Below are 144,179 nucleotides of genomic sequence, written 5' to 3' on the forward strand. Positions count from 1 at the left end.
TTTTGGAGGATGGCCTGGTGTCAAGAAGGGCAGCAAAGAAGCCACTTCTCTCCAGGAACAACATCAGGGACAGACTGATATCGTGCAGAAGGTACAGGGATTGGACTGCTGAGGACTGGGGTCAAGTCATTTTCTCTGATGAATCTCCTTTCCAATTTTTTGGAGCATCCGGAAAAAAGCTTGTCCAGAGAAGAAAAGGTGAGCGCTACCAACAGTCCTGTGTCATGCTAACAGTAAAGCACCCTGAGACCATTCCTGTGTGGGGCTGCTTCTCAGCCAAGGGAGTGGGCTCACTCATAATTTTGCCAAAAAACTCAGCCATGAAGAAAGAATGGTACCAAAACACCCTCCGAGAGCAAATTCTTGTCAACACTGCAAATATTGCAATATCTTTGCATAAACTTAATGTAATTGTCAATAAAAGCCTTTGACACTTATGAAATGCTTGTAAAGTAACATCGGACAAAAATATCTAAAAACACTGAATCAGCAAACTTATGAAAACCAATATTTGTGTCATTCTCAAAACGTTTTGCCACGGATGTAAGTGTAACACAACTGGCTGTTAAATGAGGACAGTTCGATTTGATAGAACAGGCAGAAAGAAAGGCTTGTTTGATAATATGTGAAATTTTATTGGTTGGACTTTTTAGTCGCACCCATTAGTACAGCATGAGGTAACCTGAAGATGCACTGTTTTCCATGAAGCAACAGTTTTCCTAAAGTTTAAGTGCCCATTTTATGGGATCTTTAAAAGGCAGACAACAACGACTGGCTGATTTCCTGTTTTTATTGAAAGGCCAGCAGCAGCTCAATGCATCAGCGAGTATGGTTTTAGCTGTGAAGTTTCCCCACTTCTCTGTTTTCAGTTGACTTTGGATCACCTTAATTCTGTCTGTCTGCATTTTCAATCGCTCTTTCAAGTCCATTCCTCGTATGAACAATGTGCCGTGGCCAGAAAGGACACATTGTGGTAAGAAATCAAATGTAGTTTTTTGCAAATACTTAACTTTGACATAATTATTGTTTCATTTGAAAAATGTTCCCATTCATGCTCTGTAAATTTGCAAGGCCACGTATTTGTTGGCCTTAACTCTTCTTTTATATTGCAGAATTCATCTAAGGTCCTCTTATTGTATGCCTCCCTCTTTGTATTCACTGTGTGTGAGTGTGTGTCAACTCTGCCTCCTACAAAATAACATTTCCAAACAACTAAACTACGTTTTAAAATAAAACACAAACAAATCTAAGTGGTTCTGTTGAATAAAACGTCATGGTTAGGTTTAAAATGCATGTTTGGATGCCATTTATGTTTCAATTTAAATAAGTCAATTTGGACTTTCACACAGAAGGAACAGCGGTCTGGTGGGTGAAAGTCCTGTGTCTGTTTGACCCATCTATCAACCCCGAACTTCTCCCTATGGACTACAGCTGACTATGATTAGAAACAAAACTAAATACGGGGCAAGATCCATTTCCCTCGAAACATAATTGACAATGCAGTTTTGTTGAATGGGATCATTTTTAGGAGACCAGGCTGTGTGTGTGTGCTTTTATACTCTGAAGGGCAACGTTAAATAAAAAAAGCCTTATCCGTGTCATCCGTCTCTTTTGCCCAAGTATCTTTTGTCTTTTGCTTAGTACCTTGATGCAGAAGGTTCATAAACGTTGTAAAATGGTCGGTTAGAGTAAAGCAACAAAAATAATGATGGTTTGTGTTAAAATAAGTACACTTGTTACATAGTTTAAGCTATTGACGTAACATTGTGTGACTCAATGACGTAGTGTCCCGTTGGTTTCACACAGGACACGAACGCTGGAACCCTGAGTGAAAGTCTGTGTTTGACTCCACCGACTTTCCTCATTAAACATCTGTTGCCCTGAGCATCAAATAATGACACAGACGGATTTACTCCACTGTGTCCGTCTGCTGTTTGGTGATGGTGTCCACAGTGGGTTTATCAGAGCTTTTTTTGCTGAATACAGCTGTCTGGTGCTGCTGGAAAAAAAAGTTTGAGAAACATTTGACCCACTGTTAATATCATAATAGTATATTATCAGCTATCAAATAAATATAGAATTTGTTGTTGAATATTTTTTTTGAGAGACAATTGAATCTGGTGTTGCAATTTACTGGTTTGCTACGTTTTCTAAGAACTTGCTCCGGCAAAGAAAGCAAAAATCCATGAAGGCAGGATCTCAAGAACCTGTCTCCCAACCTCCTATCCTGCTCCCCCCCTGCACCAATTAAACTCCCATCCCTTGTTTACCTGGCTGCAGCAAATAAAAAGGGTACAGGTCATCACCGAGGTAAGCCTCCCCTGGACAATTTCACATCTCTTATGTGTATTTATCATCTGTGTATTACGCAGGTTAAGATGGAAGTTGTTTGGAATTCTTCGCAGAGCAGCGAAGGTTCACAGGAATCGGACCGTCCCGCGATCATCAGCCTTCCTGGGAAGAGGGCAACTCACCAGTGACCAATTAGATAGGAGGTTTCCAAGGCGCCGAATAAAGGGGCCTGATTGGCTGGTGAGACCCTGTGTGGCCGGGGTTTTGTTGACGCAAGGACCTGTGTGAGGACACAGCGATTTCATTAAGACGAAGCCGTGTTATGATGCTGGACCTCCTGAAGCACAGTGTCAGGGACGAACAACCCACTGAAGACCCAATTCTAAAGGCCCTGTGTACTGTGGCTAAGTGGAGAGCAGGGCCGCTCTTGAATCAGAGGATCGACGGATCGATCCCCGGCTCCACTAGTCGCATGTCGATATGTCCTTGAGCAAGACACTTAACCCCAACAGTTGCTCCCGTAGCTGTGCCAACGATGTAGAAATGTGATTCAAATCTGAATTGTAAGTCGCTTTGGATAAAAGCGTCTGCTAAATGGCTGTAATGTATGTAATGTACTGTCTTGCAGGAACATTTTTAAAAATTACACTTTGGTCAAGGAAGTAATATTCTTTTCTGGTACAACCAAACAAGTACACTCGTACTTCAAAAAAACCATATAAATATAAAGAACAATAATCCCGTTTATGTGGGTCCTTCTTATACTGATGATGATCCAAACACTAAAAGCTACAATCTCACTGATTCCACCGATTAAATCCATTTTAGTCACATTATGATTAATAGAATGTATGTAATATTACAGAATGATTTTATGCCCAGTGAATCTTAGCTCCATTTGAATTTGTACATTACTGTCCCTCCACCTTATCAAAGCACTTTGATATCTGCTTATGAAAAGCTACAATGTCACCTGTCAGTGTCCATCTAAGCCACAGATGAAGACGTGACAGCCTTTAAGGGACCAAAATACTATTAACACTGCGATTCATCCCAAATGGGCTTTTATTAAAATGAACGCCTAATTAAATTCAAAGATAAGGGGGCAGCGAACAATGCCAGACAGTGGCTACTTTGATTCCCCCATCCTTGTTTTAAAGTAATTATGCAGGCCTGACATGAGTGAGCACACTGCCGGAGACCCCTCTAATGAGTTAAGCAAGAAAAATCGCCACAGTCGCCTTCCCTGGCAGCAGCTAATTGCCTGGCCACATCGGGCCACCGCTAACGCTGTCATTTAAAATGTGTTTTTTCTTCCATTTCTGCTGTTTTTTTTCCTTCTTCTTAATTTGGTAATTAACATATCTGTAAAGGCAGACTGTAAATAGTAACAAAGTCTGAGCACTGCACTCCCCAGATCGTGCTTCTGTTTGTAAAAGTGGCGAGTGGTTTGGTTGAAGGTCATCAAACTTTATCTTTAAAAGCATGAACTTTGCTCTGGAGAGTTTTTTTTACCTGCGGCATTATGCTGATGATAATGAACGGTTTAAAGGTACAAAAGCAGCTGTTTCAACAAAAAAAGGAATCGTGAGAGGCCAAGAAAAGTGCCTCCTGATGCATCATCAGCGAGCCGCTGAATCCATGAATTACCAGTAACCCAGAAAGATGAGAGATAAGAACAATGTTATGTGAAAATCTGTCATTTTTAGTGTGACATAAACCAATATAAATGTTCCCGAACAAAGAAGAAAAAAAACAATAGAAAAAAGAGAATTGTAATAATGCAAAAATACCAGTTATGAATCAGTTATAACATTTTTGTTTGGCTCTGGGCAGCAGTGTCTAAATTGATATTAATCAAATGAAAACAAATACAATAAAAATAAAATATATATATATATATATATATATATATATATATATATTATAATCACACCAAAAATGCCACAGCAACCCTTTCTTTCATCCCATCTCTCATACATGCATACACACACATAAAAAGATAGCGTATGACTTCGCCGTTTCATCTACGAATGCATCTACAATGCCAACGCTAACATTTGCGAATGTTTCCGGACCTCCAAACAAGGGAATCAGTGAGACGGCACACAATTATTCATATGTTTCACTTAACCTTTAACATGCAGTCCCATACAGTGCCCCAGCCAGCGTCTGCATATTGGTACCAGATTATTACGGGGAGCGGCTAGGCATTTGTCCTTGTTTACGTGCCCCTGTTGAAGCATCCTTGGCCGTGGCTGCCTACACTCCAGATGAATAGCATTCCCCTGGCCCCCGGAGGCTCCCAACTTCTCCTGAGACCTTTAAGTGTTTGTTGACAGACTAACAGACTTTGGCTTGTTTAGCTTTCTCCACTCTCTAAAATCCAAAAGGTCACCCGCAATTCCTCCGCCAGCCATACCCCCCCCCCCCCCCCCCCCGAAAGAAGAAGAAGAGAAGAAGAAGAAAAAAAACAAGACTTCAGGAAAATGCCCTTACTAGCGGACCTCGAGAGCTCTTAGATTCTATTCTAAACAAATAGAATCCCTGCTGCCACGGTTACCAAGTTTACCAACATGTCTCTATGGCTACAAATTACAAAAAAGCTAGAAATGCCCCCCCGCCCCATCCTCCTCAGCCAGAGAGACAAACAAAGAGGAAGAGGAACTGAACTTGGTATCTCTTGAGTAGATTACCCAGCACTGACGTGAAGAAACATTTCACTGGATATTTCTTTGGCCGAAAAAATAAAATAGCCTAAAGGCTGAGATAACACGCTCCATATGGCATATTTGGGAGGTCACCGTCAGCATCCCGTTAAGGGGTAAAGCTGTACAATGGAATTATACCGCGAAACATGCATAATTCCCCTCGTTACAGCAAACGAGCTGCGCACACCCCGTTATTTGGGGTCCCTATTGTTGCGGTGGCGGCTGCTCATTATTGTGGGAGTGTCTGGTTCAGGCCATCAGAGAGGTTCTCGCCACCGAGAGGTCTCTGTGGAAATCGGCGAGCCCATCTCACTGCTTAGCAACCGAGCCCTGGGGCCTGTTTTGCACAGCTTAATTCAGATGAGAGTGCCACACACAGGATTGGCTAAGCTCGACCCCCCCCCTCCCGCTTTACTGACACACACACACAAGAACACACAGTCGCTATGTGGCCCTCCTTCGCTGCAGCCTCACATAGTTTATGTCCTCTGCTCTCTTTCTCTACATTGTTCTTCTGCTCGCTTCAGTCTCTACGCTCTTAATAAAAGGTGATTCTACCGGAGCAAAATGGCTCTGTAAGTTCTGTATCTGGCTTTGGTGTCATAAGGAGGCTCTTTGGAGCGAGGTTCTATAGCACCAAGGCTGTAAGAATTATTGTATTTGTATTATCGGTATGATAAAAAAAAACTACTCGTGCAATCACACGTCATTTTTCAGATTTTTATTTTTCCATATAGTGACATTGTGTGGAGCTGATTTGGAACCTTCATAGCTCCACCCCCCTACGTTGCAAACAGCAGAGCTGAAGGTAAATAATGTCTGACTATAGCTGTGGCAGTGTTTCCCCCACAGTATCATTGTATACCTAAAATATTTGTACACTTCTCTCCCAGAAGATTCAACTCGGTGGGTTGACTGGCTGTCTTGCCCTGGCTCTCAGTGGCGTACGGTAGCCACGACGAACCCCAGTGCGTCATATAATGACGGGCTACGCTAGTTACTAGTTATGAAGCACACACATACACACACACACACCATCGCATCAACATGATCAAATAGAGACTTGATATTGGACATCATCGACATACACATTACCTAGCAAGATGATTGCATCCCTATACAACAAAAAAACAAAGAAAATTTGAAAAGTTTTTCTTTATAATTCATTTGTAATTTTTTTTTAAATAGTTTAAGATAAGCATATCATTTTTTTTTAAATAAATTATTGGTATTGTACCCAAATAAATGACACATTGAGCTGTGATCTTGGTTTAGTTTGTTTCCTGTTTTATTTTGAAGTTGCTTGCTTCTTGTACCCTGTGTTTGTTTGATTTCCTGCCTTTGTGTGTTTTCCCACCCTTGTGATTGTCTGCCCCGCCCCTGATGGATCCCACCTGTGTCTAATCACCTACACCTCCCAGTATATTTAAACCCTGTGTTCCTCTGTCTCTGTGCCAGCTCTTCTTCGTTCTTTGTTTTAAGCGGTCCAGACATTTTCTTGTGTTCATGTTCCTGTTTTTGTAATCTCTGCGTTTACAGGACTTAGCAATGATGTATCAAGGTGTACTAGTGACACAGTACATCCATTTGACATTCTAGGTGAAGAACCATATGACAATGCTGGAATGTGCAGAATCAGCTGAATTCAAATGTTTGGAACTTGATTCTCGATGGTCAGTTTCCTTTGATGTGTCCAGCATTCATAATCGTGGTTAGCGATAGCGCTTTACTTTTACGACGCATGCTGACACAGTACTTCATCTAGTTATTATTGAGAAACTGAGACTTACCAGAAATCAAAACCCGACTACAGGTTAAATTACTATCACGTTGTGTCAGTAGAGACCAGCAAAACCATATATGGTCATATGAAGATGTTTAAAGACAAAATGTATTTTATATAAAACAATCAAACCGCTTTTGACAAAAAAGTATCTATTTTTTGCCTCCCGACCGCTCTCTCACCAGCCCTCTTTTTATTTATTTTTTGTCCTGCCCTTTTCCCGCCACCTGTTTCCTCTCTATCTCTCTCCACCTCACTCCGTTAAGTGGGTGAGAGTGGGGACGAGTGAGGAATCGACAATGCAACCAACTGCTGCAGTGTTGTGACGGTAATGAGGATGGGGTCAGTGTACATATAGGCAGACTGAGCGACAAAGGCCCACATAGGAGGAGAGAGAGTTGTCGACGAGGTAAAGCAGGGTTCGTACCGGGGAATGAACGGGAGTGTGACAAGAGAGTGTGAGAAAAAGGGGGAGAGGAGTGGAGAGATAGAAGTCGACAGCAGCCGGCTGATGTGAGGATTCTACAGCAGTGATCGGGAAAAGTACTGAGCTCAGCAACTTCTTCTCTTGCACAAGAGGCTCAAGTGAGAGGATGTGGAGAGAGGCGCAAGTTGGAGGTTCATGTGAGGACAGCTGAAAAAAAAGATGTGGGATTGTGTAAAATTTGTGTTAATGCATTTAACAGCTTGCCACATATTAACCGCAATCCGCCTACTGTTTGACCCCTTTCAACCCTTTGTTGTTTTTGCTTGTTTTTTTGCATTCCCTTCATCTGCGTGGCATAGTCACTGCATGTTTTGTATTGATATTTACAGTAATTATGGACAATTTTTAAAAGGAATATTTAAAGGTAATTTAAGTTCATTTTATTTGTATAGCCCAATATCACAGCACAAGGCACCCTTTACCATTAATGACATATGACACCTATGACCCTTTATTTAGAACAAACAAACACACTATGGAACAGGGAATAGCTAGACCGACTACCCAAGCACACAAGTGGCAAAACTCCAGCTCAGGAATCAAGTTGGTTCCCTCCAACAATGCTTATTTAAATATGTATAAGACAGAAAAGTACTCAAAATAGTGGGAATCAAAGACATAAAATAGTTCAGACAAAAATATAGGGATAGCATATACAAAATATATAGTTGTGGTAGATATTAATTGCAAAATGAATGTATGTAAATTGGGATGTAGAACATGTCTATGAGTAGTGAGAAGTTACATACACGCGTACAGAGATGGAAACAGTATTTCGAAGGTGGAGAGTGAACCCAAATTCTACATTTACAACAATGCACTTCAAATATTTCTTCGTTCACAGGTTATTTCTGGTTTCATAGCTTAAAAAATGCGTTTCAGCTTTTTACCCTGTTACCTTTTGGGAGAGTGCTCAGTTTATACAAACTGTTTGAAATGTTCCTCATTTTTAAGTAAAAGTAGTTCATCACATCTTCCAGTGGTCAAAATGCTACCTGAGTCTCCAGTAAGAGTGTCAGTTTTTGACACTTAGCGGTTTATTTTCCCATTACACCCTTAATAAAGATGTTTGAAGCTTATAAGAGACTTTGAAAGGCAGGACAATTTACTTTTTACAAAAATGCAGTGCAAATTCAATACGCGAGGACAAGTTTCACATTTACATCACAATTTACCCAAATTAAAATCAATTGAAACAATGGCGTATCCGCTGGCTTGGTGTTGCTCTATTCTTGGTAAATTCAGGATTTGACACATTCCAAATGCATCAAGTCTAACTTTATAAAAGTGTGAAGGTTTTACTATGCTAACGTCGTTAGTAATTTTTGACATTGTACATGAATGTAAAATACTCAATTGTGAACTTATTTGACTGTCTGTCATTGAGAAAGAAAAACAAATAGCTTTTCATCATGCGTTGTTACAGTGTATTAATTAGTGACTCATTAGGAAAAAATCAGCTCGGACTCTTTGTTGCAGTTTAGTGTCTCTGACTGGTTTATTTAAGAGAAGAAAGCAAGTGTTGCGCTGAGAAAAGGAGGGAAATGGAATGAGACAGTGGTGACACGGACTCCCACTATAGACACAGCGTTTAACATCTTCACGCGTGGCAGCTCAATTACCTGAGTGTAACTGCAATAACTCCAATACCTCTGCAGTCATGCTTGACAGTTCCCAGACCAGGGCCTGTAATTGCAGGTTGAAATATGCAACTGGAAATCAAAAGGAGGCTAGCGCGTTAGCGAGAGAACAGCCAGGCTACGACTTCCACGGCAGAGCGGTGAATCGCTAATGCAATAAAAAGGCCAGAGTTATTAGCCGAGTTGTGAATGGCAAATTGGTGTGAGTGGCAAATTGTCAGGGTTGGTATTGAATAAGATGGAGAGTTAAAAAGGGAAGGGGGGAGGACAATGGATGGTGTTCAGCTGAGGCAGAGCAGACTGGCTCTCATTGTAATAGGGCTTAAATACTGTCAGCAATTACAGTACAGATGAACTTTACTCTTTAAAAACTCTGCAGTCAAACAGCAAAGTGCTGGGTTAGTTTAGGGCTCATAGTCGTTTCATGAGAGACTGATTTAATTCAAGCAGAGAGGCGGCGACCTCTGGTTCTGCTGAGTGAAGTCCATGTGGAAGTGTCTTAAAACTTGCATTCTCTCTACTGACCAGCAGGAGGCAACTTACAGTTGCAAAAATGACTCTACTTCTCACTTGATTTATTACCTCAGTAAACATTGTAAACATGAGTTTATGGTCTCAATCTCTAGTTTCAAGTCTTCTTCAATACAGCATGATGTTCATTTAGTAAATGATGGTCCATTGAGAGTCAAACAGACCATAAAGCAGGGGATGCTCTAGGGCGGGCTTGATGTGATTGACAGGTCTCAGTCTATCATATATGGTGTCTCTTTGTCACTCCTCCGCATTCCAAATATGGAAACGTCTGTTCATTGGCTGCAAGTAAAAAAACATGGCGACGGCCAAATCACCGAACTCAAGGCTTCCAAATATCAGTCCACAAACTAATGGGTGACGTGACGATGACTAAGTCCACTTCTTATATACAGTCTATAAGATAAATTGATGAATGGAATCACATGTCGTAGTTGTGGCGACACCCGTTCCCAAGAGTTCACCTGATCAGGAAGAAGCCTGGGAACTAGTTCCAGACCACATAATACAAATGAAGCATCACGTTAGCTCATGTAGGACACAGAAGTCATACGCCCCAACTGTAAACCAGCTGACAGCCAGCCAGTTGAACCATCGCTTCTAATCGGCCACACACCAACCACAGCCCACTTTCACCTGAAGGAGGTTAATTTAAATATGACTCCCTCCTCACTGATCCTTTCAATTCAATTAATTTGTTGTATAGCCCAAAATTACAAATTTGTCTCAAAGGGCTTTACAATATGTACACATGACATCCTCTTGTCCCGGAACCCTCACATCAGAACAGGAAAGACTCCCCCAAAAACCCTTTAATGGGGAGAAAAGAGGAAGAGCAACAGAGGAGGGATTCCTCTCCCAGGATGGACAGAAGTGCAATAGATGTCGAGTGTTGAACAGCATAACAGAATTACAACACATTCAATGTAATTTCAACACATTCAATGTGTGACAGAGCCACGGCAGGAGGAAAGACCAGGTCCAGGTATAACACGGATCCAGAGGTACCTGCGAGGCGAGAAAGCACAGAGACTCTGGTGAAGAAGCAGGTCAGTAATGTGCATTAATGGTACCGGTAACATGAAATAGTAATGTAAGTAATAATAAGTGTTATTTATTAGTGGGAGTCAGCAGGGCCATAGCGGTAGGAAGGACCAGGGTCCAGATAAAACCACGATCCATGGAAACCTGTGAGGCGAGAAAGCACAAAGACTCCAGGGAAGAAGTAAAGTTAGTAGTGAGCATTAATGGGACATCAATTCATACAGACAGAGATGAAGAAGAGGAGAGAGGAGCTCAGTGTATCCTAGGAAGTCCCCCTGTAGTCTAAGCCTATAGCAGCTTGTCTAAGGGCTGGTCCAAGGCAAACCTGAGCCAGCCCTAACTATAAGCACTGTCAAAAAGGAAAGTCTTAAGCCTTCTCTTAAATGTGGTGAGTGTGTCTGCCCACCGGACTGAAACGGGAAGTTTGTTCCACAAAAGAGGAGCTTGGTAACTGAAGGCTCTGGCTCCCATCCTACTTTTTAAGACTCTAGGAACCACAAGTAACCCTGAATTAGTGGAGCGCAGCTCTCTAGTAGGGTACTATAGTACTATAAGCTCTTTAAGATGTGATGGTGCCTGACCAGTTCGGGCTTTGTAGGTAAGTGAAAGGATTTTAAATTCTATTCTAGATTTTACAGGGAGCCAGTACAGAGAAGCTAATACAGCAGTAATATGATCTCTGACTACTACTAAATGGTAGTTTGGGATTGATACTAAATGCTTCAATAACCTCAATGTTTTATTGTGCTCACATGGTGCATACTTGTAAACTACTACGAGTAACTTTCATTTTGCGTATTGTTTCAGGAAACCAGAGTCCTTTCAGAAAACCTTTCATTTTGCTGAACCTACATGATTTTGTTGGAATCGGACCCGGCGGCATCGATGATGAGCATTGAGATTATGTCAGGATCCCTGTCCGACCCATTGTGTGTTAACCTCTGTTTCCCCCCAATCTCCTCTCCTCATGTGTCTGTCATTTCCCTGTTTGTTATTGTATGCCATGTGCTCGGTGTTTGTTTTCTAGGACCTGACTCCAGACGATTCCCATGGCCACACCCCTGATTGGCGCACAGCTGCAGAGAATCTGGCTCTTTACCAACTGATCCTGATCCCACTGATCACCGCCTGGCAGTTTATCAACCCTGGTCCTGCAGGCCTGGGTTGTCAGTCCGTATCGTCTTCTGCCTCGGTAGTCTTACCGCCGTTCCGTAAGTTCCCACTTGACTTTCCCTGGACTAACGTCTTTCCTCTCCGCTACGTGTATAGAGTCTGCTGAGCGGCCAGCCTGCGGTGTCGAGCCATGGGACATCACATCGTTGATCTGCCTGCCCACCTGTCGGACCACGGGCTCCACACATGGTCTTGTTTACATATATGAGTCATATAGAGGCATCAGTAATACATTGAGACTGTTTCATATATTAAGAGACTGCTGCACAGGGGTGTCGTGGCTAGCACTGTTGCATCACATCAAGAGGCTGGGTTCAATCACAGGCTCGATGGCCCTTGTGTATGGAGTTTGCACGTTCTGCCCATGTCGGCGTAGGTTCTCCGGATTTCTACCAAAGACTCGCGGCTTGGGTTTATTGAGGACTCTAAATTGCCCGTAGGTGCGAATGTGAGCGTGAATGGTTGTCTGTCTTTATGTTTCTACCTTGCCTTCGCCCAATGTCAGCTGGGATTGGCTCTAGTCAACCATCGACCCTGAGAAGATAAGATAATTAGTCCCGCATTGGGGAAATTTACAGGATTACAGCAGCATAGTGGACAGTGCAAACAAGAGACAGGGGCCAAATCCCAATGTCCCCCCTAAACCCTCAAACCCTGAACCCTCAAGGACTTACTGATGTCACCTCGTGAGTGGGTGAGTGTGAGAGACTGTGAGGGCTTGAGATGGTGTAAATAGGAATGGGACAGCACTTTGCTGCAACATATCACGTTACCATGAAAACGACAACAAATATGATTTATAATTGTGTGTATTTATTTTATACGTTGTACTCCCTGATTATATCGTCTTCCAGGATCTTTACTCACAGGATGAGAAGTAATTTCATATAATTTATTTACTTGTTTTTGTCAAAACAGCTTCAATGACAAAATCTAATATTTGATGAATAAATAAATAAATATTCTCTGATTTCATGTTTATTTTTTTGTTCCTTCTTTAACCCTTAATGTTTCTGTGTAAATGTAATACTCCAGAGTGAACACACTGAGCCGTCCTCGTTGTTTACCTTTTTTTTTTTACGTCTCCATGCGTCCACTGGTTACCCCGTGTTTAACGTCACATTGCAATGATTTGTGGGTAATTCCCTTAGGCTAAGTCAGCATACCATGCTGACTTGCGGAAAGGGTTCATTAAGGGCTCAAAATGTCTGTGAGAGAGCCCTCAAACACTTGATGATTTGACAACGGGATAGCCCTAAACCCTCACGGACTTCGCGGGAGCGCGCCTCAAAGTCCGTGAGTCCGTAAGGGGGGGACATTGGGATTTGGCCATAGTAAAAAAAAAAAATGTCTCAAAACAAGTAGTATTATAAATAAGTAAACAGTAAAGAATATTAACTAAGTAAAAAAAGTAAGAAAATCCACAATAACTAAAAAAACAACAAATTTATAGACAATATATTTTTATTGCACAGATTTTTAGTGTTAGTGTTGTGTGGTCTACTGGGAGCACAGCTGGTTGTGCAGCCTGACAGCAGCAGGAAGGAAGGACCTGCGGTACCTCTCCTTCACACACCGGGGGTGAATCAGCCGGCGGCTGAAGGAGCTGCACAGAGCTGCCAGGGTGTCCCGCATGGGGTGGGAAGTGTTGTCCATCAGGGATGATAGCTTAGTCATCATCCTGCTGTCTCCCACCACTTCCACCGTATCCAGTGGACACCCCAGCACACTGCTGGCCTTATTAATGAGTTTGTTTAGTCTCTTCCTGTTGGCTGTCGAGATGCTGCTGCCCCAGCAGACCACTCCATAAAAAATGGCTGATGCCACCACAGAGTCAAAGAAGGTCCTCAAGAGTGCTCCCTGCACTCCAAAAGACCTCAGTCTCCTCAGAAGATAGTCTGCTCTGACCCTTTTTGTAAAGTGCATGTGTGTGGTCAGTCCAGTCCAATTTATTGTTCAAGTGAACACCCAGGTACTTCTAAGATCTCACAATCTCAATATCCATTCCCTGGATATTCACTGGTACTGGAGGAGAGCGTTTACCCAGGCGGAGGTCCAAGTAAATTAAAGCTGCGAGCAGCATTGATCGAGCCCTCACAACTTCACGCATGTCGAGGGTACTAAAAGGACTCTGGTTGACGCAGCCATGCATTTCTGTGACCATCATACACTGCATGCACGAGTAAGATGATATTTCCTGCGTCGAACAGCAGCGTTGCAAGATCATGTTGACAGAACTTAAGCCTCAAATGTTTAGAGTGTACCCCCGATACAATCATAAATGTAAGCCTGTTAAGATCATGAAGAAAATCAATGTTTGTAACATCACAGACTGTCACTTTACTGGGATGGTGTTCAACTCCCTGCAGTGTCCTGCTGATTGCATTTGGACTTACATGAAAGTTAACAGAACAGTAGTCATTTGCTTTTACTTGAACACTTTAATTTAACACTGTTTTCATTTTAAGCTCCTCTGTAACTTTAGATTGTAGTGGGAAGCATTCATTGTAACATTTGACCTGATTCTCATGTAGAAGCTCTGGACAGATCATTTGTACTAATGCCCACTAACATGGTTTGAGAACCACTGTTATCTAACTTTTGCTCTTCAAGCATCTTAGATTCCACATATTTAAATCAGAGAAGTCTTTTTCTCATGGTGTGCCCACAAACCCTTTTTAATAAGTTCAGTGATTGGGCCCCTGTAATTATAGAATCCTGCTTACGTCCGTGGTTGCCAGTAGGTGGCACTATGAATACCAGTTAATATAGGCAGAAGTCCTAAAATCATGACAAGCATGTCAAGTTTGGGACAGTTTTGACAAAGTACAGTTGAGTTACAACAGCTTGATGGATGATAGCGAGCCATGTAAAATAGCCGCCACACCAAGTCCATGTTGTTCAATGAAACCTCAAGCTTTTATTAACTTTTAATTGCTAAGGTCTTTATATTGTTCTGACCAAATTCTAAGCTGATCGGATTAATTCCCTATGAGTTCGTAGTACAGAATTTGTAAATGGAAAAAAAACACGTGAAATTCATACAAAATTCAAAATGGCTGACTTCCGGTTGGGTTTAGAGCATGGACCCCTAAGACTTTTTTTTAAGTCTACATGTGATACATCTGCTTAAAAAATGTTATACATCTAGGTGAAATGTACTGTGAGGGCTGAATTACACTATCGATAGAAATATGTTTCATGAAACAGAGACCAAATGAAATTCCCCCACACAGTCCAGCTGAGGTAGTTCGCTGTCCGAAGGTCCCAAGTGATCTGATTTTTGTCCTGAAAATACAGTGTCTTATTGTTTGAAAATGTCTATCAGCTTCAGTGATTGGCATGAATTCCATTAGTCCCCTTATGGTTTCGGACATGACAGTACGTCCTTCCTGCTGACCACTTCCTGTTGACTCGGTGCTGCTGATTCTCTGCTTGCTCAGAAAACCCTGTCTGGCCCTTATGACTATTCTTTACAGTGTTTGATATATACAGTGACTATATTTTTGGTTTAATACATTCAATGATTATGCTTTTATGGTTTAACACTTCTATAAGTACATTTACTGTAAACATATACATTCCATAAGTAAATATATTGTGACCTTTAATACATTGTGAACTTTATATTCACCACTAGGGGTCCTATTAATCCTACTAATAATGCTTTTAATACTGGAATTCTTCACACCACTCTGAAGCATTAAAATCACATCAGCTAACTATATTCAGGATTTTAAATGTGTGACAAGTTTGATTATGTTTTCAGTATTTTTAGCCCCTCAAAAACACCTTAGTTTTTCTTGGCGAAGAATGCATCACCACGGCAACTGCCTTTCATGAAACAACAAGCTCTGAGTAACTTTTAATCACAAAGGTCTTTAGATTGTTCTGACCAAATTTGAAGCTGACTCGATTATTTCCCTAGGAGGAGTTTGTGAGAGTACAGCGCCTGGGAATGACAAAAACGACACTAGAAATTCATACAAAATTTGAAATGGCTGACTTCCGGTTGGGTTTAGAGCATGACTCCAAGATACTTTTTAGATACACATGTGATACATGTGCCTACCACATTTTTTAAATCTATGTGAAACTTACTGCGAGGGCTGCTTCGTCGAAATTTTGTAGGGGGCGCTATTGAGCCGATTTGCTACTCTGAATGAATAAAATCCTATTATATAACAACATTTTGGGCTTTTAATCTGTGTGCCAAATTTGCTTATGTTTCGAGCATTTGTAGCCTCTCAAAATTACCTTCGTTTTTCACGGCAAAGACTGCGTCGCCACGGCAACGGCATTCGACGAAACATCAAAAGCTTCATGAACTGGTATTATGAACATCTTACATTTGTGTGGAACTAATTTGATGTTGCTCTGATTTACCTACTAAGAGAAACAAGCCAAAGTATAAAGACTTTAACTTACTGTTACCAGTAGGTGGCGCTATGACTATTATACATAAATTGGCCTGCAGATGTCTTCAGGCCTGGAGTCTAATCAAACATGTGAAATCTGGTAAAGATCTGATGATGTGGAGTTTATGGCGAAGGATTGAAATTCGCCAAGCCGCCACATCGCCGCCCTTCAACAACTTCTTACAATCTTCATAATGAAGCATTATCAAGGTCTTAAGGCTTTTCTGACATTTTAGAGGGATCTGATTAATCTGTGAGGAGCAGGATGTCAAGTACTAAACGTACAACTTCCAGTTGCCACTAGGTGGCGCTATTGCTATGATTCTAAATTGTCATATAGATGTGTTCTGAGTCAAGATGTTGTGACATATGAGAGATTTGGAGCAGATTTTTCATGGCGAATGGAGCCAATATTTCATATCGCAGCTTGACACCCCAATCAGATTGCAATTTTCACAAATTCTGGCTTGCATGCCAAATTTCAAAAGTTTTCCAGTACCTCCTTTTTGGGATGAAACTGGTACGATAATAATAATAAACATTCGAAGAACAATAGGTCCTCCACTCTGACTACGTCGGTGCTCAGGCCCTAATAATGAAACTGTCATGTACAGCCTGCTTTGTGCACTGTACTTATTGTTACTTGGCGGCCAAAGGGCACAGAAAGCAGTAAGTAGGGGGTGGTGGGCAGTCAAAATGTGACCACCAGCATCATTCTCCCTGTGGGCCCTCTTAACAGGTTACCCAAAAATGTCAGCACCCCTCCCAAAAATCTGGCAGTGTTCTCTTGTGTCTTACAGATATTACAGCGCCCTCTCAGAAAAGTTTACCAAGAAGAATTTAGCATGCACACCATAGCTTTATATTTTACCATGTCATAAGCATTCCCCCGTGAAAGCTGTATTGGACTTATCTGAGATATATCTTAGTCTTATAGTGTTTTCTTGGTTTTAGCCACAATTGGATTGTGTAGACTGCACGATCCCATAATATCAACACACAACCATTAGGTCTCGGTTGCTACCCAGTCTGTAGTTATTGTCTTAGATCATTTGCAGTAACAGCTGTCTTTATCATTTAGTTTTTCATTGCTTTGGCACTTTTGGGCCATTCGTGGTCAAGTTTGCTTTGGGACCAAACAAAAAAAAAAAAAAATGCAGAGCAGACACTGCTTTTGATTGATTGACGGCTGCGGAGTCATGTGCGACCAGTGTGTATAAAAATCAGTAAAAGTTCCATCAAAAAAGACCACACTTAGCGCTACCGCTCCACTTTATTGTGGTTGCGAGGAAACCAGAGACGACGTGTGGTTGAGCCGGGGCGAGCTGAAGGGCTTTGTGTGATTCCGGCATTCCTCCATATGTCTCGGGACGGTCCAAAACCACAGGCCGCTGACACAGGCAGCGGTTTCAGAGTCGGCTGCCAAGATCCACTGTGAGGAATATTCCTGCTCTTTGTCCAAGAGCGCTCCATTAGGATTTATAGCAGGAGAACATAAAGTACTCTATGAGAACCCCTGTCCAGAAAAGGCCCAAACAGACAGACTTATGACAGCAGTGGTCCACCTAGGAAAACACAGAGTCTGGACAAAACGTTGGTTACCAATGGCATGTTTATCAAAACAGTTAGACCCAAAAAACTTAGTTATCAAACATTCTAGAGTTCAGTCAGTGGATCAAGTTATGCCGACTCCTTTGGAAACCCATCTTGTGTATACACTCTTGCCATTTTACACACACTTGGATAAGATGGTTGAAAGCCTACCACACCACAAACAGCAAGCACAACAGAAGCTCTGTCCAGAAAATGACTGAACGACAACAAGCTCGCAGAAACCATCACAGCCGTGACCTAATTGTAAAAACTATAATAGCAGCAAAAGCACAAGTACTATGAAGGATCACGGACACTATAATCACACAAGAGCAACGCCGAATACAATTGCAGCTCGGCCTCATAGTGGCAGTATCTTAAATTCATACTTACTGAGCCCCCCCTCCAGCAATTATACTTCCTTAAACAGACTGTTAGGAGAGGGTTGGAGGAGGGGAGGATCAAAAAGTGTGGCGGCATGCTAGGAATAACTGTTGGCCGAGGAGCTAATAGGCATGGAATGATGACAGATATCATGGAGTGGACGCCTCACAATGACTGGGAAGGAATTAATAAGCATGAATGGGTTAATAGTGCATTAAGAGCCAGCAGGAGAACGGCGGGAGAGAGGAGGGAGAAGCTTCTGAAGTCAACTGTGAGTAATCAGCCCATGGCACATTCAACGATTACCATAACAGAGCAATTGGACGTGAAAAATGGATAATAGTCTGGACATAGAAGTGCGGGACTGTGTGGGTGACTGTGTGTGTCCTGATGGCTGTGGGGGGGGGAGTAAAATGCACGTGTCGTACTTGCTCTTCAATTGTGAGAAGCAGAAGGTGGTGATTATTTTCAAACAAAAACACGAATGTAGCCATAGTCTTTGCTAATTTTGGTCAATTTAACGAAGTCATTACTCTACACAGATTGGGCTGACGCCATTGTGTTCATCGGCATGTTTTGTTTTAATTCTGGATGACATGACCTCAAATCTATAACCCAATAAATTGTCACAATTGTCCACGAGTGCCCCCAGGCACATCCCCTCAACATTTTCAAAAAATGAAGACCAGAAACCAAACAGAAGTTGTTTCCTCCTTTTTATTTTATTTTTATTTTATTTTTTTATATCTGATTTCTTCATTGAATCGTTCAGTTATACTCTCCGTACATTTTCAGTAGGGACATGACCTTATCTTAATTGCCAGATATTTGCCGAGCACATTCTTGCACAAGTAAATAAACCTTTTCACTTTTGACCCATTGACCTTCCTCCAGCACAAGTGTCCCATTAAGGTGAAATGAAGTTAATGGACCTAAACATAGGAAGCTAGCACATCCTCTTAGTTATGTTGCACTCACAACTTTTATTTAATTCTCATCTGTATGAACTACTTCACGACAAAGGCATGGTTTGCAGACTTTTGTGAATTGGTGTCAATAAACTTTTTAACTGACAGCTAGCAAGCCAGGTAGGCTATTGTGACTAACTAAGGTTGCATGTAAAGTGTTGGCAGTTGGCCAGCCCTGTGAGTAGTCACTACATCACCAAGCTTCTGGCCCTATATAGCTATTTCATGAGATTCATTTGACTCTGACACTTTCTGATGTGAGCAGAAACTCTCAATTCTGTAAGAACAGCAAATTTGTCAGTATGTTTGTTGCGACCAAAACCTTTGAGATTAATGAAATTTGACAAGGCCACTTGTGTTTTCTTCTCTCTCTCTATCCGGCATGACTCCAGTGTCCAGAGCATATGGAACTGGAAGGCATTTCACAGCTATGGAGCAAGGAAAATACAGAGAAGTAGGGATATGCTATAGCTGAAAATTGATATGCCCTTGGCTTTGCACCATTTGCTTCCAATGTGTGTCGGAGAAGCATGAGACTTTTCATTTTGTATGATGATTCCTTTGGTTGGACTATTATACCCCCCGATCAGTCCGCTGATCTCCTCTAATCAAATGGACGTTCATCCCTGGGAAGAGAGAATATCCAGTCACTTGGATGTTCCGTCATGATATGATAGCTCAATCACAATGGTAATTTTATTGGGGTATTATTGTGCAGGCAGATGACTGAAACTGAATACGACTACGAAGTGATTTGACTTTTCTTTTGTCTGTATGTGAAATTGTGTGCAGACAATGCAATGCATATGTATAATATGGTACACCTCTGCCCTTGCAAAATGTAAATCCAATATGAAAAATTTAAATAAAAAGGACTTGTCTGCAGTGCTATTTCTGTAAATTCTCACCTGATTTAACAATGATAAGACCATCACAGAATTCAGATGCTGTGCATTCAAACAGAAACAAAAATGACGCTTTTTGGATTCTTTTGTCTCACCCATGGATGCACCTAAACAAAACATCTATTGACTTGACACTTGGCTCTGCAGTGAGGAACTGATCTGCGATGTTAAAAGCAATGTGCGAAATAAGGGTGGTCTCGGGGGTCCGAGACCCCTTGATCGACACTTGAAACCCCCTCAAAGCCTCAATTGCTAAATTTTGGGGGTCTCTAAAATCATGAGACAATTACTTGTAAATTCGCACTGTCACTAAAACATAAATCGATGTTGGAAGTTTATTTTGAAAAGACTATGTGCACGTAACCAGCAAAAACAAGTATGTTTCCTGTGAACACAAAAGTTTATTTGATTTATTACCATTTAATGAGCAGAAACAGACCCTGACACGTCTGACACTGGAGTGAGATTGTGTTGCTTTATTTCATGGGTCTGTAATGTCCTAATCATTTCCTAAAAAGAACATTGCAGATAAAATAGAAACAAATATCATGATTTTGATACTCTTTACTGAGATGTTCTAAACCAAGTTAAACCCCATAAACATTGGAAAGAAATAAACAAAAAATGTTAATAATGAATATGAATCCATCAAATAGCCCTATAACACAGTGAACAGAGTTCAACAATGCATCCCCTATGACATGAAGACATTATTAAAATCATTATTCTTTTAATCTCAACTCAACATTTGGTGGACAGTTTCTTTTAAAGTTAAACCTAAGACTACAGAAATAGAATATGAATTATTATCAAATGGTATTCCCATTTCGTAGTTAGATGCCCTCCATCCAGGGAAGCACACTTTAAGATTCATCAGACCATCTCAGCTGCAAATAGTCTGGTAAAGAACAACTGCATCTAGGGAAAACAATATGTTGCTAAGAATTTGAGAGGGAAAAGGAGTTGGCCAAAAATCATAATAGTTATGCAGCTGTCCACCCTGTTGTCTAGAGCCAAACCAACTCGTACAGTACACAAAATGCTGCATTGGCTGCCTACCCCCTACCCCCCAAAAAAGCAAACTCCCAAGCACTTTCAAGCAACAAAAGAAAAGGAAAAACACGGTAGCAGAAAGCCATGAAGTAAGTGGAACAAAAGAATGTTCGATACCAATGAAAGAAATCACATGTTCATTAGCCACACTGACCTTAAATAAATGCCTCTTATTTTGACTTATTTATCACTTTTTGAAGCCGGATGAGTCACTGGATGTTCAGCTCTCGGTCCGTCCGGTGTGTCGCCCACACTGTCGCATTAAAACCCCCCGACTCCGAACACCGAGCAGGTGGCTGAAAACATTAGGTAGCTGTGGATCGCGTGGCGGCACAAGCGGCGCATCACATTTTCATGAATTGCAAGAACACGGACAGTGAAATGAGCAGAATGCAGGGGCGGCGGAGTTCGAGGGTGAGAGTGCCTCAGTGTGTGTGTGTGTGTGTGTGTGTGTGTGTGGACCTACCCCTGTGTGCATGTGTCCAGGTGTGTATGTACCTATGCTTGTGACAGTCGATTTAGAAACCTTTTGCCTGTGTGCATTTGTGTGTCTCTATGCCATATGTGAGTCAAATTTCCCTCTGCCTGTGTATGAATGTTTCTCTCAATCACTTTTAATATACAGTATATGTTATATAATTGATAATATTAAGTCACTATTTGATATGAAAAACTTCCATAGCAAACAGAAGTCCCTGTGAAAGCCGGCTTGCTTATGGACGATTGTTTTGCTATATTACACAATGAAAACAACATTTACTTGCAGTTATTTAAAACAATGGTTTATCTCAGGATAAGTACAGTTTTTTTCGAGAAGAATCCATCGAGGGATTTGGCTAGCGTTGCAACAGGACACAATGACATTCTCCAAGTCATTTTCAATGGAAGCCGTTGACATGAATCTACAAACTGATGCCCAACACTTTTCCCCGTGTGACGGGCGTCCAATGAATGAATCCGATGACGCGATAAAGTGTCAGCGAATCATATGTCTATGTTTCACCCTGTTCCATCTAAAAATATAATAAGCCTTTAGCCAGTCCCCCAGTGCTATTTAATGACGCAAACAGTGACTACTCGATAATGTAGCCAGCTGTTTTGTTTTGTCGTGTGGCGTTGTGACGCCATGAAGTTTAGCGTTTGTGTGGCACAGTCGATCAAGTTTAAGTGTTGACGTTACAACTAAATGATGCCTGTGTGACCAATGCCCGTCGATGGAAATTGTAGGTGTCTTGTCAAAGGTTGGTCAGGTCGCAGAGTTTTCGTCAGGGGGCTAGTGAGGCGGTAACCCCTTTATGAGCACTGTGAAGTGCGGCGGAGATTAGCAAGCCAGAGGGACATTTTCCATTCACATGATGGGAATCGAATGACGTACTCAGTTGGTATTGGCATCGCTTTAAAGGTACTGGTATTGGTACTGGGATTCTAGTTGTTTCCACCCATATATATATCTATATGGGTGACTGCTGTGGTCCTCCTGTATGTGTGTGTCTCTGTCCCTGTGAGTGTGTGGGCCTGTAAATAGCTGTGGCAGCTGTAGCGCTACTGTAATGCTTCATGTGGTCCTAGAGGGGCCAGATAACCAGATGGCCAGCACATCACTGCCAACGCATACAGTGATATACACATTCATACACACACACACACACACACACACACACACACCAGCGGGACTAAGCCTCTGAAGGCCTTATTTCAGGCCTGGGCCACGAGTAGAGCATCGGCAGTGCCCCTCTTCTAGGTAAAAGCCGAGGCCCAGACAGCCTGGCAAGCGAGTATCCACTGGGCCTTTACGCATGCCAGCTGAAGAGTGCCGGGAGGCGGACTGTGCGAGCGAGAACTCCCCTTCTCTCTGGGCAACACATGCTGTGATCGGCGCTTGTGAGAGTTTGGGAGATTTTGAAGTTGCAAAGTTGTCTACTTGAAGCGTATTGTGGACAGGCTCAAACAAAAGCTTGTTGTTAGCCAAGAAAAAAAAAAGTTCAAAGACTGTGTGTGTGTGTGTGTGTGCGTGCGTGTGTGTGTGTGTTTGAGTCGACAGATGTCGAGTACACGCCGGTCCCTTGTGTAAGAGGATGGGAGTTTCTGTCTTACCTGAGGCTGCTGTGCAGCTGTCCTGAGCTGATCGCTGTCCCTACCACACACACAGAGTGTGTGACTTGGTGTGTGTGTGAGTGTACCTGTGTTTCAGTGTGGGCCAAGCAGGGAGTATTCTGCTGCCTTTCAGCTGTAATAGGCAGCCAGGGCCTTATGGTGGAGTCTGTACTTTTTGCTTCCTCAAATCATGTGTTTTTACTCATAGAAAATGTTCTTCCTGTCTGCACACTGACTGTTAACCCCAAAGTTATTCAAATGAAAATGAGATGCAGTTGAAAGCTTCATAAAAACTACTAAGTTAGGATTATTTTGTCAAACTACAGTATATGAATACAAATATGACCCACATCTCCTCATATCTATCATCGCAGGTCGAGCACTGCATGTTGACTGCTTGAACTGCAGGTGGTTGAAATACCTTTATAGTTTGCTTTGCTTGCTTCATGTATGTGAAACAGTGTTAAGTTGATAAACCATAATAATGACAAAAGTATTGTGTCATGAATTACTTGACAAAAAAAACAATCCAAAATGTAGAAACATTAACTAACGATTTCTCAACACTTCAGTTAACTCCAGTTATTTGAACTATTAATACTTTTTTTGTATTGTTTTTGAGATATGCTCATTTTTATGAACAGATCAACTGCAAGGGAGTTTTGATAGTTTCATTTGCAGTAGAAATATTTCCCAAGTGACTAAATTGGTATTCTTGTTTATTGTGATGATTTGTAGTATCTTATAATGCTTTGTATCCTTACAAGCTGTACAACCTAAGATAAAAGGTGACACAAGTCAATACATCATGTTGTTACACTCCACACGTAACGTGACATAGTGATGTCATCAAAATGGTCTGGCTGTTCTGGAGGTTATTTTGGATTGATTTAGTCGCAGTTCCGTTTTTAAAGTGTGAAAGAAAATCAAATGGAATCTAATCACAGATATACATGTTTGTTGTACGTGTAGTCAAGACAACGGATGGCTATCAACATGGAGCTAATCAAATAAAACAGAAGCCATCTTGTTCCGTTAATAGTACAACACAAAAGAAGAAGAAAGAAGAAGACAATGGCAACAGCGGAATCAAAGACGGAGACATGTACAAGCAGGTACATGGAAAAGAGTGAAAGAAATAAACTGAGCAAGAAATAGAGAGGGGAAAAAATGAAATGGTGTAAGGACAGGAGGGGGTCTACACACACACACACACACACACACAAACAGCATGATAATGACATATTTCTAAAGAAAAAAAGGCGACATGCCTTTGGATTTACAGCGCGGCTATCAGTAGCCACAAGCTCCGGCGCGAGACGGCGTGACAGGTGTACGTTTCAGCAACTTAAACAGGGCGGATTAAGCCACTAGTGGCTCCTCTTCATATGCATTCCTTATGGGAGTTAAGGCCATTTGAAATGCAGGGCCAAAGGCAAGATTACCGGCTCATGGGGCCCATGGAGAGAGGTGTGCTGCAACTAAAAGCCTGGATTTGAATAATTGTGGCAGGGCTTAGTGCCCGGAATCAGCACAGAACAGAACCAATGGATTATTAAACACACACACACACGCACACCAACTTTGGATGGCTTTGACTTGTCTGACTCAATAACTCACAGTATCACCGTGTGTGTGTGTGTAAATGTGTTGTTGGTAAGGGCTTGGTTTGTGTCATATCTGTTTCTGTGCCATAATGCAAACACATGTGACTGATATTCTGCTGCTCTGCTGTTTATTATCCACATGCAGTATGTGTGTGTGTGTGTGTACTTGTGCGAGCCTGAACATGTGTTTATATGTTTGTATTCACGTGTGAGTGTACTTGCTTCTGCATGTGTGTGTGTGTGTGTGTGAGAGTACGCATGCCACCACCTAAAACACAGCCGCGCCCACTGTTCCAGCGCTGCACGCTTTAACACTGGTTGAAGGCTTAGCAGCGCTCCGAGGTGCCAGACAGACTGACGGACGGAGAGAAAGGAAGGGGAGGAGAAGATGATGAGGAACCGCAAGAAAGAGAGAGAAAAAAAATGAAAGACGAGTGGAAAGAATGGATAGTGAAGGGCAAGGATGAGAGGTAGTCCCGTGTGAGTTTTTGGGAGCGGAGATAGTGAGGGGGAGAGGTTCTAAAAGGGAGGGAGTGAGGGAGCCAGGTATGGAAAGCGTGGGCTACGGATTACTGCAACCAGGCGGCAAACTTCAGGTCTGAAATGGAAATGTGCCTAAAGCTGCATTCTCTCTAGTGTCCATCAGGGGGCGACTCCTCTGGTTGTATAGAAGTCTATGAGAAAATGACTCTACTTCTCTCTTGATTTATTACCTCAGTAAACATTGTAAACATGAGTTTATGGTCTCAATCTCTAGTTTCAAGTCTTCTTCAATACAGCATGATGTTCATTTAGTAAATGATGGTCTATTTAGAGTCTAACAGACCATAAAGCAGGGGATGCTTTAGGGCTACTGTGATTGACAGGTCTCAAAAACGTCAGAGGAGGCAAATAATTTTGTCAACCCAGGCTCTGTTTTTTTTTATAGACCAAATAATCTGATTAGCCAATAATCACCAGATGACTCAATGATTAAAAAAAAAATAACAGTTATTTTTGGGCAATTCTTTCGAAAGATTTATGTGGCGAAAAAGCGATGTAATATTTCATGGAATATGGTTTTTTCTTCGCTTTCGCACTATTGGTCCACCTAGATAAAGGCAGCACAGACCAGATCCACTCCTTCCAGTCTTACCTGTCACAATAAAAGCCCATGACATAAAATATTCGCAGGCGAATATTTTGCATTTCCATGTTGTATGTTTGTCACTCCTCCTGTGTGTAAAGGCCTTAAGTGTTGCTGATGGTGAAGAACTGACCAAAAGTCCTTTCTAAAGCTTTTACCCAACTGTTAAACAACTGTAACAGTTAGTACACAACATTTTGTAAGAAACCATCAAGTCTGTGATGCTTGTGATATTGTGTGTCAAATGTGGCTCTTTTATATAAAGGAACAAAAATATCAGATAGGACTCAATATCTTGGGATTAGGATCAAAATGACTGGGACAGCCCTAGTTTTGACCGAGCCCTTTGACTTTCCTATGACACTTCAAACACTGGCTCAGGGGTCCCCTGACACCTTGGGCCCCTAGCCTGTAACCAGTGGGCCAGTTCAGTAATCCATTCATGACTTAAGAGACCAATAAAATACCATTAAAGCACATTTTGTGTTTTCTAACATTATGGCAAAATAAAAATTCCCAATAAAGCCGTTTTGAAATAAACTTTCGCACATATTTGCGTCCTGATTTCATAAAAAAATAATGCAAGTAGCAGCTATGGACAAATCTCACATTTCACTTTGGTGCTGTATTTAAAGAGGGTCTTCTTATGACAGCTAGTCAGTGTTGAAATGGTTGCAGTGTGGCCGAATAACACAGACAGACAGAGATGGCCAAGGGCAAAGAAGTGACATATGACGACAAAACATAAGATATATGTCGCAAATTATCAATTTAAAAGATGCAAATATGCAAATATCGCACAAGTAAACACAGGGAAAAAAGAGCAAAGGCAACTGTTAGGAAGTCAATTTAATGTGTCAACGATCGAATCCCACCCAGACGGACCGGAGCGCGCTGAAACCCCAGAACCCCAACATATGCAAAACAGCCGAGTGTGTCCTCACTTTTTAAATGGTGTGAGCAACACTTTGAATGGAGGCAGCATCAACACCTGCTGCCGCAACTCGACCGGGGAGAGTTGGGGAGACAAGAGGACAAACACCAATTGTAACACTCCGAAGCTGTTCTGACACACCCTAAGCACACAAATACCATGACAAAAGATGGGTTTTTCAGTTTATTCCAAATGGAATAAAATCAATATGTCTTGAGAACAGATATATCAGACCTTAATCTGTTACAGTCATGCTGGCCAATAACTCATTTCTGAAATGTGATAGGCCCAATACTTTAGAGTGGTACCGAGTAAGTTACTAGGTACTCTTTCAGACTTGCAGCATGTGTTGTTGCCCAGGTTATTGTACTTGCTCAAATAGTTTTGTTTATTTCACCTATAAAATCTATTTAATTTTGTTTACATCACGAAGTTCAATGGTTAACCCTCTGAACTCCAGCAGCTTTAGGGTGATATTTAGCTTCTGTCACATTGTGCTCACTGTGATCTTGCATCTCTGTGAAAACAGCACAATACTGGTAAGAAGTAGAGATAACTCAAACATGCTCTTGGTGCACTATCGCACAGTTACAATGCCATGAATCATTGAAAAAAAGAAAACACAAGTTGTATTTATTTGATGATTTATTTTTACAAAACTTGGAAGAAAATGGAATCTACAGGATATTTTTCCCACAAGTGTTACCAATATTGAAAAGAAATTGAGGCACCACATGCTACATATTGCTATGTATTGACCTATTTCCACTTTTACAGTCTCTCCTCTCTGCTCTGTGTTCAGCAGTTCAGTCGACGTTTCATAGAGTTTTTGTCATGACGAGTCAATCGTGGCTTCCCAGTTGTGCTGAGGAGCCCAAAACGTAATGTTTTGTTTTGAAATATATCTGGTCAGTCAACAGTTTATTTTGGGCAGAATTTTAAATGACACAAGTAGAATAAAGTGATTTTAATTAAATACCTTTTTCAAATCTCCTTGGTTGATATCATAATGATGTCATGAGAATTACCTCAGTTTAGACCTTAGACTGGAAGAATACTAAATGTTTATAAAAAAATTGGTGATACAAAATGGGAGTTTGAAAGATGTATGTATTTACTAGGCCGGGAGGGTCTGACATGGAAATGTAGATCCAGCGCGATTTAAGCTTGACCCCATACTAGAACTGTAATTAAGGATATCTCAGACCTCTCTTTCATCTGTATCTCTGTATCATAATTTAACCAAAGTGCAGCACTAAATATCTGGAGTGCCCCTCAAGCTTAGCAACTCACAAGACACTTGTGTTGTCACAAAAAGTTGACACCCCTTGATTTTAGATTTTTATTGTTAAATTGCTGTGAAAGACAAAGCAGAATGATCAGCTGGTAGCTGTATATTGATACTTCAGAGTATTCAAATGGGGGAAAGTAGAAAGGCGGGTTGCTATTTGGGAGCTTAACGGCAACCCACTACTCCGAATTCTTTGGTTTGGTTGAATACAGAGGTCATATTTAATTTATTTACCTGTATAAGATGATAAAAATAAAGTTTCAAACTGTGTCAAATATTTAGTATTGATACTTAGATATTTTTGACAACACTACCGAGGACTGATGTTCACCAAGTCGTATCTGGGCCAAAGATCTGACATTGCACAGTCTCTTGTCTTCGTTCTCCCTCTCTGTGTGGAGGAGCTGGGGTGGTCAGTAAAATCTACAGGATTATTCATGTAATATGTCAGGGATGTGATAGAAATAATGTGCTCTGCAATTTTTTTCTTTTCTGTCTTTAGAATTTCTATCTCCTATTGTTGATTTGACTATTTGTGGAAAGTTTGCTTCGTTTTGATACCACTGCTAGATCCCAGCAGCATGCATATCTGAAAGTTAGCTTGATGGCTAAAAAATCAAGTCTGCCGTACATGATTGTAGTTGGTTCTAAACTCATAAACTGCAAATTACTTCTGGTCCCACAATTATATATATAAAAAAACCCATGCCAGCAAACAACAGCTCTGAGCTCCCTTGTTATCTGCAACAGAACTATAACAGCACCTCCAATAGTCTCACCAATTGGCTATGTGCCTTTTGTCTGTATTACTGTCTTTAAAGAAAAGCCAGTATAATGCTGAATAGCAATATGTGAGAGAAAGTGACATGATTTGAGATTGAAATGAGACGAAGAAAATTGGCAAAAATTACTCGTTTCCTTCACTGGCAGATGAGCTCGAGGGGATCTTTGATGAGAGGGGCTTTTTCAATTCTACAATGGGAGAAATGGAGGCTTGTGCCTATTGTGTGAAGCATGAGGAGCGCCATCAACCCCACATCCCCCCCAAAAAAGAGACGTTTTCTTTTTTGTCTTGAGGTGTGACCGTGGCGTCCCTCTTCTTATTTTGGAAAGGATGATAGTTGCGGCCTTCCCTCTCGTCTCTCCACTGGACCCTGTCTCTTTCACAGGTCCCCAGACGGACTCATGTAAATCTATCAAGTCATCTGAGAGAAGCACAGGCTTTGGGTGTGATAATGACTTACAGAAGACTACCAATGGGGAGAGGACGTGCCGGACACACACACTCACACAGAAATGCGCGCACATCGACACACACACACAGCGAGTTACCATCCACACCTCTCTTACTCTCAAGCTCGCTGAGCAATCTCCACAGTCATCTCGTCCCCACATACTGTGCCAGCTGCAGATTGAGGTGGCAGCACCCGTCATAATGGGAAGGAGGAGGGGGGTGGGCTGTAGGAGGGCATTGCCAGTCTTGCCAGAAACTCGGGTACCCAGCCTGAGCTCCAGGTCTCAGTGGGTAGCCACGGGGAATGGGCCAGCCGCGGTGGTAATAGAGTAAATAACTCAAATGAGGCAGAGTGTGAATTACTTCTCTGATGGGCTGGAGGGGTCCCCGCTGTGAATCCGACTGGGGGGTCCAGCTAGGAAGAACCTTTGAAAATATGGGAGAATGGGTCCAGGATGTGGTGAGGTAGAGGGGGGGGGGGGGCGGTATGTCAGCAGGGATGGGGTGTGTGAGAGTGTTTAATACAGGTGATGATGGAAGGAGAAAGAATTGCTTGAGGCAACTGTGCCGCAGCAGGTCTGGACGAACCGCAGCAGCCCGAGGGATGGACGGTAGGACGGATAAAAAAAGAGAGGGACTCGCACAGTAACTCCTGTCCTAAATATCCACTTGTTGGAGTTTGTGGGGCTTGTTTCTGACTGGTCTCCTGTATGTCCGGGTATTTCAATTCCTTCAAAACTCAGTCTTCTGTGACATACATTGCAATTTCAAAAGGAAAATCTCCTGGGCCATGCATCGTATGTAGATATCGGATCGGAGGATGAACAGGACCTGTAGCCCTGTGAAGCCCAGATTCCGAGCACAAAAGACAGTTCAATGCCAAGGGATGATTGAAAACCACATCAAAAAATGAACCTGCAACCTTGGGCTTCAAAGGGAAGCATATTGCGCAAACTAATACAACCAGGAAAAAATATATGAATACATTTTCCTTCATTAGGTGACCTCGAAGTAGGTTACATGGTCATTTCTATTCTGCGCCGACCCTCCAGTTCACAGGCGCCTCTGAGCCACCGATGGGCAAACAAAGACTTCAATGATGGTCCCTCCAGTGTAGGAAGACTCTGCTTATCATTTCAAAGGGACAGCTCCCTTCACCCTACCAACTCTATACCAACGGACAAGGGTGCACTTGCAGAACAAAAAAAAGACAGTTGAAAACTCCCGTCTTGCAATTCAAGACAATCCGCCGCTGTATGCAGTGGTGGGGGTGGTGACACAAGTTTTTTTTGGGCAGTGGTTTTCTTGCTTGTGATCTCGTCCTGACCTTCCAGATCATCCATTATGTATCGCAGCAGGTTTGTAAAAAAAAGGTATGAAAGGGAAATCAGAAGGAAGCTGTTGGCTCGTCTGGCGCCGGCGGTGCACCCTTGACAAGGCAAATCTTTAATCTGTGTTTCGGAGGAGGCGGCCGGGTGTCAGTTTAGGGACGACAACGAGACAGCGTTTCGGGAAAATAAAACACTGATCTTTGCGTAAAGCCTGCAACTTGCCAGACATTGCGGGAGTTGGTGAGCAGTCAGCTGACCTTATCCCCCCCCCCCTTCTTCCAGAGCCCTCACCCTTCATCCTCCAGTCCCACTCCCCCCTCCCCCATTGGAGAAACTCCTCTCTGACTCTCCGGTGAAGTTTTCTGCAGATAACTTTTCTACCCAGCACAGCAGACTCCTCTTCCGCACCAAAGAGCTGTCTTCTGGTGGCAAAGCACAGCCGGACAAGACAGCAAAGAACCCAAAGGATGAAAATAAATTTAAAAAAAGAAATAAAACTTAAAAACAGAATCCACACACAGCCGCCCAGGTAAACCACCGCATAAAGTCCTAACAGCGATGGCTTCCCCTGCCTATAGTTGTTAGATCCGTTTTCTCAGGGTCACAAACTGAACGCGGGCTCTCACATTGGAAGTTTGCTTAAATGGAGCTGAGCTGGTTGCTTGCAAAGCCTCTGATAAGAGAGAGTTCTACTGAGGGAATATATTTCTTTGTTTGGTTGGATTTCAGGTGGATAGGCAGTAAGCCATGAAGTACGCAGGTATATCCGGAAGATATGAGATTCAAAAACTCCCAGTTGCTGTGGGTTGCGGTGTTTAGGTATCATATTTATAGGTGTGTGTACTGTGTGTGTGTGTGTGTGTGTGTGTGTGCAAAAATGCAGGTTAAATTTGGATGGAATGAGCAGGGAGAGTCATGCTAATTCTCTCTCGTGCACAAACAAGAAGGTGGACATGTTCATGCAAGGTGTGATTTGTGGACGTCGAGGGCTTTGGTAGGGATGAGGAGGGAGGTGGAACGGAAATTGTTCTGTTGGAAAAACTGCATTTATTTCATCTTCTTGAAACATTTTTTCGCAGCACTGCACATTCCTACTGAGACAAACCAGAAACTGTTGGGGTGGACCTAAAGGATAACAATGAGTCATTGATCTTTGTCATGGGGGGCTGCACGAGAATAGAAAGGCATTATTTTGATTTTGGTAATGCCATCATACATTTAGAAATGCTGGCATCTTATTTGTTAATATCCACAGAGGTCTTGTCTTGTCTAACAATCAGTCCAGATCCAATGTGAAACAACACAAATGTTGAAGAAGCAGGAAACAGCAAATATGTGATCCAATGTTTTAGGTTGGGACCATTCACAATAGTGACATTGACGCGATCCAGGTAGCACATATTTATAGAAGCATTTGTGTAGAGACTTACTTTAAAAAATCGCTGTTGAAGCGATTCACCGTTCACTTGTTTAATCTGTTCAAAGGTTTAGTGATCCAACATCACGATTGTTACGGCTAGTGGAATACAACTGTGAACGTGACAAAGTTGGTAGCCATTGTTTTCTGGACCCGTCTCGATCACAAACACAATGCAGATGATGAAAATAAGCATGCGTGGATCTTGTCAAAAATTGATTTAATTTTAATTGATTTCAGACTGATATCCTGCGACTACTAATTTGAATAATGTTAACACTTTGATAGATTAATATCAATACTCATTCAGGTTCATACTTGCATTTTGGGATTCTACATGAGACCTTTTACATACTTTAATGTTCAAAAAAACATTTAACTTTTCTCATACTGTGTCTGAATATTTAAATATAAATCCTCCGTTTTAGCGCCCGTCTCTCAGAAACCCCAAAACACACACACACTTAAAAAAAAAAGAAGACAATTCTGCTCTGATTTGTCAGCACTGTCGCTTGTCTTCACAGCGTTTGTCTGATCCTTTAACAGTAATTATATAGCACCTAAACCTAAAAGACATGGGAATCTACTTTTTTACTGTGACATTTTTAGATAATTATTGTGTTTAGTAAAAATCAAAGACTTAACCCTTTAGATCCGGGGTGTCAAACACCCGGCCCACCATGTCATTTTATGTGGCCCGCGAATCCGCCAGCAAAAAAAATTTAAGTCAGACTTGATACAATTTCTAATTATCCTCTGCCCTCTGTATCGCGCAAGGCGGAGTTCCTCCCCGATCCGCGCACGCACAGCACACCTCCACCAGCGGATGTGGTGGAGATGCAACAGCCGCCCTCCCGCAAGCAGCAGCACCCCCCCCCCGCCGACGACAAAGCCGCTCCCCTTGCGAGCAGCAACCCCCCCCGACAACCGGCCCTTTGGGTGCAGCCATGAAGCTGATGTGCCATGAACCCAGAGTGAAAATGAGTTTGACACCCCTGCTTTACATCATCTTTGATCTTTGGAGGTTTTATACTTAATGTGACCTCAAAGTAGCCTACATTCATACAAACCAGTTTGTGCAAAAAAAACAAATATTAAAGACTTCCTTGTGCCTTACAGAATTAAATCTATACACATTACAGTTTTATACAGATGCTATCATACCGTAGGCACAGCTACGGGAGCAACTTCTGGGGTTAAGTGTCTTGCTCAAGGACATGCAACCAGTGGCGCCAGAGCCGGGGTTTGAACCGCCAACTCTCTGATTGAAGGATGGCCCTGCTCTCCACTCAGCCACAGTCGCCCTCAAATACACATGTGATGAAGATGACCAATTGACCCGTTAACTAAAATAAAATAAAACTGACTGTGAAATTCCATTGTAACTCCTGTACCAAGTGTGTATAGTCGATATATCATTTTTTCTTGCAGTGGAGTGCTCTGCCTTTAGTTTATGTCAAATAAAAAGTGTCGAGAAAGGTGACAGGACTGATGTGAAGTAAAGGACAGTCGACAAGGACACCTTCAAACAATCAGTCCCGGGTTTCTAGATTGATCTAAGGGTCAGTTGTGGACTGTATTTACCTTCTCGCGTTCACAGGAAATAGCTGCCGCTCACTCTCTAATGTAATTACAGTTGTTCGCCAGCCGTTGCATCTGTGAATGTCTTGTTTGTCACCGGTACTTCTTTTCCATGCAAACTAACGCCAAATATACCCTGCTTAATGGTGATTGAAATATGGGTGCTGCCTGTCTCAGAAACCACTTAATGTCAACATGTCAGAGGTATCAGGGGGGAACTAAGTCCAAAACTACTGGACTGTCAAATCATAAACGCCATGGGGGAACAGATTTCTCAGGGATCTGCAGGCGATGAAAAGAATCAGCAGAGGTTTTGACAGGGATTTCATTTGGCATCGCTCATGTCTCCAAATTAATCCCGCCACAAAATTATGGTTTCCTTTCATCCCCAAAGTCCCATTTCCATGGCTATAGTGTAGGGGAATCTCGGGGAGGGGTGTTAGGAAATAAAAAAAGGGGAGACGCGTTGTTCTTCTTTGATTTGATTTAACGTTTCAACTTAGACAAGAAAAAAAAAAGGAGGAATCTAATCTTAGCGAAGAGCAAATTACATTTTTTTTTAACGGAGGTTTCATTGTTTTATGCAAACGGGGGAAGCAGGAGAAAGGAGTTGCACTGACAAAGAGATTCAGTGGCTGCCTCGTAATTAAGCTACAAGTTAAGACATTTTAATTACTCCCGTTTCTTTCTGTCTCTGTTGAAGACGCTGCAGCAGTGAGCGGGGAGACGGACCATTAACTATCTGCAGAAGCAAACAGAGGCTGAGTGAAGCACACTTTGACTCACTCCTTGGCAGTGGACTCCTGCATAAATCCTTCGTACGATATTGTCGGGTAACTATCGAAAGCTTAACCGTTACGTTTCACCTTGATTTTTATGAATCCTGTTTAATAGAAACTTGCTTTGCATGTTTGAATCAAAGACTGTGTATAAGAAGTGGACCGAGTCATGCTGACGTCACCCATTGGTTTGTAAATTGCCGTTTTGAAGCCTCTGTTCCCCCCAAAGGTGTGTTCTTTCCCCTCTGCTCTTCTGTACACGAACAGCTGCACCTCCAGTCACCAAGCTCCTGAAGTTTGAGGTTGGCACCACCCTCATTGGACTCATCTCTGGTGATGAGTCCGCCTACAGGTGGGAGACCGACCATCTGATGACCTGGTGCAGTCTGAACAACTTAGAGCTCAATGCTCTACGTCAGGAGTCTTCAACGTTTTTCAGGCCAAGGACCCCCAAACTGATAGAGAGATGGAGAAGTATATATATTGTATAAAATTGTGTTTTATATTAAACTGGGCCTAGTGCCATGTATAAACATACCTTGTTATTGTGCATTCAATACGAAGCTGTTCAAATAATACACAGGTTGATATATTCATGTTGTTATTTTAAACATGTGAAGGTACAGTGAGTAGGGGGGCCGCGCCACTGCCATTTAGAAACATACCGTGTCAACTGATACCAATGCCAACATCAACATTGTCTGTCACATGACAATCATGCACACAAGCTATTCAAATAGACGTTTTAATTTTAAACATAGATGTGGAAACAAAAAATGAGTGATCGTCTATTATTGCCACTGCCATGCATAGACATACCCGTTATCTTGCATACAATAATGAACTATTAAAATAATGATTCATGTTTGAAAAAATAAAATAAGAAATTGTCTAATCAACCAAATATTTCATCTACCCCCTTCAGTACCTCCATGGACTCCCTAGGGGTCGCAGACCCCCTGTTGAAGACCTCTGCTCTAAAGACAGTGGAGATGGTTGTGGATTTCCGAAAAAACGCAGCCCCACCAGCCCCAATCACCCTGTGTGACTCCCCCGTTGACACTGTGGAGTCCTTCCGCTCCATCATATCTCAGGACCTCAAGTGGGAGCTGAACATCAGCTCCATCACCAAGAAGGCTGAGCAGAGGATGTACTTCCTGAGGCAGCTGAAGAAATTCAACCTGCCAAAGACCATGATGGTGCACTTCTACACAGTCATCATTGAGTCCATCCTCTGCTCCATCAGAGTCTGGTACGCTGCAGCGCATCATTCACTCTGCTGAGAGGGTGATTGGCTGCAATCTGCTGTCCCTCTATGACTTGTGCCATGCATTTTATCACACACAGCCAGTGTATAGACAATAAGAGGTCAAATGGTCCCTTAAAAAAAAGTACTCCACCCATCTGTGGTCAGGCAGAAACTTCAGATCCTTTTTTCAGTTTTTCTCTATAAATCAATGCTGTTGTTGTCTGTCTGCTGGTTTTACAAATATTTTATTCGATGACACGTATTAAAAAAGGCTTGTGACTAAATCTCATAACTCCATCGGATCCTCAAACTGTAGACAAAACCTCATAGCTCCACATTACATTACATTACAGTCATTTAGCAGACGCTTTTATCCAAAGTGACTTACAATAAGTGTACACAACATCGGTATTCAAGAGAACTACTAGTCACCAGAAGTCATAAGTGCATCTCCTTTTTTAAACAAGCACCTAAGAGCATAAACCAGAGCAAGAGTACAGTGCAGAAACAAACGAAAACAAGTGCAACAAACTAGTATGAATACAATAAGTGCTGAGTGGAAGGCTCAGGATAGCACTTCTTGAAGAGGTGAGTCTTCAGCCTGATGAAAGATGGGCAGCGACTCTGCTGTCCTGACGTCAGTGGGGAGTTCATTCCACCATTGTGGGGCCAGGACAGAAAACAGCCGTGACCGGGTCGATCGGCCGCAGAGACCTCTGAGCGACGGGGCAACCAATCGCCCCGAGGCAGCAGAGCCAAGTGGTCGGGCGGGGGTGTAGGGCTTGACCATGGCCTGGAGATAGGAAGGAGCTGTTCCTTTCACTGCCCTGTAGGCTAGCACCAGAGTCTTAAACTGGATGCGAGCTCTTACAGGTAGCAACATTATTTTACACTGGCCATGTATTTCCAATTTTGCTCAAAACAAGAAAGTTTAAATATGACTTTGGCAGTCTTGTGTGTTGCCGCTGATTTTTTAAATATGAAACTTTCTCACATAACATCGTTATCTTTCATACATGCACTTTTTGTTTGCGTGTGTGTTGTGCAAAGCTGTAACCAATTTAATTTATACATTCTGTTTTCTCTCTGTCCAATAATACTTTTAAAGTTTCTTGCAATTGCCAAGTCACAAAAACTTGGTGGCACAATTATTGAAAGCACTAACTCATGTATCCTCTACTCCTTTGACCAGGTAGCTAAACCACCGTTGTCTGCTTTACACTAAATTTGAAATTCTAAAAACAAGATTATCATTCAAAACTAGCAGCCATTGTGCGTTGTTTTCTAAACACTGCCATTGAAATACCTACACTCTGTTATCAATCACCTGCCCCCAGAATGCAGCTGTGAATACACCTGTAATCAATTCGATCAATTAGAAGTCTGGGCTTGAGCACTATGAATGGGATTCAGGTTTGTGCTTCGGTGCGCACAACAATGGAGGCCAATTTTGGAGAGAGAGTTATTAGACTTTCTTTACAGCAAACTGTACGTCAGATTGACAGACTTTTTAGCCACTAAAACTCCAAAATAGTTGCACAACAGACCGAGCATCAAAATGATTCGCTGAAAAGTAAAAGGAGGACTACCTATGCATAAATTAACTCTGTGGATTTACAGAGTTTTTCACCCAGCAGACCAGCTCAAGGTATGATGCGTTTAAAATAGTTTGCTCTGTGGTTTGGTTGTGCTTGTGTGTGTTCCACGGTGTAACGTTTGAACGGTTTGAAGGAGAGAAATATGGAAGATATCTGCGGATTCAGGGTGGAATTCTCATGCTTGCTAAGCTATTGTTCGGCCATGACTGTCTCTTTTTTTGTGATATCTGCATTCAGAATGCGTAGCTCGCTGTAGCTCGCCGAAAAATACGTGGTATTGTGCTAGAACTTGGTAGTTTAAATATTACTTTGTGTATAATTGTGTTTTGAGTGAGTAAAATGACTTTTTTTTGTATTTTTTCTCAGAATCTCGTTGTTAAGTAGGTATATAGCATGTGGGTAAAATTATATTTTTCGGAAAAGTGATTTATATGACGCTCTTCTTTGCAAAACACTCTTGTGACGCCCAATTGGGCGTCGCTCGGGATTATAAGGTTAAAATGAAACTATACAAAAAAATAACTGATATGTTACGTCCCTTTTCTGTTGCTCCAGGGGAGGATTAGGGACGAACACAAAAACCACCCAAATGATAACAAGTGAACCATGAACCATAAACGATATTTATTTTGCTTACGTACAGTTCAATAAGAGTGAGTCTTAACACAGAGGGAGAGGATGGGACAGGTGTGGATGGGACAGGTGTGGTCGTGCCAAACAATTGAAACCAATATAACAAAACTTGGCCTAACTAACCTCTGAAATCAAACAAACAAAATAGCTTCTCTAGTTTATCTAAATGTACTCGACCAAATACAGATGGGGCACCGACCAATAAGCCTAGTGTAGCGAGACACAGAAAATCAACTACGTGTTTGCCAACGTACAGGGTACCCCAGACTCACCTACTGTCCACAACCTCTCACCACAAACTAACAAGTCCAACTCTCAGTATCGACAGAAAACAATATGAAGTGGAGAACCCTGAACTCTCGAGGCTTCCTGCTTTTAACCGTGGCTCTCCCTCTGCAAGTTGGCCAGCCTGAAATTGGTGCAATCCACAGAGCAAGTTTTCTGAAATGTTATGTTTAAATATGCAAATAATGTGTTATCTAATGCTAGCTGTTGGTGAATTGAGGATAAATCTACAGTTACAAATAGACAAAGTGGTATAAATAAACTTAGATCAGGTTTTCTTTCCACATGTCTAAAAGAAGATGTGTAATGGAAGGAATATAGCCGGAAATCTCAAAACTGATCAGTGCATGAAAAAACTGTTTTTGCTTGTAGTGTCTCGCCTTAGTAATTGTGCCTGATACAGTTATGAGAATAAACAATGTGTTTGTGTTCACAGCATGCTGCAAATGCTAATGCCAAAGACTCTAAATAAGTGTTTTATACTTGCTTACTTTTACACATCAGTGTGCAGTTGGCACGGGGCAAGAGCTACTTATTTGGTGTTTGGTGTACAGTTGTAATGCAGAAATGGCACTTTCAGAAGGAGTTTACAGTGTTAAATGACACGTCTGCTTTTGCGAGTTTTGTTATTTGTGCGTAGGGTTCCGACAAAGAGGGTTCTAGCTTCAGAAATAGTTTTGAGCCATTGCAAAAGAAACTGTAAGCTTGACTAACGAAGATGTAGGCAAAGGTTTTGCTGATGAACTTGCTGCTCTCTTTTTCATATTTACTGTCTCAGCCTAACTCTCTCTCTCCAGGTTCGTAACAACAGGTCAGATCTCTATCTCACCATGTCACTGACATCACATACATAACAGGCCCTTTGTATATATGCATTTGCTCCAAATCCTGCTGTACTGCTCTGCCCATAACACACACACACACACACTGCACACAGAGTCTCTTTCTCTGCATAAAGTCTACAACTCTGAGGGAGGAAGGAGGGACGGGAGAGAGACAAGGAGAGATAGAATGACAAATGGAAAGGGACAGAAAAAGAGAGGGACAAGTGTGTGTGTGTGAGAGACAGAGAGGCCTTGATGCATACTAATGATATCATTACAACCCCCCCAACAATGTTTACTGCCCAGCTAGTTTCCTCTCGCCACCGATGCCCCACCCCGACCTCTGCAATCCATCCATTTCCTTTGATCCCTTTCTTTCCACCGCCTCTCCTTCTTATCCTTTTTCTTCCTCTCCTCTGCTGAAATGCAAACAACACAATGAGGCTAATTTTGGTGTATTTACCCAAAGTCCCAAGCTCTGCTGGCGGTAATTCTACTTGCGCTGTGCTCGCTGCACGGGAGTGTGGGAGTGTGGGTGAGTGGGTGGCGCTCCCCCTTAGTGGAGCCAGGTTTTTTTTCCTGGCATTGAACTTGACCCTGCACGACCCCTCTATAATGAATAAATTGAAAACATCTCCCTTTGGAATGCTGTGTGTGCGGAGAGAGGAGGCCACAGCCCACTATCGTTGCCTCTGTGAGAGTGTGTGTGTGTGTGTGTGTGTTCTTCCTGAACAAATAAAGACCCAGTTTCCCCCTCTACTGTACAACCTACCTGTAAATATACTTAGCACACATGTTCACATGGACACACATGTACTGAAAAAGTGTACACACAATGTTATGTTCATAAACAAAGCCATGGGTTTAGTGTCGGAGGTGAGAAGACATGCTTTTTCATTAAGGTTGTGTTGCAGCTGACTTAGACCTTCTATATGAAGGGCTGTAATAGAAATACACACATTTTTAAAGGACTAGTGTGTAGGATTTAGTGGCATCTAGTGTTGTAGGTTGCAGCCAACCAACCAACCGAATACCCCTCCACTCACAAGTGTGTTGCAGAAGTACGGTGGCCTTTGCGTGAAGTCAAAATTCAAAAGGCTCTCTCTAGAGCCGGAGGTTTGGTTTGTCTGTTCTGGGTTACTGTAAAAACACGGCGGTGCGACATGACTGACGTTGTGAAGAGGATTCGCTCCCTGTGTAGATATTGTTGGGGCCAGGTGCTTCTCACCATGTGCTTTAATACACAAAGGAATCTAAGTGGGGCCTGCAGGCAAGGCTCAGTCTGGTTCCTAACCCCCACCAGAAAGGATTTCACAATCACCTGTGAAATCTTCATTCAAACGCAACGCTGGCCTCCCATTGGTCAAGGCCCACAAACCCCTGTGGCTCAGCCACCAAACTACAAAACTCCTGAGCTCCCCTCAGCTCTTTGCTTATCCTGCTGACCTCGTGCAGCCACGTGCATTTCCCCATTCGAAGGACCGATCGATTCATTCAGAAATCATCTCATAGTAAGGCGTACTCAAGGTGTCTGGGCTAGTTAGGTCATTGTGTCTATCTTGTTTATGTTGCTTAAGTTACAGTGTCATTTTTATAACATGGTGTGTGTGTGTGTAATGGAAAATTTCTACTTAATATATTTCTACTTAGTATATTGTATAAATGCCTAAGCACTTGTACTTCTGCTCTGAACTCAGATCTTCATCCTTTGTGTTAACATACATGCTCAAATGTATCTTGCTGTTGGGTAATGGAAATATTATATTCTTATAAGTAAACTGTTATATATATGTATATTCACATGTTCTATGCCTTAAGGACAAAACGTATGCATCTGTGTGTCTGTTGTTACACAGATAAAACACTACTTATACTTCTTTAACAGCACAGCCTGCACGACCTGAAATGGGATGTTCCAGTACACAGGCCCCCACCCTTGATCACTCTCTTTATAACTGTACGAATTTTAATCTGGAGCGCACACTTCTACGAAGTCTAAGTGACTCTGTGTAACTGTGCCTCTTAACTACAATAATTTTCCACCACATGTGTATGCTCAATAATCGCCGAGATTAACGACCGAGATCGTTAGTGTTGTGTAGAAACTACTGTGTATTTCATACTGCTGCAATCGCGTTGAGATCATACACCGCTAGCGGAGGCAGAAGTTGTTTCTTATTAGTTCAAACACCAGAACCGCGGCGGGGCGAATCAAAGATCATCAGCCGTGTTTCATGAGAGAACAATCTTCCGTACTCCAACGCGGCAGGGAGGATCTTATTCTGTTTTGGAGGATTTATTTTATTTTGTTTGCTCTCTCTCTTCTTTTACTAACACACACACACACACATACAGCGTGATGCTAATGTAGCTCCGGGTGAGCTAATTGCTTCAGACACGCGTAGATAACGAGACCTTTTATATTCACCATTTTAGAGTCTCGCGACATCACACGTCTGAGCGTGCCCTCGCCTCTTCCCCACACTACATGCATGCACACACACACACACACACTCCCTCTTACCACCGTTTGTTGATTTTAGATAGCGTGCTCATGAATGTATAGTTTTGTTGTTAGTTTTAGATATTAGTTGACTAGATCATTATTATTGGAACTTAATAAACTATGTTATACTTTAAAGAGCAGCTGTGTGTGATGACTTTGTGCATGTATTGTGATAACAGCTGATATGTGGTCTGTTGCTCGAACTCAAACCTTCACTTTCACTCTGAATGTGGAATAGTACTTTGATTACTAACTATGAGACAGTTTATAGTTATTGGTCCCTGTTCTCAGGGTGGTGCCCCGTTATTATTAATAATCTTACTGACATTAATAATTCTATTGATGTCAATAATTTAGTTTTCATATATGCTGATAACTCAAACACGCTCCTTTTCGTTCCCAGCAGTATGAAGGGCTCGTTGTAAGATTAGGAAAACACAACAATTCTCAGTTTCAGGTGAAAACCATAGACTGTATATCAGAAGTGGACGTAGTCATCGTGACGTCACTCATTGGTTTGTGGACTGATGTTTTGAAGCCTTGAGTTCAGAGATTTTGCCGTCGCCATCTTGGATTACGACCGTCACCATGTTGTTTTTTTTTCACAACCAATGAACAGAAGTGACCATATTTGGAATGAGGAGTGGTGACGTAGAGACACCGTATACGGCTCTGGTAGCAACAGAGACCTGTCAATCACAAGGTAGCCCTGCCCTACCCTGCTTTATGGTCTATTTGACTTTAAATGGACCTACTTTTAATTTAGCTGCACTTTGCCGTAGAATCAAATTGTTGCCAAGCTTGGAGCGGCCCGCCGCAGCTTCCCATGGAGATCGGCAGCTCGCTTCAGGCAGCACTTTGCCACTCTTTTGGTTCATTATCTGCAGAAGCCCCAAACCCACTCCACCAATCACAGGGTTAGGGCCTTTAAAGTCTACCACATCCTCGCTTTAAGTAAAGCCTATCACTCTGAGCAGACCATAATAACTATAGGTATGAGTGAGTGCGTCACTATTTTTTTATTGAATCAGAGCTTGTTATGTCTGGATTATGGCTGCTGTTAAAAGATATTTCAAGATATGGTCAAATGAATTGCATTCTCCTTGAATTGAAGATGTCTGACCTATTCAAGAATGTATCCTGTTTCTGTCTTCAGCCAGCAGCAACTGTTATTGCATTTAATTTTTTTTCTACATACATGTTTCTTGATGTTTGCAAAATTTGCTTTTAACTTTATTTTTGTATTTCTCTTACTATGTTTACGTAATGCTCTAATTCACCAAGGACAATTGCTTGTATGTGAATAACTATAGTTGACATTACATCTCACTCTGATTACTAACTTGTAACTGTTCATACTCACTCTGATTTGGATAATAAATACATATTTATCTGATTGTGTCCTTCTTTTTCCAGGAAGGATTAAAATTATAGTGTTTTCACCATATGAATTATCGATTTATTTTCATATATAATTAAACAGGATTAATAGTGCATACATATTTTTATATTTCTCAGGCAATGATAGGAAGTAAAGTTTTACCGGTTTTAATTTCCCGTATGATATGAATTTTTCACACACCGTCATACATACATAGCATAGCCGAAACAACAACACAGGGCAAAACACCACAACAGTTTGTGACACATAAACAATTTGTAACACTAATAATTGTACATTTATAAAATTACACTGCTGAACTGCATGCTGGATACAGCTCGCTAGTTAGCACAACAGTCTGTTAACAGCTGAGAGGCTCCGTCGTTACAGTAACACTACATTAAAGAACAGAGCGATGCAGGAGGAACAAAGACAGACCGGAGATGCACCGATAGAGTCTGTGCCCAAGAGAGGAGCTGGGTCTGCTGTTTGGAAGTGTTTTGGCTTTAAAAAATCCGGCGTCCAAAAGACTTTATATTGCAAAGTTTGTCGAGCCGCTGTTGTTGCTGCTGGTGGTAACACGAGCAACTTACTCCATCACCTCAGCAGAAAACATGAGTACAACATGAATACCAAGAGTGTGATGACGGTCGTCAACCGGTAACGTTAGGGCGAGTGAAACGGTGAAGCCAAAGGGTCACACATCGCTTGAAGAGGCATTTGCTCAAAGCACTGCATATGACAAGAACAGCAAGCAGCGGAGCGACATTACGAACGCAATAACGATCCAGCTCTGCAAGGACATGGTCCCACTACAGACAGTCGAGAAAGACTCAGAGCAACGATTAAACACTGGATTCAAGGTACGTCTGATCGGGGCGACAATACTTCAGCCAAACTGCTATCCCAACATTATACGAACAAACAAGCAAACCCTATAATAAGCAAAGCCGTTACACACGATGACATTAACATGTTGTTATATTCTATGTACTCCTGACAGTAGAGTAAGCCACTATAAACCTATAAAAACAGTCAAGGGAAAAAAAAATACCGTGAAACCGGCAGAATCTTAAAAAATACCGTGATACAGATTTTTGGTCATACCGCCCAGCACGAGGACGTATTATATAGAACTTTGAAATTGACTATTGCATAATAAGCACTTTTACTTTTAAGACTTTAATACTTTACTTTGGCAACATTTTAAATGCCGGGCCTTTACAGTACATGTAATTTCGAATTTTTTGGTTTCATTACTTTCACAAAACATATTGTTCAGTATATATTTATTTAGGAGGTGGGTTTTATTACAAAAACAAAACTTGCACTCATGTGTTAAACAGTGAGGATGTGTGTGTGTGTGTGTGTGTCAGTCCGCGTGTGGCCGAACACGTCCAGTGAACCTGACAGAGTGTGACGTTGAGCTGTGTTTGATCTTAATCCTGATCTACCATCCGTTGATGCTGTCACCATCCATCACGCGCACACACACACATCTCAGGGGGAGTGGCTAGTTACAGCACTCTCATGAATAATAAACAGGACTAGATGGGGTCCAGGTAAGGGTATAGCTCTCTCCCCCACACACACACACATCCTCACACACATCCCCCATATAACCTCGCCCCCGTGCTGCCCTAGCTCCCCCCCCTGTTTATGCATGGCACCCTGTTTCATATGTATCGGCCGCATCATTTCTCCTGTTGTCACGGGAACTGATGACACAGGCTGCATTAAGAATGATGACCTGCCTACAGATTACTGTGCTGTTGGTACACACACGCATATTCCCGCATACAGAAACAGAAATACACAGCCACACACACACATACTCACTGACTGATGTTGAAAACATTTCCCAGTGGGACCTGATAACACCAGCATGGCTGAAAAGAAAATGACAGAAAAAACCCCACAGAAAACAGCGGCCAGTCAAAACAACCCCCCAACACACATAACTCCACACTGACCTCAGTAAACCTCAGCCAGAGATGCTGCATGGCGCATTTATGCAGAGTCTGCTTACTGTCAGTTTTTGAATCACGACAAAGGACCAGGTAGGACTTGTTTTCAGCCTCGTCGATTGCTGGAAATGCCTTGTGCTATGCTAAAGCAGTTGTTGATCTCTTGAGTGAAGGGCAACAAAGTGTAGAGTCAGGAGGACAATGAATGAAAAAAAATACAGACAAAAAGACTTGACTTTATTCATTCGTTAAGTCTCTTGTACAATCACAAATCACCACTTCAGCTCGGAGGGCTTTACAATCACCATGACACGTGACACCCTCAATCCTAAAACCACATGGAGAAACACACAGTCAAATAATTAAAAGAGCAATACGACATTTTTTTAAATTTTATTATAAATATTTTATTTCTATTATTCAATTATCAGAATCAGCTTTATTGGCCATGTATGCGTACGCATACATGGCTCCGTTTTCTCTCCGCTCTCAATGTACAAACAAATAAATGTATAAAGAATAAAAAAAGGGCAACAAAAAAAAGTAGAACAGATGTAGGTATAAACATTTAACGGCTATATACAATATAAGTATAAATATATATCCCCCCCCCAAAAAAGTATTATGTATGTATATAAATATTTATGTATATATACACACACATGTGAACATAAACCTATAAACAACGATGGCAATGGAATTGAGGTGATAGTGCAAGTGGTGGTAGTAGTGCAAACAGAGGTAGTAGTGCAGTATGTCTGATTATGTTGTTCATGAGAGTGATGGAGAGTGGCAAGAAGCTGTTCCTGTGTCTGGTGGTTTTGGCGTACAGAGCTCTGTAGCGCCTACCAGAGGGGAGGAGTTGAACAGCTTGTGTCCAGGGTGTGATGGGTCTGCATCAGTGGTGGGCCAGCAAGGCCTTCTCTGCTGGCCTAAACAGAATCAAAGTTTTAGCTATTTTATAATTTAATAATTGTTCTTAAATACACTACATGTATTATAATTTATAAAAATATTTTCCACATTATCTTATTTTCTCATTGCACAGCTTGTTTTAAGTAGAGCTTTTATCCAATCAGATTTCACCTCTGTGTCTCTAGGTAAGAAGAGAGGCCCCAGGCCTGCAGACTTACCAGTGAATCCATGTGCAGTTTAAGTGAATGGGGACGATATTGTTGATTGGCATAGTCTTCAACCAATCAGATCTTTAGTTTAACATTCTTTGACGCGCCAGAGCGGCCTGCAGGCCTACAACTACGTCAGCATTAGCAGCAGCACTGCAGTGAGATTCTGTGCTGTGATTGGTCAGTGGGCGAGCACGTGACTATTTTGAAACGAAATTTACAGCAGAGGATTAGTCGGAGTAGTAAGACGAGTTCAAATTGAATGATCCATGAAGTTATGATGTTTTTTGCATTTTGCTTGGTGTAGTTTTTTTTTTTTTACCTAGCTTTGTTTTTTAACACTCAATGGCTGAAACTGGAAGATGTATACCGATTTAACCGTGGGATTAAACTCTTTGACAACAAAGAAAAGAGGATGTGATCAGCATTTGGTAAGTCAACTGGTTCGTTTTTTTACATCTAAGATCTAAATGGCCCTTGAGTGTGTAGCAGAGTGCGTGTTACTGCTGTTGTTTTTCCGTTAAGCTAGTTAGCCTAGCCTCCCGGAACACTTGCGGGGCACAGCTGTTTTTGTTCAGAGGTCACACAGACCGCTGTCTCCTAGTGAGCGCAGAAAACATTATATTTCCTACAATTTAAGCTTCTGCATTTTCCAAATGCACTAGTATTATTCAAACGTATTGTTCGGTTTGTAAGCCTCGTACTGAAAGGTTTAATACAAATACGTAATGTTATATAGTTACAGCCCAAGAAATGAATAATAACCCTAGCTGTGGCGCCATCATGTGGTTATAAGGTGGTATTTCAGCAGTGAAGGCCCAGGTATAAAATACACGGCCCGCGACTACAAGACCATCAGTGAGAAGATTGGTTATTTCTATATAGATATTCATAACACCTCTCATCAGGTCCGATTACGCAAAATCAGATGAAACGATTTACAGGAGCAGAGCTTCTTCTCGCTGCTCCGCCGGTCCCTGCTGTGAGCCCACCCTGACACCACGCTGCTGGAGACCCAGGACGTATTGCTGGGCCCGCTGGAGGGAAGGGAGGCACGGGAGAGGTTTTCTTAAGGGAATCTGGTGCTCAGAAACACGACCGTTTTTTATCCACGAGGACAGCAGAAATCAACACAAATATCAACTTTAGTTACTATTAAATATTGAGCAAAATAATGAAGGTTTGCATATTAAAATATTGAGAGAACGGTGAAGGCATTAACTTCCTTTTTCTTTGCTTCCAGCACTGCCAACAGAATGATGGCGGTGGGCTACGCTGTCTGTGGCGGTGATTACAGAGCGAGTACGACGCTGAATAAAATTGACAGTTGATGGTTGGTAGCATTGTTTACGAGATTTGGGGTCATTGTTTGTGTGTGTGTGTATATGTGTGTGTGTGTGTGTGTGTATTATGGATGGTGCGGTCCACAGAGATGCCTTCTTTGTTTTTCAGCGACACAGACATGAAACAGAGGTGGGCAGAGAAAAAAACGTCCCTCATTCTGTGTGTCTCTCTGTCGTCGTGCTTCACACTTTCTGTCACTCGCCCATATAATGAAGTTTTTCCTCCTTCACTCTTTTGTAGTCAAAGTGAGAGACACCATTGATCCATTTTTTTTATTCCTTTTACCTCTTTCTTCTTCCCATTTCAAAGATGCGTCTATCGGAAGAAGAGAATACATAATGTATATCACAGGCGAGCAGGAAAAAAACAAGACAATATGAATAATTAATAAGCCGCAATGCATATGTATAAACATTTCCATATCAAATAAATATATCTAGTTTGATGACTGTTTTTTCTTTTATGCTTTGAATACTCAATTACTCATATGACCGTCTGATTATTTGCAGTGGGACAGTCTCTTATGCATGTCCTGATCAAATGACAGTAGGTTTAGAGCAGGGGGGAAGTTACAGGGAAAGAGAAACTACTCGTGATGAAAAAAATAATAATAATTTGAGGACAGTCTCACAAAGTTAAAAGCAGATCTGATGTTTCCTGGTTCAAGATGAGGTTATGGTATAGGACTCCCAGCTAAAAATATGAGAATTACCAAAAGTCAAGAGGCATCATCTTCAAACTAGATCAACTTGGATTGCTGGAAATCATCACTTGATTCCAGACAGTTTGTGAAACTACATTGACGAAACATTTTACAAGGTAGGAGTCCATGCAAAAAAGTAAATGTTGTAATCTCTCTCTATCTAAATATCTCATATATGGTCGGTATGGTTGTCCATAATAGAAATACTTTAAAACATAGAAAATCCAATATTCTGCATATATTTTGATTTAACATTTTGGGGTTGTGGATATAACTTGTGGATATAACTTTGTAACTGTAAAAAATCCAGACAATGACATTGAAATTAGCACAATGTTGGATTGGCAAATGCACCTTTTGTTCCATTTCACAATCTAGATGTAGATTGTACTGTATGCATTATGACAGATGAAGAGTGACCAAAAGCGTACAGGTGGAGGGCAGCTAAGGTTCCACAATGACCCAAAATTAATTCCTGCCGAATTGTAATTTTTTAATCTTATCAAAACCATTTAGGGCAAAAGCAGCTCACTGGGCAAGGCTCAACAGATTTCATATACTGACAGTATTATAAAAAGACAAACGATGTGGATGATACAAGAACAATCCGAGGCTACTTTGGTACGAAAAGGAAAGGATTTGATGTTATACAAAATGTCTCAGGATTGAGAGATAACTTATTTGCTACCCTTGTACAATTACATTTTAAGCCTCAGTTATATCTCCCAAAGACATGCATAAACGGACAACTGCATACACTACACACCAGGTGGCAACCTCCGGTTCTGACTCTTGAAGCCAATGGGGAAGTGTCTTAAAACTTGTATAGTCTCTACTGACCAGCAGGGGGCTACTCCTCTGGATGCAAAAATAAGTCAGATTGTATAGAAGTCTTTGAAAAAATGACTCTACTTCTCACTTAATTTATTAACTCCGTAAACATTATAGACCATAAAGCAGAGTATGGGGGCGGGCTTACTGTGATTGACAGGTCTTTGCCGGTACCAGAGCCGTATACTGCGTCTCTACGTTAACTGGTAACTGCGAAAAAAAACATGGCGACGGCCGTAATTCAAGAAGGCGACGACAAAATCACAGAACTCGAGGCTTCAAAACAGCAGTCCACTAACCAATGAGTGACATCACGACGACTACATCCACTTTGGATATACAGTCTATGCTACAGAGGCGGAGTAGTTCTATTTATACTGTCCGCACATATGCAGTAGATCCCTACTTGTGACCGTGTGGTCAGGACAGTCTATACGTGTACACCCTCTTCCGATAACAAATATTCTGTGTGAACCCTCAGGGAACTTTGGTTTAAGTCACGCACTGCAATAATCCGGGTTATCATCAGTGCCACATTGGTTAGCATAAGTACTAGTACTAGCTGCAATTTCTCTTTTCCAGCCTAAAAATGTCAAATTAGCGCCATCAAATTAATTCCAATGGGATCGCCGTGATCAGAAGTTCTGCTCAAGGAGATAAAATGAATCCCTGCAAATCTTCCCCGTGGATCCCACATTTTCTGAACTTTATCATGGGAATTTGTGTTCAGTTGACCAATAGCAAGCATCTTAACAGAGCTGCCCCTTTGCGGGAAGAGAAAGAGTCCAGATTAGAGGACGCTATCCCAGCCCCACTGTCGGAGCAAAACCTGTTCCACTAAAGGGTCATGGTATGCTGCACATTATGAGAATATGGTTTCAATTGAGTTCAATTCATTTTGTACAGGACAAAATCACTAATCAAAAGTTTGCTTTTGAGGGCTTTACAATCTGTATAGCATTAGACATCTTCTTTCCCAGGACCCTCGGAACAATGAGCAAAACATAAACCACGATTCTATGATCAATTAACGATAGGAAAGACTTGACCAATCAGATTCCACAACGTATATTCTTAGTCAGTAATAGATCGCGTGGATTTATTGTTCCGCTGGTCACCGAGCTTGTTGCTTCAACTGTTGATAAGCTAAAATACAATAACTAACTTCCTGTTGTTTTTTCAGAACCCAGCATGCACCTGTCATTTTCACCCCATGCAGTATCTTTGCCTCATGTCACACACACACCAGGACCCACGTCCACATCCGTAGGCGATATTGCAAATTGTGGAGCTTTATGGCTCCGCACAGAACTCCAAGTGCCGCTGCAAAAACCATGCAGGGCGGACCTTACTGGAATTCCATCAGTCCAGTTAGCTGCTGTATATTCATTAGGTGTCAGGGAGTGGAACAACAATTAGTGTCCCAAAAAATAGTGACAAAGTACTCATGCAGTGTATTTTCTGCTCTGCAACTGCACACCCATCCTGAATTATGTGGAAACTCATCTACACAAGAAGTCCTGTGTTAGCTGACCCGGGTCTGTGGGAGTGAGCAGGAAGTTGAAAATGTAATCGCCTATGAGCGGGAGTTATTTGGAGTCCTCGTCGCTCGGACTCTCCTGACTGCTGGGAGCCAGAGATGCAACTTCCAGGCCTTTTTTTACAACATTTGGCTCCCATTGCAGCTCGACAGGTGGGCGCCTCGGGAATGCTTTCCCTGTACTTGTACACCCCCCCCCCCCCACCCTCCCTGTCTCTCTCATTTACACTTACACGCAATCTCTCGCGCACACTCTTCCTCTCACTTTACTGACTTCCGACACACCGTTCACTTTTTTGGTCTCCCTCTCTGTCTCACACACTCTCTTTGTCATTCCACACTCTCTTCGTCCGGCTCACACACACACGGATCCCCATCCTCTCCACTTATTTCTTGCACTTACTTATCTTCCTCTTTCCTCTTTAACAGACGCCTTACATTTCCTTCTCTCCTTCCTCATCACTCCTGCACTCTTGTCTCGCACGCGCTCCCACTGACTTTGGTCTCTTGCTCTCTCTCTCTCGCTGCCTTTGCTTTAGCTTAGCCTCGATTGACCTTTTTTTTTTATTTTTTTGAGCAGAAATGTAAAATCGGACCCTCTCAACAACCTTATGTACTCTTCCTCTTTTTTAAAGTTTTTCTTCCTCTTTGTTTACCTCTGTGACCTCTATACCTATCCCTCTTTGGCTTTCCATCAAGGCGCGCATAGAAACACACATTGGCCCAATGCCCGTACACACATTTGGACCCGGTTGCATGCTTCTCAATGTCTGGGGCTGTATTATGTGTGTGTGTGTGCGCACGCCTGTGTTTCTGAGGCCAGTTAGCAAGCAGGATTTGGCAGGGTTGAAACTTCATGCTCCACTCTGCTCAACCCCCTAGACCTGCAGGAAGACAAGGTTATCATGTTCCCCCATCACTGCCAGATACACACACACAGACACACTTTCATGTTGCCCCCCTTTCCTTCCTCTTACACTCATACACACAGGGGCTTTGTGGGTTGGAGGGCTGTGTGTGTGTGTGGGCGCGCAGAAGGTGTGAGTGAGGGTGCTAGATACAAAGGATACAACCCTGCCTTCTGCTGGCCTGTGAGAAGAACTTGAGGTCAAACACACACACACACACATCAGATAGTGGGGAACATTTTAGGATAGAGATCAGTTCAATTTAAACATTGTTGTTATCATCTCATCATGGTTTCATATGGAGTGAATTCAATGCACAAGTCTTTTCTCTACTGACCATCAGGGGGCGCCTCCTCTGGTTGTATAGAAGTCTATGAGAAAATGACTCTACTTCTCACTTGATTTATTACCTCAGTAAACATTGTAAACATGAGTTTATGGTCTCAATCTCTAGTTTCAAGTCTTCTTCAATACAACATGATGTTCATTTAGTAAATGATGGTCCATTTAGAGTCAAACAGACCATAAAGCAGGGTGTGCTTTAGGGCGGGGCTACTGTGATTGACAGGTCGCTTTTCTTACCAGAGCCCTACATAACTCCTCCTCATTCCAAATATGGTAACTTCTGTTCATTGGCTGCAAAAAAACAACATGACAACGCAAGTAATCCAAGGCTTCAAAATGTCAGTCCACAAACCAACAGGTGACATCACGATGACTACTTCCACATCTTATATACAGTCTATGTATACAACAAAAACAAGAAGACCATCTGTCTATTAACGTTACCTCGTACATCAGTACATGATACGCAGTAACTATAATTTCATGATTTGCTTATCGGTCAACAGCGTTTAAAGTAGTTGCTTGTAATGGATTCATAGGTTATTAAAAAATCGGAAAAAGTCTTACTTATAAAAAATAAAACCTGTGACAGACTTGTGAAAATCTGGTAAACAAAGTACAACACTAAATTAAAGGATCCATCCATTAAAGTCTAAACCACTTATCTTGTGCAGCATTGCAGAGAACTATCTCAACTCAACTCTCATGTATCGGGCAAAGGGGTCACCAACACTGGCAAACACATTTATACCAATGCTGAAATTCAAAATAAAGTAAGAAACTGTTAAGCCACATAAAATTATTTTATGTAATTCAGTGTTATCACCGTAACTCCTTGTTAAGCATTGAGTAAAGGCGCATTTCCATCAGATCTGGCATCTACACTAACCTCTTTGGGAGTTGCCATTGCTTTTTTAAATGTTTAGACACAGTTGCTTATCTGTGTCAGTCCATGTTTATTATACTGGGGCACTTATGGCATATTACAGAATAAACTCAACATTGGAAAAAGGGCAGCGTCCCTTGATATGATCAGCGCCCACGGCCGACCACCTATCCAGACCTGCCAGACCAAAACGCCCCCAACTGCCCCAGGGAGGAGAGCTGATATGGAAGTTAAACTAACCCAGCTAGGACCTCAGGCTATTCCACTACCCAGCATGCTCCTGGCCGTGTGATGTTTGGTCGCAGTAAAATAAGATGGATGAAATAAGACTTCAGGCGAACTCAAGAACAGAAGGTCAGTGACTGTTGTGTCCACATCTTTACAGAGACCTGGCTCCATTGTTGTATGCCAGATCAAGCTGAACTTGACGGAGTGCAGGACTCCGGTGGGACCAGAGGAGGTGGTCTCTGCGTTTACATCATGATGCTTGTTGGTCAAACACAGTCAAAGTGAAGAATTTTTTATGTTAAGATGTCGGCCATATTATCTGCCCAGAAAAATGTAATTAAATGGACTACAGGAATGCACTACTGATTTTGTTTGGGTTTGTTTGTCAAGTTTTTCTTTTGTTTAAATTGTGATACAACTGCATTTCGTTGTGCACTCTTCCAATTCGACTGGCCTGAAGAACTTCTATAGGGAGGTATCCAGGAGGAATCTCAATCCTGATACCTGATCCACCACAGTTGGCCCCTTTCGAGTAGCGGCTCTACTTCGAGCTCCTTCCATCCTGGTTTTTAAATATTATTTTTTAAGATTATGTTATTTACAGACTGCATGGGCTAATATAATAGGGCCTAATTCTCATTTACAGTAATTCACTACATGTTTGCAATCAATTTCAGGTTGAGCGACTGCGACTTAGTGGTAGAGCAGGGTTGTCTTTCAATCAGAGGTCATTTGGCGGATCGAACCCCGGCTCTGCTAGTCCATGTCAATGTGTCCTTGGGCAAGACACTTAACCCCAAGTTGCTCCCTTAGGCTTTGCCATATGAATGGTTATGAATGCTTAGTTGGTCCTGATGGCACCTTGCATTGTAGCATGTAGAGAGCTGACTGGAACCCAGTTCCTTAAGTGCATGTCAATACACTGATTGTGTTCTGATCTTCAGGCTCATCTAACCACTTGAAAATCTACCTGAGTATCTATTTGTTCTTTCCGTTTTCCAGAACATCAACCCTAGATGTACAAAATGCCCAATTCAGAGGTAGGACAGTTTGCCATCATTACTACACAGCTGTTCTGGAGAATTTGTACATTTGTTTGTGACGAAGGTATACGCCATCCCTGATGCAATCGTTTTCCCCTCCAATTTCAGAGGTTATGCACATGCGTTTGCATTGTGTGGTGTTGTGTCTGTTTCTCTGTTCCCCTTTTTCACAAATGTAAACGTTCCCCAGACCGGACGAGACTACGACTCGGAGCTAAACCTAAAGCCCTGGTCAGCTCCACTCCATCCCATCGTGAGCACTGGTCCCTGGTCCGTGCTCGCAGCAGCCGGAGTGGGAGACATCCTTCTCTTACCCCTCACAACTTCAATGTCCACTTGGAGAATAAATATGACATCCTTGCCGTCTACGACTTACCTCCTCTGGCTAGGGACTCCCAGCCTCGAAGGAGTGGTCACATGCTCAGATGCGCCCACCATAGGCTTATCAAGGGCTCCATACACACAGACAGAGACGAGGAAATTGCATGGAGGAGAGATATGATGACCCCCAGAGAGGTCAAAATGGCTCAAAATGATGCCAAACAGCTCTGTTATGATAGATTGTGCAATATGAGTGATAAACAAAGTGAAATATAGTGAAATATATAGTTATATAGTATATAAAAGTACAATGGAACAGCTGCAAATCCTGGTTCGAAATTGAGAATTTGGCGTGTTTTTTCGTACATAAACTTCTATAACTGGGGTTTGCTTCACTTTATTTACACCAAATCTTTTTGTGAGGCACCTGCAACGTTTTTGCTAAGAATTGGGAATGTTTTTAGGCTAGCCAGAGCCTCATAAAAAAATGTTTCAGGCGAACCTGACAATTTTCAATTTCAGTGTGCCATCTTCATTTACTATTACCAGTAACATATACACAATATTTACCCATCAGAACAGATCTCACAAGTGTTTCTGTTATCAAAAAAAGCAAAGGCCTAAAAATAGGCCAAGGGTTCATTAAGTACCTTTTAAAGCGCTATACAAATAAAATGTATTAATATTATTTTTATTATTATCAATAAAAGATAGTAAAAAAAAAGAACTGAGTACTTTTTCAGTCCTGCAATATGTTTGTTGGTTGTGGATATTTAGGGTTGAGTACCCAACGTTGTACTTCCCAGAGTACTGACCAAAGTATTACAAATGCCGATTCAAGTTAGATCAGTTGGTGCCAACTGTTGTTTTGGGACTTGTACATGTATAGAACTTTTCTAGTCTTCTGACGACTCAAAGTGCTTTAACACTACATGTCATTATTCACCCATTAATACACTGATGGCAGAACTATCAGAACCATCAGAACTAACTAACACACATATACCGAAGGCCCAGCTTTCAGGTGCAATTTGGGGCAAAGCCACACATCGAAATGGACTTGAGAAGCTGGGGAATCAAACCACCAATCTCTGATTGAGGGATGTGTAAAATATTCAACATGAATAACAAAGTGTTCTAAATGAAAAATACAAAAATCAGAAGTTTGGACATATTTTTTACAACTGAAATAACATTTTTCTTCTCACAGAAAGAGTAAAGTACCGGTTGATACCTTCATTGGTTAAACGTGAACGGTACCCAAAAATAATATTTCGTATTAAAAAGCAGCCATGAAAAAAAAGACAAAAAAAGCTATAAAAGGCTACTGTGAACAACAAGAAGTTCTACTCTTCAGTGTAAGTCCAGGTAGGGGTTAAAAATACATAAATCTGGCTTGCTGGAACCTGGTCTGTTTTTACTGGGTGACTACTTTGCTGTTTACAGACCTTGGATGGTGTGAGACATGCCCGCTACAAATTGTTTTCAATGCCATCAAACTAATGCTCAGATTAATTCAGCGACTGATCAGTGAGTCTCTTTATCTGAAGACTGCGGCAAGCTGCCACTTGCTGAATTCTTCTGTTTGCATCAATCCTTGTGGAACTACGCATGACAGGGATGATGATCTTCACACCATTGTAAAATCATAGCAAAATGTTTATTAACCTGGAGCACTCACACATCAACAGTAAAACGTATACCCTTTGACTGTCAAATTAGTATTATAACATTTTCCAATTAACAAAGCTTTCTACAACATTATTAAACCATCAATCTAATTTATCTTTCCCTCCCCGAGGAGCAAAAGATGAGAAAAACTAGATTTATATAAACGCTATTGTAAGAGGAAACATCTGCATCTGTTGATCTATTATCTCTTTCTCATCATATTTTTCGAGAGAATAAGTGAAAAAGAAATGAAGGGATAGTGCGCGAAAGAGAGGAGGAGGTAAATAAAGACAGTAATTAAGTGATGATATGATGGAGGATGGAGAGGAGAGATAAATATAGCGTATGAGGAGAGGAGAGCACCGACTAGACCTGGCTCAGGAGATGTCATTTTTAATTACCATCCTCTCACCCACCTGCTCCACACACACACACACACTCACAGATGATAGACAGTAGCACAGAGTGCACATGAATACTTACACCGTTACAGTTGTAAGACTGTACTCACGTGGATAAACACACATATGGGAACAATAGAAACATTCAGAAAGGCTGATAAAGACACTTATATTTCACATGGGAGGTAAAATAGTCATGTTTGTTAACATTTTTTATAGCTAATGAATAGAAGGGCATCAAAATCATGTGGTACCCAGTCTACATCGAACGCAGGAACAGTATGCTTTGACTAGGATCAATTAAACTAGCTTCACCAGGCGTCATAGCAACACAAAAGTGGTGAGTACGCACCGCAGAGATCTGCTTTACAAACCTAAAAATAGGCCACTCTTCTATTTATATATTTTAATTTGAGTTGTCTGCTGCCTCGTTACACAGAAAAGGCTCAAAGTGTTTATCTTTTTCTCTTAATTAAACGACCAATATACATAGGATATTACTTAACGACTGTCAATGAGAGTATTGGCAGTTTGGTTTTGAAAGTTCCTGTCATTTATTTTTCCATGACCGGCTGCCTGTTGCTTAGTAACCTTATTTCTTACATAGCCATCCATATAAAGATACACAAAAAACGTTAAAGGTTTCACAGCGCTCTAATGGATCCAAAAAGTAAAGAAGAAATCCCAAATGATCCCAAAAACGAAAGCTCACCATCTTGTTTTGTCTGTGACTGAGATTGCGCAGCACATCCACTCCGCTGGATGTGGATGTGCTGGCTTCAGAAGGAAAGTTTTGATGAGGTGTGGAAGTTATGTAAAAAATAAGATGAAGTAGACGAATCGATTAAGTAGGTTCTAATTAATTAGTGTACATTATTGGTAGATTACATTGTAATCTTAAATGCTGTGTTTCTACTGTTTGATTCAAGAACATTGTGACGAAAAATGAAATTACTTCCAAGATAACTTTTCAGACTTGTAAGATACTTTCTGGAGTATTACAAGCTGTTGTGCAGTGTTTTGGCATCTGAGCGTTAACATGGATTCATCAGTTACTCAAATGGACTTCCTGAATTCCACCAGTGCCTTAAAACAACAATACTTTTTTCCAATTGCCTTCAGTGGCAATTGGAAAAGGTCCTAGAACAGGGGTGTCAAACTCAAGGCCAGCAAAAAAATAAAAAACAATTTAAAGTTAGATTTGATAATAGAAATATCCCCATAGTCAAAATTATGAGATAGAAAGTCATAATTCTGAGATACTTAAACACAACAGTCATAGAAGCAGCTCTTTGGCTGGTTACTCTACATTTAACATATAAATGTATTGTGAGTACATTGAAGACGACTTTAAACGTGGCTTTACAACACATGAAATACTTCACGTGGGATTGTGCAAACGCACCCTCGAAAGGATTTTAAGCTTTGAAAAAAGTTATTGTAATAACTTGTTTGATATTTGTCTTTGCTATTTTCTTTAAAAGTTTGATAGAGTAATGTGGGTTTCTTAACCCTAAATTAAAAGGATTTAAGTTATAATAACAGAAATGTGCCTCTTGGACCCAAACGAGCTATGGGGGACGTTAGGTTCCGAGGTTCGGTTCCGAATGTCGTAGAATGGACTTTTCATAAAATAATATTATTAATGCTTCACACATGCTATATACCAAATTAACGAAGAAATTCTGAGCAACTTAATCATGTAAACCATTTTACACACTGCAAACACAATTATACACCATTATACTCACTAACTAAGAAGATTGTAGAGAATATCACGTATTTTTGGCCATGAGTCGGCGTGCTTCGCACTCCAGAGAAGGCTACACACAAAGCGCTAACAACTGGCATGGCCGACCATTATGTCTGTCTGCAAGAGAATTCGACCATGAATCCAGAGATATCTTCATCATTTCTCTCCGTGAAACCTTTCCAGAGATACAAGCCAACAAGCACAACAACACCAGCCACTCAACATCAGAACAAACGTGAAAGTTCCTTACTTTGAGATGAATCTTGACGAAAACGGTCCGGTAATCCATTTGAAGTTAAACTGCTATGTAGCTATGCATGTCCTCCGTCTCTCTCATGTGTTTCCTGGTGAAAGGGGGGGTCAACCTAACATGTGGGACACTGGGGAAGGGAGGCAAGCTTTGGGCGAATGGAATTTTACGCACGGGGTTGGAAGGCATTTCTTCGATTTTGACGGGCTAAAGACTCTGTCAATCAAAATGATGCTTCTATCCCCACACTACTGAGACTCTGACGCGTCTAAAATGGTTTCATTTTTGAAAATGGACCAATCATAGGCTGTCTGAGCTCCCAACACACACATGAAGACTGGAGCTCAGATGAGAATCATCCATGGTTTACAGCCTTAGAGGATTCTGGCTCTCAAATTGATGCCAAACTGCTGGATTTGGATGTTTGAACAATATTATTGATAAAACAAGTGAAATATATAGTTATATAGTATATAAAAGTACAATGGAACAGCTGGAACACCTGGTTCCAAAATGATGACCTCGCCTAAATTCTCTGTACTGAAACCTCTCTAACTATTTTATTCTTTACTCTATCAAAGCCAATTTTTTTTTAGACTCCTGACCTGTTTTGCTATGATTTTGGGAGTTTTTAGCCAGGGCCTCATACAAAAAAATATTAACAATAAAATCGAACCTGACAATTTTCAATTTGAGCTGTGTGCCATCTTCATTTACTATTAACCAGTAACATATACACAATATTTACCCATATGAACAAATCTCACAAGTGTTTCTGTTACCAAAAAAAAAAAAAAAATATTCAAATAGACCTTGTAGTTAGAGATCTACACTCTCGAGTATGGGTATGCAATTTTCGAGCAGAGGCCTACAAATAGGCTTAGGTTTCAAGAAGTTAAATATATTTTTACATTTATATAACTGCATTTTTTACACTTGAATAAACAATAATCAAATGCAGAGACAGTTATTTACCAATATGTTAGGAGTAGTTACTTTTACAACCGGCCCTTTGAGGGCGACCATGATGCTGATGTGGCCCAGAGTGAAGATGAGTTTGAGACCCCTGTCATAGAACAACTATAATTTTATCACGAGGAAGATTTAAAAGCACAAGACACATAAATAAATCCCCCTATTTCCTTTCCCTTCCCTTCACCACCACATTTACAACACCACACAATTCAGAGTCTGTTAGCCACATTAGCTAAGCCCCTGCTCGGGCATTTAACAGCCTAAAGAAACCCAGCTGAGTCTCAGGCCTTTCTCAAGCTGTGAATGGAATAGCTTTGTAATTTGTCCTGGCAGAAAAGAGCATTTTGATCTTAACGAACGACAAATGGCTACCATTAGAAGTGAGAGGGATTATTGGGAGGCGGTGGTTTGTGTCTGTAGTTGTGTGTGTTTGTTTGGCATCTTAGCAAGGGTCTGCTCTGATCTTTCATTAAAAGGCTCACTGCAGGACCTCTTCATGGGACCCTCAAAGAGATAGGCCATGTTTAGAAGTATGTTTAATGAACCTACAACACACACACGTGCATTACTTATTGATATGACATCAGCTGAACTGAATGGCAAACACAAGTCCCCCTCACATGGTAGCCCCCCCATTCTTGGTCATGTGTGTGTGTGTAGAGGTCTGTGTTTACTAATGACCAGCCTGTGCTTCTGTCTCTGTAGGCAGAATGCATTCTCTGTTCTCTGACGTTCTTTTCGACCAATCACATCGCAGTATTAACATCTTCCATAATTGCATTTAAGGAGGCTTGGTGATTGGACAAAACTGAGGAGGCGAACAAAACACTTATTCACTGACAGCTGGGCCGCCTGCTAATGGACCTTGTGTATGTGTGTTTGTGCATATGTGGGATATTACTACTACTACTACTACTTTGTGGACCATTGGACTGAGGGCTTTTATGCTCACCTCCACCCAAAAACAAACGTTCGGTGTTCTCTACACTGCTACTGTCACATTTAGGAGCAATAAACAACCACTCTGATGCCTAACATACTGTGACCCAGAAGTTGTTTTGGTTGTGCAAATGTGCACAGAGACGCATCCATGTACAAAACCAAATGAGATAAATAGCCTAACATTGAATCTTTCATTAAAGCAAACAGTACGTAATCAACACTCAGCACATAGTCTGTGTGTATTCATCTTCTGGAGGAACAACTGAACTTCTGACTCACCTGGAACATAATAAGTATTTTATTCTTGCTTTTACTAGTTGTCTTTATAGCTGTACTTAGGCTTTCCTCGGTTGTGAGTGCTTTGTGAGTTTCTGCTTGTCTGAGGAAGGTGTGATTTAGTCTCAGCTGGTGAATAGCTTTGCTAATTGCCAGGGAGGAGCCTGCACATCTCAAGGATATGAGTAGTCCAGTTTCAGTTTTTACTTCAGTGTGTATTCATCTTCTAGAGGAACTGAACTTCTGACTCACCTGAAATATAATAAGTATTTTATTCTTGCTTTTAATAGTAGTATTTATAGCTGTACTTAGGCCTGCCTCTGGTTTATGCTCTCAGATGCTAATTTAAAAAAGGAGATGCACTTATGACTTCTGGTGACTAGTAGTTCTCTTGAATACCTATGTTGAATACACTTATTGTAAGTCGCTTTGGATAAAAGCGTCTGCTAAATGACTAATGTAATGTAATAGACCTCTGCTAAGATTAGCTATTGTTCTAAAATGTTTATGACTTTTCAATTGCTAATTCTATCCATGTAAAAATCAGGCAAAGCAGAGTTTTCTAAAATAGAACCTGTTTGTCAAGTTTTGTTGCTACTATTACTTCAGGTTTCTGAAAAAAAACGCCTAAGATGATATCAAAAATGGTTGTAATTTATTTCGGAAAGTTTAGATGTAGACTAAAAAATAATTTGGAAGTCTTAAACATCAAGGTTTAATAAGTTAAAAAAACGTCCTATTTCTAGCTCATTTTCTTTCTCTCTCTCTGTCCATAGATGCTATATGGGACACTATGACACAGTTATCTTAGTAACCAAGTAACATTTTGTTATTATTTTTAATTAATTGTTTTTCCCTTAAAGATTGTATTTCACAAGCCCAATGGAATAATAGTTTATATAATAAAAAAAAAAGAATATGAGTAGTCCACACTCGTTAGAGGCGATGCATTCAAGATGATTACTAGGATAAAAAATATGAATTAACACAATCCTGCTATACAAGAGTATCTTAATTATTGAGACTGCCATAATTGCACCATATAGACTCTACATAAATACTGAGGCTTGATGTCTCTGTTTGGGTCAGAGTATAACACCTACTGGGTGAAGAAAAAGGCACTTTGTATGAATCTGTTCTCTAAATACATCTCACATTAAGTGTTTTGCACAAATGCAGTGATTGACTGTCTGTGTAGTCGCTTAGCAGTCAATAGCGGCTTACTGTTACTGCAGCCAATTTTATTTTCTGTTTAATTTCACCATTCTAACTGTTTCCTATATTTGCCATAAATGCCCTATTCTGACTTCAGACGAGCGAAAGATGTTTTTAACATATGATCCTGTTTGTGTGGCAAAAATGTTCTTAAATGGCATATACACTTAAAAACAAGAGATAAAAATAAAACAAATTTGAAAATGCACCCCAGGACATCTTCTGCTCAAAAGGCTTGCTACGAGCAAAGATTTAGGCATATGTCTCATCACTTTCTTCTTTCTTTTTTTGTCAGGATGAAATAAGCATTGATGAAAGGCGGCCATTTTGTTATCTACATTGGAGTGTGTTCTCCTTTTCAGAAACTCAGCCATGGCTGGAAGCAGCATTCAAATCCATCCTCCCACCATTTGTCTTTCCTCCCTCTCCTCGTCATCTTCCCACAAAAGGGACCGTGTTATTTCTGTTTAATGTGCGGAGAATGAATAAAGCAATCTGTAACATCTACATGAGTCTACTAATGTGCATGCGCCAATGGAAAATAAAATATGGCCATCTATATGAATTACACTCCTAACACAAAAACCGACTCATCCATAAATTGATATTATTCGGGCTTTTGCGGTCTTCAAACTTCCTCATTTAGGATTTTGTGGATAACGTTCCCTGTGAATTATTTCTTAGGTGGGTAGGTATTGCTACAAACGCTGGGTGAGACCAGCCTGCACTGTCCCACAGCACGCATCCAATATGTTCAACTGTAACACATGAAATGTGTTTGTGGTCTTCCTAGAGAGAGAATAGTTGTTTCCCATATCTGAAGTCATGGGCCAGAAATCAGATACTCTAGGACCCAGGATTCCCTAAGGGCCATGTTTCCAGTATAGTCCAGCTCCGTAACTAGCATATCTTCAGAAAACAGCATCCTGATATAACTAAATGGACAAAATGTATGTTCCATGTTAACAGACAAAGTAACCGGTGCTCCGACAAGAGTTTTGTCTTTTGTTGTGGAAAGGTGCACTAGTTAGTTCTAACTCTTCAAACACCGCAACTCAGTGCCCTTCTGTGTCACAGTCTGCTCTACTGCTCCACCGGCCTGACGGCCACACCCACCTCGTCAGCTCACCTCACTCACAGCTGCATCCTGTCGTGGAAAATAATCTGGTGAGAAATAATCGAGATGAGAAAACTCTTAAAATATAAAAACATATTTATTTAACAGACACTAATGATAATTCAGCTAAATGGATAGAGCTCTTTCCCCACAGATAGTTCGGAGGTCTAACAACAAGGAATAGACAAAAACAGAGTATATGCACATTATCTCGTCTCCTCGCTTCGCAGATGTCGTCGTCCTCTATCTGCCGCTGCACACACCAAGGCCGGTTCCCAGCCTTTTCGTGGGGACAGGGTTAGGTGGTGAAATACCTATGAGTTCATTTATCGTTAGGTTTTAAATGAGTCTGGTTGGCCTCATCTACATAAATGCAGGTTTAAGCGATATGATACATTTCCACAACACATCCCATCTCTAATCAAGCCAGTACTTAAGTCTCTCCTGCTTACCCGATGGTTCTCCGCCATATGCAAGACTGTCGAGCGCTTTTTTCCCCGGACTTAGTTCCTGTTGCCTACCCTACCAGCCTCCTGTGTTCCACCTTGAGATCTGCCTATGCGCCCTTAGTTCCTTCATTGACTGACTGTGGCTGCTTGGTGTTTCCATCCTATGACAATGCTACAGTGTACAGAGTGTTTCTTTCTACTTGCCTGTGGTCCAGAGACCATTGTGTGTGTGTCCTGTACGTACCAACCTACTGGTTCCCGACTGTATGCCTGGCCTCAACTTAACTTTTTACCTGTTCCCTACTGGTTTGTCTGCTTGGACTGTTGGCTTCCTTGGTTCTGGGTCTTCTGTCTCCATGACTACGTCTCCTGCCTGCTCCTCTATGGTACCGTTGCCTTGACCTGGACTGTACTGTGTGCGGCTTTACCAGCTTTCTACTGAGTTTGGCATTACAACTCATTACCAACTGTTCCTGGTCTCAGTATGCTACAATTGGGTCCTACCACTACACGTTAGTCTGATACTGATGCAACGAGGTACCCTTTAGCTTCTGTATGTGCCGCACCGGGGCCTTCAACTGACTCCAATGTAAACCCATTCACACATTATTGCAGTCAGAGCAACTGGCATAGTATAAAGAGCAAGAAAGTCCGTTTGGGATACCTAGAGTGTCATAGATTGCATAGATGCACTGAGAATGTGTTGAACAAATCACTCAACAATTTTGCTTCTAATTCACCGTAACACAAACTCACACTCCGAAGCCGGGGATATAACCACCAACCCTGAAATGAAGGGACGACCCCGCTTTTTCATCCGGAGCCCCCAAAGTTGCAAACACTAAGAAGTGGTTCATCGTCCGTAACATGTACTGTATTCTACTTTTACACTCTATATAAAATATCTTGTGGTTGGAAGTTTTGTTAATTTAAAATGCCAAGGTATTTAGAGTCGCACACCAAAGAAGCAATTACTTTGCCTCTATTCTTATGTGCACTCAAAGAGGGAAGCTGACTGGATTGAAAAATCTCTGAACTGAACACCACAACAAAGCTCCACCCGTGTCTTTGAACTTGAAACCTAAAAATGCAATTTCAATTCGGCGCCATCTGCTGTTTGAAAGACATGTCCTGGACAGAACCAATAGAAATATCAACTTTAGCTGCTTTTCTGATTTTTACATCTGACGTACATGCCACGCACATTTGAGTTCCCCCTCACAATGATCCCAGACACGTGACCAGAAAGACAGAGCATACGAATTAGCTCTGTCGCCACAAATATAAAATTATAGCAATTGCTCTCATTTCAAGGTTCAGAGTGGTGGTTGGGTGTGTTCTCACTTTACGCTCTCTGGTGGCAGAACAGTGTCTATTTCATGGGTTGCCATTATATAGAATCTGCTCCTGGATGGCCATCACTGCCCAAACTCCCCTTTTCCAATCCCCTCTTCACACGGACAGAGGACAGAGGCTGTGGTGGGGGCTATGGCTAGGAGATCCAAGGGGAAATTAGCCAGCACTTAGCTGCACACATGCACACCATGCCCAGCTGGGAGACGAAGCCTCAGATCCAAGCATGGAGGACATGAAAGAGACACAAGCGTTGCTGCCAAAGGGAGGAGAGTCTCCCTCTCTCTCTCTCTCTCATTCTTTGTAGCTTTCTTTCTTTCTCTCTCTCCCTCCTAATCTTGTATTTGCTCTCCGTCCTCATCTTTCATTCTCTCTTCCTCCCCTCGCCTTCCCCCTGCTATCTTCCTCTCACTTCTCTCTGAGGAGGTTTTCAAGAATGCATGTGTGTCCGCAAAAGGACTGGTCCTATTTCTCTTTTTTTCAAAAACGTGTGTGTGCTGTTTTATTTTTATTTATTTATTTGTTTTTTTTAACAAAATGTCCAAGACACATCAAACAGGGGTGGAATGGGAGATGTTTGGAGGGAGGGCGAAGAAGAAAAATACCCTACATGGTGAACGCGCTCCTCAAAGGGCCCACATCGCAGCCCTTTGAACAACATCCTGGGGACATAGCTTCACACACACACACACTCCCTCATAGGTCCCCTATGAGTCAGGGGTCACAGCATTTACAAGGCACTTGGTGTACAGTGGCATCAAAACAGTCCCCCAGCAAAGAAAAAACAAAGTGCAGGCAGTGCTGAGAGAGGCATGTGATAAGAATGAATGCATATCAATACAAGAGCATTTTAATTTAAGCTGCTAATATTTTGTACTACCTTGTAATACTGTGTGGTATTTGACTATTTTAAAACAGTAAAAATATGTTTTCCCCATAAAATATCTGCAGCACTAACAAAGCATGTCCATGAATTGATTTGTGGAATAGAGTGGAAAAAGCTTTATCAGAATGACTATGCAGTTAAAGGAGACCTATCATGCACAGTTTTGATTTTCTGCTAGAACATGCTTAAATGCTTTAATGTTCAAAGATGATGATATTGTCTGAAACGCTTCGTTTGAGCGCCAGTCGCTTTAAGCCCGGCTCCTGAAAACAGCCCAGTCTGCTCTTGATTAGCTTGACAGAAAAATATGGCCCACCTTTGCTAAAGGTAGTTCTCAAGCCGTGGGTGGAGATACTCATATATCCTGATGAGCCTGCATTTGACGTAGGAAGGGGAGCCAAATCTGATTGACTTTGCTGAATCATGTGTTTTCTGATCAAGCCAAACCACAAAAACTGACGCGGCCATCTTACTTGAAACTTTGGGAATATACATTTGGGAATCTGGAGTCCCCACCAACCAACAATTGTCATGATATTTCCCCTTTAATGGCATCCTATGAAGAAATATTACTGATACCATAACTGAACTAAATATGTAATCAAGCAAACCGCACCACTGGCCATTTTCTATTAAAAGCCAATATATTGCCAATTTTGGCTAATTACTTTATTGGAGTGGCAAGGCTTTAAAAGTAATGTACACTGCATGACATGTTTTGGTTATGTAATAACTGCTAAATTGTTTTGAAAATTGCACCGTTGGAAAGGTTAAGAAAAATCTGAAATTTCTGATTTCTGTGGCTCAGTGGAAACCAGTCGTCCTTCAATCAGAAGATCGTCAGTTCGATCACCGGTTCCGCTATTCCATGACAATATGTGTGTCTCAATTCAGGGGCTGCATCCTTCGGAGGCTGCATTTGTAGACCGGTTACGTCACAGCGGTTGCAACTAGACTGTTTGTTGAAGACTCTTACGAATGCAGCCTTCTGGTCCCAGATTCGGAGGACACAACTGATGTATCCTTTGTGGTCCAGCATATCTCGAGATGCGTGGCGATGAAGATTTTATTTTATCCAACATTGTGGCGAGTGAAGCGGCAGGATTCCCTTTAAAATGTAAGCATTGGGTTTCAACTCACTCAAATGTCACCGATACTAATGTTAAAGCAAAATAAGAGATCTTTTAACATCACTTGTGTATTAAAATCATCGGTTAAGTTTTGTGACGTTCGTAGCTGACAAGCTAACTAACGGGAGCCCCTCCGCTATTTGCGGCAGCTCGTCTGCCTGCATCCAACTGTAGTTAAGACTTAAAGTAACTTTTAAGAACTTTAATAACTTCACTTTCAAACCTCAGAGGTTGACTAATATCTTACTGAGATTGTGACGATTTTACAGATAATTTATACTTCATATTATGTCCACTAACGGACCAACAGGAGCTCAGGTAGAGAGGTTGTGAACCTGAAATATCACTTGAAATCTGGTAACGTTAAAAAGATTAATTAAAGATTAATTACACAGATAAACTAAACTTGAGTATATTGCTAATTCTCTTTTGTGGTGTGAATTAAAACTAACTGTACATTTTGTTTTGTTAGAGGGAGCCAGGAGCAAACGGCTCAGTTCATCAAGCTGAGGGGGGAGAATGACGGCCTCTTCACCGGAGCCAAACATTCTGCAAGTGTTGCTTTGAAGTAAGCTACTAGTCCATTTGTTATATCTCCATTTGACCATCCTGTACACTTAAATTAGCTATATAAAGTGTTAACTAAAAAGACAACCAGTAGAGAGGACAAAATACTTCTGATTTGTTGTTGCTGTCAGAGATGTAAGTTGTCACCTTTTTCTTTTATTTATTTAAATAGAAAATAAGACATCCATATAAATGATTTCTATGTGAATTTGTGTATATTCTGCTATGTAAAATGTGTCAATTTTCTAAGTTTGCATACTTGTGATAACGTTATTGATAACTTTTCATCATGCAACTGCAACTGCTGCAACTTGGGCATGGTTTGTCCTCATGGATGAGGTGTTGGGACGGAGGCCTTCTATAAACCCCCCTGTCCTAATTGCCTCCATCCCTAAGGACATACCAGTGACAAGTAACGCAGTGGGTGACCAGGAGGAAGAGGAGGAGGAGGAGGAAAGCAAGCCAGGGCCAAGAAAGAGAAAGGGAAAGGGAGAGAAAAAGGATGAGCTGATGGAGCCGATTAGAGAGGATATGAGGTTGCAGAGGAAAGGAGAGCAGGGAGAGGATGGACAGGCTATTTTCTCTACTGGAGAGAATGGCTGACACATGAATGTACATGTCAATTAAATTAAATAAAGTTTTTTGTTAAATACATTGTTTATTTTATTTATTATATACATATTAACAGATAGATAATTTAGAAGAAACAATAAATTAAAGCTGCAAGCAGTGATGTACGGGCCCTCGCACCTTCCTGCATCTCGGGGGTACTGGCGGGACGCCGGCACACATGACCATAAATATCTGCGACCATCAGACAGTGCGCCCACAAGTTAGACGTATTTTTAATGCGTGGACTGTGACGCTGTCACAGTGCAAATATTCCACCAGTTCCTGTATCCACTATGTGGCGCTAGAGAACACGCGAAAACATGCATTATGTTGCTCTATATCAAGTGCAGACCACATCATGTAAACGTCATGTAAATCGGATTCAGTTTGTCACATAACGCTGTCTTCCTGTTGCCAGTGTGGCGAGAGGGAGATGAGGATATGGTTTAAAGTTTACGTGGACATTAACCAATAGTCCGAGCACAACGCCACCATAGGAATTTCACCTAAAGATTAAGTTTTGCCCAACCCATATCAAGGATTCAGAAGACACTCAGGTTCATTATATAGATCAGCAGGAGACGTGGTTCCAATACAAAAACAATCTTTATTATTACAGATAAAGTTAAATACTAAAAAGAACCGTATATATGTATTTATAAGATGTGTAGGACTACGGCTTGCCAGTGGCGAGGTGGACCAGTACAGGTGAGGATCCCAAAAGAGGAGGCACCCTGATCACACGTGTACACAACACTCACACACACAACCACATGTGAGGGTTCCGAACCAGGGTACCAAACCACACAACACACGAAGGGAGACACCAACACCCGGAGTCACCAACCCCACCACCTTGGCTTACCAGCTCCCACAGGGACAAGGAACACAATTACAAAAGGCTCTGGTTCTCAGAAAGGAAAATCAAAAAAAGGAAATAAATTAGAAGAGACAAAACAACCAAAAATAACTCAGGTTAACTGATCAGCCAGGGGGATGATCAGCTCACCAATGTAAACAAATACCAGAATGGGCCTTAACATCCCCTGTCAGAAAACACTATAAAATGGCTCAAGCTAAAAAGAGGTTTTCCTATATTAAAACAAGGGTGATACTGACGGCAAACAGCACAGAACCGGGGCGCAGTGCTGATAATAGCAGCGTCAGACCCTGCAGCGCAGCAGGATAGACGAAACCCAGTAGGTATGACAGCCGGTAGGCAAAACAGCAGTGTTCTTCCAATATGAGCACGTTAGCTGTAGCCACTTTGTGGCAACTTTCCGCTCGAACCCAGCCAAAAGTCCCCGATCAGGTATCATACTGCTACACAAGTTTGGCTGTTAGGGAGAACACACATTCTGAATCATGTACCTATCAAACAAACTATGCTCATTTGCATGAACTGCAACATTTGAACTGTAAAGATGAGTCTCTTATTGAAATACATTTTATCCACCCATATCTATTTTTACCCATACTTGTACAGTTTTAACTTGGTTTTAGAAAACTATTTACATGCTGATGTCTAAATGAATTTTTAACCAGGGTTACACCAATATTCTACTAGTTCCCGTATCCACTATGTGGCGCTAGAGAACACACAAACATGCATTATGCTGCTCTACATCAAGTGCTCTTTTAGGGTCTATATCAAGTGTAGACAACATCATGTAAATGTCATGTGAATCGGATATTGTTTGTCAAATAATGCTGATTTCTGTGGAGAATTTAAGAATTAAAAGCATTATTTAGTAGAATTTATAGCACCCCTAGTGGTGAATGAAATTGTCACAATGATGAGAATGTAAATTATGTTAAGAGTCACAATATATTTACTTATGGAATGTAATATAGGTTTACAGGATGTTTACTTATAGAAGATATTATATGTTTGCAATAAGTTTACTTGTAGGAGTCTTTTAACATAATCATTGGAAGTATTGAACCAAAGTACAGTCACATCGTTATGGGGGTTCTGAGCCATGAGGAAGAGACATCAAAGGGGACACAGAGGTGCTGGACAAATGGCCAAGGAAGGAGGAGGAGAACCGGAGACGACGGAGGGAAGCAGACGGTCATAAAACAGCAGAGAGCACTCCTGGGTAAGACCATGCGGTCCCAGGTCAGAGGTGATGTCAGAGGTGATGTCACAAGGGGGCTAGCCATTGAGATGAGCAGTGGATCGATGAAGGAGGCGTCAGAGCGATTGGAAGCCAATCACTGACCCCCAGAAGACGGCCTTTGTGTTTTGCGACAGCGTGGGACACTTTACGACCATCAAAGGACATAAAAGGACTGTTTGCGAGGACGTGCGCCGGGCCATGGTAGTTCGCTTTGCAGGATCCGACTTGGTCGGGCCTGTGAGGGGAGTTGCACGTGGTCTCTGCTCTCGAGATGCATACTATCGATAGTGTATTATAGATTATAATTGTCATCATCAGTTTACAGTCGTCATTGTTTAATTAAATACTGTTTTGAATTTGGACCGGATCGAGTTACTTTATGATGCGCCTGCGCAGAAAGAAGTAAACACAGCAGCGGCCTTGCGCTTCCTCCACCAGTTTCAGCCTCAACATTTCCTTTCGCCAGTAGGTGGCTTTTTGACTTACAGTGAAAATTGCCTTGTAGACTTCCTCAAGCCCTGACTGTTATCAAGCATGGAAAGTCTGGGACAGATTTGAGCAAGTCCAGTGAAGATACACCAGCTTCCTGTTTCATGGGGAGTCACATAAAATGGCCGCCACGCCACGGCTACACCACTCAATTAAACGTAAAGCTTTTGATAACTTTTAATCACAAAGGTCTTTAGATTGTACTGACCAGATTTGAAGTGGCTCTGTCAAAGTCCCTAGGAGGAGTTCGTTAAAGTATAGCGCCTGAAAATTGGCAAGGATCAAGGGAAAATTCACACAATGGCCAACTTCCTGTGTTACATATGCCGACCAAATGTCATACATGTAGGTCAGACAAAGAGCTGGGGCTGCGTTGTTGAAAATTTGCAGGGGGCACTATCGAGGCAATTTATAACGGCCAAGCCAAAAATCCACATGAAATCTGTATTTTCATCACATATGACATATGTACAAAGTTCCATGAGTTTTTGAGTATCCCAAGTCACAGAAAAATCAGATTGCATTTTGATGTAAACAAAGCGTTGCCACGGCAACAGAGTTAAACAAAAACTCACAATTTTTATGAACTATCATCAATGTCTTAAGGCTTTCTTTCTAAAATTTGAGGTTGATCTGGTGAAATGGCTAGGAGAAGTACATCAACGTGTAAAAACTTTCATTCCCTTTGCCAGTAGGTGGCGCCATGACTATGTCAAAATTGAGGCATTGGAATGTTTTCAGGCCTGGACTAGCATCCTGCATAAGACATTTTGGGCAGATTTGACAATGTACCTTAGAGTTACAACAACTTCCACTTTTATGAAAATTGCACAAAATGGATGCCACGTCAAGGTTGTTGCATGAAAACTCATGATTTTGATAGCTTTTCATTATAAAAGTCTTAAGATCGTGGTGACCAAATTTGAAGTCGATCGCATAAATACTGTAGGAGTTCGTGAAAATACAAAGCCTGAAAACGGGGAAAATGGCCAAAAAGCGTCACTGTAGCATACCCTAGTGGCTGAAGGAAATGAAAATATGAGGGTACGTTACCGGTTGCTACCTGGACATATGTCTCAAATTTCATAATGATAGGGACAATGGTTTAAAAGTTAGGTGGATTGATGTACAGAGCCATATTTCTTCTAAATGCGATAAGCTATCAACAAGTTTTTAATGGGGTTTTGATGAGATCCTCCAAAGGATGCAGCCCCTGAATTGAGACACAGCTAATGTGTCCTTGGGCAAGACACTTAACCCTAAAAATTGCTGTATGAATGTTTGAGGCACCTTGCATGGTAGCCCCTGCCATCAGTGTGTGAATGATGACATGTAGAGTTAAAGCGCTTTGAGTGCTCGGAAGACTAGAAAAGAGATATACAAGTACAGTCCATTTACCATTTATGTCCGAGGGAGACTATTTCATCTACCTATGACTGATAGCATGACAACCAGTTTTTTAGTTAAAGAAATAGAATCTACCGGCATGAGAGTGATTGAAAACCAAATAGGAAAAGGAAAATAATATACTAACCGGGCTCAAAGGATTTTAATCATTTATTCTAACCCAGTTTAAGTAAGTCGACTGGTTACCAGCATCACCACGTTACCAATACCACCACAATAGAGCCTCTATGTGTATATTTTTGATCCATCTGATTATGTGTGTGTGTTTTCTTTACTCTCCCCCTCCCCTCCCTATCTCTGCGTGCCCACGGCCCAGCAGTAATTCTGTGTTTATCAACTCTTTATTATGGCCCCTCGCATCATCATTTACAATGGTAGCATCTGCTCATTGCCTCGCCCGAGCATGGGGCAAATTGCTTTTATAGGGAAACACACACACACAGCAGCCACTGTGCACAAATCAAGACGCTGAGCCCCAGCCTATTTACAGTGGTTGTTAACTTTCCTGGCTGAATCGCACACAAACACGCAAACACTTCACTTCTTCTAACAGGATCAAATGATTAGCATGGCCACCGTCGGCGATTCAGAACGAGTCCCAAATCCAGCGAGGCAGCCGTGTTTGATTTTCCTTCTTTATTTCCTCATAACATCTACCTGACGCCGCAGTGTGAAAAACAAATATCACATCTGGCCTCGCCGCTCTGAGTTCTCGTGTTTGGCATCGGTCTAATTTAGCCGCTGCGGAAATGTGGGGAAAACGGTGGGGAAGCAGGAAAATGGCAAGACATCCCGTCTTTGTTGTTCGCATTTACCACATTAGCGTTCCCTAAATGACGGGGATGAGGAGATGGCGAGGGGGAACGTGTGGAGGAACCCAGTAGCGGGGAAGAAAAAATGAATGCAGCGCTTGTTAAGGGCCATCCGTCCAATTATGAAAAGCTCCTCATCTCTGTCCTGTAGTGATGTGGAATTAAAGGCCAGCAGTTAGTTTTTTTTTACAGATGTTTTTGTATAATAGGCGCCACAACAGAAAGTGAAACTGGATTGAAAGAAATTAGATGCAAACATATCAGTTAATGAAAAGCTATTCCAATAAAAATGGTCTTCTGCTATTTAAAGGAATCCTATTATAAGCTTCAGCTGAGAGATGCACTTTGGTTATTTTGGTTATATATATATAAAATGCCAAAGCCCTACATCTGAATACTTCTCACACTACTGTCTGTATGTAATGGTGCTAGTCTTTGTAGGATTATTTTACTGTGTTTTTTCATTGCTACAAACTCTCCTTTGAAGCTTTTACCTAAGCAGGGTCCATATAGCAACCTCTATTGTGAATGGACAGCATTAGTAGCACACACACTTCAACATGTGGACAGGAGGACAAGGGGATACAGCCGGCAACTTCACAATTAACTGACTCTTTTGCTTGTATTACAATCATTTGGCAGACACCTCTATAGTTTTTTCACAAATACTTAGGGGACAATTTGTGGCCAGGGAGCTCTTGGAGCACACGGAGAGTGCAGACCTAGTCCTATGCCCTATCCTGCAATGTCAACAAAACAATATTTGTGTACCTGCCCCGTGAGTCGGATTTGCTCCGAAATTCAATGAATTTGCGATTAATCGCATTGTTATGCGCAAAATTCAATAATGAATTCAAAAGTAGTGTATTGCGCACTTTTATTTTAAAAGTACTGCAAAGTACAAAAGTGCAATAACATTTGGTTCGCAAACAGTTTAACCTTATAAAACACTCTCTCGACGCCCAATTGGGTGTTTTGCGAAGAAGAGTGTCATATAAATCACTTTTCCGAAACGAATATAATGAATTTATAATATTTTTAATATATACCTACTTAACGACAAGATTCTGAGAAAAAATACAAAAAGATTCATTTTACTCACTCAAAACACAATTATACACAAAGTAATATATAAATTACCAAGTTCTAGCAAAATACTGCGTATTTTTCGGCGAGCTACGCACTCTGAATGCAGATATCACAAAAAAAGAGACTGTCATGGCCGAAGATAGCTTAGCAAGCATGAGAATTCCACCCTGAATCCGCAGATATCTTCCATATTTCTCTCCTTCAAACCGTTCAAACGTTACACCGTGGAACACACACAAGAACAACCAACCACAGAGCAAACAATTTGAAACGCACCGTACCTTGAGCTGGTTTTCTGGGCGAAAAACTCTGAATCCGCTTAAATCCTTTCGCTACATATGTGCCGGACCCTCTCTTTCCTTTGAGAGTAAAATAGAGATAATCCAGGCATTTATGCATAGATAGTCCTCCTTTTACTTTTCAGCGAATCATTTCGATGCTCGGTCTGTTGCGCAACTCTTTTGGAGTTTTAGTGGCTAAAAAGTCTGTCAATCACCTGACTGACCAGCCCACTGCATTCTACACTCATTTCTGCATTCTAAGACGTATCACATGTGCAAATCGACCAATCATAGGCTTCGAAAACTGCCAATACACACACAGGGAGCGAGATATTAGATAGATTGAACCCTATTAGTGATAAAACAAGTGAAATATATAGTTATATAGTATATAAAATTAGAATAGAACAGCTGGAAACCTGGTTCCAAAATTCAGAAAACTCTGATTTTTGGCATGACCTGGCATGAACTATCTGTACTCCAACCTCTATCAACTTGGCCTGCTTCACTTTATCAAAGTAAAACCTTTTTGTGGAGACTTCTGACATGTTGTGCTATGATTGTGGAGCGTTTTAGGCTTACTGCTGCATTATTTCAAAGACAACAGTGCTTTTTTTCCCAGGCGAACCTGAACATTTTCAATTTGAGCTGTGTGCCATCTTCATTCAGCATTAACCAGTAACATATACACTGATATGTACACATCTCAACAAACTATCACACGTGTTAGTGTTATAATTCCATTGAAATGATTCAAATAGATCTTGTAGTTAGAGAGATAAGCCACTTTAAGTATGGGTATGACATTTTCGAGCAGAGGCCTCAAAATAGGCTTAGAGGTTAAAAGGTTAAACAAATCAGGTTATTTTTAACAGCAGTATTCCCTTTACACAGTATTAGTTATAATACAGTTATAATGATTCTGATAATAGATATTCAGCTGGTGTTCACAACTTTATCCTCATGTGTGTAAGAGATGCAATTTGAAATATACACCTTGAAAACTGCAAACCTATCTACGTCCGGTTTTTTTCATGTTTGTTTTATTCTCAGTAGCAATAACTAAATGATGTGCTTATTATACATATTCCAAACAAAACAACTTAAAAAAAATAATTTCAATTTATTTTTTGCTTTTTGGGTGTTTTGGTCAGACACATATGCAACGCTGAGTACCATAATGTGTGGTATTTGTTATAAATGTGCGATGGTACATAGAGGGTGATAAGAATCTGTACATGGAGGGACTTAGGACCCAGGGGAAAGTAGGTGAAGGAAACAGGAAGAGACGCCACACAAACAGCTGTTCACCGCTCGCTGCCCGGTTCTTGTGTTGAAAATTTCCGCTTAATAATTTAAAAAAAACTGCGTTAATGCGCGATAAAATAATTATCACGAGTTAACTTGCCCAGTCCTAATATATATATATATAAATAAATCTCCAAGAAAACAGAAAACAAGTGATTTAACTATGGTGGAAATATAATCCAGTGGTAAACAGATGGTATACTAATAGATGATTAATCTAATGTAATGAAAACATATTACGAAAATTCAATCAATGTGCAATACACAAGTAATTCAATCATGGACATGTAATCAAATTACAATATGACAACATGATTTAAATAAACTACAATCAATGGTTCTACCATAAGTATTAGTACTTGTACTGTACTAGTTGTGCACAACTCCACTTTCATCAACATTGAAAATGAACTGAACGTAATGTAATGCTTGTTTTATAGCTTCAGCAGCCCTTATATGTGCGTTTGTCTTCGCACCACGTCTTTTGCACTGATGTAAGCTCGACCTGTCAAAACAGATGACGTGCGTGTCGCTGTCACTTAGCTTGACATCTTGACATTCTTCCTTTGCTGGTGTTTATAAGTGTGTGTGTTTGTGCGAGCGTGTGCTGATGGTGGCTGGAGGTGGGGAGGGGGGGTCGGGTGAAAGATCTTTGACATTCATGGTTGCACACGCGCACACACACATACCCGGCGGCTACGCTGCGATGCTGAATGGTGCCGTCATGACCCATCAGTCTTTAGTGTATATACACACACACACACACACACACAGTGGTCACCCCTAACGGTTCAGTATATGGTGATAAGATACAGCACAGTAAAGGCTGTATGGGTTTAAATTCACCTCTCGAAAAACAAAGTGACATTCCAGACACCATTCTCCGATTCCATGTATGACATGTTACCAGTGCCTCAGTTTAATGTCCAAACATAGTGCACAAATAAACCTGCGCTAGATTTACACTGCAACAATAAAGTGCTGTGACCTCTCCATGTGATATACAGCTGGTTTAACTTATGGCCGGTCCGTATCATATTCATAAAAGCTATGATTGAGAGTGTATATTTTCACATGGAGGCTCACCCTTTACAGCAGGAGGCTCTGTGTTGCGGATATTGGGTTATCCCCAATATAAGATGTAAGAACCTGGCTCTACCTCTCTACTGGGACCCAGCTCGTTCTCCGCATGTCATTATAAACTGTGAGAGAAAACGGAAAGAAAAATGATATACAGTGTTGTATTATTGAGACCTCATGTGTTTTATTGTTTTGATCAGACCTGGTGTAGATGGTTTGTTTTCATGGACTCTCTTGATGTTTGTATGTTGCTCATTTTGACAGCAATGACGCACAATTAGAGTTCTTAATTATTGTACAAGGGCACGCAATGAAAACTGTACAGTGTTTACTTGGTCATTTTTATTTTTGCACATCAACAGCTTGCAGACACAAGTTATATTTGCATGTGTGCGGCTACGTCTGTCATGCCAACAAGCTCAAATTACTTCTGTGCAATATGAACAAGAAATTTAAGTTTTCTAGGGGGGGGGGACAATTCATGTTTTTAATCATTTTGGAATGCTTAAACATGAGAAAACACATCTACAGGACTTTGTGAACGAGACAGGTAAACAAGGACAATGAAAAGGCCTATATCGACTGCAATGCTATCGTTATGCATATCTAAAAACTGCAGGTTATCTCATACAGCTATGGAGGTCTAAGTTACAAATGCAGCAATAGATTTTGGCCCGCTGTGTGCCTGTATAACACAGTGTGGAAACTTAATATTATTTATATCATTATTGCAGAAATGTAATATAGTTATCATGAATTCGTTCTAATTACAGATATTTTCCAGCCGTCCTCACACTGTGCAAGCAGCTTATTACAACCATAAACTGTACAAAAGAAGTGGACGTAGTCGTTGTGACGTCACTCATTGGTTTGTGGAATGCCGTTTTGAAGCCTCGATTTTGGCCATCGCCATCTTGGATTACGGCCGTCGCCATGTTGTTTTTTTGCAACCAGTGAACTAAAGTGAATATATTTAAAATGAGGAGGAGTGACGTAGAGACGCCGTATATGTCTCTGGTAGCAGCAGCGACCTGTCAATCACAGTAGCTCCGCCCTAAAGCATACCCTGCTTTATGGTCTATTTGACTCTAAATGGACCATCATTTGCTAAATGAACATCATGCTGTATTGAAGAAGTTGACCAGTGAAGCTATGGAGGATCTTCGGGCGTGCCCGGACTGTACAGGCTGGGATGTTTTCAGGACTGCTACCAACAGTCTGGATGAGTACATTACATTACAGTTTTAGCAGACGCTTTTATCCAAAGCGACTTACAATAAGTGTATTCAACATAGGTATTCAAGAGAACTACTAGTCACCAGAAGTCATAAGTGCATCTCCTTTGTTAAACAAGCATCTAAGAGCATAAACCAGAGGCAAACGTATACAGTGCAGAAACAAAGGAATACAATAAGTGCTAAATGGAAGGCTCAGGGTAGAGTTTTCAGCCTGATGAAAGATGGGCAGCGACTCTGCTCTCCTGACGTCAGTGGGGAGTTCATTCCACCATTGTGGGGCCAGGACAGAGAAAAGCCGTGACCGGGTCGATCGGCTGCAGGGACCTCTGAGCGACGGGGCAACCAATCGCCCCGAGGCAGCAGAGCGAAGTCGTCGTGCGGGGGTGTAGGGCTGACCATGGCCTGGAGATAGGAAGGAGCTGTTCCTTTCACTGCCCTGTAGGCTAGCACCAGAGTCTGAAACTGGATGTGAGCTCTTACAGGGAGCCAGTGTAGAGAACGGAGAAGGGAAGTTGTGTGGGAGAACTTGGGGCAATTGAACACCAGGCGAGCTGCAGCTTTCTGGACAAGCTCCAGAGGTCTGATGGCTGACGCCGGGGCTCCAGCAAGTAGAGAGTTGCAGTAGTAATCTGACAACAGACTTGTCTCCGTGGAAACTAATGATGATAAGTTGTAAATTATATTTACAGAAATAGAGGAAATAATATGAAAATGATATGGATTAGTAATAACTTAAATAATACAGTAACTGGCAAATAATGGCCAGTGATGGCAAGTGAAATCATTAACTCTGTTACACGAGGTCGTTGTGGATGGATGGGTAAAACAGACACGACTTTCACCCAGGAGATTTATTTTGAGTTGTCGATGGGGATGCACCAGTAAGAGCAATATGAAGTTTAACTCCTGTCAAGCCTAATAAGCCACACAGCTGCAATGACAACCTGCTGCACAAACAGATTAAGACGAGAATTTTGACAACATTTCATTTATAATAATTGTGAAACAAGTGGCTTTATCTCACCCTGCACTTTATATTGACACAAATATCTTCTAGATCACTTTTGCTGCAATGCCAGTAGCGAGGAGGTCAAAGGTTACAATGATGACAAATGACACACATATTCCTGTGATCATAGAAATATCTTGAATAATAGGTACAACCCAATGAAAAAGGACAAAAGACTCACTTTGGATGGCTGCACCAATGATATGACTATATATATATATATTTATATATATGTGTGTATTTGTCCTATCAGTAATATGGTGCCAGTCAGTGTCACGTCTGGGGTTGTATCTGCTTCGGCTGAAAATGTCCTCCAGGTCCCATCATGCTACTCTCTGGGACAACACACACACTAAGAAGGTGGGAAAGTTCAATCCACACACCAACACAGACTGAGACACAGATCTTGTTTATAAGAGAATCTTCTAACTTGTGTGTGTGTGTTGTGTGATTGTAAAGCTGACAGCATTTCCCTTGTGGGGTGCAGACAACAAACAAGGTCCCTGGTGTTTTTTGTTAGGAGAGACAGTACAACACACACACACACACACACACACAAAGAATTCTTAGATGTCGTAGCTGCTTCATGCCAGCCATGGCCATCTGGTTTATTTAACCAACTCTGGCGTTGTACGTTTAACCTGTCTGCAAGTTTGTGCGTGTGTGTGTGTGTGTGTGTGTGTGTGAGTGTGAGAGAGAGAGTGCAGTGCTTGAGAGAGGGGTGAAGGATTTTGGTGTACATTTTACCTCAAAGTTCTTTATTACGCTGCCCCCCTCCAGGAAATGTCCTTGTACGTCTTCATCTCAGACAGAGGGCGAGGAGGGAGAACGAGGAGAAGAGTATAAGAGAAAACCAAAACGGCTGTGGACGGGAGTCGACAAAAGAAGTCACGCACGCACACGTTCTTGGAGAAGGAATTAATAACCAGAGAGGATGAGGCTCCGAAGTGACCGGGCTGAGCTCAGGGTGAACCATAAACCATTCCTGTGTTTTATTGAAATACTCCCATTAAATCTCCCAAACACCAGGGAAACCTTTCACCAGTCACAACTGTGGGTGTGTGTGTGACCTGTGCAGGTACATTTTCATAGCGCTGAGAGACATGAGTATTCTGACAGACTTTCAATCACCAATCTATCATGATTGTACAAGTGTTTGTCCAACCTCCAAAAGGTACATTTGAGAGTTGAGAGGGATAGACCTAACACTAAAAATGTGTTGCTAAGATGGCGCCGCGGACGGCTGCCTTGGTGTGTTGGTGCTCATTGTTTTGTGTTGTTTTTGTTGTAAATGCTGTTTTCTGCTGCGATTCCCGGAGCTCTTTCACCAGAGATGAGCTCATAAACATCAGGGGAACAACTCCAGCGGACTTACTTCCAACTTTTCTGTTAACTTCTGTGGAATTACTGGACATTCTCGTCAAAGGTGCGCTCAGCTTAGCTCATGCAGTGAAACGCCGTAGGAGAGGGACACGTGCCGGCGCGCTCGTGTGTTTCCGCACACATGGATTTCGCACACCGCTGCCGGGCATATTTCTCTCAAACTTCCGCTCACTGTGCAACAAACTGGAAGAACTTCAGCTACTGGTGGGGAGAGACAGAGACTTTTCTTCATCCTCCGTTTTGTGCTTCACTGAGACCTGGCTCTGTGGATCGATACCGGACTCCGCGTTCCAGCTGGCTGGCTTCCAGCTGTTCAGAGCGGACCGCGACACGGAGCTCTCCGGGAAATTGAAGGGTGGAGGATCTACCAACAGTGGCTGGTATAGTGATTCTGCAGCACTGTTCTCAGAGCCTGGATTAGCACCTGCGCCATCTCCTCAGTGAGGAAGAGGCGAATCCTCCTGATGTTGTATAGCAGGAATCTGCAGGAGCGTGTAACCAATGAGATGTTTGCTGAGAATGACAGTTGGTCATCCAGGGTCACACCCAGGTTCCTTGCAGTCCGAGTTGGCGTCACCACGGTATCGTCAATGGTGATGGACAGGCAAACCTTTCCCAGGAGGAACAGTAGCTTGGTTTTGTCCAGGTTGAGCTTGAGGAGGTGTGTTGTCAACCACTTCGAGATGTCAGCCAAGCACGCAGCGATGCATATCTCCACTTGAGTGTCACCGGGGGGAAATGACAAGACCAGCTGGGTGTCATCGGCATAACAATGGTAGAAGTCATGCGAGCGAATAACAGAACCCAGAGATGTTTTGTAGAGCGAGAAGAGAAGGGGGCCCAGGACTGAATCTTGTGGAACCCCCGTAGTCAGCAAGCGTGGTTCCGACACGGCCCCCCTCCATGTCACCTGGTAGGATCGACCTGTCAGGAAGGATGCAAACCGGCAGAGTGCAGAGCCTGAGACGCCCATACCCTCGAGGGTGGAGAGGAGGATCTGGTGGTTCAGTGTCAAATGCTGCAGACAAGTCCAGGAGAATCAGGACAGAGGAGAGAGAGTTAGCTCTCGCGGCGTGAAGCGACTCCGTCACCGCAAGGAGGGCTGTCTCAGTCGAGTGACCCACTTTGAACCCAGACTGGTGTGGGTCCAAGAGGCTGTTCTGGTGTAGATAGGAAGACAGTTGGTTAAAGACAGTACGTTCAAGTGTTTTGGATAGAAAGGGTAGAAGAGAAACCGGTCTGAGGTTTTTGACATCAGAGGGGTCAAGTGATGGTTTCTTCAGAAGGGGAGTGACTCTGGCAGTCTTGAAAGCGGTGGGAAAGCATCCTGAGACAAGAGATGTGTTGATGAGGTGGGTGAGGAAAGGAAGGAGTTCAGTCGCAATAGACTGAAGAAGAGGGGAGGGGATCGGATCAAGAGAGCACGTGGTGGGGCGGTTAGATGTAACAAGTTTGAGGACCTCGTTAGGGGAGAGGGGAGCAAGATAAGGTAAGATGGCGCATGGAGATGGGAGGGAGAGCTGTGGGGGAAGAGCTGGAGAGGGTAGAGAGGGAGAGGGTGGACAGGGAGGCTGAGAGAAGGAGGATCTGATATCGTTTACCTTCTTGTCAAAGAAGTTGGCGAAATCGTCAGGGAGAAGGGAGGGAGAAGGGGGTGGGGGTTGGAGGAGTGAAGAGAAAGTTTCAAAGAGTTTTTTAGGATTGGAAGCAGAGGTTAGGATTTTAGAGCAGAAGAAAACAGCTTCAGCAGTAGATAGAGAGGAGGAGAAAGTGGAAAGAAGAGATTGGAAGTTAAGAAGGTCCTCTGGGAGTTTGCCTTTTCTCCATTTACGCTCAGCCTTTCTTAGGCCCCGTCTATCAGTACGCACAGAGTCCGACAGCCATGGGGCAGGTGGAGTTGGGCGTGCAGGCCTGGAGGTGAAGGGACAGAAGTTGTTCAACGAAGAGGAAAGGGTGGTGAGGAGACGATTAGTGGCAGTATCAGGGGATAGGAGAGAGAAGGATTCAGGGTCAGGGAGAGCAGAGGTAACAGAAGAGGAAAGATCAGCGGGGGAGAGGGAGCGGAGATGACTACGGGTAGAAACCATGTGGGTAAGTGACGGACGTAAGGGAGGAGAGGGAGTAGGCCATGAAGTAGTGGTCAGAGAGCTGGAGGGGAGTGACGGAGAGGTTGGCAGTAGAACAGTGTCTAGTGAAGATAAGGCCTTGTGGGTAGGAGGAGAAGAGGAGTGGTAAAGGTCAAAGGAGGAGAGGAAGGAAAGATGAGGTTCTAACTCATCAGTCTGGATGTTGAAGTCGCCGAGCAGGATGAGTGCGGAGCCATCGTCATGGAAGTGCGAGCCTAATGTGTCGAGCTCCTCCAGGAACTCACCAAGAGGGCCTGGTGGGCGATACACAACAGCAATGGTGAGCTTGACTGGATGAGTGACAGTAACAGCATGAAATTTGAAAGAGGACGGGGAGAACTGTGGAACAGAGACAAGAGAGTATTTCCATTTTGGGGAAATTAGCAGGCCAGTACCACCACCCCGCCTCGCAGCTCTGGGAGTGTGAGAGAAATAGTACACGTCTGACAGAGCTGCGGGTGTGGTGGTGTTTTCTGGTGTGATCCACAGAAGCTGTGACTTCATACATCAGCTTCTGAGGACAGCTGTGTTCCATCAAGCACCAGGGTGAGTTACAACAATGACAAAGCCTGGTTTACAGCGGAACTCAGACAGCTAAGGTTGCACCAGGATCAGGCATTTAGGAGTGAGGACAAGGACTTGTTTAAAGAGTCAAAATACAGGTTTAGTAAGGTGGTGAGAGACGCTAAACGACTGTACTCTGAGAAACTGCAACACTAGCTCTCAGCAAATGACTCTGCTTCTGTCTGGAGAGGCCGCAGACAGATCACCAATTACAAACCTAAAACCCCCCCACTCCATGAACGACCTATGCCTGGCAGACGAGCCATGAGTTCTACTGTAGATTTGAAAGACAATGGGACAGTCCCAGTGATGACCCTCTCTATTCTGGAGAAAGACATAAACCTATAGAAAACCTCCAGTGGGAGGCGTCCAGGAGGCATCCTAATTAGATGCCCGAACCACCTCAGCTGACTCCTTTCGACGCGAAGGAGTAGCGGCTCGACTCCCATGTTCCCTCCTGATGTCCGAGCTCCTTACCCTATCTCTAAGGCTGAGCCCGGCCACCCTACGTAGGAAACTCATTTTTATATTCTATTAAAATAGGTTTCTATTTCTTGCACTGTGTTGATTGTTGTTGATTGTCTAATGTGATTGTTTAATGTTATGCACCACCCGCCATGACAAATTTCTTGTATGTGAAACATACACTGGCAATAAACTGTATTAATAAACACAGAATTAAAAAAAAATCTGCATCATTATGTAGTTATTTCGGCATCCATTTTACTCATTTATTGCAATTTAATCACAAAAAAATCTGTGTATTTCCGATACTGCTGCGGTAAACCAGCCGAAGTGTGACTTGCTACTTCCAGTGAAAACATCTTAGTGAAACTCACCGAGCGCCACCGGATGATGAAACGAAGCCCGACAGGATGGCGTTTGTTTTCCTGCCGTAACTGAGACTTCCATAACGTGTACTAACCAGTAGTATTGGTATTTCGACCATGTTTGATGATCATGGTCGAAATACCACCTCTCCAGACCATCTACTGCAGGGTGATGCTAAAAAAAACACAAATTGCCGCAGTCAAACTAGTGAGATATATTTGATCCCTGCGGGACGAAGTGTAATAAATTTGCTGATCCACTCACTCTTCATCGAGTGCCATCATTAGGTCAACAATTTTATTTGTCGAACACTGACCAAATAACTATCAAAGTAATGACATTCACATCAGCCCCAGGTAGACTGTGTTTATTCCAAATTAGGAAATGTTAGCACACACGTTTGTTGTTGCACAGATTCATAATGGTCATAATGTTGAAATATTGTTGCAAAAAAAAAAGAAGAGAAAGAAATCTGGCATCCATGGATGGCGTAGGAGTCATTCTTCAGCAGTGATGAAAGGCTTTGGACATCGTAGATCTGGGCCCTATTCCTCGTACGTGGTTGAACTAAGTCGATCAAATGTCCTATTATCCAGCTTAAATTAACTCGATGATTGACATCAGGCTATCTCGGTTCCTCAAAGGCTGATCCGCGCTCAAACAGTCTCGTTAATTTGAACCAGATGTCAGTCAACAGGATCGTTGCGCGTGTCCGTCCTACTTCAAAAGGGGGAAGCTTCGATCACCGAAACCATGATTTTCTAACAGTACAACGGCAAATAAACGCAAAGAAAGAGCCTCTTTTTTCTCCGCTGACGAGCAGGAGATGATCATGAACGCATATGAGGAATTCAAGACCATAATAATGGCGAAATCTAACGCTGCGAGGGCTAGACGAGAAGCATGGCAAAATATCGCAGACGTCATTAAATGCGCAAGTGTTGGGAAAATGTATAGGTTAATTTTAAGAGCCTCATCACCTCAATCAATCAGATGATATTTCTTTAAATGTGCTGCTGGCAGGAGGCTTCATGGAACGCATCATCCAATGAGATCTATAGCGAAAATAATGATCTCAACTCTTTCAGAATAAGTAGATAAAAACAAGCCCAAAGAGGATCTAACTGATACGAATTAATAGATACTTATGAGGATATATGTAGGTGTATGCACGTATGTATCATGTACTATATATATATGTGTATATACATGCATGTGTAGATTACCATATAGAATAGGAGTTTGAATATGTGTGTGCGAATCTGTGTATGGGTGGATCAGTATGTATGTATTATTCATAATAAGCAGTAAAAATAAATTGTGTGTAATTCTCTCTATTCTTACCATGAGTCCACCTTCATCATGTTCTACAATAATGATATCTATGGTGTACTAATAATACTGTCATATCATTATGAGTGCTTTCAACCATCATGTAGTTCAACCAGCCATCAAGAGGACACGGGAGCAAGTAAAAACTAAGCACAAAAACATTATTTAGAATGGTGAGTCAATACAACATGTGCCATGGTGATGTAATGAACACATTCATAAGTTTCTTAATCACCAAATAAACTTTATGAACAGCACGGCATGCAGCGGCTTTCCCGATGTTCTCCGCATCACCGACACTGTACAAACATGAACCACTCGCAAAAAAGCGCGAGGCTGTGATACAGTCTGTGAGACAGTAGATGGCGTGTGGTGTTCAATGTACGGCTCGAGAAGGTCTTTAAATAAATGATTCCTTGTCGGCAGAATCGATAGCGCTCGTACAGGAAGTCATCATGATGTGATAACAGATCTTGGCGATCTCGAAGAACTCTCTCCCTATAAAACGCTAATCTGACTAATATCGCTTCCTCATCGATGGATCTCTGAGGAAGGGAGCTGACACTTTTTTCCGGGGGAGTGGCAAATCTAGCGGATTTAGCTCAAGCCTGCTCTGGAGCAGGTTCAGGCTTATGGATGTGTTGCTATGGTGATTTTTCCAAACTTGCTTCGAGGAACCGAAAAGCCTCACTTATGTAATCTCATCCTGGAAATTATCCGGCTAACTCAGTTAGCCACGTACGAGGAATAGGGCCCTGATCTTCTACGCATGTAAATACCGCACAAATAACATTGGGTTCTTCTTCTGTCACTATAAAATTCAGCGATAGCACTCTTAAAATATAGAAACCAACAATAGTATCTTCAGTGTAGTGTTGTTTTTAATGAAATGTTTTTATATTCTGAAATAATGGTAGATGTGGCTTCAGCAACAGACAATCAATCTCTCTACATTGTCCCCAGTTGGACCAACCTCCGAACCGTTCTTGGTCTTAACCATTCATATTTCTAAAATGAGGCCCGACCTGTCCTGAAATGTGTCTAAATCTTTTCCCAGATTATATCATCTGGCTAAACAAAGCTTGACATTCTCCCAATCCCTCTGAAGCAGCTTTTGACCTAGATGCTGCGAAACTTTGTCTCAGGAGTTAATCAGAAATTTGGCCTCCTTGCGTGCCACTGGAAAAAATGGATATATCCATCCAGGAATTAGCATTAGAAAGGAAGAAATGGTGGAAATGAGAGAAGGGGGAGAGATTGTTTGAATGCCATCTTAACTGAGTGTGCCTAGCCAAGCCCGGCCAGGAGAAAATATAAACCCCCCCGAGAATAAGGCTTATTTTGACTGGTGGCCAGTTAGGGGATAAGAAGCTGCAAGTGTTTGTGTGTGAATCATTGAGCATGCATGCCATAAAAGTAGCCAGCCGGTTTACGTCTGCCAGTCTCAGGTGTATGTGCAGGTCCAAATCTGCATCTAAAGCCTTCTCCTCCTCCATTTCGATACAGATAAATGTCATTAACCAGGCAGCTAGTGGAAAGACGCTACTTTTACTCAGCGCACGTGTGAGGGGTGACTTTGTCCCTGAGAGGGAGAGTGAGAGAGAGAGAGGTCTGATACATGGACCAGACACAAATCCTCTTAGGCAAAAGAAGAAGAAAAAAAACTGGCTTTTGGGTGGCGGCTTAAATCGACCATTGTGGCTCTACTTTAAGACTTCCTCTGATGCCTCTCTGGCTGGCACTAATGTAAATAAATGAGGCCCAGTAGGAAACTGGGGAGGAAGTGAGAGCAGGAGGTAGAAGGGGGGGGGGGGGTCGTATTCATCGCTCTGACAGTCCAGCACACACACAGCTGGCCTGACTGGCTATATGCACCTTTCAGTGTGGGTGGGTGGGTGTCCCTCGGGAAAGACAAGTTAGGAAGACATATTCCTCTCTTCTGATAGTTCAGTACTTACAGTTGGGATTGAAGGACATTATATGGATATCATAAGGCTGTGGTGGAGGTGCAGCAGCCACTTCAGTGATTTTCATATTGATAGACAAATCTCAGTACACTCTCTGCAGTGTACCGGTCCCATAGCGCCTATAATATCCATTGTACAAATGTTTATAGACTAGTGACAACTTGGTCTTAATCATGGGCTCGTTAGAGGATAGGCACCTAGAGAAAGTGTTTTCCTCACCGTTTTCACATATGAACTCCGGACAATGTCCAGAGTATCAGGTTTGGACATTGTCCAGAGTTTCTCTTTCACTCTGAGATTGTTCGAGAAAAGACGCTGTTTGATCGAGCGTGCAGGAGGAGCTGCAGCCACGTAGCCGCTTAATTATTTGGTGATAAAGAACCGAGTCTCTTGTCCATTTCATAAGTTCGTCTGACGATTGGGGCAGAAGTCCCAGAATCTCAACGTCTCTTCAGCAAGCTGTTTTCGTTGCCGTTTTCTTGTAAATAAAACCTTTTTCCATCACTCTTGGATGTTTCTTTTCTTCTGGTTTTTGCACCAACCGCACGGAAACATGGCTTCCTTTCAGCTGACAAGATACAGTTCTAAAGGTCCTGTCACTACAGCATTTAAAACAGCCAGATTTACCTGCAAAACACATTGACCATACCACAGTCAAGCCATATACTAGCTTCTGACCTGGTCGTGTAACATGAGACACAAAAACTGAATTACGAAGATTTAATAGACAACAAAAAGACAAAGTTGTGTTAAGATTTCAGGCTTGAAAGTGAAACAGGATTTTTTTTTGTTTTTTATCTCAATGTTCTCATGTGAACATGACATCAAGAAACACATACTGTATAGCATGTAAACTAAGTTCTCATGAACAGACTCAATCATAAGACACATCACTTATACCGTATTATACCAAGCAATCAATGTCTATATCTATATGTTTTACGTCAACACGATATATGTGGAAGTTGCTTCGCACCACTGTCCTTTGCAGTGAACCGATGACATCATATCATTTTCATAATGAGGCTACTCTGCTCTTCCTTCATAGCAACCTTTACATAAACATCATAATCATGGCCGCAGTCAGCGTAAGCATAGCTTGAGGGCCTGCATCGGCGAACATGCGGGCAGAGACCGTCATGTGCTGTAATCATACCATTGTTACGTATTCATATTACAGGCACACACATTGATCCACGGTGATCAACCACATCCCGCAGACAGGGAAGGAGGATCAATGAGCTTAATAGGAAGTGACATAAAGCAATACCAGATGGCCAATCAGCACTCAAAAGAGGTTGGATGTTACCGTGGGAGCCCTGCAGGACAGTGCTGTCTTCATTGCTGCTTTATTGTATATTAGTTCTCACTGTATTGTATATTGGCTCTGTACTGTGTGACCCATTTAAAAGCCATTGCAAAACACCTAAGAAGCACAAACTAATTAGTGGACATTATATCATTTGATCAATGCCATCGTTTCTTTGTCTCACTCAGCTGCATTTTTGTTAATGGCCACTGGAAGCTGGTGCAGCAGTAAAGTTCATTCTTCACCTTTGAAATAGTAATTTCACAAAAAAACATCCTAACTAATGTTCCACTCGCTAGCTTGTTCCAGAGCTCTCTCTGGATGGGGTTTTCTCAGCTGTCATGGAAGTGGATCTGTTGACTTGGGAAATCGGTCAACGTGCAATGTTTCATATGGTCTCGCACTAAAAAGTAATTTTGTTTTGTTTGAAAGTGAAGTTATTAAAAGTTACTTTAAGGCTGAACTACGGTCGGATGCAGGCAGCCGAGCAGCCGGTAATAGCGCAGCGGCTAACGTCAGTTAGCTTGTCAGTTACCAACGTCACGTAATTTAACATAACATTTTAACACACATGTGATGTTATACGATCTCTTATTTTGCTTCAACATTAGTATCGGTGACATTCGAGTGAGTTGAAACCCAATACTTACATTTAAAAGTGAATACTGCCCGTCTCCAGCTCTCGCATCAGTCGCCGCCATGTTTGTTCAAATAAAATCTTCACCGGCACGCAATGCATCTCGGGATGTGCTGGGCCACGAAGGATACATCAGATGTATCCTTCAAATCTGGGGTCTGAAGGCCGCATTCGTCGGCTGCATTCGAAGGAGTCTTCAACAAAAATGCGAAATGGGACAGCCTAGTCGCCGCGCTGTGACGTAACCGGTCTACGAATGCAGCCTCCGAAGGATGCAGACCCTGAATTGGGACATAGCTATAGTCAGGCTGGAGACCGAAAGTGGGAGGGTACGCTTAGCGCAACACTTCATCGCGTCAACAACGTCACATAGTCAGTTTTCAGTTACGTCATGACAAGATGCCTTTCATCTGAAATAGCCTGTCATCTGAAATTGGCATATCTAATCACCACACTACGATATACCATCAGTCCCACTTGGTTAAAAGTACATTGCTAGTGATCGAACACTGACCCGAGAGCAAACGTACAGTGCAGAAACAAACAAATACGCTAAGTGGTAATAATAATAATAATATAATTATTATAAGACAATATAATAATAATTATAATTCAAAATGGCTGCATCACAGACACAACAAACTAAAGGTGTTAGCAAGCGAACACCTTGAGTTTGATTACCCGGATTCTGACAGCACTATGGTGTTAGAGGTGTGGCCGCTCGTTGAGGAATCAGAGTCAACATCAGTCTCTGATATTTATTACATGGATTCTGACACCTCTACGGAGAATTCGTGGCTGGCCGTTGAGGAACCAGACTCAACATCATCTGATGGGAGCGATTACCCAGATTCTTACAGCCCTATGTTGATAGAGGTGTGGCCGCCGTATGAGATCAAGGAGAAACCCAAGCCAATACCAGTCTCTGAGACAATACCAGTCTCTGAGAGCGATTCTTCCAGCGATTCTTCCAGCTCTACGGAGATAGGGTCGTGGCTGGCCGTTGTGGATTCACAGTCTCCATCACTTGATGAGAGCGATTACTCGAATTCTTACAGCCCTATGGTGATAGATGTTTGGCCGGCCGTTGGGATCCAGGAGAAATCCGATTCAACTTCAGGTTCTGATGGTGATTACTGCTGTTCTTACAGACCTATGTTGACAGACTTGTGGCCGGACGTCGAGGAGGAGGGAAGAGAGTCAAATTTAGTCTCTGAGAGTGATCACCCGGATTCTTACAGACCTATGGTGACAGAGGAGTTGCCGGCCGTTGAGATGCAGCCGGGATCAGAGTCAACTTCAGTCTCTGAGAGTGATCACCCGGATTCTTACAGACCTACGGTGATAGTGTTGCCGGACGTTGAGAAAGTAACAGAGTCACGTGAGGGTGATTCTCGTCTTAATTTCCAGATGCGGGAAGCTAAGAGGAAAATGTCCGTGAAGGTCTTCGTGGAGATTCTGGTCACGCGAATAATGAGGAAGGCCAAGGTGAACTGGAACACCGTGGACGTCACTGACCTCATCACACGTCTGTTCGTGAGAACGTGGGCCGCGGTCGAGAGCGTCAACTTCGATTTGTCCACGCAAACCTTCAAGAACCTCGACAAGATCATTTTCAAAGGTTTGTGTGAGACATGGGGCTCTGCAGCAATGGTGCTGATCGCCGTGAAAGAAGGGGATCCAGCACTTGAGAACTGCATCGCCTCCGCCGTCAAAGATCACCTCGTGACACCACCAAAGAAGAGCAGCGGCATCTGCCGGTTCTTCTCGTCCGTGGGCCAAGCCATCAGCAACATTTGCAAGAGGAGGGATAAGGTCGGCGTCGTATAGGTGCCGGGTAAACATCAGGCTGTGAGAGTGATTCTCACAGCCTCACGTCAGGCTGTGAGAGTGACTCTCACATATTGCAAATCCCGTTGAAATCTGGTCTAAGCATGAACATTCAATCAACGTCTATGAATAGTCGGCTAAAAAACTTTCACTTTTGAACCACATCTGAACGTTTATTCAATGGTGGGCGTAGACGTCTTTTAAACGTCTTTTCAATGGAAAAATGCTCACTGGCAATGTAATGTTCTTGAATGTTTTATTTGTTTCATTTTGTTTTAGATTGGACATCTTCAATATTTTTATTTTCACTATAGGCCAAAGTTCTTTTCTTTAAGTGTTCTTGACGTTCTTTAATACATGGAAAGCAAAGTTATCTTCGTCTCCTCCCCTTTTCTTTGCTGAGCCGAAAAATGATCCAAACCTCAAGAACCGAACCGTGAGGTTTGTGATCCGTTGCACCCCTTATATATAACTATATATACTATTGTAGGCATAAGTATGGATAGTGTAGCTGTTATCATTTCACTCAGTGTAACGGGTGTGGTAAGGACCCAGAAGCAGTATGACCGACACACTGAATAGTTGGAATCAAAGCTTTATTCTCAACTGAACACACAACAGGTAACAGTCTAGGATATGCACAAGGGTAGAATCTCACTCGGTGGAACGCCAAGCCGTCAGGGGAGAAGGCAAACAGAACTCCGAAGAAACAGAGGCAGAATCTCGGAGTCTGGGACAGAAGGCTGAGTGGTTTACCGGAGCAGAGACGAGGCGGAGAAGACCAAACAGGCAGGGTCGGTAACGGGAAATCCGTCAGAGAGTAAACGCTGGAAGGTCAGGCATGAATGCGGAGAACGATCTGGCAGTGAGAGTGTGTGAGGCTGGGGTCTAAATAGTAGGTGCTGAGAGTGATGAGCTGATGACATGGGTGAGAGAGAGTGACAGGATTGCTGTGACACATAGCACATTTTTCGTTTTATGTATTGTCTTAAGATTTAAGCATGAAAGTTCTTGACCTTGGAGTTACTACTTTGAAAAAACCAACAATATTTCAACATGTATCTATTATAATATTAGAAATTCATCTTTATTTATTTTTGCTAAGTGACAAAAGTTGCAGTCTTGCGTATTCACAAATGCAAAAAGCATTTTTGGCTTTAATTGTTAATTTAGTTTGAAAATAACACATTGTCAATCCCAACTCGTCCAATACCATCGTAAGTGGCCGAACGCTTCAAACACTGAAAAATCTAGGAACCCTTCTAGTGTCAGGGACGACGTGTCAGTTTCTGCTCGTCGCACATATAGGGACTTTTCAAAATGAACTTCCAATTTAGGTTTTATTAATATTCAGATTTAGCTACCCAACAAAACTACATGGTTTGGATTAGGCAACTAAAGTGCTCGGTTTCTAGGCTCAGGAAAATATCATGGTTTGGGTTTAAATATGTACATTTGTTACATGAAATAATTGAATTAATGGCATTACTTAATTATGTAAGTAGCGTGAAAAAACTATGGTAACATAGTCATAGTCATGACAAGTAATGTGAATTTTACAGTGGTGGGCCGTGCATTTTATACCTGGGCCTTCACTTCTGAAATACCACCTTATAACCACATGATGGCGCCACAGCTAGGGTTATTATTCGTTTCTTGGGCTGTAACTATATAACGTTACATATTCGTATTAAACCGTTTGGTATGAGGCTTACAAACCGAACAATACGTTTGAATAATACTAGTGCATTTGGAAAATACAGAAGCTTAAATAGTAGGAAATGTTTCCTGCGCTCACTAGGAGACAACGGTCTGTGTGACCTCTGAACCGGAACAAAAAGAACCACAACAAAAAACAGCTGATGATCCACAAGTGTTCCGGGAGGCTAGGCTTACTAGCTTAACGGGAAAACAACAGCAGCAACACGCATTCTGCTACACACTCAAGGGCCATTCAGATAATAGATGTAAAACCAACGAACCAGTTAACTTACCAAATGCTGATCACATCCTCTTTTCTTTGTTGACAAAGATTAATCCCACGGTTAAATCCCAACTCACAAATCCGTTTCTCCTCCTTCAGCCATTGAGTGTTAAAAAAACAAAGCTAGGTAAAAAAAAATTTAAAATCTTCACCAAGCAAAATGATAAAAATATCATAATTTCATTCATATCTTTCAATATGAACTCTTACTACTTGACTAAGCCTCTGCTGTTAAGTTTCGTTTCATGACAGTCACGTGCTCGCCCACTGACCAATCACAGCACAGAATCTCACTGCAGTGCTGCTGCTAATGCTGACGTAGTTGTAGGTCTGCAAGCCGCTCTGGCGCGTCAAAGAATTTCAAACTAAAGATCTGATTGGTTGAACACTATGCCAATCAACAATATCGTCCCCATTCACTTAAACTGCACATGGAGGCACTGGTGAGTCTGCAGGCCTGGGGCCTCTCTTCTTACCTAGAGACACAGAGGTGACATCTGATTGGATAAAAGCTCTACTTAAAACAAGCTGCACTGGAAGCAGAGCAACTGAGGAACACAGTAGCTGTGCAATGAGAAAATAAGATAATGGGAAAAATATTTTTATAAATTATGATACATGTAGTGTATTTAAGAAAAATTATTAAATTATAAAATAGATATAACTTTGTGATTCTGTTTAGGCCAGCAGAGAAGGCCTTGCAGGCCCTGACGGCCCGCCACTGGAATTTTATAATCCCACAAGCGGGAAATCCATGTGTTCATACACATACCGTTCAAAAACACATAACCAGATACCGTGTCCCTGCAAGTGAATGTGCCACATCACATCAAACTAGGCATGAACAGTGGTCTCCTGGGTGAAAGCACTGTATTTGTTTGACCGGTCCGACCTCCGCCTCCAGACTCAAACTTTCTCACTCTTTGCACTACACCGGATGCTCTGATCGTTTATTAATGACGCGGATTCTTTCACATTGCAGTTAGTTGAAAGACAGGTGTGTCGCATACAGAAGCCAAAGGGGACCATGTGCATCAGTATTAGATGACAAGGGCTACTGACCATAACCAACTCGCGTCTCGTATGTGATGAGTTGGGAGTTAGGACGGGCTGTTAAAACTAACTAATTGACTGTGCGACCACAAAAGACTCTTCACAGTTGTTTAGAATGGTCATACTCACAGCAAAAGGCCTGCCGACATCGCCTCCTCCTGACTCGATCCCACTGCCTCCATGATCTCTCTCTGAGAACTCTATAGAAAGCCTGTTCTTGAAGGCATTAATTGTGGTGCAGTCGGTTGAAAAGTATTTCTATTAAGAATGAAAAAGAAGGGGTGTTACAGATTTTTTTTATGCAGCAACCCAAATCTACCATCAGGAAGGTGTGGAACAAATTGGTTTCAGTCGTGTTCGATGATCCAATGAGCACTTTGAAGCATATGTCCTTCAGTCTTTAGAGTTAATGAACCATACGTTAGCAAAGTTTCGAGGCAAATATGACCATATAAAAGGTGCTTTGTTTAGCTGCTGTTGATGTCATTTGAAGTTACATGTCTTATGAATATCTAATTGTTACTGTTAGAAAACGCAGGACTTTGTGAACCTTTTGAATTCTTTTCGCTCAGCGTTTTGTAAAGCAATCACCCACTTCACACTGAGCTTCACAGTGATACAGCAAACTGTTCATCCTGCTTCACAAAGCACAGTTCTAAAGCCACTGTAGTGTAGCCTCTCATGACTTCCTACTGAAATATACAGTGTAAAGTGAAGGAGACGCCATGTGATAGGGCTGTGAGACAGGGTTGAACTTGTAGCGTAAGACTACCCGAAATCAGCCAAAGTTTTTGGGTAAAGATGTTTTATAAATGCTTGCTAGAAGATCCCTCTTCCAACTGTCAGTGTTGTCAGCGTTGCATTTGCTTTCTGCAATTTCTCTTTTGTTCCCTTTATGCACTGGCAGCAAACCACTGGAAATGAGAGGGGGATTCATTGCCCTTGTAGAAATTCTGACAAACAACTACTCAACCTTACAGGGGAGGCTAGCTATACGGCCTGTTGAGTAGAGCAACTTCATCGCTATTATAATGTGCGGTGACATTCATTTCGGATGTGAGCATGTTTGCTCGCTGCCATCTTTCTCTCTGTCAGTCGCTCTCTCTCTCTCTCGCAAGCCCCCTCAAGTCAGCGAGGTTCACATCATCCTCGTTAAGCGTTTGTCTCCAGTCTAACTCACAGATGATTATTCATTTAGCCGCTTTAGACAGCTCCCGTCAGCCACAAGGACTCCGCTCATCCACCAAGGGACAAATCAACACTGGGTTTTTTCTCCTCCTCCTCCTCTTCCTCCTCTGTTCTTTCTCCACTTCCCGTCTCTCTCCTGGGCTATTACGCTGAGTGTTATGTTTACTATAACCTGCATGCTTGTTAATTATAAATCACTGAGTCCTCTTACGTTCTATTAATTGGTACCTCCTTCTCTCTGCCTATGCAGAAGCATCCGACAAATAAACTCGGGTACGGCTTCATTAAGTGGCACTCTCACAACACATCTTGACACATGCTACAAAAACAATAAAAAAGGGAGTTGTTAGGGGAAAGAGTGGAGGGCCTCAACAACTTAAAGTCAGGGGTGAAATGAAATTAGCTGAGGGTTAAGGTTTGGTTAATCCATATCTTGTATTATAAGTTAAATCATCACCTATGGTAATAAATTAGTAATTTGACAGACATTATATATTGTAGAACATAATATATGATTCACACGGAAATACAAAGAGAGAAAGGTACAGACCAGAGCACAAAGAGAAAAAAAGAGATTATAGAGCTACTGAGGGTCTGCTCATGGACCTGAAATGACTGGGTACGGTATCACCGGAGAGCTCCATTAGAGATAATTGGATGGATTTTATATTAATATATGCTCTGTCATTTAGCATTGCAGACAGGCTTAACCCCTGCATGGGTTTCATCCCCCGCCAAGTCCTGCAATGATACACTTCACACTGATTACAATGATTGGAATACTCCAGAGCGGGTAAAAAGAAAGAAAGAGAAAAACATCTCTTATTTTTGCTGTACTTTTTTTTGTTTGTTAAGCATCAGATTTATAATTCAAAAAATGTGTTATGTAAATAGTTTACTGAGTTAATTCGTTGCTTTTGCTCATTACCTCCACCACGGAGATTGTGATTTTGGTTTGTTGTTGTTTCTTGACAGCAGGATTACGGTAAAACTACTGGACCCAATTTTCATGAAGTTTGGTGCAAGGGTGAAGTGTCGGCTGAAAAAGAACCACTGCTTTCAAATGATTAGCCTTGGCAGGCATCTGTGCTCTCCAAGTGCTTTTCGAGTTCTTTGTGCATATATATTAGTGCTAATCGCGATTAATCGCAGAATTTTGCGTAATTGGTATGCACAAAATTCAATAATGAATTCAAAAGTAGTGTATTGCGCAATTTTATTTTAAAAGTACTGCTATATGAACAAAATTGCAATAACATTTGGTTTGCAAACACTTTAAACACATAAGTTGCTTTTTAACAGCAGTATTCCCTTTACACAGTAGTTAAAATACAGTTATAATGATTCTGATAATAAATATTAAGCCGGTGTTCACAACTTTATTTTCATGTGTAATAGATGCAATTTGAAATATACACCTTGAAAACGGCAGACTTATCTACGTCATGTTTTTTTTAATGTTTGTTAAATTCTCAGTATCGATAACTAAATGATATTGTTGTCTTTAATGTCCTTGTTTTTTTTATATTTCTCTTGTTTATTGTATATATTTCATGTGTGTGTATGTATGATGAGAGTAATGTATAACCGGAGTCAAATTCCATGTATGCGCACGCATACATGGCCAATAAAGCTGATTCTGATTCTGATATGGTTATTATACATATTAAAAAAAAAGATCATTTATTTTTAGCTTTTTGGGGTATTTTGGTCAGACACATATGCAACACTGATTATCGTAATATGTGTGGTATTTGTTATAAATATACGTTGTACATAGAGGGTGATAAGAAGCTGTACATGGAGGGACTTAGGACCCAGGGGAATGTAGGTGAAGGAAACAGGAAGAGACGGAAGAGACGCCACACAAGCTGTTCACCGCTCGCTGCCATGTTTAAAAAAGTAACTATAATAATAAAAAAAAAAACTGCGTTTACGCGCGATAAAGTAATTGGCGGCATTAATTAAATAACGCTTTAACTTTCCCAGCCCTAATATATATGACATAAACCTAACCCTTTTCTACAATAAAATAAGAGTATCACAACCTCATAATCTGTTTTCAAACAAAAGTTTGGGAACATGCTTTTCTCAGGGTTAATGTTAGAAAGAATGCTTCTTTGATCAAGATACGAGTGTCAGGGTTAATGGCACAGGCTGCAGGATAGACTAACAGTTACCATTGCTGGCCCTTTTGGCACAAACTGTCACCAAACAGCCACTTGGCCCGGCATTTCAACCTGGCACCATGCAACAGAATGTCTTCAGTACACTGGGAAGTCAGCAGCAAGTCTCCCTAAAATGGCAGGAGCAGGAGAGGGCACAACAGTAATGGTAAGACCCACTTCAAAAATCCCCCCTTCACCTCTTCACTTTTCCCCCCTCTCCCTTCGTCCTCCTCCTCCTCCAGATTTGCTCATCAGAGAGAAATCTCTTTCAACTAGCTGAAGACAACCGTGAAGTCTGACATAATTATCAGTGGCTTGGCTTTAATCACACTGTCCTCGAACTCCTCAGCGCACATTATCTGACACCAAACACAAGACGCTCCCCTGCCTGAAAACAGGCCAATTTAGCCTCCCGACGCTGCTCAAAAAGCCAGCCGTCGCAGACTACTGGAGATGGACATAGGAAAGGCGGCAGAATGTGAGAGCGAAGGAGAGGGTAGACATAATTATCCACCATATTTTGGCTTTGTTGTTTCTTTTTTTCCCTTCCCTTATCCTTTTACTTTGTGCACTTTTTATTAAGTCTGAAAATGTGTCAGTTTGATTCAAGTCTAACAAAGCTGTGGATGATTTATGTCAAAAGGTTGCGGGAGAAAAAAAGAGTGAAGCGAGATTTGAGAGACAGTTTCAAGGTAGGGACGCTTCAATTAACCCACTTTACCTGTATAGGATATCATTTGAATGACGGCTGAATTATTAAGTGCTTTTTGGAAAATCTCTTGAAATGTGTTCTCGAGATATATCAAATGTAACCAAAGGAAATTATATTCTTATACCTGGTTTAGAATATATATATATATATATATATTTTTTCAAATCAAAATTGTTTCTTCCAGCTTTGATGAGTTACAAACTTGAATTTCAAATGCCAGCTGAGAGGTATTGTCATGGAATTTGAATTTGTTTTGCTCCACTGTTATGTAGGAATCTGTTAGCGGCTATTTGACAACCCTTCATAAATTGACTGTGAATGTGTTTTTTCTCCTGATTTGCATCTAAGTAACAGAAATGATCCTTCCTATTACTTTAACAATTTCAACCCTAATTCTGAAAAAAAACTGGGTTTGGCAATGGTTAAAGACAAAGCACAGAAATATGTTAATATTAGTTCTGCATCTCCCATCTTCATTCACCCTCAAATGTTCCAGAGAATGGAAGGGGTGGGATGCGGTTGGGGTCGGTGGAGTGAAAGGAGAGAACTTCAAAGTGATGAAAACAGAGAAAGACTGTCAACAGTAGCACTTGCTAATGTGTTCCCAGGATGCAGCCATTCCAACCAAACCCACGGACCTTTGATGCTGTCTCTAACACACCATCGTGAAGGAAAAAAAATGAGGAGCCATCACTGGCTATTATCAGGACGGTGCAATCTGTATGGGGTAATAAACGATGAGCCCGGACAGGGTCGCACTCTGTTTCAACCTCTGAAAGACTGTGGGGAGGCTTGTGCTTGCATGGCAGTTCTTAGAAAACTGCATGGTGGTGAAATACTAAGGGTTGATGAAATGGGTTTGTTCTGAAAGAGACGCAGAGAAACAAAACCGAATAAACTGGTCATCATAATAACTATGCAATGATAAGCAATGATGTAGGGTCATCAATTAATAACTGTTAGAAAAGAATCCATCCCAGTATCATGGGAGTTTGTGAAATAGTCACGAAATGCAATCTGTTTTTTTCGTGATGAAAATAATGAATTACATTACATTAGTCATTTAGCAGACGCTTTTATCCAAAGCGACTTACAATTCAGATTCTTGCACATTTATACACCGTAGGCACAGCTACGGGAGCAATTTTGGGGTTAAGAGTCTTGCTCAAGGACACATCGACATGCGACTAGCAGAGCCAGAGCTGGGGATCGAACCGCCAATCCTCTGATTGAAGGACCTCCCTGCTCCCCACTTAGCCGCAGTTGCCCAAACCGCCTAAAATGCCAATGGAAAGTAAATGATGAGCCTTATTCATGGTGGATACACAAATTAAATGTGTAACACTCCCAACTGGAAGACCGGTATTCGACACCACATTGGGTTTTATTGTAATGGTTTTGTTGCCTAAACCTAACTTTTGTTTTTAAAGTAATTTCGTCCAGCGCACGCTGGGTACAGCTCGCTCCATCAAATTAACACGTGGCAGGTGTATTGTTCAGGACACAAGAAAGTGCTGTGTCGAGTGTGAAAATGTTTACATGTGCGGCTCCCGAGAAAGCTGCAGCACCACCAGAGGCCAATAAATCGTCCAGTTCCAAAGAGCCACGTTTTGAACAGGCACTAGTAAGTAAAGTAGTCAGGGAGCAAGTGAGAAAGAGCCAGAGATCTTTTTTGTCCACCCAAACTCTGTTGCACCCGTGCCGCTGACCGATCTGCCAGATTGTGCCACATTAGTTTGAGGAGGTCGAGCCAGCGCCTGGCAGGCTGCGTCTGGCCCGGTCTCACTACAGGAGCAGCACCGGTCCTGGGGCCAAACCTCAAGGCCTGCAGCCCCGCTCTCCCAGCAGAGCAACCCGCACTTCACTGGCTTCTCGCCGGGGGCAAGTCAGGGAGCCGCTGGGGCGTGGGGCTTCCAGCTCCGAAGCTGCACAGTTCAAACCCCTGGGAAAGTGGGGGAGGTGACCCCGACTGGCTCCGACTGTCAAGTAGCCAGGCAGAGGAGAGGAAAGAGGGGTGACAGAGGCCAGGAGGAGTGAGGGAAGGAGAGGGGAGGAAGAGCCGAGGAGAAGAGAAGGATGACAAGGGGTTAGGTGTGAGCTATCCGGGGAGACGTTTGTCCGGCAGCTCTGTGGTGTGAAGCACCGCTGCTGAAAGGGAAGCTGGTTGTTCTCACATCACAGTCATTAGCACTGCCTGTATTTGGCTGTGTTATTTAACAAAGAAAAATATGTCTTATGAGGTAAGAGTTTGCACACATAGAGGACTTCTGCTGTAAATGTTCTCATCAGTTTACGGGAAATTTTACTGTTTATCGTGCCTATTTGGTTAGGAGTTAAAAAAACGTAATGGACACCTTTTATCTATCATCTTTGATGTATGTAAAATTTCCAAGAAATCGCTCAACACATTTTATACGAAAGTGAAACCATCAACCACACTCCCTCATAGACAACAAGCCAAGTGTCTCATCGTAAAACCATGGGAAAATGTTTTAAGAGGACATCTGGGGACCCATTTATTTATCATTTACAACACAATAGTTTTTGTTTGTACCAGGCTCTACACGTGTTTATTTTCTTTGTAAGGTTAGACATTTTATCATGGTGGTCTATGGGGATTGACTCATTTTAGAATCTGCCTCAAGTGGCAATTTGAGGAACTGCAGCAGTTATGTTGGCTTCAAATACATGTTATAATATGCAATTGATGTTTAATAATTACACATCCAATGAAATAAGATGATTGATTAAACTGTAAGAATTATTTATAAAGGTAATATTTCCATTTTTATTTAAAAAATCTGCCATCAGAGTCTTTATATTGTACACATGGGTCAGAGTTACCGTTGAGGAAGGTACTTTCTCCCGTCAAGTTACTTCAAGAAATGTTTTTCCTAAATGAGGCTCCCGGTCCTCAGAGTTATGCAACACATACGTTACGCTCGTACTTCACTTACTGTCTGCAGCCTATAGTACTGTCACATGCTCCTCAGTTGAGTCACAACAGCTCAATATCCCTGAGTGAATGTTGTGACAATAAGATGGCTGGGTTATAATTGTTCTACGAGTGCTAAGTCATGTTGCCTGGATCATTATCAACTGATGTCCTGTGAACAGGTGTTGTAAATTAGCATTTCGCTACAAACACTTAACACAGTGCATCTGGGCTTTGTGGATAAATGTATGTTACAATTCTAATGCTACTGTGATGTCCATATCAAATAAAATAAACATAACAAAATAAAAAGTATTTTCTTCTCCCTGTTGAAGGTGGGGGTTTTTTGGGCGAGTTTTTCCATATCCAAGCATCTAAGGACAGAAGGTGTCAGATGCTGTACATATTTTAAAGCCACTTAAGACAGATTTGGGATACTGGGCTTTGTGAAAAAAACTTGACCCGAATGCTAGTAAAGCAAGTCGAGTGCCAATTTCTCATTCAAGGTCTTAGTTTTAGAACAAATTCAGCCTTTTTTTATCCACAATTACAACAGCTAATTAAAAGTTTTTTTTCATATTGTTAGTTTATGCAGAACACGGAAGTCATACGCCCCCAGCTGTAACCAGCTGACAGCCGTTTGAATCATAGCTTCCAATCGGCCACACACCAATCACAGCCCACTCTCACATCTAAGAGGTTCATTTAAATATGACTCCCTTCTCACTGATCCTTTCTATCTCTATGCTGTTACAGACCGTTGTGCTGGCAAAGCTTTGACAACAACGCTTCTGAAGATTCACACTATTTACCATATCCGCGCTTGTCATGTCTCATCTCGAGCTGGAAGATAAATACCTATCAAAGAGGAATGCATCTTCGAAACCCAAGATGACGAGGAATGCTCAGATGAAAGGGCCAAAGAGAGCCATACTATTCGTCGTAGCTTTCAACTGGCAAGAATCCCTTTATGAATAAAAAACTGACCAGTGACAAAATTCTAGAAGCTCTCTATGGCCGCGATATCCCCGCTCCCCTCGGGGCTAGTCACTGAGAACTATTTCAGTTTCTTGTTGAAAATGGTAAAAATCATGCTGTAGTTCCTCCTGACGCTCCTCTCCCCTCTCCAACGAAAGGCACATCCAAGAACAACTGTCCTCGCTCTGCTGCCATCGCTAATGCCTCTGCTTCCACTGACACTAGCACCTTGGCTAAGAGAGCAAGACTCCATCCTGCTGCAATTTGTCCTCAGCTTAGGAATCAAATTCTCGCAGGTAATGACGTTAATTTAATTAAAATTCTGCTGTGTTCAACCATCCTGCCGCACTCATCTTGTGTCAAGAATTTAATAAACCATACACCTGTCAATGTCTCAGAACTTGGCAAAAACTAGTAGAAGCATCCAAATCGTTGTTTTGTCAATTATTTAATTAGTGGTCTAGTTTGAGGTTTTCTTCCTGGCTTAAGTTTTCTTTCAAAAGTATCCCATGTCTGTAAAAACCTTCTATCTGCTCTGAAGAACCAGAAATAGTGGACAAGTTATTGGCCAAAGAAAATGAGAAGGGCTACATGATCAGGCCTTCTCCGCATTAATCCCATGGCTATAGTTTTTCAAAAATACTCTGATAATAGACTCAGCCCCTCATGATGATGGCGCTCCAAGTATTAATAGCTAATTTCCCTATGCTACGCAACCAGTGATAATGCATTCAGTTCATCAAGTTAGCCAGTAAAGGTGCATGGCTAAGGTAAGGCTAATATAACAGACGCCTTTAAAGTCATGCTACTCCATCTGTCACAGACAAACTCCATGATCTCTTTGCCTTAGATGAAGGACGTAGATCTAATCTAGATGTTGGTCATTGCTTTGCAATAATTGGAACGGCTATTGTCTTTCTACAGCAATAATACAGAAACCTTCGTCGCTCAAAGCCTGCATTGCCCAGCCTTCTCCCAAACGGCTTAGACTAGAAGGCACTTTCCAGTCCTATAAGAACTCTGCATGCGTCTTGGACTGGCAAAATCTTCAATAAAAATGTAAGACTCTGCACGGTCTATTTTAATTGTGCACTGTTTTAAATCCCGGAAATCCAACCATCCAATGATAACCCTTCCCTTCTCATTATCTTTAGCGCACAAACTAGTGCCTCACTTAAGGCTGGGATGTTTTGGGCCATATGTGGATTCTTTACTAGAAGCCGTGTTCTTCACTGCTTTTATCGGTTCCTCCGGTGTGGTGATTCACAACCAGCTCAGACTCTTTCGATCCTTTGCATGATCTTACACATTCTGATATCACCATAGATGCTCACATGTACTCCATCCACTTAAAACATTTAAAAAAACTGACAGGGAAGGTTTGACCATTGTTATCTCACTAACCAACACTGCATTCTGTCCTATATCTTCTGTAACCCGGTACCTGCAATGACGTCCTGGTACGAGGCAAGACGAACCCTCGTTTCTGACCGACAATGAAAAGCCATGTCAAGCTCTTGGTTCACAACCCGACTCCATCTTCTCTGCAAATGATGTGGACACCTTCCTCAGCAATACACTTCTCACTCCTTCCGCATCGGTGCAGCTACCTCAGCAGTTGCATTGGTCCCAGCTGACAGCTATGGGCAGCTGGTCCTCAGCAGCCTATGAACGTTGAGGTCACCCAGGAGTTGTCGAGATAATCGCAGCTCAAAAGCGCGAAGTGTTTGATGAATGTGCTCGGTGATGCCCATGAGGCCGCAGCACATATATCCTCCACAGGCACACATCTCAGGGCTGTCCATGACATGGAGACGCTCGTGGTAGAGTGGCCCTTCACTCCGGATGGTGGAGCACGGTCACTCGCCTTGAATGCATAGGTAATGGCAAATTTGCGATGGCGCGGCGCGATTGACGCAAATGTGTGCTAAAACACCCCAAACTCGTGAGTTTACATTTTTCAACTTCGGCGAAAAAATGGCGTGACGCTGCAGCGCGATAGCCTATCAGCGTTGAGATGTTTCTCCTGTCATCACTGACGTCCTGCCGTTGTTGAATCAGGAAACAAATACTGTAGCCGTCTGTGTTCACCCAGAGCTCTACAGACCGGACCAAACTGTGTGTGTGTGTAGGTGTGTGTGTGTGTGTGCGCGTGCGTGCGTGAACCTTGCGGAGAGAACTAACTAAACATGAATTCAGACTTTTTACAAATTGGCATCATTACGTAGTTATTTCGGCATACCTTTTTGTCGGTTTATTGCTGTTAAATCACAGCCAAATCTGTTTATTTTGGGTTCATACAGCTGTAGTAAACCAGCCGACTTACTACGGGATACCCGTAGTAACTTTGCGGATCTGGTACCCCCTTGATGGTTTATGTGAAACACAGCAGAGGTGTTGTCCGACCGGACAAGCACATGCTTTCCCCTCAAGTATGGCAGAAAGTGTTTGAGCGCTAGGTGCATGGCCTGAAGCTCTAGAACATTGACATGCTCCATGCGGTCTTGAGCAGACCACTGCCCCCGAGCAGTCCTGTTCTGCCACACTGCACCCCATCCTGAGAGGCAGGCATCTGTTGTGACCACCTCCCGGTGGAATGGGACCAAGGGGATGCCCTTTGTTGGATATGCTCTCTCCCTCCGTGGGGATAGAGCGAGAAGGCACTGTTTTGATACCACTATTGCCCTGTGTCTGTGCCACTTGGCGTCCAAGTGAAGGCTGTTCAGCCATCTTTGCAGGGGGCGCAGTGAAAGAAAACCCAAGGGAACGACAGCTGTCAGTTTGCCCAATAGGCGGGGAAAAGAAGGTCTGGACCGAGTCTGGACCAAGGTGGACATCAGACGTCCAAGTTCCCATGACATGAGCGCAAACGCCTGCAGTGAAGCATCACTGAGGCTGGTGGCAGAAGCGTCGAAAGCAGTCTGCTGCAGAGAAGCTGAGAGGTCAAGCATGAAATGGGAGAGGGAGTTGCCGATACGGCCCATGCGCGCTGCTGTGTCATAAGCCCTGGATAGCAGGTAATCTGTGACCCGACATTGGGGTCGAGGGCACTTGGCATCGGGCCTCAGGGGAAACTATGAGGGCTGCAGTAGTCGGTTCAATGGCTGGTATACGGGCGAGGCCAAATTTTGCCGCATCCTGCATGGCCGCCAGGGTTCAGACGGGACAGAGTCCTGGTGTCTCTCCAGCATGCATGCAACTCTTGATATTCTTTGGAGGGAGGAACAGAAAAGGTGGTGGGGGTGGGAACGCACCTGGAGAAGGCACTCGCAGGCGGAGGTTCCGGCTGCTGTGTATCCAACTGCAGGCATGCCAGCACCATGTGGATGACAAACCCCATGAAGCTATTGACTGCCCCTTTCAAAGAACTATGAGCTGAGGAACGGGAGCCAGGCCCAGAAGCATGGGAGGGCCGGAGATTGGCTGACACTGCCAGTGAGATAGCGTCCTCCTCTGAACCAAGCTCAGCCGCGGGTGGATCTGGTGCTTCAGCCCCCCCCTGCACTGGAGTGGAGGGTCAGGAGAAGCGACTTCATCTGAGCTAGCTCGGCGGTCAGCAGATCCACTCTAGAAGACAGCATGCCGGACTTAGCCCTCTTGGAGGGAGCCCCTGCGGCTTCTGTGGCCCGGCATTTGGAATGGGCAGGTTGGGCTGGATTCAGTTGCCCTGACAGGGGGAGGTCGATCTCACCCATCAGGTGTTCCACCTCGGCCAGCCTAGTAGACCTTACTGCTCGAGGCATGATGCAACAGTTCATGCATGGGTTCTCCGAGAGGCCCTCCCTCAGATGCTCGAGGCCAAGGCAAGAGGGGCAGAGGTCATGGCCGTCCTCAGGCTGAAGAGGAGCCATACAGGTCTTACAGCCGGGAGAGTTAAACATGGCCGCGATTCTGGATGAACCTTTGTCCCACTAGTTGATGCAGGCTTCTAAGTCAGTCTAAGTGGGAGTGCTCTGCTGAATGTTGAGAAAACAGGCAGGGGGCAGTCAGTTATAGGGGAGTGAGGACACTCTGCTAACTGTAGCAGCCGTGTAAGGAACCAATGGACACAATGTCAATGTCGATCTATTCTAACTAGCATCTCACCAAGTTAGCCTGAGCAAGTACACTGCTAACGGTCACAGCCGTAATGAGTCAAGTAATCAATTGACACAATGTAAAAGTCGATCTAGTCTAACTAGCATCTCACCAAGTTAGCCTGAGTGGGAACACTCTGCTCACTGTGAAGGGCCGAAAAGTGGTGTTGTTTCAAGTTCTTTATGGTAGTGAACTAATTTCATTGATTATTCCAACATAAAGTAAGATGGATTATTAATCTTGAATTCAAAAGAAATAATGACACATCATAGCACGCACTCAAAATAAATATGTTGCATAATTGGTAAAAAAAAAAGAAAAATGTATGACTTAGTTTTCTGGAAAGATCACTCAACAGCAAAATAAATAAATAAAATACTTTCAAGTAATATTATTCAACATCAAGCACATGTTTTAAATCAACACGTCCTTTGTGAGAGTGTGTGTGCTTCACAGGGTGCAAGAACAAAGTGTGTTTGTTTGTACACGGTCTGCGCAAATGTGTGTGTGCGTGCGTGTGTGAGAGTGTGTGAGAGCATGCAGCGCCCGGCGGTGGTGGCCTGTTATTGAGCCTCTGAGAGGCGAAGCGGCTGATAAATTCAAACTCTTTGTGTAATTGTCTTTCGCATCTGAATACAAATCCCCGTTGCTTATGATTCATCATATTTATTTTTTTATTTCCTCCGGCAGCATCTTTTATTAGTTGTGCACTCAGCGGCGAGATTTAATTTCTGCAGGAGGGGACAACAGCGTCGGCCTGATGATTATTATTGAGAATGCGATACTACAGAGGCTGAAATAAAATCTATAGTGCATTAAAGTGACAGATTAGGAAGGGCGGAGGGTTCATTTACAAGTGTTAAGACATCAGCGGCTAATGCCCTGCAACGCCAAATAGCAAACCACCCTGGTCCCTGTTCGGTAGGAACAGTGTGAGGGAGTGTATGGAGCCACAGGAGGAGTGAATGTGTGTGTGTAGGTGTGTGTGTTTGTGTGTGTTACACTCAACAGGGAGCCTCTAGTGGAGATATTTGGGCATTGCTAGAAGAAAAGGAGATTTGCATGTCACTGTGCCAGAGAGACGAGAGCTGGCCTGAGATCTTAAAAAAAACCTCAGCAACATGAAACAGTGGCACTTACTCGCCTACTGGCTGAATCCTCCACTTGTTTTAAGGTGAGACACAGACAGGGAAAACGCAATTTTTTTGATGCACTGGTCAATTTTCTGATTTTGGGCCATTTGGCTTCAGTAACTGGTCAGACTTGTGGAAAAGAAAACATCCGATATACACATTTGGGTGTTAATTTGTCATTATCTGTTTGAGTGATCAACTGGGGAAGTTCTTTGGTGATATCTCTTTATTCACCGGTGGTTTCAAGCAATTTACAATGCAAATCTCTAAAGGCCGTTTTCTCAAAAATAGTTTTTTTGTTCCATACTGTGAGTCAGAAATCTCAGCTGTTGGTTCGTATATCATTTATATAATATTTTATTCTTAAATCCTGGTGGCAATGGATTTTTTTTATGGCCGTTGACAGCATTTTCAGATTTATTTAGTGATACAAAGAGATATCCCAAAATTCCACTCTGTTAATTCCTTTGACTATAAATACTGTATGTAACCAAAAGTGAAAGAAGAATGTTGAACTTGGCTTTATCTAATTTTCAGATTTATGTTCCCAGAAAGATGTACAAATTGGCACATATTTAATGAGACAATGCCTAATTTGCATAAGTAAACAATGAACTTTAAAAAATTCACAGGTCATGTCTTACGATAAGGATTTTACATTTTTTTTGAGTAAGATGAAATATAAACATCTCCATAAACAAAGAACAAACCATAGATATATAAAAGAAGTGGCAGCTTCTGAAATGTTTCATCTTTAGCTGGCTTCCTAACAGTGCACATGGCTCTGCATCACACACCTGAGGTGTATATTGTTAGAGTGAATAGATAAGAAGCTGTTCTATTAAACTCTAACTGAAGTTATGTTACTTTCTGCCCAAAGAAATGGTCCCTATATAAACTGTTTGTTGGGTGGTCATGGTACTTCACACAAGGAAGTTACAGAATAGCTTTGAGAAGTAAACAACACCAATCGTCCACGTCTGTGGGTATCAAAACCGACGCGTTATTGCTGGCGCCTGGTTGTTGCATTGCATCAGAGGACATTTGCATTAAGTTGAGCCATTCTCAATCCTCCCCTGTAGTCCCCGCTGGGCGCCTTTTAAATTTCTGTAGCACCGTGGGCGGCTACCAGGCTGCAAATCCCGGCCCCTCTCACAATGAATAGCAGCTCTTCACTGTCCCAGCTTTTGATTCTGTGTGTGCGGCCCACTAGACTTAGACCAGAAGAATCCAAAGACTCTTAAATCTTAATGTCAACACACAAGTCTTTCTCTACACAATTATGAAAATTCATTGCTAAATAAGCATCAATCATAGGTTAAACTTATAAAAGAACATCCTTAGGTATAGTGGTGAGGTGTGGTTTGATCTGATTTGATTGACAGTGGCCCTGAGACTTCAGCAAACAAACCCATAACTGTCATCACATTCATGGTGGATGCATGGAAATTAGAGACATCACCCGTTTCTCACTGAGCCCCACCCCCCCAAAAACAGAGCATAATAATGATAAAATAATAAAAACTTTAACTTCATTAAGTTGACCACAACGATCTGACTTCGAGCGATGGAGTCCAACACAAACACAAGCGTTTCAGGCACAGTAAGCAGCTGATGGAAAAAAAAGACCAAAAAACGTTTTTCAGAACTTTTAACACCTAAGCTCAATCAACAATCGTTTGAGCAACTCTCCGAGTTCGCCACGCTGAGAGACTTCTCCGTCATCTGTCAGAGATATTCATCAAAACAGCAAACCAGAATTCGCACTTCACACCCCCACTTTGATTGATAGTTCATGAAGTGTACATTAATACCGTAGTATAGAAAGTTCAACTGACGAGGGCCAAGACCCATCTGTTCTTTTTCACTCAGGAGTTCCCTCTCCTGATACCAGGAACTTTTAGCACTATATAGGGGGACTCCTAATGGTGACATAAAATCTTTTGTTAATCCCACTCCAAGGCAAATAACCCTGACTTAAAATTGATAATACAGTAACTGTTTCTTTTATGGCAGCTTTTGAATTGCACCTTCCCTTAGTTATAAGTGGAAATTAAAACCATCATAATTTCGACACACTAAAATCACTTTGGCAATTCAAAGCTTTCAATGTTGGTGTTTGAAGCTTGTTAAAAAATGCTGACAATGGACAGTCATCTACATGCTCATTCTCACTAAATGACTGACAAAGTGGGGGAAGATGAAATCAGTTCTAATGATATAATGGCTGGCCTCTGTAGAACTGACATGTTGAGTCGCTCTGCGAGCGGTCAAGTCACATTGATTTTCATCGGGGGTAGAAACCCGATCCACGCTCGGTCCTCTTTAATCTCTCTCTCTCTCTCTCTCTCTCTCTCTCTCTCTCTCTCTCTCTCTCTCTCTCAGATGCCCCCAGATATTTATGTCTACTGTCTGATTATACTGAGCGGGGGTGGGGGGCTTAATCAGATCCAGATTGAGCTCCATCAGTATTCAAGCCAGCTGCTGGTAAGAACAGAGAGATGAAGTGAGCTAAGACAGTGAGGAGGAGAATAGTGGATGACTGTGTGACACAAAAGACGTAGAGGGCACGAGGCACACGATCAGCAGGGTTGAAAAGCTGATGTAGCTATCGTTCCAATAAAAAAATATTGATAAAAATGATCGTGTATTGTTTTCAGTTGATTTAATGGTATTAAACTATAGTTTAACTTCGTACCTTTCGAACTAAATGTCGTTGTAATTATTAAAGTTAGCTTTGAGTCGTTAAACGGACACTAACACCGGTGAATTAGCCGTGCGCCGCTATTGGCCTAATCCGTCCAAACTTCTATCCTCGTTCTAAACACTGGGTGCTGCTGGTTTTTCGGGGATATTTGCTTTGTTACAGGGTCGCCAAAATTACCATTAATGCTGTCAACACATCCGGAACGTAGTTCTGTCCTTCACAATAAGATATCACGCTTCAACAACTCCAAATTGTGCAATAAAAGCTCCTTAATTTCTGTTTGAGTGTATACCACCACCTGCTGGATGTTTTGTTAAACGTTTTTCATGTCAATCACTGGCAAAACACCAGCTGATGCATGGGATTTAACAATTATGCACACATACAGTACTGTGCAAAAGTTTTAGGCAGGTGTGAAAAAATGCTGTAAACTAAGAATGCTTTAAAAAATGAAAAGTGTTAACAGTTTATTTTCAACAACATGCAGTGAATAAACAGAAGAGAATTCTAAATCAAATCAATATTTGGTGTAACCAACCTTTGCCTTTAAAACAGCATAGATTATTCTAGGTACACTTGCACTCTCATGTGGATAGGCTTCCTCAAATCCTTCTGTCTCTTCATGTAATCCCAGAGAGACCATTCCATCACTTCCAGGACGTCTTGTTCTTCTTTACGCTGAAGATAGTTCTTAATGACGTTGGCTGTACAGTATGTTTGGGGTCGTTGTCCTGCTTCAGAATACATTTGGTGCCAATCATATGCCTCCCTGATGGTATTGCATGATGGATAAGTATCTGCCTGTATTTCTCAGCACTGAGGACACCATTAATCCTGACCAAAATCCAACTCCATTTGCAGAAATGCAGCCCCAAACTTGCAAGGAACCTCCACCATGCTTCACTGTTGCCTGCAGACACTCATTATTGTGCTGCTCTCCAGCCCTTTGGCAAACAAACTGCCTTCTTCTACAACCAAATATTCTCTGACTCATCAGTCCAGAGCACCTGCTGCCATTTTTCTGCACCCCAGTTCCTGTTTTCGTGCATAATTGAGTCGCTTGGCCTTGTTTCCATGTCGGAGGTTTGTATTTTTGGCTGCAACTCTTCCATGAAGAACACTTATAGCCAGACTTCTCCGGACAGTAGATTGGTGTACCTGGGTCCCACTGGATTTTCCCAGTTCTGAGTTGATGACACTGCTGGACATCTTCCGATTTCAAAGGGAAATAAGCTTGATGTATTTTTCATCTGCTGCAAGTTTCCTTGGCTGACCACTGCGTCTACAATCCTCAACGTTGCCCGTTACTTTGTGCTTCTTCAAAAGAGCTTGAACAGCACATCTTGAAACCCCAGTCTGCTTTGAAATCTTTGTCTGGGAGAGGCCTTGCTGATGCAGTATAACTACCTTGTGTCTTGTTGCTGTGCTCAGTTTGCCATAAACAATTGTTTATATTTTTGAAAGCATTCTTAGTTTACAGCATTTTTTCCACACCTGCCTAAAAGTTTTAGACAGTACTGTATATAACAATTACTATCATAACACACAGTCCAGAGTAAGAGTTCTATTACAACTAAAAACACAAAGTATTCAGGATTGAAAAGCTATATTGTTAAAGTGAAAGACAAATAACTTGTGCAGATGATTGAAAAGATGATGCAAATATTTATTTAAAAACAAACGAAACAAAATAAAAAATTAAATAAAAAATCAGGACACAAATGACATTTAAAATAATCCTCTTCATCATCCAGCTCCTCGTGCCAGCCCACACACATGGTGTGATACCATGTGTGGCAGCTGTCACACTGGACCCATAACACCAATCCCTCTGAGCTCTCGGAATTGTCAGGTTCCCGGCACCGGCCACAGCCCCAAACTGTCGACTCCATCTCTTCAGGAGTTTTACTTTGAATTAAAGAAAATTATCAGATTTTCATTGGTTGGCATACAATGAAAGTTTACATGAAGTACACTACTGGTGGATGTCGTGGGTCCAGCAGACGAGGAGCTGGATGATCGTCTGGTCTCTGCAGGTTGGGAGGCTGTATAAATAACAGAAAAAGCATAACCATGCTTTGTTTACTCTTCATCATGGCTAATGTCACCATCATGTTATAATATTGTTGTTGTATTTTCAGATTATTTAAAGCATTTACAGTGGGAGGGAGTGGAAGGAGTTTGGGACCCATAGAGGCCACGTCCTGCAGCCAATGTTGAAGGTTCTGAAATAATAATCATATTTTATCGTTACACCACTAAAATACATTCTAATTTATACGTGAATTCAAATGCGGCCAGGAGGTGGGCCAGGTTTACTGTAATCCGGCCTGATGTTACCAGGGGATGGGTGATGTAGGGATTGGGAGGAGGAGGGGTGGGTGGAGGTTGGTTCTGGGGATAGGGGCTGGGGAAAGGGGATGCTGGGATGGGAGGGCAACATCAGGCGCAGCCCAAGAAGATGCTGATGGGGTTGGCGGAGGTGGTGAGGAGGCCCCACGCCGCGGCCCGGACGGCATGACCCGTGACTAGTCGATGGCCATTGGGTCCAGAGGGTAGAGGCCACACCTCCTGAACCCAGCCACCACCGGTCTCCGATCCTTCACCCTCTGGTAGGAGTCTCTTAGGACCCTTGAAAACTCACTGCAGGTGAACTTCAGGAAGTGCCCAACAAACCACTTCCTAAACAGCTCACTGTCCATGTACCCTGCTGGAGACTTCCCGTAGAGGGCATCGGGAACCCCTTCCTTGTTGTAGGGGCCCCCTGGATATCCCCCCTTGTAGATGATGAATGGGGGGGACATCCTCCCCAGCCGCGTTGAGGCAGGCCAGGACGGTGATGGGTTCTCTGGTTCCCTGGCCCTGCCTATAAGCATGTTTAGTCCCCCGGGGCACGATGACCTTCCTTCTTGTAGAGTCCAGCTGAAAACCCATCTCGTCGCAGTTGTATATCTGACAGGGTTTGTCCCTCAACCCGTGCTCTTCCGGGTGGTGGTGAGGAGCCCGAAATACTCATCAATTGGCCCCCTCTTGGCGCAGGATGCCCTCCCACGGTCAATGATGTCTGGGGTCCGGGCAGTAAGGCGATGGTGTTGTCGCTCTCTGAAATTAATCCACCACGTCTGGTCAAGCACGGTTCTTGGTGCTTCCTGGTGGCGGAGGTTATAGATGGCCAGAGCGTGGGCCAGGATCTGAAGCTTCGTCAGTGAAAACCCGTGACTGGCAGAATACAAACAGTACTCTACCAGGGAATCCTCATCTTCAGGGGGGAGGAGAGTCCTCTGACCACATACACAGTCAGAGGACACCCTTCCACTGACTCGGTCACTCAGGCTGGACTTTGGGACCCCAAACTACTGGGCTGCCTGCCGCAGAGTGAGCCTGCCTGCTTTCACCTCCTGCAGTGCCTTTGCCATGGCCTCCTGGGTCCACTTCCTCATCTTCCTCTCCCTCTTCCGAACTTGCAGCATGTTTGGCATCTGCAAATACACATTCATTTTGACACAGTAAGAAATTAAATTCAAAATATGTTTTAAAGCCACATTACATGTCTCAATAAATTGAATAATTCTATAAATTGCCAGATTACCATGTATAGACATGCATATTTAACACATGCATAGACATAAATATATTTACCTTAAACCATTGCAGATTTACAATTTGTATATCCATCTCTTGTTTTCTTGATCCTCCTGTAAAGGAAAAAAAACTCACACAGACACACGTTACCTACCTTTCTTACTTTAAAGGTTCTTCCTGTCTTTTCTACTCTTTTTCTGCTTCCTGATGTTTTCGTTCTGTTCTTTTCTGCTTCTTTAAGTCTGCTTTCTACTGTTTTTCTGCTTATTGCTGTCTTCTTTCTGTTCTTTTCTTCTTCTTTAAGTCAGCTTTCTACTGTTTTTCTGCTTATTGCTGTCTCCCTTTGCCTCTCTTCTCTTCCTTCTCTGTTCTCTATCTTTTCAGGCAGGAACATAAACCACAAAAGAGAAATTTGAGTCAAAAACATTACATTTTGGTTAACCTTATCTACTGTATAACATAGCACTGTATTATATCGGAGGTTTATCTACATAAACAATAGTTCCAATCATAAGAGCCACTGCTGGCTTTCAATAAATGTACAGACAGTCTCTCTCACTCTCAAACACACACACACACACACACACACCAGCATTATTTGCATCATTTATCAGATCATTGTGCATTAATATACTTGATGTAGCCTGGCTTATGATAAACAAGAAAAACATTTTATTTTACACGTCTGCTCTTATGTTTCAGAGCTAAGACCAAACAAACAGCTGCCTACCTTTGACTCGCGCTGCGATTCTTTGATTGTTTTTCCCATTGCCACAACTTTTTTTTCCAGACATATTTCTGCCTCCCTCCCCTCGACTACAGATTATGTCACACATAAATGCTATATTTTCATTGGCTAGACAAAGTAGTGTAAAGCTAGCTACAAACTACACTCATATGCTAACTCATATTAGCAATACGGTGAAAATACATAGACACTTTTCAGAGTAAAGAGCGACATGTAAACGACCATATATATTCATGACATTTGACACGTAGATTCTTTGATATGTATGAATTAATATTACTTACACTTGGATGGCGATCACCGAAGAAAATGACAGTGAAATGACCGGAAAGTATGTCACAACGGAATTGTTCGAGATAGGCTAATAGCGGCTAGCACTGTCCGAGATAGGCCATCTTTACGTTAGTGTAAAACAAGTTGTGTTGCTAATCGCGAATATACATTAGCATTAGCATAATAATCTTTAGCTTTGCTTTCATACTGTTAGCTGTGCATTTTAAACCAGTTAAGACAAGCTATTGCTAGATCGCCATGAAATAGTGTATGGACTTGTTACTTAGCTGATTTATTTGATTTAGGAGACGGACGTTGGTCTGTGACTAAATGTTAGTGTAAAACAAGTTGTGTTGCTAATCGTGAGTGGCCGTTAGCATTAGTCCACAGACTTTGCAGAGCAAACAGAGGATTTTGGGATAATCAGAGACATGTCTTCAGGCGACAGCTTGGCACAGTTAAATTTAGTCTGTTTTTCCCTCCTCTGTATTCGGCTCTTGTCAAATTATCGGAGCCAAAGATCAGAATCCCAGCGACTTTAATAAGCTTTGTAGTTAAACGACAATAAGTGTGAGTGCCGACAATTCTGCCTCTACAATGTGATATCTACCTGCTGGAGGAGAACAATAAAACATTCAAACTGTCAAGGTATCACTTTTAACATGTTTGAAAATCACAGGACATGAGCTTCTATTCAGCCACTTTCTCTCAACCCTCTCATCTGTTTCGCATATTGCAGTCAACACCTCGTCTCATTTACTTCCAGCGGAGGGTAAATATATAAATAAAAGGAGAGCCGACATAATCAGTATGTGAGCCCCCAACGTCCCTGAAGAACCCCGAGCTCTCAGATCTTCTTTGTCATTTTCCTGGGGCCGTGGAAGCCACTGGGCGCCGTGGAGGTCACAGAGCTCAGGCCTCATCAGCAGGGCTAATTTGATCGTGGCGGAACAATGGTTAGTGTAGCCGAGCCTGGCGCTGGCCTGCTGACGAGCTGCATGCTAATGGCTGGCGTTCACTGTGGGCTTGGCCTTGCCCTGCATAAGGAAGGGCACACCGAGGGTAGTGAGGGCTCAGCACCTTACGTTCTCCAGCCAATACAGTTGCAGTGGTCATAAAAGCATTACAATATTTTTGTTTTTCTGAAAGAAACAAATATATTTATTTTGTTTACTTATGACACTATTGCCATTTATTCAATGTGGAACAAGTTGCTGGGAAAACACATTGAAAAAACAATTACATTACTTTACTGATTACACAGGGTATATTCCAACAACACCAAAAACCTACCAGGTTGTGCTGAAGTTCACTGTAATAATTACGTTTTTCTGCAGTCGAGAATGGCACTTATGTGTTTCAGGTGGAATGAAATTCTTTGTAACATAGGTCAACATGTCACAGGACTCCTATACTGATTTGGCTGCCAAAAGTTAAACCATCCCCAACTTTTAGTTTGGCCACACAGATTCAAAAGGCTGCAGCTTGCTAAGATCAGATGCTCCAATATATTCACCTGCTAGATGCTTACTCTATCAATTAAAATTTAAAAATTAAAATATAAATTAAAAATCAATTTGGTGCAAAACAGTAGGGTTTATGGGAGCTTATCACTTAAAACAACATCCTGCTGCTGCCGTAAACAAGGTTGATGAAAGCAATGAGACTATACCAAAAAGTTGCAGGCCATAAAACTAACACATCGAGCTGAAAGACAATGGAATGCTCCATAGAGCTATGGTGGACTAAAGAGTTATGTGACATTTCTCTATGACTTCATCATGAGCTCACACTTTTATGTTACACCATCGTCATTTGAACTACTTTTTCATGTTGACTCTAACAAGCAGGCTTCAAACGTTTTCAACAGTTTAGCCTAAACGATGTATTCCAGAAGTCCTGTTCTCACAGTTGAAGGCGCAGCCAGTGGCTAATGTTAGCGAGTGTGCTAAGGACACACAACATGCTCCAAGGTAACTCGTCCCTCCCATTCAACTCCTAGATGCTGAGCCATCACTCCCAACTCATAAAATATCTAGGATTTCAACCAGGCGGCAACCTCTGGTTCTGCCGAGTGAAGGCAATGCGGAAGTGTCTTAAAACTTACATTCTCTCTACTGACCATCAGGGGGCGACTCCTCTGGTTGTATAGAAGTCTATGAGAAAATGACTACTTCTCTCTTGATTTATTACCTCAGTAAACATTGTAAACATGAGTTTATGGTCTCAATCTCTAGTTTCAAGTCTTCTTCAATACAGCATGATGTTCATTTAGTAAATGATGGTCCATTTAGAGTTAAATAGTCCATAAAGCAGGGTATGCTTTAGGGTGGGGCTACACAGTGATTGACAGGTTGCTGCCACAACCAGAGACTTATACGGCGTCTCTACGTCACTTCTCCGCATTCCAATTTTGGTAACTTCTTGGTTGGGGAAAAAAACAAGATGGCGATGGCGAAATTGCTGAACTCGAGGCTTCTAAACATCAGTCCACAAACCAATGGGTGACGTCACAATGACTACGTCCACTTCTTATAAATAGTCTATGATTTCAACTAACTCCAATGTAAACCCATCCGTGTCATTATTAGATGGTGAGAGCTACTGAATGTGGTATACAGAGCAAGAAAGAACGCAATGGGCTGGCGGGAGGTCGTTGACTCACGTTACCATAGTTTTGTTATGTAACTTCTGTACTTTATTATGGTCGGCTACAAGACAATTGTTTTAAGTGACAAACTTCATCTTTTTCTAAGCCTAACTGAGCACTGACTAACACTCAACCTAAGTAGTAAGTAAATCAAAGAAAACCTACATTGGATTTTTGTTTTTTTCCGACAAGACACTGAATTGTGAAGGTAAAGCGAGTTGTCTTTCAATTAGAAGATCGGCGGTTTGATCCCCTGTTCCTCCAGTTGGTGTCGATGCCTCCTTGGGCAAGACACTTAACCAAAAATTGCTCCTCAAAAGGCTGTGCCCTACAGTGTGAATGTTGGTGTGAATTAGTCTTGATGGGCAGGCGGTATCTTGCATGGTAGCCTCTGCTATCATTGTATGAACGAGTGTGAAGGGATGAATGACATATAGTGTTAAAGCGCTTTGAGTGGTCGACAGACTAAAGGGCGCTGCACGAATACAAGTTAATTTACCAACACGGAAGTTTATCTTGAAAAAGATACATATCACTGATACGTATAAAACTGTCCGCCACATCCCTGAATTGGGCAGACAAATGAGATCAGCCTATAGCACAGCATCTCCTACTGAGAAGTGAGCATACTAATAGCTAGTTCAGCTCGGAGTAACCCCTCAGTCCCACCGCGAAGCATACTAATGTCAATGAAGCCGAATGCGGCCCCTCTGCACCGAAGAGCATACTAATTACCACGGCCGCCCTTCTCCGTGACCTTGGCAGGTCACTTAGCAGTGTGATCAGTCCCTGACTCCTAATAAAGACACTTAAACAGGGTGAGCCACCAGGGCAGAACGCTTTTTTTTTTACTCACTCACTTTCTATTCATTTTCTTGGCTTTTCATGTTGCATTTTTAGTTTAAGAGCAGTGCAGCATGTGCTTGTACTTATGCTGATACAAGTGAAAAAAGTGCTTTTCATTGGAAAGAATCTAACTCACTCCCCCATAGACCAGAGAGGCTGAAAAATCTGTTGCATTATTATACATACACTTATCATACATACTTAACCCCTATGGTGGTTTATAGACTTATTTCATCTTTACAAGGAGTAACTTTCTGGAACAAAATAAGTGTTGAAGTTTAAGATATTGAATATAAGCACAAGATATTGGAAACAAGCAGCTTCAGTACAAAACTATCTGTGTCAACTTTCATCACCTTTACTTTGTACACAGCAACGCAGAAACAAAATACAACATCAAACCCGATGGCCATATCTTATTCCCTGGCTCAAGGCCTTTACACGCCAGGGAAGTGACAAATAAACGTCACGAAATACTCAGGCTTGAATAAATACGACTAAATATCTGAGTCGGCCAAAACACTGTCAAATGCAACCTCGTCCATAACATCCTCTGCACTCATATTTTGGGATGCCAACATACAACAGGTTTAGGAAGTTCTGTTTTTGAGCACCAGCTACAGCGCGCCGCCTGGTTACCCAGAGGCGGAGTACTTCCTTGCCTCCCGACTGACGCCGCCGGATGCAGGAAGATTTAGCTGTTGCAAACTCCACTTTCTCTCGGTTAATACAGTACGCACTGAAGAATTTACTGCTTCAATCGGCCTCTGCTCTAAAAATATATACCCATACTCAAAAGAGTCTGTCTCTCTAACTACAAGGTCTATTTGAATAATTTTGATGTTTTAATAACACTAACACTTGTGAGATTTGTTGAGATGTGTAAATATCAGCATATACAGTATGTTACTGGTTAATGCTGAATGAAGATGGCACACAGCTCAAATTGAAAATTTTCAGGTTCGCCTGGGAAAAAAAACATATTATGGTTTTGATGCTTCAGAGTGGCAAATCGGCTCAATAGCGCCCCCCACAATATTTCGACGATGCAGCCCTCGCAGTACGTTTCACCTAGATGTATAACATTTGGTAAACAGATGTATCACATGTAGACTTAAAAAAAAGTCTTAGGGGTCCATGCTCTAAACCCAACCGGGGAAAGCCATTTTGAATTTTGTATGAATTTCACGTGTGGTGTGGCAGCCATTTTACATTGTTCACCATCATCCATCAAGCTGTTGTAACTCAACTGTACTTTGTCAAAACTGTCCCAAACTTGGCATGGTTGTTGACTGTCATGACTTTAGGACTTCTGCATGCCAATATTAACTCACAGTCATAGCGCCACCTACTGATAAGCACGGACGTAAGCAGGATTCTATAATTACAGCGGCCCAATCACTGAACTTATTAAAAGGGTTTGTGGGCACACCATGAGAAAACGACTTCTCTGATCTAAATAATTGCAAACTAAGATGCTTGGAGAGCAAAAGTTAGATAACAGTGGGTTTTCAAACCATGTCAGTCGGCATTGGTATAAATGATCAGTCCAGAGCTTCTTCATGAGGATCAGGTTAAATGTTACAATGAATGCTTCACACTACAATTTAAAGTTACAAAAGAGCTTAAAATGAAAACAGTGTTAAATTAAAGTGTTCAAGTAAAAGCAAATTTCATTTAAGTCCAATAATCAGCAGGACACAGCAGGGAGTTGAACCCCATCCCAGTAAACTGACAGTCTGTTATGGTACAAACACTGAAGCGCATTCACACACATTCATTTTCTTAATGATCTGAACAGGCTTACATTTATGATTGTATCAGAGGTACACTCAAAACATTTGAGGCTTAAGACCTGTCACCACGATCTTGCTACGCTGCTGGTCGACACAGGAAAATATCATCTAACTCGTGCACGCAGTGTATGATGGTCAGAGAAATGCATGGCTGCGTTACACAGAGTCCTTTCAGTACCCTTGACGTGCATGAAGTTCCGAGGGCCCGATCAATGCTGCTCGCAGCTTTAATTTTTTATTGTTTCCCATTTTAGTTTCACAATTTGTAGTCAAACTTAATGACATTTTGAAAATATGACTCCTGGTACGTCTTTGTTTCCTCATACGTTGATGTATCTGCGTGTACATTATGTTTTCCCACATGCGTTGACTCATACAGATGACACAGATGGCTTCCTGTCAGATACTAGGGTGTTCTGTTGTTTTTTAAAAACGGGACATCAAACATTTCTTTTTCATCCATCTCGGTCATCTCTCGCATTATGTTCCACGTTCCCCCTCTCTCCTCGGCTTTAACCACATACGCGATCACACATGTCCTCTATTTCCTTCCTTGATCCCTTACCGTTTTCATCCGTCCCCCCTCGTCGGGCACACCGGTAGTGAAGCAGCAGGCAGTACGGTGGTGGATAATTACCTAGTGTTTGCAGCTCCCTGGGAGTCTGTGTGTTCCGCGGGTGGGTGGGGGGGGGGGGGGGCTTGGCTGTATTTATAATGCACTCTTGCTAACGCTATACTCTAACACTTAGCTAGTGGAAATGCAGGCCCAAATAAATGGGGTTTTGTCGCCACCTGAGAAGGAAACGTAGGAAGATGCACTTTCCATCCGTATTTTTTTTACAACTTACATGACACCGAGTCTCCACCGTCTCCTCCCCCTTTCCTTGCATTTTTTCCTACCGTACTGCTTCTCCTTCCATTTACCTGCAATTTCCTCCTCAGACAGTTTTACGCAAGACAAGTTTACACAGTGTAGAGCCGGTTGTGACTGGGATTAAGTTTGTTTGTTTGTCTGAGTGCGACTGAGGCTTTGCTCTGTGTGCGCCATGGGAAATATGATCCATAGCTGTCAAGAAAAGCAGATGAGGTGATGAACAAATATTCATATAAAACACACACACACACGCCACTTTGGAAAAACCCGGAAACCCGAGTGTTAGAAACTGCAGGCCAAGTGGTGGTTCACTATACTTATGGTAGTACCTCCCACCTTATGAATAGAGGCCTAGATGAGGACTTCCTCCTCTTTGTCTCCAAACACCTTCACCTGGAATGAGTGTTGCTGTTTTCCATGCTTTCAATGTAAGTAGCAATTTATTATTTTATTTGGATTATTATTATTATTTGGATTATGATGTATTTGATCTAATTTGATTGGTAATATTATAATGAAGTACACGTTAAGCTAATTATATTTTATAAGCCATATTGAAGTTACTATGTGCAAATATTTGGCATGATTTAAAGGCTGACTTTATGATTTGAGCAAGATGCTGTAATCTCTTTCTTTCTTTGATTGCTGATGATTGCCATGGTTCTACACAACTTCAAATAACTTCCTGGCTAAATAAACAGAACAAGTTATTGTGACCTTGTTTCCTGATGGTTTGTGGCTCCAGTTAGACCATTAAATCTGTAACACTGAGTATGGTGAAACAAATTCCCCAAAAAAGGCATTTTGTTAGGTGATAACCAGCCAAATGAATGATGGGTGCTCTGACAAAACTCCCCAGTAAACAACCGGTGAAACCACTCTGCTCTTGACCCAGCTGAAGTGGAGTGGAGTGGGCCAACAGGAGCATTCGGTTGGCCCAGTCGTTGTGGCTCCATTAGTCTAGAAGAGCCATCAGTGGGGGATTAGGCAGCAGTCCCTTTCAATCCTCATCCAGCGCAACATCCCAAACTCCCCTCCTCCTCTTTACCTCCATCCCTCGCCAGCTCTCTGAGCCTTCGCCAGGCTCTCCTGGCTGGGCCCGTGAGCTCGTCCAGAGCCCTTGTGTCTCTGAAGCCTCCGCCGCTTTCCGCTTTAGCCCCAGCTGCTGGAGATGTTGTCCCTAATTAACAAGGGATTAAGCCATCATCTCGGCTTGAAATACAGCCTGGATGGGAATTCCAATATGGATGTGGGGGGGGGGGGGGGGTAAAAAATAGCAGGAGGTGGAGGATGAGGGGACTGGACTGGATAGAAAGAGAGAAAAACTAGTTGCGTTTAGCAGCTCAGTAAATTACTCTTGACCCATAGGACTGAGGGGAGTCTATCGGCACGGCAAGCCGGCTGCCAATTACAACAGCTCAGGGCTGCCAAAAGTTTTATTGGGTGGAGGGCGGGGGTAAGTTGGAAGCTGATTGGTCTGCATATGTGTGTGTGTCTGTGGATGGGGGAGTCTCATTTTTAATGGCCTTTCACCTTATTACTCTGTCAGGATTGGAAGTGTTGGATATTGACATTTATGATTAGAATTTGGTGGAGATTGAAAATGAAAATATATATTTATTTATTTTTCATCAGTAGTACCCCATAAGCCACTGTGTTCATTACACGGTCATACCTGTTGTATTGGGCTTTGTTTCCTCTGTCTGCTAACATCTTTTTTATCTGATTCTTTTTTTCTTATCTTTATTACTATTATCAATAGTAGTAGTTGCTATTGCAAATGCCATATTACATAAGTTATTTTCAATGTTTTCTAAAGAAGGTCTGCCCAACAATCATGTAATACCGATGTTTTAATATAATATAATGTTAACCTGCTTTTGTGCAACAACTGCAACTGCAATCATATAGCTATAATCAGTATCCTTACACTCTCCTTGCTTTGGGATTTCCATACTTTTTCATGGCATCCATCCAGTATCACATGGATGCAGATTTTGTATTATTTACAGTATGTTACAATAAAATGGTTTAGAGCATAGAGGAAAAAAAGTAGGCTACAACAATGAAAGTCAGGGAGGTCAAAAGAGGTGGGCCGGTAAAATAGAAACAAATGGGGATTAGAGTCAGGCAGATCTAAACTGTGTGTTGTGTTGTAGATATACTATTATGATATACTATTTGTTCTTCTTGTGATTTGGACCAATGAGTGTAAACTTTAACATGATTGAGCTGTGATGAAGAATACACATTGTGGACAGATTTTCTAACCAAATGACGCCGAGGTGCTACTTCAAGCCCCTGCTGTGTCGGCCCCTTGAATTGACCAAATGCCACTGTCTGTCCTTCCTGCAGGTCTTAATGTGCATGCCCCCTTCCTGTCCTTTGTTCCTAGTATTTGCATACAGTCTGAACACTTCACTGGCTGCCTGTATAAAATGCTTCCTTTTCATTTGTTCGGTGTCAACTCACCGGCTCAGATCTGCTCTCTGTCTGTGAGGTCACCAGCTTGCCGGCATGCTTTAATAAACTCACAACCCCACAGCAACTTCTGAACTGGACTTGAATGATTTCTTCAATAGCTGCAACTAATGATTTTTTTTCCCACCATTGATGTATGTGACAATCTTTGTTCGATGATCACAATTGATTTCATCAATTATCAAACTATTTTCAAGTATTTACATATTGAAATTGGCCATTTTGTTCAACCAGCGGTCGACAATACAGCATAAAAAATATACAGTATGCCATATACAATAGTGTAAATGGGAAGGTAGCAGCAAACACGTTATATAAATAATCAAAGAGAGCACATCTTGTAAAATAAAAAGTTTCCCCTGATGCAGTCATTCTGAGTCCAATGCCTGTATGGCAAAGGGAATACAAGATATAAAATACAAGATTGGATATGTTCCAGGCTGGCTTTTGAGACCCTAAATCTCTAAAAAAAAAAACTCTTGAGTGTAGAGGATGTGAGCCATCATTAAAGGTTTGGGTCTGATCAATGTGCTTATGTTGCTCTACTTTTACTACTGGCTGGTTATTGCGTATGACGGGAGGATGCTGCTGGTTCCACTCGGTTTTGTTTTGGCCACATTCATTTCCAGTTTACTTTTCTGACACCAGTCCTGAAGTGCTGGCTAAAGTAAGTATTTGAATGTTGAATTGATCGATTGACTTTTTGCTCACGTCCCATATAGTTTTGTTTGGAAATATAACATAGATAACCAGATACTATTTTGACTGTTGTGGCAGCCCCTTCGTATTGCAGAGGACGGACCTGAAGACAGCACTATCAGCAGCATGGAACACACACAGGGCAGTGAGCCCAGTGTTGGAATCTGGCAGGAGCATGTTTGGTTATCATCAAGTATGAAAACTAAATTGAAAAATAATACAATTATTAATATCAATACGATTATTAACAAATATTAATAACGGGAAACTAATAACCAAACTATAAATGAAGGCTCATAATTAGTATTCACTCACAATGTCAATAGTCAAAGTACTATTTCACATCCAGAGTGAACAGTGAAGATTTGAATTCGCGCACAGACCACGATATCCACGATATGTACAAAGTAATCACAGAAAGCTGCTCTTTAGCCTCTTGGACCCGAGGCTTGGTTCCGAATGTCGCAGAATGGACTTTTCATAAAGAAATAATAACTTATTTTAAAAAAAATTTGAAAAAAGTCTCCTTAATTTAATCATATAACCATTTTACACACTGCAAACACCATTATAAACTATTCTACTAACTAACTAAGAAGATCCGCCACAAAATCATGCATTTTACGCCAGAGCCGGCGAGCCAACAACTCAGAGAATTCCAACAGTTCCAGAATGTTCATGCCATTTTCAAATTCAATAAAATATATTTAAGTCGTTATGGCTTTTATGTTTTTATGTCTTATGCAAAACATAACGCGGAGAGTGTGGGTCTCCTCTTCTGTAGCTGGGACTGCTGCGCGAGGGGCTACTGTGAGACTGACCACCTGTGAGTGCTTTGGGACGGCAGAGGGACTCACGGCAGCACCTGCTGCTCGTTGAGGACAGTAACTGTAGAACGATACATGCTTTAAGTTAACGTAAGAGTCTCCAAAACACCAGAAAGTCTCTAAAACACCAGAAAAAGTACACCTTTTGTGTTTGGTCATGAACAGGAAAAGTCTCCAACAACACCAGAAAAAGTAGCTAGATTTGTCGCTAGTAGCTTTTGACAAAAAAAGTCGCCATGAGGGTTTGGAAAGTCACCAGATTTAGCGAGAGAGTCGCCAAGTTCGCAACACTGCCTGCGGTACCTCTCCTTCACACACCGGGGGTGAATCAGCCGGTGGCTGAAGGAGCTGCACAGAGCTGCCAGGACGTCCCGCATGGGGACGCCCTGGCAGTACATCGGGCGCATATTTGGGAGACTTGCCTAACTCGAAAACTCACCACATTTTGCACACTTGTCAGGCCTGGTGAAAATAGCCATCTGTATGTTTCATATTTGTGTGTAAAAAAATGGCTCTAGCACCCCCTAGAAGTTGGACCGGCATCGCCCCTCAACCAGTATGTCCGATTTAATTTAAATTGAACACATATGTCCAGCTCCGCTAGCTCTACAAAAAAGCCTCTCAGATCCCTAAACTCCGCCTACTTAGTTTTACCACCATTTTGAATTTTGTGAAAACTAATTTTTGCTAACTTCTCCTGCATGCTGAGTCCGATTGCTACCAAATTTGCTCTGAATCATTATTGGATCTATATTATCACATTTTTTCAAAAACTTGTTGATATCTCTGCGTTTACAAGATATGTTGCAATAAACTTCTTAGGGGCGTGGCTTATATATGAATACATATAACTTCTCAACCGTTTGTCCTAAAATCACCAGATTTTCAGCATATGTGCACATTGCATTCTGTAATACCGTGGTGATGCCAACTCGGACTGCGACTAACCTGGGTGTGACCCTGGATGACCAACTGTCATTCTCAGCAAACATCTCATTGGGTACACGCTCCTGTAGATTCCTGCTCTACAACATCAGGAGGATTCGCCCCTTCCTCACTGAGGAGACGGCTCAGGTGCTTATCCAGGCTCTTGTCATCTCCCGCCTGGACTACTGCAACTTGCCAGAGCCCCGGCATTGGCCATCAGACCTCTGGAGCTTGTCCAGAAAGCTGCAGCTCGCCTGGTGTTCAATCGCCCCAAGTTCTCCTACACAACTTCCCTTCTCCGTGCTCTACACTGGCTCCCTGTAAGAGCTCGCATTCAGTTTAAGACTCTGGTGCTAGCCTACAGGGCAGTGAAAGGAACAGCTCCTTCCTATCTCCAGGCCATGGTCAGCCCTACACCCCCGCCCGACCACTTCGCTCTGCTGCCTCGGGGCGATTGGTTGCCCCGTCGCTCAGAGGTCCCTGCGCCCGGTTACGGCTTTTTTCTGTCCTGGCCGCCACAATGGTGGAATGAACTTCCCACTGACGTCAGGACAGCGGAGTCACTGCCCATCTTTCGGCGAAGGCTGAAAACTCACCTCTTCAACAGTACTACCCTGAGCCTTCCACTTAGCACATACTTAGCATTTATTGTATTCATACTAGTTTGTTGCACTTATTGTATTCGTATTCGTTTGTTTCTGCACTGTACGTTTGCTCTGGTTTATGCTCTTAGATGCTTGTTTAATTAAAAGGAGATGTACTTCTGACTTCTGGTGACTAGTAGTTCTCTTGAAAACTGATGTTAAATACACTTATTGTAAGTCGCTTTGGATAAAAGCTGCTTAATGTAATGTAATATACCCTGACATTTTCATTTCATTCAACCACTAGGGGGCGCTACAGTAAACCCGCCATGTTGTGCTTTTTTTGTCACTTTTGCTTTAACAAACTACTCCTACAGAATTAATGAGATCAACCTCAAATTGGTCAGGATGCTCTTCAGACCTTTGTAATGAAAAGTTATCAAATTTGTGAGTTTTCATCGAAGAACGTTCATTGACGTGGTGGCCATTTTGCCTCATTCGGCATGAAAAAGGAAGTTGTATAACTCCAAGGTACATTATCCAATCTGCACAAAATGGAAAGCGTTAAGACATTGAAGATGCAGCATCATGAATATTGTGACTTTTTGTTGAACGCTGTTGCCGTGGCAATGCATCATTCGCCATGAAACAGTAGGCTGATGGTTCAGTGGCTTGGGATGCTCAAAAGGTCATGGAACTTTGTACATGTCATAGATGATGGGAAGACATATTTTATGGGTTTTTGGCTTGGTTGTTGTAAATTACCGTCATAGCGCCCCCTACAATATTTTAAAAAAGCAGCCCCAGCGCTACGTTTCAGGTACATGTATGAAACTTGGTAGGCACATGTATCTTATGGAGACTTAAAAAAAGTATATTGGGACCATGCTCTTGTCATGCAGCGTTGTAACTAAGTCTGAAAAATAAAACTTCTAAAACTTTCCACGAAATGTGTCTGTTTGAGATCATTGAGGAAGATTTTAGAGAAGATCTTAAGTATCAAACACGACCTTCCATTATTAAAGACTACTTTATTACTCTGTTGTATTTTGTTTAGCTAAGCAACCAATCTACTTCCTGTTTACACGGCGCCCACATGCCCAGTGTACATGAATAGTCACATGATATTCGTTGTCAGGCGTTTTAGTGTGGACGGAGATCATTTCTAAAACGATGCTGAAACGCCATGTGGACAGAGATCGTTTTTGTTTTAAAACGAAGTTCAACTCTCTTAAACTGAATGAGTTTTATGTTTCACTAAGCGAAGTTTCCAAACATCAGGAGGATGGCACAGAGGATGCTGGTGTTGTTTGGCTCTACCTACGTGTGTGAGCAGACGTTCAGCGTGATGAACATCAACAAATCACATCACAGATCTCACTTAACTGATGAACATCTCAGATCTATCTATATTTTGTCCTATTTCTAGTCGCTATACTTTAATAAACTCCTCCTAGGGACTTTGTCTGATCCTCTTCAAATTTGGTCAGTACAATCTCAAGACCATTGTGATTAAAAGTTATCAAAAGCTTTACGTTTGACGGAATGGCTTAGCCGTAGCGGGCGGCTACTTTACGTGATTCCCCATCAAAAAAGCTGTTGTAAATCAGCTGGACTTGTTCCAAACGGTTCCAAACTTCCCATGCTTGATAACACTCATGGCTTCAGGATGTCTACAAGCTAATGTTCAGTAATACGCATAGCGAAATCTGCGTTTTCTGACAAACACCATCCGATTTACATGACTTTTACACGATGTGGTTTACACTTGATATAGAGCAACATATTGCATGTTTGCAGGTGTTATGTAGCGCCACACAGCGGATACAGGAAGTGGTGGACTATTTGTAAAGCATATTTTCCTCATGTCGGACTCACGGACGCACTGTCCGACGGTCGCAGACGTTCTCGCCCATCAAGGCCGGAGTCCGGGAGGATGAAAGGGCCCAATCATCGCTGCTCTCAGCTTTAATTACAAATTGTTTTATCTCAGTATTGTATCTCATAGATTCTTTAAAACTGTAGAAATGTATGGTGAATAACACTTTAAAGAATTGAATGTGATATTGAATTTATTGCTACTTTGGACCACATATTGTGCTTTTAATTAACCTGAATCAGTACAAACACTTTTCATTTTGGGATTTTGTTTTAGCCAAACCCTCATGGGGGGGGGGGGGACGTCACTTAGGTTCACCTGAGGGTTAAAGGCTGTTAGCATCAAAATCAATTCCAGCAGTTGGAGATGAGAAGTGTAAAGGCACTAAATTTGAGGTGATGTGATCTGTGGTCTGTTCTCTGGCTGGCTTTACGTCGGAGCTGCCCTCTTGGCTGCTGGGAGGGGTGGGGGTTTGGGGGGTGGAGGGATCAGCCTGCCACTGTGAGCTGATGTAAACTGATGCAACCTTCATTCAAGACAAAGCAACAATAAAAAAAGAATGTGTGTGCGATCAGTGTCCACTATGAATAGTGATACACATGGAGCAGTTTGTGTTGCCGAGTTGCACCGGGGTTTCATAAACCAGACCTAATAATTGATGACACTGTTGGATAACGACCAAGTGTGGTGTGTTGGGGAGTGCTTCTGAAAGCGAAAGGAGAGACCGAGGAGGGAGCAGTGACAGTGATGGGGAGAGTTTTGTGTGTGAGGGATAAACACGGCTAAAGTGGAAGAGACAGTGTGGTCGAGTAAGAGTGTGTGTGTGTGTGTGTGTGTGTGTGTGTGTGTGTGTGTGTGTGTGTGTGTGTGTGTGTGTGTGTGTTTGTTTGGGAGAAGTGTGAGGTAGAGTAATGGAGAAAAAATACAGAAATAGTGTAAGTGATTCATGAGCTGCAGATGCAAACACACGTCAACACAGATGCGGGTAAACCCTGTCTCCTACAACTTATGTTCATATGCAACTCATTTGGAGAAGGACATTTTTACTGTCGGGCAGAAACTTCGTCTGAGGCAGTGTTCCTCATGCGTTCATAATGAACACATGAGGAAGCCGCAACCACGGCTCTGGGTCAGCATGGAATCACCACTTCCCGGGGCCCTGGACTTTTTGAGGGGAGTGAGGGTCAGTTCTGATGTTTGACATTGTGATTAGAGATGGAAGTGTTCACTGAGGAGATTAGCGTAGCTAGCTAGTGATGAGACCTCCTTGGCTTAGCAGCCATCCTAAATAATAAAAGGCAAAACAGGCATTTGAGGTTTTGTTTGAAACTGGATAGAGCCAGGCTAGCCAACACATTCAGATACCGCCGTTTTGTCAGTAGTGTGTTTGTTTGACCCATTCATCCATTCCTCTCATTCGCCCTGCACGGACTTCCTCACTCTTTAAACTCTGACAGTTGCTATGAACGTCTAAAAATGATGCGGATGGGTTTACATTGGAGTTAGTTAAAAGCCAAGTGTATTTCATACAGACATTTAAGGGTGCATTTGCCTGACCAAGTGTCACTATTTGATGAGTCAAGCTAGAATAGCAACATCATCATTCCAGTTCTGTACTTAGTTCTTTAAAATTGGTGAAAAGAACAATAGCCTAGTTTACAGCAATGTCACGCACCTTGCAAGACAGATTGGAGTACAAAGTAAGGTCTGTTGTACTGACATACACTACGATTCTTTTCCCTTAATGCACTTTGTAATATAACTTACAAGGTAGGGTTTTGTTTACAACCAATCGGGTTCTTTCCTTAACTTTAACCAAGTGTTTTTGCCAAAACCTAACAACATGTGGGATGTACGACAAACCCTGGTCTCCAGTGTCAAAGTTGTAGTTTAAAAGTTGTCATATTCAAACGATCATGTTATTCATCTTCGCCACGTAGGGCCTATCACCAATGTTGATGCATTTATGCATGTTTGTCTGTGCATTTGTGTGTATCCATTGTTTTCTGCTCGGTGAAGCATTGCTGGATTGATGTTCCTGATGAAGTGCAATAACAATTAAAGAGTAACTGACCTGTAATTTCCCTTCATTACCTCCCAGCTCTTTATGCTGTGTATGTGTATATATATTGTGTGTGTGTGTGTGTGTGTGTGTGTGTGTGTGTGTGTGTTACACCCCCTGAAAAGGGGATAAATAATCACAAGAGTGATATGATGGTTTTTCCTCAGCAAGAACCAAAGCAATCAATCTTAGACTCAAGATAGAGACCACTATGTAGATCACAGTTTAACACTAATCTATCTTAAATTACACAATAAAGAACAAAGTAAACAATGTGAAAAAAAACACAATCTTATTTCAACCACTTATTCACATGTGATGAATTTCAACTTTTGTGGTTTCAGTAAATCGTCATGTTATTTATGAATGATCTTCTTAATCACATCACAGATTTTAACACAACAGACCATGGAATTACCATTTTCTTTAACTTATAAAAGTGCGTATTTTCCTACTTGTCACGTGTGCATCAGTACAGATGTTGACAGGAAGAGAAGTGAGTGAAAGAGAGAGTCAGCATTTCCAGGAACATACACAGACAGACATACATATGATATACGATGCAAAAATATACAAACACAAAAAGAGACTCATGCATGGTGCACACACACACGCGCGCACACACTTAGTGACTGAAAATTGTTCCTGGCTGATCAGTGAGGATGCCTCACACGGTAAAGACATCCAGCAGGTACAGTATAGGCCCACCTGCCTCTGTGGCGGATATTATTCCTTCAAGATATATACCTTCAAAACAGCACTTTATCATGCCATCCTGTTTGCATGTGCTGCATCTTTATGTCCCGTCCCCCCCACACCCTCCATTTTTGTTTCTTCTTGCTTTAGACTTTTTTTTCCCGTTCTCTCTTGCTCTTTGGGTTTCTGTCCCCCCCCCCCCCCCCTTCTCTCGCTGCCTCCCAGCACACACATGAGGATACAAACCGCTTTTTTCCCCCCTCTTGCACATGGCCCACCACATTGTCATTTGCATTACAATCTCCACTTGTTTTTCTGCTTAGATGGAATTCACAGCGTGGTGCCGGCATGAGTGAGACAGGGGTCATTGCTATGTATATCAGAGAGAGAGGGAGGGGGGGGGGGGGAGACCGTTTATGGTAGTGAGGGGGAGAGGGAGAAGGAGGGAGGTGGCAGTTGCAGAAATGCACATCCAGACGAACAAACACTTCCATAAAGAGAGTCATTGGCGTATGTGCGCTGACTGACAGAGTGGTGGAAGTGCACGCTGAAACTACAGACAGGATGCAGATGAAAGCGTCTGACTGCGCCACCATTTTTAAACATACAACTACATTAAAGACAAGGAGGAAGTTATTGAAGTAGTAACAGCAGCAACAACCTTTGTTAGTCACATTTACTGTAGTTTTCTGCAAATAACATGTTCAACATAACATTTACAGATGTCAATTGAAGCAAAAACAAAACACGTTCTGTGTTGTATTTTCTATTCACACATCATTGTAAACATTTTGTTTCCTGCTGTTGCCTTTACTGTACCTCTAATGTCAATTTTACACAAGTAGGTTAAAAAGCTAAATGCTAAATGACAGTATTTACAGTCCGATGCAACAAGGCTGATTAAATGTTGCCTAAAATACATTTGTCAGCATTTTAACCATATCACAAGCATTAAAAGCATTCATTTGTGCCTGAACGTGCCCGCCCAGATTGGAACCGGCCCCTTTTCCATCAGATTCAACAGCTCCTTCGTTACTATACAATTCTGTAAATACATTTTGTATAATATTAGTTATCTGTTGTCATTCATTTATTTCCCGTAAATTACTTGTTTGCCTATTTTGGATGCATTTTAACACCAGGCCCGCCACGGGTTTGTTTTTACAATGCAGAGAAGTTTGTTATAGAAAAACTACAAACTTTTCACCCCACAACCTTTGTTGATGTTTTTCTGATGCTTACGAGGTGCTAAAATAAAACACACAGGATTTCCGAGCATTTATTCCTCGGACCCCCAACACGACCATATGAACTTCAATTACCATATTATGCATTATTATCATAATACGGTCATAATACCATATACAGTCATTATATTACCTTATATGGTTAATGACTGTTTTTAATGTTTCAATGAATGTTCTTAATTGCTTTTAAATCTCCTTTTCTTTTGCCTTGTTTTGATGCTTTCAATGATTTTATGTGAAGCACTTTGAATTACCTTGTTGTGCTATACAAATAAACTTGCCTTGCCTTACTATATTATGCATTATTACCATATAAGGTCATTTTTTTAATTTCATTTTATTCCATTGTGCAATGTGCTTGAGATCAGAGCTGACAGAGTTTGGAACACTGGGCTATAAGTAACTTTAATAATAAATTAATTTTATTTAGTATGTCATATACAACATACCACCAACTGAAGATTACAAGATAGAAGGCTACAAGTTATATATTAGTGTAGTTGTAGCCTATTTTAGCATTGCAAAGCAAAATGGTCTGTTTGGATGAGACGTGCAGCAGCAGTGAATAAATCAATGAACTTTGTGAAAATATGAACTTCAATTTAAACGGAACCTCTAAAAGGTCACTGCTCTATGATCTCTGACATTTTATTTTGATTTCACATAATTTCTAGTAATTTCATCAAACCAATGCATTACTGACATGCTTGTGTGCACATACAATGAAATAACACATGAAGGTCTTACAGACTGTAGGCGGTGCTAGAATCCTGGCAGTAACCAAATGTGTTACGACAAGTTTTTGCACCTCGTGTGGACGGTGTACACACTCCTCTGGACGTAGTCATCGTGACGTCACTCATTGGTTTGTGGACGGATGTTTTGAAGCCTCGAGTTCGGCGGCATCCTGGATTACGACCGTCGCCATGTTGTTTTTTTCGCAACCAATGAACAGAAGTGACCATATTTGGAATGCGGAGGAGTGACGTAGAGACACCATATTCATCTCTGGTAGCGGCAGCGACCTGTCAATCACAACGTAGCCCTAAAGCATACTCTGCTTTATGGTCTGTTTGACTCTAAATGGACCATCATTTACTAAATGAACATCATGCTGTATTGAAGAAGACTTCAAACTAGAGATTGAGACCATAAACTCATGTTTACAATGTTTACTGAGGTAATAAATCAAGAGAGAAGTAGAGTCATTTTCTCATAGACTTCTATACAACCAGATTTATTTTTGGAACCAGAGGAGTCGCCCCCTGCTGGTCAGTAGAGAGAATGCAAGTTTGCGTTGGTTTCACTTGGTAGAACCGGAGGTGCTGCCTGCCCTAAACAGCGGCGTTTTGAGGCTGAAGAAGCTATGAGTTGCATCAGAGAACGTTCCAACACAAGCAGCAACTGGGGGTCTGACTTGGCTTGTCTCCTTGAAATGACCCAAGAAGGCATTCATTTTTTAAGAATTCTGTTCAATGGTAGGCTAATATTTTTTGTATTCTTATATGTTATGGAACAAAAAAATGTTTTGGACAATTTCCTTTTGTGTTTTACGTATGTTGTAATCCAGAGGGATTAAAAAAAAAAACTCCAAATACCAAAATTGAAAACGAAAACCCGTAAACGGGTCCCTGCTGCAGTGTGTGATGGATGGAGTCTGTCTCTCTAATGAGACAATGACGGGAGCAGGAAACATGCCGAACACACGCTGATACACATGCAGATGTTGACCGCATGCGAGGTTATGGACGCAGATACACATACACTGTTAGAAGTGCACAATAGTGACGATCAAAACACTAACACAAAGAAACTGACAGGGTGACAGAGTAGAAAGAATGACAGCAGAGAGGAAAAACTAACAAGACAAATGATGTGGGCGATCAAGGCGAGTTGGAGTCATATTTTATCCTTTATTTAATCAGGTACTCTCGCTGAGATCAACGTTCATTATTTTCAGAAAGACTCGAGGAACCAAAAGTTTACTCAAAAAGTGATACGGAAAATTCACAAATGCAGCTCAGTGTTGTATTCCAGCCTTCACCCGGCGATTCACAGAAACCACTGCAGAGTAGAAAATGCAGGGATCTGTTGTTAAAAAGTGCTTTGATTTTGTTCTATTTGCATACGATTCATAGAATTAGGGTGGGAGACTATCCGCAGATCAGAGAATTAGATGTGTACAGAGGTGATCTTTATATACTGAGGTTAGGTTTGGCTAATACAGCTGGATTTAAGGTATCACAATGCAGCTGACAGTGTAGTTTATGGCAAAAATAAATGATAATCAGCTGATTTCTCCAAAAGATTCACATTACAAAGACATTGTATTAGATGTAGTGCGACTCACACATTCTGAGGGGTTTCACTATCTATCCATAAAGGATAAATCCTTAGTATCATCAATATATCAGTAGGAATTTAGAAAAAAAGAATGCCAAAAGTCTAAAACTTGCTTGAGAATACAGACATTTGAAAGTTTTTTTCAGTATCAAACTAATTAGTAAACTGTCTGTACATCTGTAGGTTGTGATGGTTAATTTCCACTATGACTTATCTATTTGTTTTTATTGTCTGACCACTCAGTGTTTTGGCCCTTTTTGTATTAACAAAACAAAGTTAATCAATGTCAGACATGGTCAGTGAGGGTCCTCTCAGGTTGAGTAATATTGGGTGTGTGTCTTAATCAGGGGCATGATACTGTCAACTAACAATGGAGATGCAATCAGTGGACCAATCAGTGGTTAACCAATGAATGATCACTGTTGTCCAGATGTTCTAGTGATGAACTCCTCCTATCCCACCATGTGCTCAAGGCCTTTATAAGTTGTACACAACAAACACTCTAGGTTCTTCCTCCTTCAGACCGCATTGCATTCTGGATGACGATTGAACCTTCTCTGTGCAGAGAATGAATACTTAAAGACAAACTTCTTTTCTCAATGTTTCTTAATTTTAGTATCATAGGACTCACTTGGTACTATTGAATAGTTTTTTCCACCACAGGGTAAATTACAAAAAAAGGAATGCTAATACCTGTTTGTCACAGTTCAGCTTCACACCCTCCTATCAGGCTCATCTACCAGGTTGGCCAGAAGGTGTGGCTATCGACCCGAGACCTACCCTTGCGAGTAGAGTCTAAAAGGTTGGCACCCAGATTCATTGGGCCCTTCGAGATCCTGAAGGTTATCAATCCTGCAGCAGTGAGGCTCAAGATGCCCCGGACCATGTGGGTCCACCCGTCATTCCATGTCTCAAGGGTGAAGCCGGTTCGAGAGTGCCCACTGGTCCCTGCTTTACAACCTCCGCCGCCACCGCGATTCATCGATGGAGGTCTTACCTACACGGTTCGCCGCCTGCTTCGTTCCCGCCGCCGTGGAAAAGGTCTACAATACTTGGTCGACTGGGAGGGCTACGGTCCTGAAGAAAGATGCTGGGTACCCGCTCGACACGTTCTGGGTGCCTCTCTCATCAGGGAGTTTCACCACCGCCACCCTGACCAGCCCGCCAAGGGCTCGGTGCCCACTGGGGCTACTCTGCCAGACTCTGTTCCCTCTCCTCCCTCTGTAGCTTCAGACATTGGGGAGGATGAGGGGGAGCCGTCTTCCGACCAGGACAACTCACCTTCCGATGAGAGGATGGAGATGTCTGAGGAATATTAGCCCTCCTCCAGGCCCCTTCCGCCCACCCGGCTTGGTTGTGGTTGTTTTGGGACGTCGGGAGCCGTCCCTTAAAGGGGGGGGGGGTTCTGTCACAGTTCAGCTTCACACCCTCCTCACTCTACTTTCACTCACTCCCTCCTTATCAGGCTAAACTCCCTTCACCTGTTCACTCACCTGCCGCTGATCATTAATCAAGCCACTATTTAGACTCCTGCCTCCCAGACACACACTGCCAGATTATTCTTCGGTTTTTCCATGCCAGACTCTCCAGCACTCTTTCCCGGACTGATCTCCTGTTGCCGACCCTGCCTGTCCCTGTTCTGCCCGCCTTGCCTGACTCCTGGTAAACTCACCAGCCTTCTGATCCTGACACTGTTTGACTCTGCCTGCTGTTCCTGGAAGTTTGAAATAAAAAGCCAAAGTTCCCTGGAATCTTGTGTGTTGCATTTGGGTTCATATACTACCGGTTACAGTGGTGGGCCGTCAGGGCCTGCAAAGACTTCTCTGCTGGCCTAAACAGAATCACAAAGTTATATCTATTTTATAATTTAATATTTTTTCTTAAATACACTACATGTATCATAATTTATAAAAATATTTTTCCAATTATCTTATTTTTTCATTGCACAGCTACTGTGTTGCTCTGCTTCCAGTGCAGCTTGTTTTAAGTAGAGCTTTTATCCAATCAGATTTCACCTCTGTGTCTCTAGGTAGAAGAGAGGCCCCAGGCCTGCAGACTCACCAGTGCCTCCATGTGCAGTTTAAGTGAATGGGGACGATATTGTTGATTGTCATAGTCTTCAACCAATCAGATCTTTAGTTTGACATGTTGGGCGTCTTTGCCAGAGCTGCTAGCTGGCCTATAAGCACGTCATCATTACGTGCAGCTCAGTGTTCAGATGCTGTGATTGGTCAGTGGGCGAGCACATGACTAAAGTGAAAATTATGCTTGCTAGCAGAACTTAGGTTGTAGCAGTCAGAGTTCAATTGGAAAGATATGGAAGAAATTATGGCATTTTTAGTTTTTTTAACCTATCTTTGCTTTTTTAGCATCAAATGGCGGAAGGAGGAGGAGAAACTGATTTAGTGGCGGAGTTACTAGGAACGCCTTTCTCAAGAAGGACATTTCTGGACAGACTGGACATAGTAAGAAATGGCCGGCCAATCCCACAGCTAGCAGCCCTGACCCAGCCAGGAAAAGGATTTGTATACCGTCGCCGGTCCGCGGCTGAAGATGGACGACTGACCAATCGGCCGAAGACGGACGACCGACCGGCGGCCGAAGAAGACCGGCGAAATACAACTGGGGAGGCTCGACTGTCATCACTGGCATCCATGAATCGAGGATGATTCCTTACTGGAAATGAAACGATGTACTGGGATTAAACTCTTTGCCAACAAAGAAAGGAGGATGAACAGCATTTGGTAAGTGAAGTTTGTTCGTTTACCTCTACAGTTACTACTGTTCATTTGTCTATCGTGGCGTTTTTATGAATAATATTTGAATGGCTCGTGCTCGTGTGGTGGAATGCGTGGATCCGCTGCAGGTCTGCTGGATTGATTTGTCATGCTTTGTTGTCATATGAATATATGCGACTGCTCTTGTGAGTTTGTCATTGTGTTAATTACATTGATTTGGACTATATTGTCCTTTAATGATCATGCTCGTATTCATGTATCTGCACTCTGCATTTCATGTTTTGTAGGTGTTGAGCTTCATGTAACATTTTATTTCATTTGTCAAATGTTGCAGTGTTATGCGAATATGCGGCTTTTACAGGAAACAAATAACCCGTAGCTGTGACGTCATAATGAGGTTATTAGAAGTGTAGTAGAACAGCACTGAAGGCCCAGGTATAAAATCCACGGCCTGCCACTGGCTAATAGCCAATTACTTTAAATGGTGCCAATTTGCTAAAATATGAAAAGATTTTTTTTTTTGCGATCGCTGCCATTTTTCTACACCTTATCCTGTTGTCTAGGGCATGCGTTTGACTCCTGCCAGCAGTCTCATTCTCCCAGTTAAACTTTCATTCATTTCTACATATGTTATTTCAATGTGTTAGATACATATTTCAAGAACGGTAAGGTAAATATAACTACCTGACAGGACTGCATAAAGGTACTCGGATTGACATTTTACATGTCATGCAATGCCTTTCGAGCCTCCCGCATGTCATTTAACACCACATCATTATCATGAAACAGTAGTGTTACGTTCAGGCTACAGAACTACATAGAGTTAGGAAAAACATCATAGGTTTGGCTTCAAATTTGTACGTAAAATACATACTTATACAACATACGGTACGTACAGAAAACACCTCACAAACTGCCGGTCAACAAGACCTTTGGTTTCGCATGGGACAAGAACACTGGTCTTCTGGGTGGAAGTCCTGTGTCTGTTTTCAAAAAACTTTGATACCGACATTTTTCATTTTATTCTTCATGCATTTTCGTGCTTTTGGTAAACTTCTAATTTAGCCTTATGGAAACTTTATCAGTCTTTATATGGATCACCTATTCTGACTCACCATTATGTGGATTACGTATTAATTATTTGGATTACATACAAATATTAGTGCATTTAACTTTTTGTATGTATAGTTACAAGCCGTATATGAGAGTAGCCTGATTGTTCTTTCACTCTGCTTCAACAATTTATTTTAAAGCTGTTATTGATCAGCTGCATTTCAGGCTAAAGTAGTCAACCCTCAATAAAAACTAATTTTATTTGAATGAAGCAGCTTTGGTGTTGTAAGATCATGTGTGTTGGTATGTGCAGTCTCTGCCACATTCCTCCCATATGTAAAACAAGAAACCCACCACTTTTTGCTTTGTGACCATGTATTCTTAAATTGATTCTTTGGGCTTTTAGAGGATTTTAAGGGAAGGTTATGGTGCGGGGTTTGAATGTAGTTTTGACATGATCATGAATGTACATTTTTGTGTGCAGGCTGTACTTATTTTCTGTATGTTTGAATAACATTACGCAACATGTGTATGTCCAACCTTGGCACTCTGCATCACGCTGGAGGTGGGGAGGTTGCCATGGTAGTTATAAAAGTAGGGAGTTTGCAATGTAATCAGAGGATTGATGCTTCTGTATGTTGTGAGATTTCTTATTGCCATAAACTATCCTGCTGACCTTGGCGCAAAAAATAAAAAAATTGAGAATTCTACACACCCCAATGCTTCAGCTTGGACCCAGGCTTGAAATACATGTCCTTCAATATGCAGTGTTGATAAGAGTCAACACAGAAATGCTCTGATTAAATGAAGTTGTTGGACATTTTCAAATGTTAAATGAACAAAAGAGGGATAAACTGTGCTTCTCCCGCTTCCTTTTGTTTATACTCGCGCTGGGCACCGTAGCGCGAGCCTCCGCAGACAGCGCGCAAGCGCTGACCATGAACTGAGGCGTTTATACTCTCTGCGCTGTGAGCTACGTTCTTCTCCCAAACACCAGAGGATGCAGAAACTAAAACAACTGTGAAGAATCAAAAAGACAAGTGTAACTCAGAGATATGCACATAGACTGTAGGTGTAACTGGCAAAAAGCCATAAACTAACCTCCACTATAGAGAAAAGGGATTGTAATTATCTGTAAACTCATATTCATTGACTACTGTAATGCCTTTATCCAAGCCCTGTAAAGACACAAGTGAAGTATTAAAAGCATGATAGAAAGTAGATGATAGATGGGTTGAATATCCTGTGAACACTTTGATTTGGCTGCAATATATTATCTCAAATGTAGATTTTTAAGACCCGTTTATAAAACATCTAAAAGCAAATTGACCTTCTTTGTATAATCCCATGATACGTAAATCGTGCTTTTATTAGTAAACTATTTGACAGTCATTTTATCACACGCGCCAAGTTACAAAAATTCAGACCACTTGCCTACGCACCACCACTCACCGGCCGTGATTATGTCATTACGTTAAGTATGAACTAAGCTTTAGGTTAAGTGATGATATCTGACCTGATCAGACAACTAGTCAAACTTCACTTTACATGTGTCCTAACAGCGAGCGATTATTGCGTTGCATTGCCTAGCATCAGACGTTAAATTTGCACTTCTGTCATTTAAACAAACCAAGTAGGCTACCCTATCAGCTGTGCGCTCAAGATCAGACTGGAGACATGACGTAAAGACATTACATTGTGACCTTTACTGGAAATTACACACAATGTAGCCGACAGCCAGGAGGAAACTTTCAGCTCCCTGGCAATCTCTCTTTGAAACACTTTGCATTCTCTCTCGGTGTCCAAAGCCTGAGCTAATTAGGAATTAATCTGTCTGGCTGCTGCCCACATAGCATTAAATTGTTAGTCAACATTTCTCATAAATAGATGTCATTAATTTCTGGGAGATGCCCACTTACATTGCTAATAAGAAATGGTGGGGGATCCTGCGTTTGAACAACAGGATTAGTGCTACATGCGGTGACTGAAATATCTTACCCTGTATTTATGCATTGTAATTTATAAAAGGACCACACTTCACTTCAAATAGATAAGTATGTTTTACTGAGTAGTGGAAATATACTGGTATGTGTGTGTGTGGTTGGCCTTGGAATTACTATTTAATGTATTGTTGACAAATTGCTTGGAAAATCCTCCAGTACAGTATTAAACCGCATTGGAGCAGGAGGTCAGGAGGGAGAGACCAAGAGCTGCCAATCAGCTTGAGCTAAAAGCTGCTGGAAAAAAAATGTGAACGTAAATGTATCAGAGTGCAGTATTATTTTAGGTCGTGACTGGAAAAAGAGGATGCCTCTAAAGAAGACCCCTCAATGAAGGAATAGTTTAACATTTTGAGGAATATGCACATATATTGTCTCTTGTTTATGAAATGGAGTTTGCATATTACACTCTTAGTGCATATTAGTGCATATGCAGGTTTCTTTAAACACTGGAAAACCTGCTAAAGTAGGCAATATTGCCTGTAGACATGAATCCCTTTCCACTAACTGGGATGGTTCGGTTTCATTTTGTTTCAGTACATTTTCAACGAAGTGGGTTTTACAACGATCAGCAAGGTGAAATTGATGTTTCTGTCAATGGAGTCCAGTACCTTTTGAGGAGAGCACATAACGTGCATATAACGTGAATTCCTTTCAGATCTAACTTCTCCAAATTTCTCATGTCATAACATCCTGACCCTGAACACATCTATATGACAATTTAGAATCATAGTAATAGCGCCACCTAGTGGCAACAGTAAGGTATAGGTTTTGTACTTTGACATCCTGCTCCTCATAGATTAATAAGATCCCTCTCAAGTTTTGTCAGAAAAGCCTTAAGACCTTGATAATGATTCATTGTGAAGATTGTAAGAAGTTGTTGGAGGGCGGCGACGTGGCGGCTCTGCGAATTTCGATCCTTCGCCATGAAAGAATAAACTGATGTAACTCGACTCCACATCATCAGATCTTTCCAGATTTCACATGTTTGATTAGACTCCAGGGCCCTATTCCTCGTACGTGGCTAACTGAGTTAGCAGGTTCATTTTCAGGATGAGATTACATAAGTGAGGCTTTTCAGTTCCTCGAAGCAAGTTTGGAAAAATCACCATAGCAACACATCCATAAGCCTGAACCTGCTCCAGAGCAGGCTTGAGCTAGATCCGCTGGATAAGCTGCCACTCCCCCGGAAAAAAGTGTCAGCTCTCTTCCTCAGAGATCCATCGATGAGGAAGCGATATTAGTTAGATTAGCGTTTTATAGGGAGAGAGTTCTTCGAGATCGCCAAGATCCGTTATCACATCATGATGACTTCCTGTACGAGCGCTATCGATTCTGCCGACAAGGAATCATTTATTTAAAGACCTTCTCGAGCCGTACATTGAACACCACACGCCATCTACTGTCTCACGGACTGTATCACAGCCTCGCGCTGTTTTGCGAGTGGTTCATGTTTGTACAGCGTCGGTGACGCGGAGAACATCGGGAAAGCCGCTGCATGCCGTGCTGTTCATAAAGTTTATTTGGTGATTAAGAAACTTATGGATGTGTTCATGGTAATGTATACCATGGCACATGTTGTATTGACTCACCATTCTGAATAATGTGTGTGTGCTTAGTGTTTACTTGCTCCCGTGTCCTCTTGATGGCTGGTTGAACTACATGATGGTTTAAAGCACTCATAATGATACGACAGTATTATTAGTACACCATAGATATCATTATCGTAGAACATGATTAAGGTGGACTCATGATAAGAATAGAGACACACAATTTATTTTCACCGCTTATTATGAATAATACATACATACACACTGATCCACCCATACACAGATTCGCACACGCATATTCAAACTCCTATTCTATATGATAATCTACACATACATGTATATACACACATATATATATAGTACATGATACATAAGTGCATACACCTACATATATCCTCATAAGTATCTATTAATTCGTATCAATTAGATTCTCTTTGGGCTTGTTTTTATCTACTTATTCTGAAAGAGTTGATATAATTATTTTCGCTATAGATCTCATTGGATGATGCATTCCATTAAGCCTACTGCCAGCAGGCACATTTAAAGAAATATCATCTGATTGATTGAGGTGATGAGGCTCTTAAAATTAACCTATACATTTTCCCAACACTTGCGCATTTAATGACGTCTGCGATATTTTGCCATGCTTCTCGTCTAGCCCTCGCAGCGTTAGATTTCGCCATGATTATGGTCTTGAATTCCTCATATGCGTTCATGATCATCTCCTGCTCGTCAGCGGAGAAAAAAAGAGGCTCTTTCTTTGCGTTTATTTGCCGTTGTACTGTTAGAAAATCATGGTTTCGGTGATCGACGCTTCCCCCTTTTGAAGTAGGACGGACACGCGCAACGATCCTGTTGACTGACATCTGGTTCGAATTAACGAGACTGTTTGAGCGCGAATCAGCCTTTGAGGAACCGAGATAGCTTGATGTCAATCATCGAGTTAATTTAAGCTGGATAATAGGACATTTGATCGACTTAGTTGAACCACGTACGAGGAACGGGGCCCAGGCCTGAAGACATCTGCAGGCCAATTTATGTATAATAGTCATAGCGCCATCTACTGGTAACAGTAAGTTAAAGTCTCTATACTTTGGCTTGTTTCTGAGTAGGTAAATCAGATCAACATCAAATTAGTTCCACACAAATGTAAGAAGTTCATAATGCCAGTTCATGAATTTTTTGATGTTTCGCCGAACGCCGTTGCCGTGGCAATGCAGTCTTCGTCGTTAAAAACGAAGGTGCTAAAACGAGAGGCTAATAATGCTTGAAACTTAAGCAAATTTGGCATACACATTTAAAGCCCAAAATGTAGTTACATGTTATGGTTTTAATGCATCAGAGTGGCAAGTCAGCTCGATAGCGCCCCCTACACATTTTCGACAAAGTAGCCCTCGCAGTACGTTTGACCTAGATATATGAAATTTGGAAGGCACATGTATCACATGTGGATTTAAATAAAAGTCTCTTGGGGCCATGCCTTAAACCCAACCGGTAGTCAGCAATTTTTAATTTTGTATGAATTTCTAGTGTCGCTTTTTCCATTTCCAGGCACTGTACTTTAACAACCAAATTAAACGCCGTCATGTCTGGGTTCATAACATAGTCCGGAGGAGCTCCGTGGATTTCATCGAGCTGTATTCACTGTGTCTAGCAAGCCACACGTCGGCTGTTTACCACAGCTGTATGAACATAAAATAAACTGATTTGGCTGTGATTTAACGCCAATAAACCGACAAAAAGGGACTCCGAAATAACTATGTAATGATGCCGATTTGTACTAGTTTTCTCAATGGAGCTCGGATCGATCAGTGCTAGGCTATGCTAACATTGTAGCAGCTCCATCAACACTCACAATAACGTCATCTAGACGTAAATACGGCAGCGTCTTTTTCATTGTATGTACCATATGGTTTATACACATAGTTTGGTCCGGTCTCTACTGATATGAGGGATCGTAGAGCTCTGGGTGAACACAGACGGCTACAGTATTTATTTCCTGATTAAACAACGGCAGGACTTCAGTGATGACAGGAGAAACATCTCAACACTGATAGGCTATCGCGCCATAGCGTCATGCGATTGCTTCGCAGAAGTTTATGCGTTTGGGGCAATTCGGCGTTTCACACGACTTCGTGCGGCGCGTTTATCGCGTTTGGTGTGAACACGGCATGAGCCTTCCACTTAGCACTTATTGTATTCGTATTACTTTGTCGCACTTATTGTATTAGTTTGTTTCTGTACGTTTGCTCTGGTTTATGATCTTTGATACTTGTTTAACAAAGGATATGCACTTATGACTTCTGGTGACTAGTAGTTCTCTTAAATACCTATGTTGAACCCACTTATTGTAAGTCGCTTTGGATAAAAGCGTCTGCTAAATGACAGTAATGCAATGTATCTGACAGGACCCGGTAACGGAAGATACCCAATATTAGTTTAGTTAGTGAAAATATTTATCAATAACAGTTTTTACATTTGTTACAAATGTTAAGGGATATTTTTGTAGAGTTTGACAATTACAGTGAGACATTTGTGAGCACATTTGTCCTGGTTGGCTGACCAATATTTGCAGCCAAATGATGTATAACAGAAAATATAACACATTCCTTCTCTATCCATGAAGAAGTTGTCTGAAAGAAGAAGAAAAAAAAGAGTCTGCTAAATAACCTAACCATCCCAGTGGGCGGTAGTACTAAGAAACTATAGATCTGTAATAACTAGAGAAGTAGTCGAGGCCTCCTGTGCATTTTAATCTCTCTAACGGAGCCGTTTGCCTTGGCGCAGGGTGGGAAGGAAAAAGGCCTTTTAATGGAGATACACTCAGAGCTGATTGCAGGTCGTTACACCACCACAGGGAGAGACCAGAGGAAGGCGCTTAATGG

This window comes from Pholis gunnellus (assembly GCF_910591455.1).
Source record: "Pholis gunnellus genome assembly, chromosome: 11".
NCBI classification, from domain to species: domain Eukaryota; kingdom Metazoa; phylum Chordata; class Actinopteri; order Perciformes; family Pholidae; genus Pholis; species Pholis gunnellus.